Source organism: Pectinophora gossypiella, chromosome 18 (assembly GCF_024362695.1).
Source record: "Pectinophora gossypiella chromosome 18, ilPecGoss1.1, whole genome shotgun sequence".
Lineage (NCBI taxonomy): Eukaryota > Metazoa > Arthropoda > Insecta > Lepidoptera > Gelechiidae > Pectinophora > Pectinophora gossypiella.
Window position 1 is genome coordinate 82,371 of NC_065421.1, and position 121,896 is coordinate 204,266.

The 121,896-nt window shown below is 43.4% G+C and overlaps 3 protein-coding genes and 1 long non-coding RNA gene across 8 annotated transcripts; 1 reads left to right on the forward strand and 3 right to left on the reverse strand.

Moving 5' to 3' along the window:
• Window positions 1–46,489: 46,489 nt before the first annotated feature.
• On the reverse strand, window positions 46,490–95,953 carry LOC126375006 (uncharacterized). Its single transcript, XR_007567530.1, has 3 exons — window positions 95,880–95,953; window positions 95,235–95,330; window positions 46,490–46,589 (listed from the first exon to the last, which is right to left on the reverse strand). It is a non-coding gene; the product is annotated as an uncharacterized LOC126375006 (long non-coding RNA).
• Window positions 95,954–98,371: 2,418 nt separating this feature from the next.
• Window positions 98,372–117,267, reverse strand: LOC126375007 (protein kinase C). 5 transcript variants are annotated; one of them, XM_050021839.1, is made up of 20 exons: window positions 116,739–117,267; window positions 116,447–116,579; window positions 116,123–116,237; window positions 115,542–115,602; window positions 114,842–115,040; window positions 114,441–114,472; window positions 114,287–114,357; window positions 113,058–113,205; window positions 111,693–111,832; window positions 111,133–111,217; window positions 109,682–109,744; window positions 109,137–109,220; window positions 107,890–108,014; window positions 107,066–107,298; window positions 106,108–106,256; window positions 104,994–105,046; window positions 104,214–104,400; window positions 103,773–103,912; window positions 102,672–102,770; window positions 98,372–102,130 (listed from the first exon to the last, which is right to left on the reverse strand). In XM_050021839.1, the coding sequence occupies exons 1-20, from the start codon at window positions 116,833–116,835 to the stop codon at window positions 102,065–102,067; spliced, it is 2,280 nt and encodes a 759-aa protein (XP_049877796.1). In that variant the 5' UTR covers window positions 116,836–117,267; the 3' UTR covers window positions 98,372–102,064. The 5 variants fall into 5 exon arrangements, with proteins under 5 accessions (XP_049877796.1, XP_049877797.1, XP_049877795.1 ...); XM_050021840.1 differs by having other exon boundaries at window positions 107,890–108,008; window positions 113,058–113,208; XM_050021838.1 differs by having other exon boundaries at window positions 113,058–113,208.
• Window positions 117,268–117,346: 79 nt separating this feature from the next.
• Window positions 117,347–118,973, forward strand: LOC126375009 (ADP-ribosylation factor-like protein 2). Its single transcript, XM_050021845.1, has 4 exons — window positions 117,347–117,563; window positions 117,643–117,798; window positions 118,022–118,220; window positions 118,562–118,973. The coding sequence occupies exons 1-4, from the start codon at window positions 117,499–117,501 to the stop codon at window positions 118,694–118,696; spliced, it is 555 nt and encodes a 184-aa protein (XP_049877802.1). The 5' UTR covers window positions 117,347–117,498; the 3' UTR covers window positions 118,697–118,973.
• On the reverse strand, window positions 118,965–121,181 carry LOC126375008 (pinin). Its single transcript, XM_050021844.1, has 6 exons — window positions 120,961–121,181; window positions 120,761–120,889; window positions 120,381–120,603; window positions 120,007–120,301; window positions 119,453–119,770; window positions 118,965–119,283 (listed from the first exon to the last, which is right to left on the reverse strand). Exons 1-6 carry the CDS (start codon window positions 121,092–121,094, stop codon window positions 119,102–119,104), a joined length of 1,281 nt encoding a protein of 426 aa, XP_049877801.1. The 5' UTR covers window positions 121,095–121,181; the 3' UTR covers window positions 118,965–119,101.
• Window positions 121,182–121,896: the final 715 nt, after the last annotated feature.

Genomic DNA, 121,896 nt, shown 5'->3' on the forward strand with positions numbered 1-121,896 from the left:
TGTAAATGCTCGATCGATTGCCTGATGTTATGATCGTGCGCCAGCTAGCGGAGCGCGCGCGCTTGATTCGTGGTGCGCTGTGCGCGCTACCATGGGTTGTGCGCACTCGAGCGCACTCAACCAGTCAAATGCTCACTTTTATGAATATTACGTTAATCAGTAGACAAACGAGAGGCGCTGGCGCATCCTCTCATGGTAAGTAATTTAATCGTCTCGGCAATTGAACGTATTATTATGTAATGCCTTTATAATTATGCAAAACTAATTAATGTAATTATTTAATAGGGTTACGTATAAACCTCAATAAGTACTCAGAAAGCGTCAAATTAATACATTGTATTCACATTACAATTAGCTAACGCCTGCCGCCCGACGTCACCTGACGATCTATGCTTGTCTATCTGCCGCCCGCGCCCCGCAGCACCGGCCCGCGGCCCCGCGGGTCACGTGCGGTGTCCAGTTTAATTACCGGGCATTGGTCCCGCGCCCGGGCCGGGGCGGCGATAAATTCACCAATCCTTTTATTTGTCGCTCGCGCCGGTGACGGAGGTTCTCACGGGGACCCACATTCGTCCTTAATAAGCTCACGGAGGGATTCGGTTTAGGTATTTTAATGAGCTGACCTCTCTCCCCCGTGCCTGCCCCCCGCAGGCGTTGTGGTGCGGTGACGCCGCGATCTGCAAAAACGGGCAGGAAGCTGCGCGCGCGCATCCTGCGCCGGCGCGTCTCCCTCACGTATTGCGCAACTAGTCTTGTTTTTACTTTTAATATGTCGCAACAGGATCATCCACCTCGCTCGTTGTTAATTGTTTCAAGTTTTTATTGGCCGACTTGCTCAGGTGACTGCGCTGCGCCCGCGCCGCCACCGACGATTTCCTGCGAGGAAAAGACATCAACGCGACGCATACTTGTAACTTGATCGTTGTATGATATTGAGAAAGTTTTATATTATACAAAGAAGTTGCTAATATTGAAGATATCAATATGGAAGTTACAGTTTATGCAATATTATATTCCCAAGAACTGCTTTTAATGACACTAAAAAAGTAGATGGGGATTAGACTAATTTAAAAAAGTGAGTGGCACACCTAATTATAAAAGTCAGATGCAGAGTGCTGGCGTCGCCGACAATGACACTACAACGTGGCTCGACACTACACCTCTCTGGGTTTAGGTTATTTATAATAATAAAAGTTAAACTCGTGAGAGTATCCGCGCCACCGCTCCGCGCCGGCGCATATCTTACGATACCATCTCGCGGTCGTACCTCAAACTTTTAGACCGGCTATCTCGGTTTATATCCTTTAAACAACACGCATTTGCATACATTTGAATACTATTTAATTATCTGGACTGTTCTAAATTTGATAAGAACTAACATGCTCGCGCGCACTGGCCGACGATTCCAACAATTTGAATGATTCAGAATGTTCCACTGTGCGCGCCCGCGTCGTACATGGTACATGACAGAGGCAGCATCGTCCGCGCATGATTGATACAAAAAACTATTTTACCTGATTAGTTTAGTCACATAATCAAGTGACAAAATTGCTGGTGTGTTATAATTATATTACTATTACAACTATCTGACTGCGATACACAAAGTAATCTGCATGACTCTGCGGTGGCTAGCTGCAACAAGTCACAATATGTTCTTCAGTCTCAAACACTCGCAGTGGTTTAGTACCCAAGGTAAAGCCTTATAAATATTTGTAAGGTGGCTGCGCGGCGCGGGTTCGACCTGCGCGCAGCAGTTATTGATTGATAGCGTCTGCGCACCGACGAGGGCGGCTCATACGGCGATACATTATCACGAGCATCGCCGGATTGATGGCGGTTTGTCAAGCTCGCTTTGTAGATTGTTTCGTGTCGGCGCAGACAAATGGAGCACTACCGATACACGATCCCGATACGAGGTACTTAATGCGGAGCGCACGCACGTTATAAGCGGGCGTCACTCGTGATCGACACCAGCTAATAGATGTTTGATGTGACACGCGAGATGCAGAGATACCGCGCCCACAACACTGCGCTTAGACGAGGATTTGTGCGCGAACGACGTTGTAACCATTACAGACGCACAATGAGCTATTTAGACGATCGTTCATAGAGATACAGCCTCCGGTGGTGTGGGATATAATGCGCAGTCGCAGTGATATGTAGCAACAAAGGCGATATTTGGCAGCTGGTAGATTAAGCCTCGCATACCGGAAGGCCGTGTACCCGCTAGGCGGCGGCGTCGCGTCGTCGCAGAATACCAACGCCGGCGCAGACGGCAATGATCTCATGACGAATCGCGGCAGATCAGTCTGTGGACGCAAAAAACCTCGTCTGCCAAATAAAATTAATAAAATGTCCAATATCGATGTTGTGGATCATTGACCGGCGCGGCGCGGGCGCGGGCGGGGACGTGTGTTGTAGGTGTTAGGTGTACAATATACCGCGGGTCGTCGCCACACTGCCCGCTAATGAGAGGCGGCACACGCTCGCATTCACAACCAGATAAATTCAAATTAATTATTGCTAGCTATACAAATCAAATAACCACTTATCCTATTAACGGGACTGTCGTGCAAATCTTGCGTGCGTCGTCAGTAATGATCGATGGCGCCGCCCGGTGAAATTGAAAAAAATCGCTCACCGGAGATATATTTACCTTATTAAGATAAATAATAAATGTTCGAGATCTGATTGCTAATTGGATAAAATTGAGTGATTTCAAGATTTTATGTGATGATATTTGCCCTAAAATCTTCTAACTTTCGACTTCTTTCGTGTTACGTAGTAGGCAACGTTTCTTTTAAATCATTTTATTCAGCAATTCGATAGTTCTAAAATGTTATGTATTGTCATAGATTAATTTTAAAATGCACTTCCTTCAAAGTCGCAAGCGTAGTGATTTATTTCCCTTCAAATTGTGCGATGAAATTCTTCAATGTCGTAATATATTATACCATCGTATGTTAATGATGCAGCCCGTACCTACAGCTGCGCTGGTTCTCACGGGCCGCGCGCGCCCGCGACGTCACTCGAGTGACACGTCATGCCCATCAACACGCGGCAATTAACCCATCGCCGGCTACTGTCACGTGATGTTATCTACGCGCCGAATTTGTCTTACGATCAAATTGTCAAACTCAAACACACTCTTTACTTTCTGTAGTAACCACGGATCAAGTGTAGAGTTAAGTTTTGACAATATGCTTAATTGGTAATTCTGTAAGAAAAGGCAATATTCACTCGAGTTACTGTTTAAAGTTTAAAATTCAACCGGGGACTAGTCTAATATTCGGTTGCCTAATGACCAGTGACCGTTCCGGGAATGTTTCCAGTTTGGGAGTGCTTAGTTTGAGCTTAGCGTTTAGGCAGATAGGATAAGAGTACAAGAATTAATAATTTGAAAAAAACTAGCCAGTGTCCTTACTATTATAAACACTATACAACATAAAAATTCCTACTTTTGGAAATATTTTCAGGAACGATTACTGCTATGACGATGGTCTTCAATAATTACGTGACGTAATAGCTTACCTTATAAAGCAATACTACTTATAACACTGTATAAAATAGCACTCCACAATGTAAGACACACTCAGTCATCTGGTGCGTACACTCACACAAAATATTGTGAATTTACGAATGTTGTCACCTCTCCACGACAGTTTATAGTATTTCTTACAAGTTCAACGTATTCCTAATGAACCTAATGGGTATTACCATAAACCCGTGATAATGTGGTGGTATGATGACCGCACATCAACTTAAGTCCTTGTAACAGACATTAAATTAAACTTTTATACGCAGCTATTTCAGCAGGAGGTTCGAATATGAATATGATAAGTTTTGATTACTACTTATTATGTATTTTATAAGGCAATCTTTGTAGTTATGTTCAACAAAAAAATAATAACTTTCATCGCTTGTGGCCGTTTCCTCTAATAAACTGATTCATAGAGGTAGTCAAAAACGGGGCGTGAATTGATTAATTGTTACCGTTTAAATGCAGGTTCGGTTCTCGGGCGTGTTTACGTTAATGGGTTCGCAATAAATATGAGGTTGCCGGCTTAAGGCAACTCTATTAATTGGGCGCTCACTAAATAAATACATCGGCCCGTTACTCGCGGGCAGCCAGCAGCCGCGCCGGCTGGGTCACGCCCCGGATGACACGTAAGATCATATTGATACTATCGTGAACATTAATGTTTGAACTCCAATAAACAATATGTTCAACAATATTAACTTTCTAATTGCAATCAATAGAGTGTTCATCGGTCGGCAGACGCGCGTTGCACGCGACGCGGAACGATAAATCGTCATTACACCGCCTGCGCCCGCGCACCATTATTATGACACGGCTTATTAGCGACCACGTGCCCCCCCCCCCCCCCACTCATCTATCTATAATAATTTACATAATACACGCGTACTACACGGCGGCCATTTGTCCCCCATTAGCGGGTGTCAACTGACATCAATATATTTTGAAAATCTATACAAATGGCTGCGTTGTATTACAAGCAGATTATATTATAAGTGAACACGGATTCTCGTTTGTGATTCGATTGGTGGCAGCTGTCGGTGGCGGTGTGTAGGTCTCGTTAGCGATAACAAGCGACATTATGTCGCCGGCGATATGACCACCACACAGTACCACACCACACGCTTCACACGCCGACTACACACACCGCCACCAGAGGAACTCTGGATTCATTATTTTAAATTATTCATTCTGTTTCCGTCTTGAAGATCAATCATTGATCCAAGTACAGTTAGGCATCAAGTTGCGAACAAACCAAACAGAATAGATATGCCAAAACAAATTTCTAATCTTCACTTTCGAATTATAAATTATCTCCGAAGTTAACTATTCTTGTTTGAAGTAGATGATCGCTGTTATCCTGTTCATCATTATTTCTCTTCATATCACCAATATAATAATCTACCCACCCCTATAGGGATGGTAGGTGCGAGTGTAGAACCATCGTAAATAAATGTATAAAGTGATGCGGCAATCATCGACCCTTGATAAGTAACTACGAGTGTATGAGCCAATATTACAGCTAGGAGTCTGGACCAACGTCGCAATCAAAGGAGAGATTTTGTATTTGTACCGGAGCGAGTACCGTACGGCAGCTGAATAATTTGTTATCGGATGCGGCGAGACCCGGCACAGTTGCGATAAGTGCATGTATCATTAGATAGACACGACGACGGCCCGCAACGAGCCGCAACGGGCCGCGACGGGCCGCGACTGACGGCAAAAACACACGCCGAGTGATTTAGAGGAGCCGCTGCTTCTTGCCGTCTCGACCTAACTCGCCTGTATTAGTCACGCCAATGTAATTTAAAAAAAGACTTTTTCTAACAGAGGTACAGACGTACTTCAAACCTTATCGCAATATAGACCGATCCCGCCGCCGACATCCCAGCTTGCAACGTAGAGCTCACGCGCACGATTCTCATGTCAATATAGAATTCGAAAATTAACTAGGTACACTCCGATAAAACCACTAGATTTCCGGTGAAGAAAACGTTTATGAGAATATTTCATAAGTCGTAAGATATATCAACATTTGGTTTAGGTAGTTAACGTTGTAGTTATTATGTAAGTAATTGAATTTATTATTATAAATTTTGACTTATAATTACGTATGTATGTAGGTTAACACGTTGGAACGTATTGAAAATAAGAGGTTACGTTTCAATGGGTCCACTATCAGCGGGAGGAAGCCGCACAATGCCGGCATTGTCCCGGTCAATTGGTGTCGACTGCGCGTTACTGCGCGGGAGCAATTGACGCGCTGCGCCCGCGCACCGACGGCCTGGGAACCTCTCGTCCATGCAGCCGCGACATTCATCACGCGTGTCATAATAACACCTCGACTGCTCTGTTTATGACGACACCAATAACTAATGCATGCAGTGTGTGCTGTGACACTGTCACACGTTACCTCTATGGTCGTATCATGTAAATGATTACAGTCGCCGACGCGGGGAGATTGCCAGCAAGTCCAAGGTGATTATACCAAACCAGGAGTGTGAACAGGAAGGACAGGAACAGAATGCGTCCACCTGCTTGTTGTACACTGAGGTATTATCTCCTCTCTAAAGGCTCTATCCACTATATTTCAGTATGGTGGAACCGGGTCCCTGCCTCTTCTTCTAACTACACCGCGTTGTTAATACAGCCTTGACACGTATTAGTTAGAGTGCAATGAAAGCCGTGTGTTAAACAGAGGGACGAGTCAAATTGTTTGTATGTTTCAAGCAAGTAGTGGCTCACCAGGTATTTTAATTTTGGACAAGCTGCGAGGCCTGTAGGGTGCCTCGCCAGCTGTGGGGGCAGTGGCCGGCAAGTGAGGCAGCGGGTCACGTCCTCGATCGCAGCAATCTGCAGTTGTCGCGGGACGTGAGCGACGTGATCCCGATCATATATTACCTGCGTCCGCGCACCGATCAGCATTCGGTCATTATCGTAACAGTTGTACATACGCAGCCTGTAACGTGTACACCTCGCATGCGCAGTAGACGGAGGATGAACGGTAACATTGTAAGAGTTCAAACTTGGCGTGGGCTCGAGGAGGTGAACAAACACTAGTCTTAGTTTGTTTTGAATGGGATGAAGCGGGGTGTTGTGGAGCAGGTGTGGGCAGGCGCGGGGGGAGCGCGGCGGAGGGGTGGTGACGGTTATTAATGTCTCGGACACACGGCGCGGCGATGCCTCCAGCTCGCCGCAGCGGCGCGGCGCAGGGCGGTGCGCGCGCGCAGGCCAGCCTAATTCATTAGTTTAATTAAGTTAATGCTCTGCTCACGCTCGCGCCGCACGACTCCAGCTGCAGCCGAGATAAATCGACTCGATCTAGGAAAAAAGCTGCAATAAATCTTGTGGCGAATTGCGGGTGATTTCTCCCGCGGAATGATATAATTACATGATTGCGGCCGCGGCGCGGGCGCAGGCGGGCGAGGGGGCGGGGGTCGATGATTGACTGCCGGCCGCCGCCGCCGCAGACATCGTGTGACATTTCCAGACGCATCCACAATAATAATAAAAGCGACCAATTACTATAAATGCCGATACTCAGTAAATAATTTGTGTCGATACCATTAATATTAAAGTAACTTGAACAATAGGAAGTCGAGTAGACGCAGCGATGTTGGATTGTCATCGATTTAATAGGAGTTGTCTGTGGATTTGGTCATACTTAGAGCTGCGTCTTATAAGGCAGGTTACGCAGTCGTGCACCGTCGCCGTCGGAGCACAATGCGGCGGTTGTCGTCGGCGCGGGCGCAGCGTCCTTTGTCCGCGAGCCGGGCAGTGGCGAGGTGCGCTCGTCACAATATTATCTCCAAATAAATATCTGGGGTTGTCAGCCAACAAATTCGAAAGTCCTGTCGGCGGTATCAGCGGCGGGATCGCTGCGCCCGCGCACCTATCTCTAATTAACATCGCGCGGCTGATCGATAGCCCGCTCCACACGCGCCCTCCACTAACGCTTTTATAATAAAACTACTTTATAATTGACAGCCGCTGATTAGAAACCGATTTATAGACGTTTTATACTGAAACCGAGCGGCGAGTATCGAGACGTCCTCACGGACAAATTGACTCATGTATTTACAACGTTATGTGTTATCTGACAATTGAAAATTAAAATGAAGTTTGATTACAATAGCCATAAGCCCGTCACGGATAGTCAGCGCAATGAATATGAGCAAATTAAAGAGATTAAAGCAGTTGTAGGACACTTGTCGGCGGTCCCCCGCGTGTAGGACAATGGCATAAATTAGCAGACGGGCGGCGGCGCGGGCGCAGCGGGCGGGGCGGGGGTGTCCGGCGGCCGGGGGGCGGGAGAGGGAGATGATCCTAAACAAACGACTGTCGAGGGCGACGGCGGACCTCACAGCTGCCACCCCCCGGTACTCACCCTCACATCAACCTCAATATGTCACTCTTTACACATCAACTAGTATCCTATAAACTTGCACTAATTCAACTACAATGAAAAAATCTTAAGATACCGAAATGGCGTGATTCGGTTATCCGATTGCATGATTTAACAGCCTAAACATTAAGAAAGTTTCATTTGTGAATCAAACAATAAAGAGTCAAATGTATCGAAACAAATTAACTTCTCTATTATGAATCATCAATCGTCACCTACAATAGTTTTACACGAAGAATCATAACAGTCGCTGCAAGTGTCCGCTCTAGTGTATTCAGGCCACAAGAAACATAATTGCCATAATCCCGCTGTAGTCCCGTCAGGCAGTCTGCAGGGCTGGCCACGCACCTGTGGGCGGGGGCCGCAACAGGACCGCTGCGGTCCTGCATACGGGATGAGGTGACGTCACGCGGCAGCTGCGGCCAACTACCCGAGCGTTGATAGTGTTAATTAAACACGCGGCCCGCACTTGGCCCGCCCTGTCCCCTGCCATTATCTCGCGCTCATCACGCTCGCTGTGAATGTCCACGTTGGCCGCTGACGTTTATTTTTTTGACGTGACTTATTGTAGATTTGCTACAAATGGCATTAACTACTTGACCGAACAAATGGGGCGCCCTGAGAGCTCTACCCCAAAATGTACCAAACCTACTTCATATATCGTCTTTTACGATGATATATAAGATAATAAGGTAATATGGCCTGCCTCCGCACCCTCTCTCGTAGATAACATCCCGGTGTGTGAATGCTGAGATGCATTAGGTAGGTGCATGTTGTTAGATACTACTAGTGATATTTTCTTGGATCCGCGCGGGCGCAGGTGCGGAGGCCGGACGACGTTTTTGCCGCATTACCACATTGTACTTAGAACACATCGATTAGATCTCAATTGAAAGGAGCAGACGATATAATTGCGGCGCCGGCGCACATCGCCCGCATTCTTCCTGTGCAGCGTTAACATAAAAATGTCTTCCCTTGTAATCTTCCTCTTACTGTATGCTCGCCGTTTTCCGTTCATTGTTTGAAGCGACAAGTTATGTTACGGAGATAGACTATTCGTTTTTATACAGTAGGTAGGTAACTACCTGTATGTTGGCATATACCTATGCCAAAATTTACACACTACCGTGTATCTATAAGTTTCCCAGTTCTCCGAAAAAAATATTCAGAAGTGTTCGTAATAGATAAGTGAACTGTAAAAAGCAGTACATTGAGTCATTCAAGATAGCTTCATACAAAAGCTTTTCTTATTCCGTATGCGGAACCCTAATTCTTAGCAATGACAGCTTACTTCTAAACTGACACTCTTGGTATAATGCATGGAGTAGTAGTACAACTTCTAGAGCAGGTTAATTTAAATTTTCATTGATTATCATTTAGTGAGCATCGTGTAGCTGTCAGAGGGAGTATCGGGTGAGTTGTCACGGCGCGGGCGCACGTTATTATCTGTGGTGACGTTATCAGGGGAGAACTCATTAAAATAATCTCCCATCGGTTATTGAAATATGAGGCGAGGTGTCGAGAGATAGCGGCGATCGTGTCGGCGCCCGCGCCGCCGGATAGCGCGGGGGCGCAGACCACGTGTGCTGCCTCCACCGACACCACGGCCAGCGACATCACAAGAAGGCGCTCCTGCCAGTTGTCAAACTTTTAATAATAGATATTTGCATGGAAAACTAAAGCCCATCACCGTGATATTAATGAAACGCCAAAAACGCATTCTCTCGTTAGCTCTACTTTAGTTATCTAGGTCCCCAAAGAGACGGTGACGTCAGTGCCGCTTCTGACAACCACCAACTGACGAACTTTGACCAGCTCCTCAGAATACGCAGAGATGCGCTCAGAATCTCAAAGTTCTGACGTGGCCCCTCAATGCTCACGCATATATTTATTATAACTTAATTTGTCAGGACTCATTAGGTACTCAATAAAGAATTATTGCAAATACGATTTGTAGTTTCTGAGAAATGTGTGTGCTGCTGTGTGGCAAATAATACCATAAACTGCCTATATACGTCCCACTGCTGGGCACAGGCCTCCCCTCAATCAACCGGAGGGGGTATGGAGCATACTCCACCACGCTGCTCCACTGCGGGTTGGTGGCAAATAATACACTAACATAATTATGATACGAATATTGTGCATTTCCAACAATTTTACACACATACGGGCCAAATTGATAACTTTCTTCTTTTTTGAAGTCTGTTAAATATATTAAAACATGGTATTGGTATAAATACAACATGTACTAGATCTTGAGTTGGGGATTTAATAGAGAGGGTGAGTGTGACAACAGCGGGCGCGTTGTCTTGCCTGTTGTCTAATATCGCGGCGGGCGCAGCCGCGGAGAGCACGAATGATGTTGTCGCCGCCGGTGGCCGCCCCCGCCCCGCTGACGGCCGCGCGGGGTAATTGCCTATTGATTCGGCGATGTGCGCGGGCGCAGCTATCTCCCGGTAGCGCCGCATTGTTCCCGATAACTGTGCGATAGAGCCTCCTAATTGACTCCACACTGTCGCGGCTCCGAGCAGAGAGTGCTATTTATTATTTAGGGCTACAACACAATTGTTTAGAAATACAATTTTTATTTGTAGTAGGTAACACCTTTTAAAACTGCAAGGCCAATGGGTTAAGTCTGCAGCAAACATTTACGTATGTGTATTATGCATGCTGTTCGATGTGTGCTCTTAGTTCGGCATTAAGTCCCTCTTTATGAGAGGGTTTCAATGTGAGTCGTTTGTCGGGTCAGGTGCATAGGTATGTTGGGTGGTGAGAGCGACCCCCCGCGCGCAAGCGCACCAGCCTCAGGAATGGCCGCCGCTATAACAACTCGGCCTCCAGCCGCAGCGAATGTGGTATTCAAGATGGTGGGCGCGCGGGCGCAGCTCGGGTTACTGCAGCATTGTGTGCGGCGGCGCGTGCGCTGCTGCCCGCTGCCGGCCAATGGCAGCGCGGCACCGGAGGGAGGGGGCGCAAGTAGTGTAAAATTGGGGATTCTGGATCAGAAAAGATCCAGAACCCCCAATTTTACCATTTGAATTAATAGTATATCCACAATCTTCTATTCAAAAGAGTTATCTTCGTCTATTCTAATTATGAGTATACTCCACAATCACTCTACAAACGTAATGTAACAATACATCAGAAAATCCCTCGACTTGCCGCCCAACCGAACCGCTGACAGACCAAACAAAAGCAACTCAGTGTTGCCATAACTTAATTCAATATTCTAAAAGATACTAAGCAACCAGCTTTTCTTATCGATTTATTCGTAAAACTATGCTTTGAATGAGCAGTTTAATTAAAACTGCTATTGAACAGAACCTGATAACAAATAGCTTTTTCTCTGATCAGATGCGGGATAAACGAACGCTGATCGTAGGCTAGTCTGATCGTGATGAATCATTCTCTATTAGATCAACGAACTTTCTATCTATTCGGAGTACTTGACATAGTAATTTAGTACCAGGTCTTTTCCAATTTTTCTTGAATGTATTTTTATTATTATTACTATTAAGTAATAAAAATCCTTCATATTGTTCAAACCCTATGATCTCGACAGTCCATCCAAAGATACACCACTCCATAATTGATATTTCAACCAAATCTCCAATATTTAAAGTCATCTTTTAATTAATGGGATGTCGTCTTTGTAGTGTTTTCTCTATTATAATGAATGAAGTAACAGAGTAACGAAGATATATTCATTTGAATGTTATTCACAGATATCGGATGGATAGAAAAAACATAAAAATACAAAAAAACAGTTTTATATAAAAAGTTTATTTTCTTTACACCATTTCTTTAGACAAATTACATTTTTTAATGCACATATTCTAGGATGATAAATACAAGAAAGTACATCTTCACAACATTTATACTTATCATACAAATTTAATAGATTAGGACAACCTTTATCTTCTAAATTATACACATGTTTGTTTTGAAATATTTGTTGAATCCATATCTGTTTTTCATTACCTTTAGTGAAAATAGTTTTTTCTTTAAGAAACTCATAAATATAGCTCTTATAGCTTGAATATGGAATGTAACCTTCTCGCCAATATATTCCTCTATTCCTTTCTATCCAAGATACTTGCTTTCTTTCAGTGTTAGTTAAGTCATAAAATGGGTATGGCGGTCTTATTAAAAGAACATGAGTTTGATTTTTACAGACAATCGCTATCTCTTTTAGTATAAACTCGTTTGCGTCAGTTTTAAAACCTTGAACATCTACAATAGCGTTCATGATAACTTGCGCACTATATTACTCAAAGGTTTATATTCCACAAGTCGGTCGTTAATAATAAGGCAATATGCTGTTGTATTATCAGGAAAATCAGACAAACTCTCTATCTCCAAACGGACATCTACAGGTCCAGATTTCAAATTTTCATTCTGCCTAGAACAATCAATAATAAATAACGGTGCCTTGGTTTTAAAGTTGTACAGATCGAGCAACGGGTCGAGTGAAGAGTTATAATAAGACTGACGAAATTTTGTATATATTTCGTATAATATACAGTATTTACTTTCATTGAATTTTAAATTAAGCGCATCGTATGGATAATATTGTGAATTTAAGAAAAGGGTAACGTTAGTTAAATTACAATGGTCAAATATAGAACAATCTTTTGATTGATTGTTTTTTCTATCAGTTTGCAACCCAAATATAACATATCGTGGCTTTTCGAGTTGAGAAGCCGTTTTGATAGACCAGGAATGTTTTGTAGTTTTAGGTAACAAAGGATACTCATATAAATCCCAATTCCTGAAAGCTATTTGAATAGGTTTATCTTTATCTAAATGTTTAAGTAATAATATCCTTTCGCGATCTGATACTTTTATATGTGGTACACGCCATTGTACTCTCTGTATGTCTATTTTGATGTCATCAATATCTTCCGAAAACTTTACGCTGTTTAAGTTGGAATTACTTCTAGTTAGTATAAGTTCATGTTTGCAATTCATGATTATTTTACTATAATCTTCTGCGAACCCCATTATTCTGTTTAGCGGTAAAACAGCACTGAAACTACCAGTTGTACTTATAGTTCCGGTTGTCGTGTTCCACCCCCATAAAGCTGCAACTTTACTTTCACCTTCATTCATCGATACATATGATTTAATAGTTGTTGTTATTCCAGAATTTTTAATGCGATCTATTTCAACACCGTTCATCTCGTATCTGATATCTTGGAACAAAAACATAGCAAAGTTATTCGTGAAGCTCACTGCTTTGTGAATAGGCTTCCGATCTTTTCCAATGAGGGTTGCATGTCCTTCAATGTAAATAGAACTGGCTGATGGTAATATGTACAAGTCTTGCTGATGTATCGGTATCCTGATTTCATCATTTTCTTTAAAACTGTTATTATAGGGATTATAAGTATGGATTTCATAACTTTCTATTGAATTGTCGAATTGCGGTAAATCAGTTATTTGAAGTATATTCATATTTTAAATCCGAGAGCACGGAGAAAATCTTTATTGGTTTTAGTAATTTTTCTTGCTGATTTGATACGTCTTTGCACTTTCACTCTTTGCGTAGCATTAATGCATCTTAAAGTATTGTAAGGAGTTTTATTAAATAAAATCATCTTGATTTTCGTAAATGAAGACACAGTTGAATATTTTCTTCTCTGAAGTCAATATAATTATTGTGCTCATCGATAATATTTAAACATACAGACGAAATACTGTGTTTCTCAACAGGAAAATAAATTATATTTTTGGGAACTTCTATGTAACGATGACCTGGAGATACGTTTGGTATAAATTCGTATATAATATGCGATGGTAAGCCGTTAGTAAATGAGCCTCGCACGAGGTCACACTCGATCCTGATTACGGACACTGGCAAAATGTTAACCGGATTGATGGACTCATGCCATTTATTAGCTTCTAATTTAATACTCGAGAAACCCAGCAGATGTCCTAAGCTATTCTTTGCATCAAAATTGACAATTTCTGAACAAAATAAAGAACACGTTAAAGTATTATTGTTGGGTCTTATTATTAATTCACAATCCTTTAATTCACTTTGAAGGTATTCAACTATATCAAATAAACTATACACTCCATAAGGAATTTTTATTTGTTTACCTTCAATCCCGTAAGAAAAAATATTGTTATGTGCGTTTATATTTGGTATTGAGTTCACAGCAGAAAAATAAAGTAATCCACATTCATATTTATCATCTATATTCAAGGGTGGTTGAAAATATGATTCCAATTTTGATTTTTTTCCAGCAATGCTTAACGTGATAGACATGATTGCATACTAAATGTTGTATTCCTTTAAAGACTTATTTATTTGATTTTGTTTCTACGCCAGAAATCTTTAAGGAATTTTATACACAAATGTCCACAGTTAAAAGGGTGATCTCGCTGTACATTATCATAATTGTAACGAATATTACATCCAACATATTTTAAAAATTCTTTAGGCGGTTTTAAATTACCATAACTATCAAAATATTCAATGTAATTATCCAACTTAACATAGGCCACCCAATGAGACCCCGGATTATCTGAACTGTCTAAATTAAGGATCCCACATTCTTTACGAAGTGCGTAGTTCGGCAACGTATCTCGCATAAATACTCCTCGAAAATATGGGATGTCTGTTGCATGATTCAGAATATCGATATTAGTAAGAGCTCGATTGGGTAGCCTTCGATTTAGTTTTTTCTATCTGTTACATATATTCCAAATCCATCCTTATGCGGTTTAAGATGCAACCCTTTTTCTATACAAAGTGCTTCCATTTTTTCATTATGTCTTTTTAACTCGGTGAAACGCTTTTTAGCAGCTTTAAACTCATTGACTACTTTAGCGATTCCTGCAGCGCCACCGGCTAAACTCCCAGCAGCAGACAATCCAGCAAAAATTGGTATTAGTGGTAGAACGCCTCCAGTTTTGGGTACAGGAATAACACGTGGTAATTTAATAGATGAATCAGCTGCCAATTCTTTAGCAGCAGCTATTGCCAACTCTATTGCAATTTTTTTACACTTAGGTTTCATTTTATTTACATGTTTTTTGGTATGAGCAATGATTTGTTTTAAATGCTTCCTTAAACCAGTACCAGAACTTGCTTTAATAGCCAACTTATTTTTGTTTTTATTTAAACCAGCACCAGTGTTTATTTTGGTAAGCATAGTTTTATTTACTAAGTGAGCAGCTATCTTTTCTCCAAGACTACAGTCAGGAGCTGAAATACGTTTTCTTGCCATATTCATTAATTTTATATCAGCTTTATGACGATCACTTAAACAAGATGATAAATCGTAGGCAATATCGTGTTCCTTGCAATATTCGTCTAATTGATTGATTCCTTTATCTCCACGTGCAAGTCTTTTATGCAATTTAGTACCGGGCCCGCAATAATTATATCCAGGTAAATGTAGCTCAAAGGGTAAATGATTAATAAACCAATTGAGGAGACCACTTTGGTTCATGCTCTATATAAGACTGATTGAAACGCTCGAATACAATTTTATTATATTAAGACGCACAGTTTTCGTGATAATTTATGAGTCAGTTACAGCACATTAGTCTTTTCAATCCAGCTGTTTTCACTTGAAGGTAATCCTAACCATTTTACTAAAACTTTCTTCCGATTTCTTTTCAAAACTTTTTCAACTAGGTAAATATGAGGGTGTTTTGTTTTCTGAAGTTCTTGTGGATAAAATGCTCCTAAAATAGGCTGTTGTCTTGTATCTTCTATTAAATAAGTAACTGGACTTGTATTTTGAACTTTAATGATTTTAAATAATTCTGTCGACCAATTAGGAGTATATCCTTTTTCAAAAGTTCCTTTGTATTTACTTATTCTAACGAAGTCGCCAACGTTTAATTTTTTGTTATCTTTTATTGATTTTGAATATACTGCAGTGGCATATCTCTTTAAAATGTTTTTTTTATTGTTTTCATTTACCTGTATTGGCTTTAGACCAATTGTTCTATGATATGTTTGATTATATTCTCGGATAACATTATCTAAGAGACCATCAATCCATTTATAGTTTCCTTTAAAACTGAATCTTTTATACATTTTCGATTTAAGAGTTCTTATGAATCTTTCCACTATGGATGCTTTTTTCGTAGAATATGTGGAATAATGATTTATTTTAAATTTGTTTGTTAGTTTTTTGAATTCTTTGTTATAAAATTCCGTCCCCAGATCAGTTTGTAAATTTTTAGGAATACGCCCTTTATTCAGTAATTCCTCTAAAACTTTGCATACGATAGTTTTAGTTTTCTGTTTTAGCGGAAATGCCCAAGCAAATTTTGAAAATGTGTCAATAATTACTAAAATGTAGTTATACCCATGATTTTCTCTACAAAAAGCTTGCATATCAACTAAGTCCGCTTGCCATAAATCATCAATATCTTTCATTATTACATGCCTTCGTGGAAAATTGACTCTTGCATTTTTATGTATTTCATTTATTACATCTATTTTGCTCATTTCTTTTTTAAAGATTTGTTTTCTAAATTTTGAATTCTTAAGATAGCTTGTTGAACTAACTGATCTAGAGTTTTAAGAGTCTTAATGCAATTTTCAAAAGATTTATCTACGTACTCCTTGGTAGCGCAATCATCATCATCCAGAGGGATTTGAATATTTTTAATAATTTTATTTCGTGCAGTTAAATTCCCATCATTAGTCAGTTTTAAACCACATTCTAATAATGATTCACTACTACCAAACTTCTTCCTTTTACATATAATATGATGTCCGAATTTGTCAACATTCATGTTTAAATAGCGCTTCGTTACTGAAGTATAATTAAAAAATGTGCTATATTTATTCCTTTATAAAGCCAGCTTCCTTCAACTCTTCAATAATTGATAAAATTTCATTATCGTGATTACTATTACCAGCATCTCTTGATGCAATTAATAGCTTCAATCTCTCAATCAATTCGTTAGGATCATCCCAATATACGAAATCAGCATTTTCTGTATATTGCTTTAACTTGGGCAAATTTCCTCCGTGTTTATGTTCAGTTTTAGCTAGATTACTATTAATCAACTCTGTAAAAAGTGGTTTAATTATTTCACGATATTTTATACCTTTGTCTCCTTTAAGCTGGCCAGTGGGATTAAAATCTCTCTTATGTGCATTAGTACTGTTTAACAGGTCTTTGTATACTAGTTTATCTTTATCTGATATCAGTGTAGTGTCAGGTTTCCTACACAAGAGAAGTTCTCTTAAGCCTGGTGTTAATTCATAACGATGGTTATTTCCTATATTTATGTATATTGTATCTTTATTTAAGGGATCATCTATAGCAGAAAAGGTTACTTCTGTATTACCCAATTTAAATTGATTGTTAACGCTCCGTATACCAAATGGAATATTTATCGTACCGTAAATTTTAGCAATATCCTCTTTCTTCAGCGACTTTTCCAAAGTATTTTTTTTGTTCTCTTCTTCTTCCAAATCGATGTCTGTACTATTGTTACGCGCATCATCAAAAGTAGTAGAAAAACTTAAATTCATACTATCTTCGTCATTTATAGAATTAGGTTTTTTTACATTATAATTATTTTCAGGGTACTTCATTTCAATTAAACGCTTTAAAGGTTCTGCAACAGGCTTTAGCATCCTATTCATTGTAATATCGTTTTGATATTCTTCATCTCGCATCTGCTTAATTTTACTTTTAATTGATTCTACAGACTGTATTAACTGTTTCTTAGTATGTTGATCCATTTTATACAACCAAATTTACGACTGCTATTTATAAATCATTAGTCAAAACTGACGTTAGTTTTAATAGCGTCAATTTATGAATTGAAATTAATGAACACATCAAACCCTTTCCTATATCTTCCATTGTTAACAGAACAATCTTTGTTAATTGTCAAAAAATTATGAGACTCTTTCCATATCTTTGAACAAAGATCTTTAAATTGAAGCCATGTCATATCGGTATTTACATGTTCATTAAATATGTGTTTTAAATTAACATCATCTTGTTTAAATATTATTATAAAATTTGCATTATCTCGTAACAACTGTTTTGGTATTCTTGAATAAGTTTGAGATAAATAAAAGCAGTCTAATTCTTTATGCCTTCCCATAGCAAAATAGTTTCTAATGTTAGTTTGTTTTTCACATACTATGTCATCGAAAATCATAATAGAGCTATTGAGAGCATCTGTGGGGTGAATAACTTCCTCGTCATTATTATAAATGAAAAAGTTTACTTGTGGAATTTTTTTTATAACTTGTTTTAGAAACCTATACTTTGACTGAAATGCAGTCTTTGAATATAAATAAATATTTCTGAATTTAAGACCATTTTTATGTAGTAATAAACTGAGCATAACATTAGTTTTACCACAGTTCGAAGGTCCACATATTATGCAGCGAATAGAATTGGGTAAAAGTGCACTGTGTTTGACCCTTTGAGGATTTTCTGAAATGTCAACATTTTCAACTTTTAGAGATAGATCTTGTTTTACCAACTTCATTTTGCTTTATGATGTGTAGAAATGGTGATTTACTTATATATACGAACTAGAAGTTTGCAAAACTTTCAGAAGGACCTTAGCTAACTCAAAAAACAAAAAAAAACAATATTTTCTAATAAATTCTGTTTATTTAAAATACTCCTTATATTAATAGTACTATAAATATATCACCTATGACTATTGCGTTAGCAGTATATATAAATTACTTTAAAATATTGTGTCACAGTGCCCCCAAGGCAATGTTTTTACCTGATTTGAAAGTATTTGTCTCTTGTCGTCATTTCGAGATAGGATTAGTTTATTGACTTCTTGTGAAAACAATACATGCTTAATAGATCTTATGACATTCATCTTACAACGCATTTTTTTATCTAGCAATAAACATTTAGTATAATCTGAAAATTCCATTTTTTTTGTAACACATTTAGTCACACCTTTTGCTTTTTTTATTTGCGTTTCCATGCTGTTTATACAATAAAGCTTTGCTCTCAAACCAACAAATTCATTTATTACATCTCCACCTAATTCATCTTTAAATAAACCAGGAACTTTTGCATTAACTCGGGGTATACCGTAAGGATTTCTTTCATCAAAATTACTAGTATCAAACTTCAATAGATTATTTCGTATATCTTCATAAAAGTCTTCTGTCTCAATTAAATACAAAAGACTATCAGTATCAGTGTAACAAAGTAGCGCTTTATTAGCATAATTTGCTTTCATGTATTCATAATGAAACTGATACAGGTGTTGTTTCGCATATTCTAAAACTGTAAATCCAATATATATCGGTCGATCTAATTCAATCTTTTCAGGTTTTAACTGAATAGCTACAAAATTCTCTGAGAATATAGATAAACTTTTAAAATTTGGTTTTGCAATAAGTTTTTCTGCTCCAATATGTTTATTTGTTGTATTAGTTACATCGCTCCATTTTGTCACTAATTTTACATCGACTTGCTTACGCTTATTTTCAATAGTTTTACCGAAAATTGCATTATTCATTAATTTAAAAAAATCTTTTTCGAATGACGTGTTACACATTTGACGAAGATTAGTATTTAAATCAATGTAATTTTTCAAAAAATCTCTTTGCTGAAAACAGAGAATTCGATGAATGTTTTTTAATTTAAGTCCATTTTGTAAGCATTTTTTTAAGTGGCAATAATGAATTACATAATTAAATTTGTCATATAAACTAGCAATTAATTTAGGGCTCTTACCGCCTGGTGGAGTAAATTTCTCAACAGCGAATGGTAAATCAGTATGCAGATTGTGTAAATAATCAGGGTACGCCAAGTCAACTTCTAAAATATAACCTAATTCAGAGTCATCTTCAATACGTAAAACATCGAAACCATTAATTTCATTCTGATCTAAAAATCTAAAGTCTGAAGTAGGCAGCATTTTTGTCATTGCATATCCATAAAGGTTATTACAGTCTAGATATATCAAATAACTTGATGATTTGTGTGCATCGTAATCTGGTAAATATTTATTATTAGGTCTTGCATAGCGCAGCGAACATTGAGCTAAACCTCCTCGTATTCCCTTTTCAAGCATACTGTAAATCTCCAAATTATTAATTAATTCTAGTTGAACACCTGTCAAAAGAAGCATAGCATCCCAACTTAGACCAGGTGAAGAAACATAGTAAGCAGGATCAAGTTTATAGTGATGTAAACTCATGTTTCTAAATTTCTCGAACACGTCACATAGTATAAGCACATCGCACTTTAAATATAAATCAGTGTATTCGCCCAGAGAATGTAAATTGAATTCGTCCCAAATAATAAGAGCATGGTTATAATCTTCATCACTTAATGGCTCCATAGTCAAATTATTGTAAAAACATTCTTTTGTTGGTACTTGTTTATCGTTATATTTTGTCCAGGAGTCCATGTAATCGTATGGATAAACACCTTTTCGTCGCAGTAAATCAATTTGTCTTTTGTTATTTTGAAACTCTTTAGATAAATATACAAAGTCTTGATCAGATAAACCTCTACATAGTACATCTAAACTTGTGCTAAGAAATTGGAAAGAGTCAATAAATTTTATTTGAACCGAGTTTGTTCCTTTTCCACTTTCTATAATTTTCGTTATAGACATATATTTTTCCTTAGTTTTGGGTATGATCTTGATAGCGCCTTTATAATTAGCTAATTTTTCAATAAACAAATGTGAATCATATCCAGATAAGTTGTGAATGACAACTGGAATGAATGGACATAATTTACTTATCAAATTACAGTATGAATGTGCTGCTCCTCTATATTCAGATGTGATGTGATCGTGATCGCGAACTCTGTCATCAAATAACAAATGATTACATATGTGACAAGTAGACGTGTTCCAATAACTATGCTCCTGCTCTTTTGTCAACAGTTTCATTGGTTTCTTGCTACATGAGATTGATATTTCGTGTAAGCGTTTGGCATCTGCAACTAAATATTTGATGAACACTTCTATACAATCTAAACCTCTGTATGTGATAAACTTATTTAAATTTGGATCATGCGAACAGCATATGTAATACGCAAAACAAGAGGGTTGATGCTGTTTCAAGTTTCGAGTATATTCGGTATTATTCCCAGAGCAGTTAACCAGTAAGCTTTCAAAATCGGCATAAATTATAAAATTACTTTTTTGTTTCCTTTCGTAATTCTTGAAGTTAAGTACAGTATTCGCCTTCGGCAAAACTGTTAATATATTTGAACAATTATGAGAGGTGTATTTCGTTTCTTTCGCGAAAAATTGTAAACATGCTTCACACAAATACATTTTACCCTTATGTTGTGTAACTTGACGTCGTACTAGTCGTGCAAGATCTTTAATAAAACAATAATGTCCTTCACCATTTTTTTCAAAGTACAACAAATTGACATGTCTGTCTTTTCGTAAGTTTGTCAAATATAGAGGTCCAGTCACAGTAGCTTTCTTGTCTAATCCATAAACGTTTACACTTATGCTAACATTATTTCTTTCAAATGTTTTTATGTCACTGGGCGATGGTGGAAACGACATACCTTCTACATTGAAAACAGAAAAGGGTTGCGGGTAAGAGCTTGTTCTGCAAACGTTTCTCTTTGCAGGATATAAAGCCGCCACAACACTCCATATAAAACAGTAATTATCTTTGTTTTTCACATTTAAACAACTCTTTGAATTTTTAATACGTAATGGCAATTCTATATAGGTACCACCTCTCATTGGAGAATATTTATTTATATTAACTTCTAAATGACTTACTGAAAGAAACGTCCAACCAGATTCACAATGTTCAAATTCTGAAAGCTTACGTTTAAAAGTATCTATTAGATTGAAATATAGCTCATTTATATCGGTACTGTGATACACTATTTCGTATTTTGTGTTGAAAGACTTTAAATGCTGCTCGCATGACTTAGGTAATATAAAATAAGCAAAAAACTCGAAATTCAATTTCACACAATGGTTATTCATTACTGATTTACTAATTACTCTTAAAATTCGATCTCGATTATCTTCTAGGAATCGCTCTGGAGTGAGGAAATCATCTTCCACCTCCGAAGGATTAATTCTATAAGTAACAATTCTGTTTTTAAAGGCACTCGCAATTATATCAATATTCTCAAATTCAGACTTTTTCAAACTATTCGATTTATGCATATTCGATCTCAAATGATACTGATATTTTGTTCTCGGTATTTCAATATTACATTTATCACATTTCATTATTTCTTTGACGGGCCTTGGGGTACTGTGAAACATAACTGTGAAGAGAAACAAAAAACACATATTGATCAAATACAATATATTGAGTTATAATATGCAATTAACAATAAAAAATATTAATAGAATATATTGCCTATTGCATAAAAAAGTACATGATTACATAGGTAGCAGCTAATTTAATATTTAACTTTCAGTAAGTACAATGAAAAATTAGAAGAATAGAAAAACAAAACGCGCGAAAGGAAAGTATTTTAAAAATAGGAGCCTATGAATGTAGGCGGACAATTTTTAAATTCTTTGCGCGTTGCGCTAATATATTTTGACAGATGCTGCCAAGCATCAGTATCGTCATCAGTTCTATTTTTTATAGTGACGATAGCATGCCTCCATCGATTGATGGCGGACACCTTCTCGACTTCGTCACACTTATATATTTTCATCTCAATATAATGTGATCCTTTTTTATCTTCGTCTGCTTGTCGAGCTAGACCATTCGCCACGCGCCTAGTCAAGTAAGAATAGAGTGGTGTGAATTTCTTATTACCAGATGAACTGGGTTCCTCAGTCTCATCCTCGCTGTCAGTACCGAATAGTTCCCGAGCTGTTGGTTTTTTGTGGACAGGTACTGGGCTGATGCTTGGCATACTGCGACCGCTGGGCTTACTCTTCTTTGATGAGCTCGACTCACTAGCCGCAGAAGATTTCCCACGTTTCTTCGTATTCTCTGGTTTTCTAACCGCTTCAACTTCATCGTCGTCCGAAGCAAAGAGATGATCGGCTGTTGTCTTTGACCTGAGAATAAACAAATAAAAAAAATGATATGTTTGTTATGTTTTCTATTTCTCTAATTGTTCATTCTATTCACCATTCATCTACTTATAAATTCGTGTATTCATACATGAATCTATTTACCTACTGATCAACTCTTGTAATCATTCAATTAATCTAATTATTTATTCATGTAATTTATGTATTCATCTACTCATCTATTCATCTATCTATCTATTCGTCTAAACATCTGCTCATCTACTCATCGCCTCATCTATTCAACTACTCATCTATTCATACATTCGCCAATTCATATATACCCCCCACAGATTAAGCGTATAGGTATAAAACTTGATGTAGTTGTAGGTAAGTACTTACATTTTAACTGTAGTGCAGCAAGTAGGTAGCTCTGGACTCTGGAAGTCTTAAAGGTCTCACTGTTGCAACTTGTAGGCGATCGAGGAGTATGGTGATTGTGCTCCGGTGCACTCGGTTTTATTAACAGTAAATCACGTGGATTCATCCCTTTTACGATTTTAAGATGCGTGATCAATTGTTTATATTGCAAAGTTTGCAATTCAAAACTAGCAACATTTGCATCAACCTACATAAAGACCTTACTCACTATACAGATTCGATTTATCGGTACAATTTGTCAGGCAAATTCGTCGATATGATACTGAAACTCATTAAAATTCTTGCATATTTTTTTATGTTACGTAAACAGTTAGGTGGCGAATTCGAAAACTTATCTGGGAACAGATTTTATTTGCACTCGAATATCATATCGACTAATCGAATCATATGCAGTGGACAAAGGCCTTTATTTGCCTAGCGACGCGCCATAATGTCAGATAGTAATCGGATAGAGGATACTGTATTAGGGAAAGTGCTGAATATCGTAGGTATTCGAGGAAACTAGACTTCAAAATTTTAATTTTGTTTGTTTACGGTAATGCGTATATAAAGCGGGTTGCTAAAGTAAAAACCAGCACTTTGTCTACGGTTTGAACGCGTGTAACACTCCGAAGAATGTCGGTAAGTACTTACAAATAATAATCTAACATAAAACAGTCTAATGTTTTATTAAATGAACACACTACATTTTTGACGATTATTATCTTTTACAGGACTCAGGAGATCTATTCAACTTTGTCCCGAGGAATGATCCCACGCCGTCGCATAGAAATGCTGCGGTAGACAATCGACACGATTCTTCCCGCAAGAGGCCGAAAAATAACACCGCATTATATTCATTCATGAAAAAGCCTACACGACGTGGTGGACTTAAAATTATTCGAATCGAAATTTACGATGCTGATAAAATCGAAAATGCTGTTGAACACTCGATGTGTAAGTGTGATGCAGAATTATGTGTACAACACGTAGTTAAAAACATTTTATTAGATGATGTGTATAAGGGTACACGCGATGTTATTAACAAAATTGAAGAAAGCTTAGCGTCGGATAGTTATAATGGATATACTCTGTAAAACTCTAACTATTAAGTATATAATTATAGATTTGTCTGAAAAATTTAATAAATAAAACCATGCGTTGTACGGATTCGATAGTTTTATTTCACTTACACACATGCTATCCATATTGACTGAAATGACTAAGGCTCAATTTTTTAAATATAGTGTTCATCTGAAATTGTAGTACAGCATCAAGAGCCTACTATTATAAATTAAAATCTTTTAAACTATTACTATGATACGTAACTGGCTGTGGATTATACTTTGAATATGTTTGTTCACTTGAGTCGCTCTATTTGTATCGACCCTTAGAAATAGCTGCACTCGGGGGAGACTAACGCACATATTCGGTCGATATTATTGACATACGCAGATGAAATAATTCAGTTATTGTAGATAAGCTTATAAGGAAAGTTCTTGCAGCGACCAGCAACAAATAAACTTTGAACGCACAGTGGTTTCTTACAACGATAAGTTATTTATATTAAAAAATCTAAACTAACCGAATATGTGTGTACGACACATTTTCATTGTCATATCACAAGTCAGGTCTTCCGTAAAAGGACAGTGTTTGTAAATATAAACTATCTCGCTGCGTTTTACTGATGTCAGTCTTGGGGCCGATTTGCTTAGTATGTAATAGATTGATTTATTAATAGATTGACTAAGTAAGTTTTTGAATAGACGATAATTGATAACAGCTTATTTGAAATTATTAGTATGTTATAACAATTAGATACCCCCCACTTATGATCATTGACAAGAATTAGAAGAGTGCAGATTATTATATAGTATAAATAAATGATTACTTTAAGTTTTCGAAACATTGATGGTAGCAAACAGTTCTTTTGAATAGAATAGACGATTGTGAAAATGTGATATCTTATAGTTTTTAAATAGATGATAATAACTCTTTTGAATAGAAGATTGTGAATATACCTCTTAATCAGAATATATGAAAATACGTCTTTGAATAGAATATTGTGAATATACTATTCATTCAAATGGTAAAATTGGGGGTTCTGGATCTTTTCTGATCCAGAATCCCCAATTTTACACTACTGGCGCACTCGATTTCGCGCTCAATTTGTTCCACGATCACCCGATGTGCGATATCTGAGCGATTACGACGCTACTTAATTGAGCCGCCCGTGCTCGCCGAGGCCCGGCTATCTGCGCGATAACTCATAATGCCCCTCCATTGTCCGCGACGCAGGCCCGCGATTGCATCTGAACACATATTGTTTTAAATGCCGTTTTATTTTTATGGCTGGGCGATTTCTCATCGATACGGGCCAGTTGTTCTATAGGCGGAAGTGATAGCATCTTAAAAGGTAAACAAATGGTTGGTGATAGGTGCTAAATTCCAAATGAGCTGATAATTAATGGCTAGCGGGTCGAGGTGCGTGAGAACACCGACTGCGCCGGCGCAGGATGCACAGTATGTTGTGCCTAAAATATTTGAACTTACAATAGATTAATTATGTAGGTATGTAATTGAAAAAGTGTTGCTTTGAACATTATCTTACTTAAGAATATACTTGTTTAATATAAGCAGTTACTCAGAACTACATAAATACTTACATATAAAAATTCCCTCCTTTGCAACGGACAATCGGATAAGGGCAACTTCGTCCATCTGTATTTAGCCATAACAGACGAAACGTTTAACAGTTCTATTGTAATTATGAACGGCGTCGGTGTGGCATCTTCATCGGAGCCGCGGGTCGTCGGCAGCCGAAAATTATCCGGTGATTAGCTCCCAGCGCGGAGATAACGCGCGTCGTCACGCCGCCGCCGCGGTGCCGTCACGCCGCGTCACGCGTCACCGTCGCGCGTCACGCGTCGCGCGTCAGCCGCGCCGGTGGTCCGCCGCCGCAGTTTGTCACTGTCACGCGCGCGCGGCCTCCGCAAGAAACCCGATACTCTCCGTATTACCGTAAATTGTCTCTATCACCGTAATTTCTAAACAACTTTATTTAATAGCTATAAAAAAAACAATGACGGCGTTCGACACGGTTGTTAATTAAAGGTCGTTTCCCGTCTCGAGATGGTTTATGACCTCCTGGCTCCACAACCGGGATATGGAAATCAGCCGGCAGATGAGACGTGTTCTATGACACCAGATTGATGTTTACAGCCGCACTTTATGTGAGCTGGATGTATCTACTCTCGAGCTGTATGGGGAGACTACAGGAGTGCACGTGGCTAGTACCTGGGAGTACAGATGGTGAATGGCCTACTAAGCCTGTGCAATGTCAGTCAAGAAGCGTTCTGAAGTCTCTAGTTAATTGTGACATCGCGTGCAAGGTCCCGTGTGACGTCACAAGCCCGCACTGTCCACATGGCCGCGCGACATGCTCACGAGTGGCTCCGCACTTGACATGATGTCAGCTTCAGCTCTGAATGGGGAGGCAGCAGCGAGTACTGACACAAAGATGCGATCTTTTAAAAGGGTAGTCAATGTTCTAAACGGCAGACACGGCGACGGGACGGGTTTGAGAAACAAGTGAAGTAAAAAAAAATAGGGCAATTGAATACCTCACTAGTTAAAGGGACTCGAAGAAGTGGATAGAGAAAACATAATATGGAACATAAGATAGGAATGATAAATAAGCGAAACATAAATCAAATGCTTCATTTACAGTTTTTAGATTTGTTTTTTTTTTTGTGTAAATAAGCATACTTGCAACTAATTTTTAGTTCGAGAGTTCGTTGTGGTCATTTATTTGGTGTGTTGTACAAAACTATCTCGAGAAGGGGCTGGTGGCCAGCCTGGGAGAAAGTGGCGAAGAGCGTGTAATTGTGGCAGTTACGATATGAAGCGCCAGACGCGGCGGCGGCGCAAGCGCACACTAGACCTCCTACTGTCCTCGTCTCTCTCTTGCTAAAAGTAGAGTTTAACACTGTCATTGCCATTGAATTCTTTAGTAGCTGAGTATATACTTCTAACGTCACCTTATGTAACCAAGGAACTATGAAATATACTTATGTGACCACGCCATTATACTCCAGATGTGTTATTTCGTTTTCTTTTGCAGACACAATAGAAACCGTGTCAGTGTTGTATAAATAACGACAGTATGTGTATCTAGTGGCGTCGAAGGCTGTACCGTGTCTCGTGCAGCGGGCCCCCGCGGCCGCGCTCGCTCGTGTCCTGCGCCGCCGCCCACACTAAACACTATTTAATTATCTGGATGTGGAGCAGCGTTATGATACTCGATTACACCGTGCGCCCGCGCACACAAATCACTCGCATGACATATCGCTCCTTTGTGGCCTGCTATTAGATGCCCAATCACTCGTTACTTTCGAATCGGCAAACTATCATTATTATGATTAACATGACATGAATCATTTGTTTGCAACACGTCGGCCGATTGCGTTACGACGAGGTACATATCTAGATTGAGAGCATTTATCTCCATCATGTTTATCATTCCACTTCCCTGTGAGCGGTGTTGTTGGGAGCCGTGGCGCAACTGTACGATCGTCGCATGCGCCGCGCCGCGACGGGTTGTCTTGCAGTGTCACGGGTTTGAATCCTCTAAACCACTGAATTCGACTTTATTACAGTTACGTTTGAATTCATGTTTGGAACATAGGTAATTGATATCACGTGGTTTCCAGGATTTGTGCCCGGTTGATGACAATATTATGTGGTGTGTACTCGGAATACAAGAAAAAGGTAGGAACGGCCATGTGAGCGCGAAACACGCGCCAAACAAGTACTTGTTTTCCTTATCACAGGAAAGCTAAAAACCTTAGTATGATCGGCTATTTATCAAAAAAAAAAACTGTTCTATGCTGTATATTACGAAAACTAATGATAAAATGACAGCGTATCGCTCAAAATAAATATTGCCGGTTAAGTGGCTATGGAATTTGAAAAGTAGTAGACCCGTCGTAGTTATCTGTTTGTAGAAATATTAGTAAAAGAGAGCGGGGTTCAACCGGCGACAGCGGTTCTCATAGAAGATGCGTGTTAAGGCTTTTCCAACCCGTTTCTTCTATTCCGTGGTATACTATACACCTGTGCCTACCCCTTCGGAGATATAGGCGCGATTCTGTTATGCTAAGTATGTGATTATAGCTCCAGCCGAGCAATACCTAAACGTTGCAATCTGCACAGATTAACTATGATAGTTGCCTCAGCCGCGGCTATATCGCTGTGATGGGATCTCGATCTGTGCTCTAACCACCCGTGTGCATTCAATATTTATTGTTTGCGTCATCGGCGGCCACTCGCACCGCACAGGTAGCAACATGGACGGCGAACGTGGCTTCTAAAATGAATCGTATATCTTTTTTGTCTAATGTGTTTTGATGGAAATATTATCTGCGGTCAGATCAGCCGGGCGGCGTGGGGGAGGGAGGGAGGGTCGGCCCTCTCCGCGTCAAGCAGAACACACATACTTGTGCATCGGAACCATTTGTTTAGTATCGGAGGTAGATTAATGGTGCGTTGTTGCTGACCCGCGGCCGGCCCGTGCGCGCGCGCATCCATCACGCCGCTACACACGCGTTCTTATTGCAACCGACATATATTCTAACACTTTATTTATGTCATTCGCCGTTCATTGTCTATCTGATGAATAGTCTTAAACAATTTAAAAAAAAAGGTTTTTATATGTAACGATTAGTCCAACATTGTCAATGCATGTAACACACAATTTGAACCCCAGCTTATAACAGGTACGGATCTCTTGCACTCTAGAGTCGGTCCATCTCTTAGTCGGCAGTATCCCACCGGCGCGCGCGCCCACATCACTCCGCTGCACGCAACGCTTTTAAGATACACATCTCCAAACAAAGAGCTTTCGAATGTTCGTTTTATCGTTCGATTAGCGGATGTATCGATGTGGCACGGACGGGGCCAGCGGCCGGCCGCCGCCAGTCGCGGGTTGTTGTGTCACTGCTGTCAGTGCGCCGGTGATCATACAAAGAATATCATTAGCCGGCTGTCCGTCCGAATGCTTTAACACACAAGTTCCATTTGGTCTATCTGGAGTCATCGAGGAAAGTTTATTGTACGATTTCTCCGCCTGGTGTCGGCTCGTCGTCCAGCGACGTGGCTTGTCTGTGTGTATGTCACGGGCACGGCGCTCCTGGCGGGCACTCCGGTGGAAAGTTCCAGATGATCACGATTCCATTTAATTAAACATGGGAAATTAATGAAGCCGTTTCATTCGCGCATTCTCCATCATTGGAATTAATTAGTGAGTACAATTTGTTACCACCGCGGGGGACGCGGGGGACCGCGGGGCGACGTGCGCGCGCGCGCATCATTAATCACCGGCTCGTAGCTCGCTGTTTGATCGCTGAATCGACTCCAATCTATTCGATTGTATCAATAATTGTGTTTTCACACGCCATTACTATCCACTTTAATTTACTTTGTGCTTGTGTGTGTTCAATGAACAAGAAACTTTGTTTAAATTAAGCTGGCCGCCGATGGGTGCCCGATACAATATATCACTCGGCGCGCCCATCAATCAGACATACAATTAATCTGGTTCGTGGTTTCTTATAATTCATTTAATTTGATATTTAATTAATCTAGTTTATTGTGTGGCGCGGTGGTGGCGCTCGCGGCTGGCTGGCGTGCCGTTCGTCGCTGGCTGCGGGCTGGCAGCACGCGAGGACTCCAACGGCCGCATTTAAATTAAACCGCTTTCGACTAAACGCTGCGCAATTACCTAAACAATATCCACGAAGCCACATGAAGACGAATACGCGGGCCCGCCTGTGAATGACAGCCGCCACTCAACCAGTTTATCTTTCCTCTCCACATCAAACAAAGGAGGGTGATCATTTTAAATAGAATGCTTTAGTAGATTCAAAACACTGTCTGTCATTTCAAATCAATTTCTTCTCTTTATTTCAATAAGTCTGTTTATTATTCATGCGCTAAGTAACTCACTTATGAATACAATTTGTTGGATGACTGCAATCCCGTTTTATTGTTTAGCACAATCCAATGATGCTGTTAAGAGCGGAGGTGCGCGGGCGCCGCGTTGCGGTGCGCGCAGACAGTTGACAAGTGGCGCGCATCACTCACGCGGCTCTTCTCGAATTAATAACGCCGGATTACCGCCGACACATCCGTCTCCGAGAGAAACAATGAGCCATGGATTACGAGACGGATCTGCCACAGAGACAGTTTGTCATGAGGCGATTAGCGCTTAGAAACACGCTGAGAGCGACGCGAGACAAAGCACACTAATAAGCTGTGTAGGCTCTGTTTTGTTGTGTAAGTATTATATTCTTTGGTTAGCGTTACTTGCTCATATCCTCGAGTAGTGATGGTGGCTGGTAAATGATGGCGGCAGTCGGTATCAGTGCCATCTCTCGTTGTTATTCCTCCGCGATAGCGGCTGGCCGGCCCGGGGCGAGTGTGTGCGCGGGCGCAGGCGCGGTATGCAAGTGCGGGGACATTTGCTATTACAATGATCGCGCGTCGGGGCCGGCCGCGATAACGCCTGCTTTAAATATATAAATATTTTGTGCGTCGCTTTGTTTGCGAACCTCAAGAGATGCACAATCCTGTGAAGGCTGAACATGCTATTAACAGTTACAGTTACCCCCGCCGGCGGGGCGCGTTAGTACCTGCGGGGTGATGAACACAGTGATAACCGCATCCAGGCCGCGGCGTCACCGGTATCGGGCGCATTGAATGATATCCGCGTATCTCGCGGGATGCACCTGCGGATGCTGCTCCGATGTTCTAGCATGAATTATGCATGTGGGGGATGCCAATAAACATTGTATTCAAATCCCGGCTCCGGCGGCCATTACGTTGCGTTATGAGGTGCGTTATCACGCCATCAGCCAACGGTAGCGGGTACGAGGGAGCTATGCGACAATTTTACCAGTTCTAAACTATGTCTGCTGCGCGGTGTTAACATTTGTTTTCCGACTCGTTGCTTACAATAAACTGTTAGGGAATTTCAATTCTGTCTAGCTGTAAGGTGCGGTGCTGAGGCTATAGACGCCAGGTTGGAAAACTGTCAGTTACCGTCAAGAACGGTTGGCAAAGTATTTCCGTTTGAAAGGTATTCCTGTCCGATAAATACGATGAAAGGAGAGGGACGGTGGAGGGATGCAAGGAGATGAGTGCGGTGACCGCAGCTATTAATTACCTAGTAGTTTGACAGCATTGCCACAGCGAGGCGAGCGCGTTGAGGACTCCAGCAATTAACAGCTGAGGCCCCGCTCGACACCGCGCCTGACATTAACACGACGTCACATCTGCCGGAGTGGCTGAAGGCGGTGCGGTGCCGGCGGTTTACTGCCGAATATGCGCATCACTCAGCATTTCGTATGACCGTGCGGCCGGCGCATGAGCGCGCATGCGCGGGCCCGCGTTAATTGAATAACGGCACTTTTGCTATTCCATTACGCGGGATGAGTTACAGCCTCCCCCCCTCCCCCCGCTCCGCCCCGCGGGTTTCACTCAGCGCCGCATTCGCATACATTACGGCGCGCGGGAACATCTCTTGGATTACATAACGAGCACATTGAATGCACTTGGGGCGATAACGACGACGCGGCGCAGCGTCACAACGTTATGAACGCTTTTGTGCTTTAATATCTGCTCCAACTGTCGTGTTCCTACCATACTCTATGCTATAAGTACCAGCCCTTTGTGTGTGGGACAGGCCACTCCATCTGTGTACTGTTTTATAACGACGTGCTTTTACTGATTTTCTGAGCAATGTTTGTAACTGTAAAGCTGTAGCCATTTGTAGATTGAAGGCTTAAACGCTCCTCGAGACGTTAACAAAGAAACCGTTTTCTAATATAACTATATGCTATAATGTAATGTAAACAGACAGACAATGCAATCGAGTCTTTTAACTAATGATAATATCTATACGAACTCATCAAATTACCCGAAGATAGTAATGAAGTACGTTCGGGTGTCATCGCGGGATTAAAATAGAATGTTACATGACGTGTGTTGTCTGTCTGTGTGTCGGTGGGTGGTCAGCTGATTTGTTTCCATTACAGCGGCCGGCGGCGATCCATCACGCGTCGCCGCCGCGCTGCGCCCGCGCGTCTCTGCGCACTGCCATTCCGCGTTGTATGGGTGAACCGTCCCGACACTTCCAACCCCGTGTATGTTTAAGCACTTTACGGCGTTTGTAATTTATTTAGCAATAAGTACGTGTGTGTGGGGGCGCGGGGGCAGGTGCGCCGCAGGTGGCTGCGGTCGCGCCGCTTTATCACGAGTGATAAAATAACTAACTTTTTGGTTACTTTGTTGCGCGCGACGCTCGAGTGGGCCGCATTGAGACGTCGCGAGTGTTTGTGATAAACACGGCGGCGTGTTGTTGGTAACGGGTCGCAGCCGCTTGAGAGCGCGCACTGGGATTCAATAAACTAAATACTTGTGAGCGCACTTGAGCACTTGGAGGGCGCTGCGCGGCGCGGCGCGGTGCGGGGTGGGCAGGCGGGTCACATGCCCCAGTGAGGACCCGCTAAACTAATTGCAATGACCCGCCGCAGCTGATGTGCTCCGCCGCATGAAGTGTAGCGAGACGGGACTACAGCCAGGTCGGCCTGTAGCGACTGTAATTCATGTGGTGTGCTGTGCATGCGGCTGATAGGTGCGTATTAATTGCAGCATTCCGCAACTCCATTAGCAATAAACAAGGATCGTGAGCCGCGGCTTCCTGCCCGTCTCCCCCCTCCCTAACCCGCCGTCCCCGGCCGGGCTGCGCGGGCGCATGCATTATGTATCGCGCAGTGATCCCGCGCCGGATCGCGCCGCGGAAACTAAATGCTACTCATTCTTATCTCGCTGCTTCAGTAACAACGCTTCGGCATTATTTCCATGAAATGCACTTTGCTGCGAGACAGGTGGATATTTATTCAATGGACATTGTTTATTCGCACCCTCGCCGCTTTCTAAATGCAGAATCATAGATCATTAAGTTACAATTCCTTGCGTTATAGTTTTTATTGAAGAAGGAATAAAACGACGTGCATCTCTAAAGGTATTGAAGCACTGCCTACCCCAGAATGTATTATTGAACGTATTAAATTATAGGGTTCGAGGTGGAGAGACGCGGAAGTGGCGCGGGCGCAATCACCCGGTGGTGATGTATTAAGTGCAGCATCTTAATCTGTGGCTCTCGTGACCGCGGCTATTAACGCTCAATTAAGTTTCCTCTCCCCTGCCCCCGCTGCGCCCGCGCCGCTCGCCGGAGATTTACGACGAACTCATATTTACGACGCATGCAAACGCTTCGTTCCCGACATGCCAACCAACACCGCTCTATTAACTACTTACACATATACTTATAGATACACAATACATCCCCCTATTGACAACATGGGACGCGTCATTGAAACATTTGTGATCCATATCCATACTCGGACTTTCCCTGTCAATACGCGGGAGTGTGTGAACCTGCCTGCGATGGCAGCATATAAACTCGTGCGCTTTGAGTTGAGCTTGATATACGCGGGGCTAATGATAGCGCGCTGCGCGGGCGCAGGTCGGCGGCGGGGCGGCGGGGGCGCAGGCGGTGTATAATTGTCAGGTAGACGATATCGTTATTACGTAATTTCGGCGTCACGCTACCGCTGCGCCCGCGCTCGCCTCACTCCTGACCGCCCACTGCTCCATACCTAATATATTTTTAAAATTGTGATTAAACGCGACCTGATCATCGGTAAAATACCTACAAGTAGGTTCTACCGGAGCGCAGGCGCCCCCCCCAGTCGCCACGCAGCTGTTGCCCGCGGCCGACGTGAGCTCACATAATGGAAATCAATTGCCGTGACCATTATGCACCCGGCTGTATCCTCTCCTGTCATAACCATTGCACTCCTGATGGAAATCAATTCCTAGTCAATAGCCGCGGCCGCTGCTACAGGGAATTAATTAACAGGAAACAAAACGCATCTCGTCACAACAACAATAACAATAAAACTGGCATATCTAGCTGCGAGCGCCGTAAGTGAGAGGTACCTGCCTCATAAGTATTTCTGTATCAATGTAATGCCCGCGACTTCGTCCATCTGGGATGTCACAGTACAGTGAAACAAATGTAACATTTCGTTCTATTACGTTATATTTTATTCAATCTTATCATAGTTATGATTACATCGAAACATTTATGAAATAAAAAGAATGACCCTCTAAGTATAAAGGTTAAATAAAATTTTCGCGTTTGAGAAGAGAAATGTTGTATTTAGAATAGTAGAAGCGGGAGTGGCCCGTGGACGCCGACACACGCGAGGTGCGCGCGCTCAGCTCACCGATTTTACCAAATTATCCCGCGCCCGCGGCGACGCCTTCAACCGACCTTTAGGTACAAAGAGTTTTGTCCATTCGAAACTGAAAACTCCACTTGATATTAACTCAAAACCAATGTTCGGTACGGTGTCACTAACACCCTGGTACGTCCCACTGCTGGGCATAGGCCTCCCTCAACCACCGGGCGGAAGGATGAGCGAGATTTTAAGTAGAACATACTCCACCACGCGGCTCTAGCGCGGGTTGATTGTTTGCGCTAGTAGAGCGGTAATTTAATTCGTTAAAACTCAATCATTTAAACTTGGCATCTACGTATTTTTTGTCTGTTTCTTGTAAATTATTAATATTCTCCTTCCCAGGTGCTCAGTTAATTATAAACTCGAGTGAATAAGATGACAATAAGGTTGCGTGTTACAACTGAATTAATGTCCGGATTACTAAACGAGGGCTGATTTACTCCACGTGACCTCTCACCCGATGTGCGCAGGAGTGGCGATGATTAATCAATTTTAATCTTCTGACAAAATATATTTACTTGAAGAAATATTAGTTTATATTGATGAAAGCTAACGAATCGTGTCGTGTGAGTCACAGGCGCGGGCGCAACCACGCGAGCGATGTTCCGGAAGATATAGTGAGCGTTCACGCGGCGATGTTCACACCGGCCGCGCTGCGCATGCGTGTGCACCGAGCATGTACTGCCCTGCCCTGCTATGTGCTACACTGTGTTGCCGCATTCCCCGCATCGATCGCACGCAACATAACATCATCGGATCGCTAGATGTCGAGCCTATGATTACCACTTCATGATTATGGTCTAATTGGTTAGCGTTCTACAAGTAATGGCATTTTACTTAGAAGCAGCATTCCTGCACTGACTGAATTGATGAAGCGGCGTCACCGCGAGACGCGTCTCGTTTGAATAAGATAAATCACTGCACGAGCTGCGCCTGCGCTGGGAGACTCGCGGCCATTATCCCAATTTGGGCATACTCGTGCGCCCTAGACGTTGTTTTACTATTTTTTGTGAAAGAAACTGAACAGGTGAGGGCTAACAAGTGGCAGCCGGTAGTGAGTGGGAGGGTGTGCGCCATTAGCGCGCATGACTTGCGCGTGCGCGGCCCGGGGCGCGCGTGGGAACGCGGCGGCGCAGGCGCAAGTCGCCCGGGGGTGGGTAATCGCCCGGGTAATCCGATTACCGCTCGCGATGACAGCGTGTTCACTCCGATGTCGCCTCGTCACTCGCCGCGCGGTCAGCTCCGGAATAAGTAATTAATTCGACGGTGTGTGATACACGCCCGTCGACATGTATCGGCGAGTGTACGTCGCGCGTCACGCACTAATCTGTACGCAGGCAACAAAGGGGGTCGTGTTTATAAAAATTTACGTCGTCGAGTGAACATTAACAAAACGGTCCGCGTCGGTCCCGAGCCGCGCTAATGTGTCGCATTAGCATACAACACGAGCTATTATCTACAATATTTTCCAAAGTATCTCCTACCGTCACCGTCCCCGTCCCCGCGCTATGTTCGACATGTGATTTAACGTCGTCGTGTTAAAGAGCAATGAACCGACCGTTTTGTCAAGTGCGCGTGAGTGCCAGCCCCACTCTCTGTCTCTAATATTTCGCCGACAGTGACGTATTGTGCCTCTAGATAACACGCCAAGATAAACTCTAACAGTAAACGCTAGGTACTCCATCATTGATTGCCTTTTGACCTTAATTAATTAAATACTTATAGAACCACTCAGGTGCAACATATGAACTTGTATAATGATTGTTTTCCAAATCCAAGTTGTATAACGCAAACCAATTATTATATGAAATAGCAATGTTATGATTTAATTTGAAGCACAGTTGGTTGTGCAACCGATATCTACACGATTAATTATGTTATTATTCGTATACGAATTGTGAAGCAATTGCTGGCATGAGTAGCTTACAAAGAATATACCACTCACTCACTGGCGCGTCAAGGATGCTGTCTCCGCGAATACATCGCTGCTTGTCTTCCTTACTTGGATCGACACCAGCTAACTGGAGCAGCAGTGGACGTGGTAATGTGGTTAGCCAGTAACAATGGCAGGCGTGAACTGCGACCGATGTCCGCGTGACCCTGGACACTCGGACTATAACACATACAGACATATTGTTCAAACAAATTCATTTCAAATGTAGATAACACAAATAGGCCTCAGTCTTGAATGAAACAACACATTTTTTTTGACGTGACTTATTGTAGATTTGCCGCAGATGGCATTAACTATTTGGCCGGAGAAATGGGGAACGCTGAAGGCTCTCACCCGGTACAACATTTAAGACAACAGGCCTGAGGGTGCCCAGTTGGACGCGAACCTCGGCTCAGGGCGTCGATTGAGAGGAAAAATATTTGGAACAATTAATCAATCCTAGTGGTTCGATAACGATAAGCGCTGATTGAGGGATATCGTCAACGACGCCAGCGGTCCGTATTGGGGTCCTGAAGTGTTTGGTGTCACGAGCTGATTGGTTTACGGTAACCTATATTATTTTCAATTGGAATAGTCAGATTACAACATTGCGCGATGAACTAAACGTGAAACGCGAGGTGATTGACCAAGCTTTTTAATGCCTAAATATTTCCAAAGAAAACTTTCTCTGAATTTCCTTTTATCCGATTCTTAGTAGATAAACACACGTTTAACGTTACAGCACAATAGACAAATGGAGACAAATATGTCATCTACTCATTTTTATGTCCACAACAAGTTGTGTATGGCCGTTGCAATATTCATGCAGCTGTGTGAATGTTGTGAACATACTGATAGTTAGAATGAAAGTGTGTAGTGTGTATATTGTATACTTATGTATGTGTAGCACTGGCTGGCATAGAAGCCGTGCAATAAACGTTCTTAATGATCGACCTTAATGACGCGCAAACGGAAAGAATCAGATACTTATAAAGGAAATTGAATAAAAACCGGCCCACTGTGTCACACGAGTGGAGTATTTCATTGTACTAAATTATGTTTCAAACCACGTTCCTAAAAGCCGAACTATGTCGCCGAGTGGAACACTTCGACCAATTATAATGGCACTTGGAATTACAATTAATTACAGGCTGGATGATTAATTGTGTCCTGGGACGGCGTTCTTTTATTTTAGTTTCATTCGCGCATGTCGTTGGAGTTGACCAAGATACGCAGCCGGGTTTGACACGACGGGCCATTAATCCTGCCTGCTGTTGCCTGTAGGAAATTGCTGTTTAACAATAAGGTCGCCGATTGCACTTCATCTGTCTCTTACGTATATCCTATTTGTTCTTTTATTCTTATCTTTGTGAAATAAATTGTTTTGTAATGTGTTATTGTAATCTACAGTCACACCTATTCCCAAATGGGTTGATCAGGGAAGTACCGATACGGTTCATAATTTTGCATCAGGGTGTAGGTTTTGGGGGACTTGTAGCTCTGTTTTGTCTACATGACATTTGTTACGTCAGTCTATCTCCAACACTGACGTCGAAACATACAACGAGTCACACGTGTGACGCGTCTCCTGCGCCGACGAGCAATTACACAGACAGTAACCACCAGTAATGGAGCAGCCACGATTATTGTACTTTACTCCTAGCATTGGTCGACACGTAATTGGAATTAGAATGATCCCGGAGTGTGATGTTACCGGCGCGTGCACACGTGGCGGCGGTGACACGTTTGTCACGTCACGTCACGTCCGGCGCGTCACGCCCCGTCGTTCACGAGATACTTATTTAATACTCTGTTAACGGCCTCCGCGGTCCAGTGGATGAGCGTTGGGCTCACGATACGGAGGTCCCGGGTTCGAATCTCGGTGCGAATATATCACAAAATCCACTTTGTTTTAATTTGGTTAGGATATTACAGGCTGATGACTTTATTGTCCGAAAGTAAGATGATCCGCGCTTCGGAAGGCACGTTAGGCCGGTTACTATTTACTGATGTAAGTGAGTAATCTTACATGAGTCACGTCAGAGGCTTATGACGGCTCAATGGTAGAAGATATCCACACGATAGAAGAAGTAAATGAATACTCTGTAATTTTCAAAACCAAACGTTATAACAAAACGATTTTAATTTAGTCTGCAACATATCGGACGGCAACAGTAATGAGTTGGCGAGTGCGTGATGGTGCGAGGTGTTAGGAGGAGTTTACGAGGCTCGTGAACGTCGATAGTAAAATGCAGTGTAGATGGACCGCGCGCTCATTACCCGCCGCGATGGTTACTGCAGTGTTACTGCCGAGTAACTGCCGCGTCTCCGCTCTCTCATCATCGAAGTAATAAAAAGCATATACACGTCCCACTACTGAGCACAAGACTCCCCTCAATCAACAGGAGACGGGCATACTCCACTACACTTCTCCAGTGCGGGCTGGTGGAGGTATTTGGGCTAGTAGCCCAGAACCAACGGTTTTACGCGCCTTCCGAAGCACAAATTATTCTAAGATTTTCAGAAAATCTGATGATTCAGCCTGCACTGTCCTAGCTAAAAGTGATTTCGGCAATGCCCCCTCGGAAATCGAACCTAGACCTGAACCACAATACTCTAACCACAAGACCATGGAGGATGGTCACAAACATACAAAAACAACGACAGTAACCGTACTGCAAATCAACAATAATGTGCGAATGTTGTCGCTTTTTCGAAACGAGTTTGGGAACCTAAATAATGTTTACTCATTGGTCGTAAATATGATTTTAAATAAAACTTAACAGTTTAATAAAAATGTGCGGGTCAATGAGAGCAGTGCTGTGGTGAGCACGAGACATTCCTACAGGTTCCTGCGGCAGGCAAGTACTCGCGCGGGGTAACGGCCGAGCCGCGGACCCTACACACTGCCCGCTCTGCGCACCCCACACGTACCACGCCTCGTACGCTTACACATACTACATGGTACCTAATAACTTTCTTCGTGATTCGCTTTTCGATCGCAGGTGTGTTTACTTATCCTGAATAATTTGAACCTATAGAACAAGTACATAATTCTGAAGATTATTGACATATTTTAATTGGAAGTCAATTTCTTATTCCAATAAAATCCAGTCAATCCAGAGTATAGGTAAATACGGCAGTAACAGTTAAGGTAACGTCGAGGTCCGTGGATAAACTAATTTAGTAGTGAGTAACAGGTTGTTGGAGGAACCGCGGCGGGAACCAGTTCCGGAGCGTGTGGAGGGTCTCTAAAGGAGATAATTTACACTTATTAGTTGGAGGCGAGCTACCCCCTCCCCGCGCGCCCCTCCCCGCGCTACTTTCCGTACAATATGAATATCAACACAGACGTGTTCCGTTACCCGTGACACACTCCCCGCCAACAGCCCATTACAAAACTCACTTAAACCTCACAGCCTCGTTCAGGTAATTGGAACGGTAATATCCAAAACTTTACAAAGTTCAATTGCATTCGATATCTAAACGAGAATCGGCCCAATTGAGAATATTGGCAACAACCGTTTGTGGACCTTCGACACGAACATTTCGTGTACCGTTACCGCGGCGGCACCGCGCATGTGCGGCTGAGGTATGAGCGAGCAAGCAGTGGCCGATTGTTGACGGTGAGCCATGCGAGCCACGCTGCGCACGCGCACCTACGGCGACCCTTTGTTCCGACAGCACAATGAGTGACGAGCCCTCGCAGCCGTCCACTGTACGCAACAGCCGCGCGGCCGACGGCGACGGCTCGCAGCTCGGCGGGAGCGACGGAATTAATAAAACACCTCGCAGGGTGTCAAAACTTAATTAGATTCGACACGGGGAGCCGGTAATAACCTCACAAACCTGCCGCGATGACGTCGCGTGTACCTCGCCGCGACACGCCACGCTGCGCCCGCGCTCCGCCGCGGCCTGCCGGAGTCAGCGCTCGCATAAATTCGTAATCGCAAATTAAATTAAATTCGCAATAGAGTCGCGACTCGGGTTTACTCTCGGCGTATAAATTGATTGCGAGCTGTGTAATGACGCGCTCCGGCCGCGGCTGTAAATCACAACGCACACCACGCAGCCCGACGCGGCGACACGCATGCCGCGCGACACAACGCGCACAACGCGCCGTGGCGACCTGCGCCCGCGCCGCCGCTGCACCGCCGACATCACACGCCTGTCATTACATTATCATTAGGTTCGCTTACAAGTTTACTACGGCTAAGCTGGTTTAGAAGACGTGTTTGCGTTCTAATGTTTCGCCCAGACGTACGAATACAGAGATCGTGCAAGGAGCGCGGCACATAACTTAGCGGGCGAGATGGATCCTGTTATCGGAGCCTTCGGTATAGCTCTCGCGAACAATGTAACAAGTAAACATGCGCCGTATCTTTAACATCATAGCAGGGTCGGTGCTCGTAAATATACGGATTCAAAGGTAGTATCGCTCGACATGAGCCGCGCGGTGTCGGCGCGGGCGGCGCGGGCGCAGCTAATGAAATAGCGCGGTTTCAGTTTATAGCTCTCCGCCGCGCTACACACTGACCACAACAGTACTCGACAACCTCCACGTTCTTGCTTTCCTGATATTATGGGAAATATGATTTGCAATTTGCAACCGCAGGAGGAAGTTTCGGTTATGAAGGGTGAGCTGGTACACGGCTCGACTGTGGTTAAAATGTTACGATCTTAGTACAACGACTTGCATGTATTGGTTCATGTAACACATAAGAACATGAACAGATTGTTGGACCCCATGACTCTTGCTTGACTCTTGACAGCGTCGTCACCATCATAGGCCTATTGAAAACTATTTAAACATTCTCTGGGAAAGCTTCGGCCGTGTCATAGACCGACATGTAGTAGTAACATAAGTTAGCAGTATGTAGGCAGGTTGAGAGTAGCAGCAAGTGGTGTGCAAGAGCATGAAATGTGCGGTGTGTACCCGCGCAGGCGCAGTGCGAGTTGCGATCCGCCACAGTTTAATCACCGCGCGTGACTCCCCGCGCCCCGCCCCGCCGCCACCCCCGCCCCGCGCCCGCCCCACCTACCCTCATCTCGCTAAACTCACTGCTCCTACAGACATAAACTCGCGCAGGAATGAAAATAAAACAAAGCTCAGCTCTCTTGAAGAAGCTACATCTCCACCCGATACTAACTACCCGCGCCTCCTCCAACATTTGATTCACTCGCAACCTAAGTATAACAGAGCTGCGCTGTCGTCTCATGAAAGGCAAACAAAAGGAGAGGATGTCGATGTTAAAATAACAGTAAACTGTAAGAACATTGAAGCGTACTTTCACACGGTGTTCGTCCGATACACAAAACGATAGCGAATTAAAATGCCCGGCGACCGCGGCGCGGCGTTGTTGTGTATACTGCACGCTGCAGTTATCGGTTTGACATAAAAACCCCGCGTCTGCGCCCGCGCCGACCGCAGGCTCCGACACAGCCGAGCCGCCGCTGCGCCCGCGCCACCGCCACAAATGGCCGCCGCTCGCAGATTCACCACCACAAATAGTAGCAATCAGACTCTCTCCGTATTATAATAATACGCCTATTACTAACTGACTTCATATCACCGATCAAGTCATGACCGATCAGCACTCCCCGGTGCGGTCAGCCGTGTCATCACTGTTTAATGCCGCTGACACGTTTGTACGTAAGTTGTTCATTTTCGGTTGACTGGACTGAATCAAATCAACAAGGGGAGCACGATGCAAATGTCACAATATGTCAAGAACATCCGTGTTACTACCGGGACTACCACCATGGTGGACGATGTTCAGAACGACATCGACCTGTCTCGACTACAACTATTGTCAACAAATGTCTAAACATGTCCAATGTTTAAACACGTATGTAAGTATATGCAGAACGTTTTTTGCCAACGCTATACAAACTGAATACGGCAAAGAGTACATGTTGAATATAAAGATAACACGCATGAGCTAGCATCGAATAGAAATAGGCAAATATTATGTCGGGCCCAATCACCGCATTACAAAATCGTGTCTAAACAAATTCATCGAGCATAAAAATTCACTTGGCAATAATATTGGTTGTTGAAAGTAAACCGGCGCGCGGCGGCCGGCCCGGCCCGGACCGGACCGGACGAACTACATGCGGAGATAATCGCCTCCGTTGCGAAACACGCTTCAATTAATAAATCTAATTTTTATTCGGTCGTAAAAGCCATCTAGATAAGCGCAAGGCTGGCGGTACGTTTGCACGGCGGCGGTGCCTCTTGCTGTACTGTCTGTCATAACACGTCACGTCACGTTACATTAGCGCACAGCTCCACCGCTGGCGGCGTGACGGTATTGGTATTAGCTGTCAAGTAAGTGGCGGTCGGGGTGCAGCAGTCACAGGAATGTATGCGTGGCCCGCAGGTGACCCCGGATGTGGCCTTGGACTATTCAGATTTTGCTCATTTGCTATTTTTATCGACTCTGTATCATACTATACGCTATTTCGGCAGTATTATATTAACAGATCCTCCCACAAAACTTGTTACAATTATTAGCGTGTCGTAGAAGAAAATTGGGGTGGCTAGTACAGACAGATGATGATGTTTTATTTGTATGGCAGCGATGGGAACCTGCTTTATTGTAGCAGTGCTTCATGTAAGGTGTGTTTTTTTTTCACTTGGAGGCGTGACGAACGCGGCTCATCACCGTGCGCCCGCGCGGTGACGAATCGTGAATGTCGCATTAGTGGATTGTTTCTCACCCTCTCGCCCTCCCCCGCCCCCACACCGCCCCCCGCGACCCGACGCACGGGAGGAGGCAGCGTTCACCGTAAACCACTTTTGGTCCCGAGGAATTCACTTGATGAGTCTATCGAATGCTTTATAGCAGAACCGTAACAACCAACATTCGCTTCGAATTTATTACTTCGCTTCCCATACTGAGTGTCGTTATTTCTTTTCAAACTGTGTTCTGCCATTCTGTTTGCACTTCACCTGATACTTATGCGGTCATCTACCTACTTAATTTCGACGTGAAAACGTGTTTCCACATAAAATGGTAATGTCGAGGCTCGAACTAATAACGGTAAACGCCGTGAGTGGACAATTCAAATGAGGTGAGCGCGTGAAGTGCGCCGCTTGACGCGCGCGGTGTTCAGCAAACACGCGGCGCAGGCGGCGGTGGCTCGTGCGGCGGCGCACGCGCCTGCGCCGTACAGCCTGCGTTCTGCAACCGGCGAGCGAGCTCGTTCCCACGCCGTCACGGCCCAGATTAGATACCAATCACAGCCATAATTTAATTTCAAATGCTAAATCTACTTTTCGTATTTAAATGGCTGTACCTAATTCTCATACCTACGACTGCGAGTAACAGGATCTCAGCTTAGACTTTTTGTAAGTGAGCGGCTGAGCGGAAATTAATACAATTTATAGAATCTAAATTGAGCGCATTAGAGGTTATGAGCCGGCGAGATAAGATTATGGCCGCCGCCGCCTGCGCCGCCCGGCGACTGGTGGATGACGGGTTTTTTTCCTAGAGAGAGGCGCGACGACTTGTTATCTGCGGTATTTTTGTTGAATAATAGTATTCTAATCATGGCCATTGCCGGATAGTCGGAGGCAGTCGCAGACAACAATACCTCCCGCGCCGCGTCGCCGCAGCGCCCGCGCCGCGCACCGCCATTGTGCGCGGACGCAGCTCTGTAATTCAAACTAATGACGCAGATAAGCGCTCTTTGTTACATTTGTTATTACCTCTCAATAGTAAAACGGCTGAGATTATAATTCCAATTGTTTCGTTTGATCCTGGTTGTGGCATCGGTCACGATTTGAACCGCGATGTTGTTGGTGTTCTTTGTGCCTGCGCACACAAATAAATCACCTTTCTAGCCAAACATGCGGCCTGCATCGCGCCCGCCCCTAGCGGCGTTGGCAGGTGCGGGACTGTTCACGTGGTCATGCGATGAGATACCGCTACAATGACACTGCATGCTATTGGCAAGAATATATGGACATACTTATATCTGCTGCCTCAAACTGTTTCACAAGCCAAATAAAACAACGTAATTAACGGTAGTTTTCAGATTATTAATTATATGTATTATATTTGGAAAGTAAGTTCGCCGTAGTGCCGCAAATCTGAGAAGCTATTATAAGTAATGTTCCCGCGAACTGAGCGACAATTAATCCGCAGTTCTCGGAACCGCCGCCGCCGGCGTGGCCGCTCATCGCGGTAATGACAAACATTTGGAACATTCCCGGAAACCTTATAGTACCTAAGCTACACACGGACGACATGTTTGAGGAGACAATTTATTGTATAATGGAGTACTATACGAGTAGTGGACGTTACATCAAGAGATAAAATGATTAGAACTCGAGCAGCCGCGCAGGCGGTGGTAACGGTCACCGCTCTCAGACAGTCGGCGGATGTGGAAAAAATCCTCTTAGATCGGCATCCGCGCAGATTGATACAACCAGTCCACAGCACAATGCGCGGGCGCAGGCTGCGGGGACGCGCATGCGCGGCGGTTCACACGCCTGTCTCCCGACGCTAATATCTCTATTATACAATAATCCGCGTCCGCACCGCTGTCGCGACAGATCTATCAGGAGCACTCGCTGTCACCCGTGTGAACTAGCTCGCCACCCGGCGACTGCTGTCGGCGCCGCCGGAGTGCTGAACCTGTGGACACTGATGGTCGGCGCGGACGGTGTAGCGGCGAGCTTTGTCTGCGGCGCTATTGTTGCGGCCGCCATATTGGGAAGTTAATTTAGCGAGTGATGTTGCGCGCGCGCCCTCGTCGCGTCCCACAAAGCGGCTGCGATCCAATTATAGATAGCGCTAGGTCGGCCGCGCCGCTCGCCGCGCCGCTCGACGGAATATTGTGCTTATTATGAAGATCAATAAATGTTTAGTGCCGCTATGAGGGCGCATCTACATAACCAGCCCGGCCTCACCGCCGGTAATGACGCTAATATAATTACGGCAGCGGGTCATAAATTGTGTAATTGGTGCGGTGTCACTGCACAATATAGCTCCGAGTGAAGATTTCGTCATCATCAGCCGCAGTGCCATCACATAGTGGGGTAACATTTTCATTATAAAAATGAGTGATGATAAGTCAACGTTAAACGTGTGTGTGTGTGAAAGGAGGTACAATATATTATATAAATTAATTTTCACCGGTATTTACTCAATTATTTAAAGTGCCAATATTTAATTTGCTTATTTAGTATGGCGATGGCGATACGGTTCACCGCCTATCACGTTGGTCTAACAGGAAGCTCGGTGAGGTGTGGGTACTTAGTTCATCTTGCAATGGATGTACCTCTGACTACCCCAATTGGGATATAGTCGTGAGCTTATGTTATATTATGCTTATTTAGTTTCATAAAATACATAGTTTCTATTTTAAAACTCATACTTTTTGTTACATAAACCCCTAGCGCCGCCCCCCGCGCCGTGCGTCGTACAAAAGACATCAACGCGCTCGACGCGATGAAATTATTTACAAGTAAATGATCATTTTAAAAAAGCAACTGATTTACAATCTTAGACTAACCTGATGGTTGTTTTACACGGTATAATATCTCCGATGCTGTATTACGGAATATATTATTATTAGTGTTGTATATTATATATTTAATTAAAACACTCGAACACAGCAAGTGACTCATTAGCGAAGCCTATTTCGGAATATAATTTAAGTTCCGCAGCGTCTCGCTGTAGATTCAAGTTTACAAATTAAATACTGGCCCATAAAATAACATCATGACTACATATTAGTTACAGTTTATTTTATGGTAGTTTTAAGTTGCGAAAAAAAACTAGTTTTCACATTAGTTGAATTTATTGCCGCTGCTGGGGTCGTAAAATGATATTAAAAAACTTGTTGGTATGACTCACGTCCGGTCTGTGGAAATATGGCGCAACGGCTGCGAGGCCAGGAGTCGCGGGTGCTGCTCCCAGGACTGCTGAACTGGATCTTCCTCTTTCGTGTGAGTGGGTTCTGAGAACAATAACCGATATTCATTAACCCTTGTGTCAAGGTCAATATTGAGCCGCCGGAGGCCCCTGACATGCCTCATGTAACGACTACATACTCACTTAAAGTATCCGGGACCGAATGTTTAACGTGCCATTCGAAGTACGCATCGTCTTACTTTCGGACAATCGAGTGATCAGCCTGTAATGTCCTAACCAAACTAAGTATCACAAAGTTATTTTTATGATATGTCCCCACCGGGATTCGAACCCGGGACCTCCGGATAGTGAGCCCAACGCTGAACCACTGGATCACGGAGGCCGTTTGAAAATGCTACTTAGGCTCTATGACGATTTTGTGACATAGCGACCAGGGGCCAAAATCTCGGGACCGGCATTTGAATCTGGGACCTCCGGATCATGAGCAAAACGTTCAACCACCGAATCATGGAGGCCTTCAATGAACTGAAAGTAAAGAAACAGAACGCATTGAGCCGTATTGCCTACTCTGTTGTCAGAGCCTTCAACCACCCTGAAAACCTTCAACATCGCTTCTGATTTTCTCTGTTCGATGGTTTCCTATCCAGAAGCATCACACACAAGGCGGCGATCTAAGACCCTCCCTGCCTGCGCGGTGGCCAGGGCGCAGTCACGCTCGGTCACGCTCCATGCCTCCCCCCGGCGCCCGCCAGACCCCGCTCGCCCTCGCGCGACAAACTGCCTCGTAAACCCGGCAAATTGGACGGATTCACAGGCCCAAATTAGATTATAAGTCGGCAGCAAAAAAATCTATACAAACCGAGCCCCGCTCGACAGATCTTTAATTTACACACTTTTTATTTTGTTTGTGCCGCTGCGTGGCCGTGACTGGCGACTCCTCGTGGTCTGTTTGTGCTGCGCCTGCGCACAGGACGCGTCATGTTTCATAGGTTGGGGGGGCTGCAATCATTCTCCTCTATTATTAGGATGCTCGTTAAATAAAACCGCAACGCAAGCGCTACGTCGCGTGGCGTCACGTCATGTGAAGTCGCGTCGCGTGGCGGCACGGATCTCGCAATTAGTGAAATTATTCCCTCCCGCGGACAGTCACAGTGAGCAGTAAAATAAGCTAATTACTAGTGTACGTTACGCCAGTAATGCCACGTTCGCGGAATGTCCCGCGCACGACATGCCTATTGTCCCGCACTACACGTCTACCCGCTTATTACTAGCTGCGCTCAGGTTGTAACTACTTCAGTTTATACATAATTACCACATTCTGTTCTCAAACAATCAAGACACAGCCGCCGCATTCTTACCTTCGAGAGAGGTTCCCTCGTATTATTTTATTTCGTCCGTGAACACAACCGAAGCCGTAAAATGTCAAAACAACGCGTAAATAACATCGAACTTAATGAAATTTCTCTGAATATTGTTTATTGAAGCTGGTAAGCAGTTCCATTTGATGTAATTAATTGTGCGCGCGCAGTTTATGTGTGATTCGAACTTCCTGAGAAAGTCTCAGTTTAATATGTGGCGATCAATTAAAGCTCATCTGTTCCGGAGGATTCCCGAGAAGGCAGTAATTGTGAGGAAAGTGGGTGCAAGTTGCGGCGTCGTGGTTTGGCCGCATCCGGGGGCGGCGGGAGGTGATCTCCGAGGAGCTGCCGTGTTATCGCCGTTTTTGCTGGCTCGGCGCAATCCGTTTTAATTGCGCGTGCAATTAACTTCATTGACAAGCGCACTTATCGGACCCTCCCCGAGCGGCGCGCCCACCGCGCACCCCGCGCCGCCGCACCCGCCGGCAGCGCCGCCGCCGCGCCGTACATCGCTCGCCTGACACACTGCCGCACACCGGCCGCTCGCACAGCCCCGCCGATGCACGCGGCGCGGGCCCCGCCGGCGACACTCCCGCGCCGCGGTCGCAATTACACGGCAATTATCAATTAAATGCATCTCGACGCACGCGCCTGCGCAAAGCGCACTGCACTCGCTGCTTTTAATTGCATACGAACATGCAGACACTCGCAGTAAATCTCACAGACTCCAGCAAATGTTGGAGCTTGAACAAGCTTGCTGACCCCATTCCAGAAGTGTGGAAACTGGTGAGACAATATCCATAAATAATACTCTTACAAGTCAATAAAGAAAATAATCAAGTATTTTATCGACATAATAGAAATGATAAGGCTTACAAATAGACAAACATTGTATTTTTCACTCGTTCATTAAATATTAGATAAAACATGGCCGTTTATCATTATGTACAGTTAGGAAGGATGTTTAACTCAACACCCTGCGCCAGCGTCGTCGGTGAACACGACAAGTGGTATCTGTGCGTCTGTAAATAATTTTAGTTTATCGTCGTCGGTGAAATTTGGACAAATTCCTTGAGGCCCGCGCCTGCGCTGCGTCCCGCCATATTTTATACAATTTATCGTATTCAATAAGAGTATGATAATGAGCCGGCGCCCGCGCAGCGCGCTACACAACAACGACGTGTATTTTTGGAAAGGCAGTCACAAGTGTACTTAAATGAATATACAACGTTATAAACAACTTGAGCTCGTGGACGTGGATGGGTTCATCAAGCCCGCGCTGCTGCACCAAACACTCGCTGTGCCACCAGACTACACTCGACGTCGCATACACGAAGCTATTTAAACTTAATTTAAACGTTACCTCCCACGTTACGACTTTAGGTTTTTCGTTTCACAGGAATTTTACAACATTTTGTGAAGTAGTCCGTAATAGGATTAGTTATTGTAACCGGAGCTGTGGTTCGTTCGCGTGAAATTAGCGAATGTTATGTGTGGCACGGGAGCCGAACGTGGACCCGTGTCCCGTCACGCGGCTGCCACCGCCGGCCGCGCCTGCGCAGTGCCGACACACGTTTACAAACCGAAAACAAGGAGAAAACGTTGCGCATCGACACCTGATACTTTCTGGAAACTACATGTTATCAACATAACGTCCATTGGTTCCGCCACGCCGGAGCTGCTGCTTTGAAGTTGACATGTTTACGTTCACGGTTAGTTGACTCCATCACAACGCTAGATATTAACCGCAAGTCAGTATAAAAGTCGCTGTGGTCCTGTATGGTCGGTTCGATCCCCGGTACCGGACTTGGACCAATGAAGTGAAATTTTCGCTATCACAAATTGACTCGACTGACTGACTACATCCTGTCGTTAGTAAGTATCAGAGAGATGATGATTTTATTATCGTCTTGACTGCATTAGCGAGGAGGTCGTCACAGATCATGGCTCATACAGTGTCGCGTGTGTTGCGCGCGCGCCGCGCCGGCTGCGGCTGCGCAGCGCGTGGGCGCGAGCGGCCACTTGCGACACTGCTAACTGCCTCTTTATCATATTACACCTCATAATGTGACAAATTGACAGCACTATATTTTTCCTTCTTTACATAAATAACGCGCTATATTATGTGCTTTATGGTTTGTTATGTCGACGCCGTTAAGCCGAGGTATTCGGAGAGCTCGGTCGTAGGCTGTTAACCTGATAACTGGACGTCGGTAATAAAAGTCCGTCCCGGTGAGACGTCGTGACCTCTGCCGGGCTCCCTTCCAATCGCGATAGAATTGCTCCAAGGGCTGGTGGGCGATCGGCGATACAAATTGTGGTTGCGTTGTTTGAGGAGTGATGGCGGCGTCATGTATCACTGTGGACGCGCAAATTGAAACCGCTCGTAAGTCACACGTTGAGCAACCAGCGCCGCCGGCCACCAGGGGTATTCTGTACAATTTCTGGGAACATTCCAGCACTGTATGTTGTAACTAATATGAAGTGGAACAAGAGCAGGGCATCAAACAGATAAAATGTTGTTCTTTGGAATCCAGTGCAATCAAGTTATTACTAAAAAACTTTACGCACGGTAATGTTGTAGGTTAAGGGTGTTGGGATCCTCGCTCAGCAACAATAGATGGCGTAAGTGTAGCGGTGATCGAAATTATTATTTTCGTCATAGATAAACTAAACTAAATGAGCTCTACACCTTTTTCCCACTACTTGAAGGGCTCAAGAACCTACAAACAATAAAAAATATTGTAAATCCTTCCTATTTTTTTCAGGTTTACTCTGTGTCTCTGTGTTTAGTTTATCTATAACAAAAAATATAATTTCGATCACCGAATGGCATAGCTACTACACATATGCCATCTATTGTCGCCGAGCTGGGGTCCCAACACCCTTAATTTAAAACAATACACATAGTTGCTCTCCACAACATGTTCTTTGACAGGTATAAAAAAATCCAGATTAATCATTTTATTTATAACTATGACTGGAATGTTCTTAGTTCAGAATAGTATTGCAGTTCGAATGTCCATCGATCATATCGACACGCCTGAGTCTGCGGCGCGACACTCGGCCGCAAATCGTGCGCGTCCGCAAATTGTGCGCGTCTCGGCGCTTGCGCAACCAGCGGCAACTAGCGCGGGAACCAGCCGCAACCCGCTGCAACCTGGCCCACGGTTCCCGGAACATATTACTTAACCGGTTGACAAACATCTGAACTTCTGACGCACAGGCCTTTTAATTTGGATGTGAATACATTAATCTGAAACTCGAATTTTATGACATGTTGATGCGCGCGGGCCACCCCGGCTCGCGGTGTGTGGCCCTCCCCCTCCCCCCCCCCACCCCGGCGGGATGTGTGCACGCGCAAAAACCGTAACGATGTCGTCAACCAGTTGAACAACTACAAACAAAACGACTCGCACCGAACGAACATCCCACGCGAAATGGAAACCATTATTAACCAGTACGTCCTCGTAGCAAATTGATTGCTAATAAACATGTAAATTCCCGTTTCAATAACTGGAAGCGAAATCCAGTAATAACACGTGGAGAGGGCCCGAGGACAAGTAACACATTAACACAACAATACTGTTTAGCGATAATATCGGCGCGGGCGGTAGCGCAGCCCCGGGCGCGGCGGCGGCGCAGGCGCAGGCGGCGGCAGCTGCGCGCCCGCCGGCGCTCCTGTAATGGCCCGCCACTCGCAACCATCCCGGCAAATAGCCGCACCATTACATTTGCTATCCATTGAAGATAGTACAGCGAACGAGCCAATCACACGCGCATACACATTGGGTTGGTTATAGAACTGCACACGACAGTCGCAACATGCAATATGTACTGGTGAGGGGAAAATATAGGATTTTATTAAAGTCATTAAGGTGTGATGAAGAGCGTCCCTGGGCGGCGGCGCGGCGTGAGCGACACTTATGAAGACATTCTTCACGCTAATGAGATATTAAACCGCTCGTGGGAGCTGCGCCCGCGCACCCGCCGCCGCCCGCTGGCTGCGCGCGTCGCAACTGCGTTTTTATGGAACTTCATAAACGGCTGCAATCATAACCACATATTATGGTGGATTAACGAGGTGCTTACGTCCACGTTGCGATAACATCGAGCGAGTAATATTCATTAGTTGGTGGAAGTCGAGCGAGTGGTAACGGGTCTAGTTTCGGTCGTTAGTTTCCTCACGGCCGGCGCGGGCGCAGTATCGGCCGCGGAACAATCCTCATAATGGTCGTAACGAGCGTGTAATGATAGCCGCTGCAGACGCCGGATCACGACTGCGCTCGCCCACGCGCCCCTACCACCGACCACCGACCGTCGACCATCGACCACCGCCGACCTCCTCGCATACAACTCACCACATCACAACGAAAAATAAAATCTCTACCAACATTACATTAATGGTCTGAAATCTTCAATCATATTATTCCAATAACACTTACGGATAAGTTATCAGTTACAGCCACAATAGGTGTCACAGACAGCCCCCTGTGCAGAGCCTGCATGGAGGCGGAAGAGACAGCGGCTCATGTCCTACTGGAGTGTGGAGTCGCCATCTACCGGCCCAGGCACCTTGGCCTGACGGGGTGCCCCCTTGAGGTGGGCAGCAACGTCAAAGGACTGCTAGATTTCCTTGGAGAATTAGGCTGACTGGAGTGATCCAACCGTTTCAGGTATCACGCAAAATAGGCGCTCAGACGTCGAGTTGCGGCAAACAGCCCGCGAATATCAATATCAATACCAAAGCTTCCAGTTCATAAAATCAGTAGAAAGAACAAGCGGTATATAGACCTACACCTACTCCGTTTCCAGTTGATGAGACGATCCCCTGAGCCCTAATCGGGGTTTATTTGTAGACTATTTACATTTCTAGCGAGATGATGTCGGACATCAGGGTCGATGGTACGTGCGTGTTGCAAGCGCGCATAAAGCATGGACGTCGATCGCGCATACTCTGCGCAGTGTCCGCGTTGCAACATGCGCAGGAGTGACGGAATATAGAACACTCCTCGAAACTGCTCTAATTGGAGCTGCCAATGCTGATTGTTTATGACGACCTGTCCAACAACGCAATGTTGTGACGAAATTTGTTTGACACGTTAGCACGTAGTAGACTTTATGGTGTGGTACTACGATGGATTGTTGCGATATCGCTACCATACAACGAGACCGAATGAAATATATTGTGTTTACTTGTAAAAAGCAGGAAATACTTGAGAACTTCACGTCGGCGTGATGACAATGTATATCGCAAAAAACCCATGGATAGTATGAGTATTAATGGTTAACACGCTCGTCCCGGCTTGACAATTATTAATAAATTATCTCTTTTTGAAAGAAGCGTGAGCGACGTTTAACTTACTATATAAGTAATCACTCTCTTGATGTTAAGTCCACTATCCATTAAAACTATTAAGATACAGTATCCAACCAATGGGCGTGACCACAGCTATCCTCAATCCTATCAATTACTCTCCCCATCTCGGTCGCTGCGGTCGCTGGCGCGGGCGCAGCCTCCGACACATAAAAACTAAACATTTTGCCCACAACCTGTAAATGCAATCGATTAGAACACACAGCGCTGTATGTACCGTGGGAACATTAACGTCGAGCTTCTAAGCTGGAATGTTATTTATTCTATTTGCTCTTCTTCATGTCCCGCGATCAATCTGTGTACTTATTTTATTTTTATTTCATTTAATCTCTATTACTATTAACCTCTCTCGCAAATTGACAGCAAGTCAGTTACTTAACTACAACCCAATAAAAATACAAAAATACAAAGGATCAATATTACAAAAAACCCCAGATCCCAGGTGAAGCAAGCAACCCGTTCCCGCGCATGCGCCTTTTTTTTTTTTTTTTTTTTTGACGTGACTTATTGTAGATTTGCCGCAGATGGCATTAACTACTTGGCCGGACAAATGGGGAGCGCTGAAGGCTCTCACCCGGTACAACGTTTAAGACAACAGGCCTGAGGGTGCCCAGTTGGGCGCGAACCTCGGCTCAGGGCGTCGTCTGAGAGGAAAATTCAGCGATAAGCGCTGAATGAGGGAAATCGTCGACCACGCCGGCGGGGTCGGTATCGGGGTCCTGAAGTGTTTGGTGTCGCGAGCTGATTGGCTGCCTCTATGGCTAGAGTAATCGGGTCGTCGGGATCGTATATTACGTCCTTCGGGCGCCGATACTTTTCAGTACCGTCCCTAAGCGGAATGTACTCGGAAGCCGCAACTACCAGGGGATTTGGGTGGTGCGGAGCAGAATCGAAAAAACGTTTGGAAGCTAATTTGAGCCATTGGGCAATGGTTGGCAGACCTAGGTCAATGTGCAGATTTTCATTGCGAAGGAACCACGGAGCTCCCGTGGCTTTCCGCATGAAACGATTTTGTATTACCTGTAGACGGTGAATTTGAGAGGGACTCGCGTGAGCGAAAACTACCCCTGCATAGGTCATGATCGGACGGATGCAAGTCGTGTAGATTTTCACCTTATTCCTAAGGGACAATTTACTTCGCTTGTTAAGGAGACAATGAAGACGGCCCATTACAAACGCGGCGCGATCGCGCACACGTTTGATATGGGCCTTGAAAGTAAGACGTCTATCTAAGACTACGCCGAGATATTTGACTTGCTCCTCCCAAGGGATCGGCTTGCCAAACATCGTGATGACTTTAAGTTGACGGCGTGACCGTGGCGTGTTATAATAGCCCTTTGAAAAGTACACCGCTGCACTTTTCTCCGGGTTTACCTCGATCCTCCATTTGCGAAACCACTTGCCCAAGGCATTGGCCGCGCGTTGGAGGATTCCGGTCATCATAACTCGACCACGGCACGAAGAATAGATGGCTGTATCATCCGCAAATAAAGCTAATTCGGTATTAGGAGATTTGGGAATGTCACTAGTATATAATGAAAATAGTAAAGGGGAGAGGATTAATTGATTAAGTTTAATCTACTAGAGATATGTTCAACAATACGGTGCACTTGTTGAACGCAGGAGTGTTTGGTTCTAAAACCAAACTGCTCTGGTGGAATAAGACTATTGGATTCGGCGTAGTCCCGTAATCTAGCAAATATGAGCCGCTCATAAACCTTCCCCATGGAATTGAGGAGACTTATGGGGCGGTAACTCGAAGGTTCGTTTTTAGGTTTCCCAGGCTTTGGTATACCAATTACAATTGCTTCTTTCCACTGCTGTGGAAAGACGCAGTTGCTCAAGGCGACGTTGAATATTGCCGTTAGTAAGCAGATGAGGGGAGCACCGAAGTTTTTAAGGACACGATTCGTGATACCGTCTGAGCCAGGGGCTTTTCGGGTATGAAATCTTTTGATAATACCTAGTACCTCTTCCTCAGTTACCTGTGGAAGAGGAGGATCGGCGGGAGGTACTGAAGCCCTACGCTGAACTTCAGAGTTCACCGTCGAGAGGTGCCTACGATCGATAGGGAGAGTGCTGGGCGAGCATTGGGCTTCGAGACTGTCGGCAAGGCATTCAGCTTTTTCGTCATCGTCGAAAGCGGGGGGTTGGCTAGGCCTATTGAGAGGGGGAGTAGGAACAACCGTATCCTTTTGAAGAGACCTAGACAGCTGCCAGATGGCCTGGTGGTGGGGCTCAATGCCGCTCAAAAGATTATCCCACCGATTCTGTCGCATGTCATTAATACGTTTTCTTACAGTATGCTGCAAGAGACGCAAATGACGGCGACATTCCTCGGTGCGATTGGAATCATATGCGCGGGTGGCTGCGTTTTTCTCCGTTAGCAGATCACGGATGTCGGTAGGCAGTTTCCAGCGATGGTCTTCCATCTCCGGAACCTGTTTTGAACTTTCGTTCAAAACCGACCTCACGTGATCCGTGAGGGAGTTAATAGCTGTCGAGGCCTCCTCTAAGGAGGTTATTTCTACTGGGATACTATCTAAGTACACTGAACTGGAAGACTGGAGGCCTTCGGCCACCTTTTCCCAGTCCAGCACTGTCTTAGGGGGTGCTGGATTATCAGGGGCGTCTAAACGGGAGCCTAGTTTTAATATAACAGGTCGGTGGTCGGATTGTAACTCGTGTAGTACTTCTATAGAACATAAACGTAAGTTTATGTTCTTTAGAAGCGCCAAGTCGAGTATTTCTGGTCTGTGATTCAAGTCAGGGGGATATCTAGTGGGCTGCAATGGTGTTATTATATCATAATAGAGGGGCTCGGCTAGAGTTTCTAATACCCTGCCTCTTGTGTTTGTTGTTAAGCAACTCCAAGAAAGATGTTTAGCGTTAAGATCACCTGCAATTATGACTGAATTACTGAGATTAAAGAGGGCTTCGAGGTCACTTCTAAGTAACCTCTTGGAGTTATTAGGAGATAGATAAGCCGACACTAATGTGATCGGCTGATGTCCTGTCATTCCTACTCGACAGATCGAAGCCTCAATGTCAGTGAGGTCAGGTGGGTCTATAGGGATACAGTGAAGTGACTTTCTATAATAAATGAGAGTGCCCCCTTTGGGCGCACAGATCCTGTCGTTTCGCACTAGATTATAATTTGCCATCTTGGGGTCGCGGTTAGAGGGTTTGAGGAAAGATTCCTGCACTAATAAAATATCTACCTGATGATGTTTTACAAACTCGTGAATCTCTGCACGTTGACCTAAGATGCCATCAGCATTGAAAAAACCTATTGTAAGGGAACGCGGTTTGACTCTACTTTTATTCGTACAATCCATTATTAGGTTTAAATTGGGACAGGGAGTCTAATAAACTGTCAAGTTGACTAAGGGCCGACTTAAAGAGAATACTAAATTCCCTAAACTGGTTGACAGGAAATGCAGAGGCCTGAGGGGCCATCGCAGGAACCGGACGAGGCGCGAGAGGGGCTGCAGGAATACCTAAATTGCTACTAGATTGGGCGCGGGGCGGATTTGTGGCTCGGACGATAGCCGGGGGACGAGTCCATGCGGATGGACGCTGCGGCGCGAGTTTGGTCTGCGTGAGTGGCAGAGCCGGGAAATCGCGAGTAGAGTGCGAGGAAGGGGCCATATGGGCTTTAGTGGGACCGGGTTGGGAAGCTGCAGCGCGGGCTGCCCTTCGTTGGGCTACCTTGTGGTGGGTGCGTGGAGCCTTGGTGCATCCGCGATAGTTCGCAGGATGACCTTGCTGACCACACAGCACACAGCTAGGGGCCGCGCATGCGCCGTACCCGGGGAAGTTCTGCGCTCGCGCGGCGGTATAATTCGGCGGCCATTACCGCGCATGACTCGCTCGCTCTCGGATTAAGGACTACCACTTAAATTGTTCTTAGAATAACATCGTTGTTTACACTAATGACCGTGACTGGGGCGTTGGTATGGAGGCACACAGGGAGCTGATTGAGGAACAGAGCGTGCGCGTCCGCATATGGAATTGCATCGTAGTCTTAAAAATATGCTGTTTTCCCTAATAAATAAATATTCTAAAGCATAATGAGTAAAGTAATAGAGTTCTGTAATATGATTAAGTTGTGTCTGTACATATTTATAAGTAGGTAAGTATTAATCAAAGCCCTGCTCTGATAATGTAGGAAGGTACCTTCATGTAGGTGTAATTACCAATTTGTTACAACACGTATTACCCGAGACATTAAATTATAAAAATGAATGTGGCAAAATGGTCAACGTGATGTAATGGCGAGTCGATGTTGAATCGTGCGCACACTCCGAGGCATGTCTAATCTGCAGCCGAAATCCGTCGCGGACTCGTTTACCGCGGGTCCGTTTAATTCGGTGCGCACGGGCATCACACACCGGTTACTGGACCACGTCCCGCACCCCCTCCACCCGCCGCGAGAATCTCTGCGCGGGCGCAGGTGATGACGACACGTATCGGTCACTCACCCGCGCTCCCGCACTCCCTCTGCACCAATTAATACGAGCATCGTAAAAAGCCGAATAGAAAGCGGTAGCCGAGCCGTTATTACGGCTACAAGTTGAAATAATTGATGAGTAAACTGTAGCAGTGGGCATTCATGGTCATCATGATTCGGTCAATTAATAACTGCAACATTCCGGTGCGTAACGATGATTTACAACGAGAACGGCCGCAGCGAATGTGTTATAGTTAAACTGAACACTTATAATATGCGCTTACGTCGCGCTTGTTTGGCGTGGCTTTGTTTCAAACACTCGACGTCATCATCATCTTATTACTATTACACAACAGCACCTAGGTCCAATTTCAGGAGCAATCAAAATCTTTACAATGATTTCCTAAAACGAACACACTACTTAAGGACGACGCTTCTAATTATTAATCAGATTAGACATCATGTGAATGGACCATTAGCTATCTTCGACGAAATGGCAGAAAGTACACGGACCTGCTGTAACATTGTAATGACAAAAAATTCGCCCGCCGCAGCCGTAATAACGGGGCACTTGATTACAAGTGTACCTACCACAGTGTGACGCACCACCACCACCTGGACCATGCCCGCACATGACAGTCCGCACAGTACAGTCATGAGCAATATCATGTACCCAAGTGGTTACATGATATTCTAAAGTTAGAACCCTGTCGCACTATCATATTTGACATTTAATGAGACTTACATATTAATACTCGTGACCGTACTGGTGCGACGTCGTGTGACGCGGCACCTGAACCAACGTTAGATGGAGATAGAGATGAGTGATGTAACAACCACGACAGGCGCGGCGGCAGCTGGCTGAGGACCCGCGGGTGTGGGGCAACCGATGTTTGGGCACTTACTTAATAGTTCGACGTTTAAAACCGCAGCCCTGGATGAGAGCGTCACACACCGAAGACTCATCCCAAGCCTTCTTACACTGCTCGATGTGATCGGGTGTTTAAAAATGTATCGAATTATGCAACTATTAGTCATCAGTAAATTTTCACTAAACATCTTTTTTTGACGTATCTCTTTATAGATTCCCGCAAATTACTTGGCCGGACCAATGGGGAACGATGGCTCTCCCCGGTAATACTTCAAAATAAAGCCATGAATTTTCTATAAAACGCAAAATCACAAATAATAAGCACAAAAAAGAAAATAATTTCATTACTTTTCGAACTGTGCCTGTTTGTTCAGTTCTCTCTCTATTTAAGAGCTGCGCTCTTGTCGGTGGAGTAATCGCCATTCCTCTCTTCTTCCCGCCAAAACCTTCACCTCCCGACCTTCATTTGTTCAGTTACATAACAGTATTTCAGAAAATACCCTATTGGACATATGCCTCAGTCAAGAAGACCCAAGGTTTCCCCAAACGAAAACTGGACTATCTTCCTCGAACGTCACTCATTCTTTGATATCCTCCTAATCCTCAATTCATAATATTATGTCGATTTGATTTGAAATTGGCCCATTGGCATTGTATTGCTATATTCATGGAAAAAGGGCTAGGGCCCCCGGGCTCCCCCTCACTCCGTCCTCCATCGTATAGGTACCCCAGCAGTGGAGCTGTGGTCAGTGGCCGCGTCATGTCCGCTTGATTGGTGTTAATGGGTTAATTTTTACGAGTGCTGTCTCTGGGAACGGTCTCGCGAGGATTAGTATAAATATCGCTTCGTCATGTGTTTGTCACTTCATAATCCGCTGTTGACAACTCAATTGGTCCCTTTATATGGAGCACGCACAAAATGATGTACTTGACAAATTCGTTTATTTAAATTCTTTAAAGTCGACAAACGATAAAGTATGGCGGACATGTATAAAGGTGAGCTCAACTCAGCATTTGAGTTTTCTACTAATTTAAGACACTATTTAACTAAAGAAACATTCTGGATAAAAACCTTTCTAATTAGTAAAATGAACGACCACACATTAGTAAAATGAAGCAACAAAATGTACCCCACACCTGGTGGCTGCCATCAAGTAGCAGCGTGAAATTAACATTCTTTATATTTTAAAGTTTGGTCAAAAGATAAAGAAGGCTCGTACATTTACCGTCCAAGCAGTTTACTAAGAAATAACACCTTATCTGAGTATGTGCTGCGAGTTAAACCATTTAAGTCAAACGACAATATTTCAGCAACAGATCGCATTCAGCAGATACGGCACATACAACTCGGCGTCGGGGTGTAAAAAGAAACTAGCGTAATAAAATTCAAAGAAGTATTGAAGTAGACGGTGGTTTGCGCAAGCGCACACATAGTGCCCACTCAGTTGGCAACACGCGCCGCCATCGATTCTCATTAGTGGAACAAAATGTCCAATGGATTTTTCCTCGGAATCGGCACGACGGGTGTAGGGGGCTAACGGGACCGCGTGCCGGATGGTGGGTTCGCGCATGCGCAGCGGCGGGGCGGGGCGGCGCGAGAGATGTCGCGGTTTTTCCTCCGTGTCGCGCTAATTAGCGACGTGCGTGTCCACAGTTCACGGCAAGGGTCAGGTCTTATAGCTGCTTTACAGTTAAAACTGTCTTGCCTAGTGGAAAATGAGGCCAAAGTACCTACATTATATTGCTAATCGATTTGGTGTGTGTAGAACGATGCAACATAATTTAAACACAAAAGCAAATGGTACCTAATTTAAGACTCGAACTCAAGACGACGAATGCTGTGCAAAATCGAAGAATATCATCACACCTGTAATATTAATTTAAAATACTGTTTTACTATGCAAGTATCGTAAACATTACTCATGGCTATTCACGGTAATACCTATACTGCGTGAAAGCTGCGCGTCGGCCGCGGCCACGCCACATTATCGGCAACTTGCCATCCACCCGGCGTGTGATAGAGATACATGTGAGGTAAGTATAGAAAGTTCAAGTCATTTAGTATTTAGGCTAGGTCTCCGATCTAATGGGGAGTGCAGGCCGGGGTGCTGCGCGGTGATGGATGCGCGTGCGCGTAATTGACAGCGACACGCGCGCGCGCCGTCGATCAATCTGCGCGGAACGTCCACGAATCCTGCGCCCGCGTGCGCCGCTTTAATTGCCCCCGATCAACTCCTGCGCATAGAATACCGATCTTAATTGCCTGCTTAATGCGTGATCTGTAAGGAACCTTTGCAGAATAGTTCAGCTCGGGAAAGGTTATTTACGTCGGTGCGCGTTTCCCAGTAAATCTGCCGTTGTAGCGACGCACGCGCAGCGGGGCCTCCGCAACCTGCGCACACGCATATATTCTCATAAGGGCCGCGTTTTGAATAAATAGAAGCCGAGAAGGTATTAGGCAAATTCATTTCATAGACGTTTCACAGGTGGTGTGGACGCGGGCGTGTCATAACAGGAGATAATGGTGTGCAAAGTGCGAGGCAATCTTTGGAGGTGCGGCAGTAATCCTGACGAACGGCGCGTGACCGCTGCGCTATTTCAATATGAAAGAGGTGGCAAGTGGGAATAAATCTGACGTCCCCCCCCACCACGTACCGTTCCCCCCGCGGCCGCTGACGGCGGCTTCCTGCTCGCCCGTCTGCTACAACCAACACGCATAGTATTTGCATGACAACGCACTGCGCGGCACCACACTGTGAGAACTGAGCCCTAGATTTATATCAGCGGCCGGAGATCTGTCTCCTCTGCGGTGCGTCCGGAGGCTGCGGCGCGGACAACTGGACAAGTCAATACCGCCACGATATCGGGTGCATCTCACCAACTCACTGTTGCCGAATTGAATTTCAACCATAAGTACATTACAATATGTACGCTACGTATGTATGTATCAAATACATAAAATACAAAGCAAGGTGAGTTTGACGTATAATATAGACACATGGAAGACGTTCCAAAAAGTCGAATTAATTCATTCATATTTATTATTTTATATTATAAAGGCCTTTTAAGCCGAGAGCATCTTGTAATGTTAGTGTTTGTATGCGCCTGGTACCCGGCCATACACTCGTGGTGCCGCTTTTGTGTGAGTGTTTAGGTAAACAATGAAAATCAGCACGATCCTCTTAGATTTATCACTATGGAATAGTCTGACTAACGAGGAGAGATCGAAGTCTAACAACCATCTAATCTCACTGGAACAACCGTAGGTATAGATAGTTACTTATCTCACCAGCACATGTGCAGCTGCAGAGTGCCTAGTAGGTAAGTACAAGATGTGCAGACAATAAAAAGCTTTTACCCATGTAGATTGCAAGCAGACAGACATTAGAATGAAACATGCGCGCACGCCAGCAGTACACCGCGGCGCGGCGTTGGTGTGCCGCGCCGCCCGCCCGCGCCGCTCGCCCCGCGCATGCGCGATGCTATCGCCGCTGCGGTATCGCCGATATCGTCGCCGCACAGTTCTGCGCCCGCGCTGGGAACACTCGCAGTTTACACTGGATCGATGTAAACAATGTTTATCAGAGCCAACATCGCAGTTTCCTGAAATTATCTGGCATTGATAAGCATTTATTTGCGAAACACATTAAATAACTCTTTTAGTAGTAATAGCATCATTTTATTATAAGAGCCTTAACTCTCGTATAGTCTTTGTCACTTGTCATACAGTCTATTCATGTTTTGCTTTTAACTGATGCACTCAAGACTAGCCAGGAAGCTATAAAGATCCCAACAGGTCATGGTCTCACAAGATAAAGCTCGACATAGATCGGATAGCAGTAGAGGGGCCTACTACCTATTTCACTATAATCCTCACTAAGTAACATGAATTCCCTTTGCCGGCGGCTCTCCAAATAAACAAGCTCCCGGCAATAGATCGACGTCGAGGTGTCGCGACAACAGATGGCCACTGTTTGCTCCGCGGACACAGGCGCAGGCGCAGGCGGCACTAAATCCGCGCGTGACATTCCATCCGTCTTGTGCGCCACCACAACTCGCGCCAACGAGCCCCGCGCGTCCAATCGCGGAGCACCGCGCACCACCTCACCGTCGCGACACTCGCCCGCCGCTCCCGACTAACGGTTATTGTTCTCGATGACCGCCATCGAGGATATTCGTGAAGTTAAACTAACAGCACCTTTCTCTATCCCACGGGCGCCGTATTTGGTTGTTGGTTAGTTACGGGTGTATCGATCGCAGTAAATCGTGGCGGCGGCGCGCGCACAATCACCTGTCGAGTAAGCGAGAATTGCCGCGTTATTGTATCGCTGAGCACAGGTACCGGCGCTCATGAGGCGGGCGGTGGCCGGCGCGGGCGCCGACGATGTCGATGCGTGCGCTCACACCGCTGGGCAGCGCGGCTGCCGGAACCCTGCGCGCGCACGACGCCATCACTCCGCGTCGCGAGCAGTCACGAACTTAATGCACCGTTTTGATAATTTGCAATCGAGCCAGGCGTTGAAATGAGAGATCGATTTACGTGCACCACCGTGGCAAACGAATTTACTTCTGTTGATAGTAATAAATATTCACGCCATATCCCTTCCGCGATCGGCATAAAAGGTCGAACATCAATTTCTTGTATCTATAAGAAATTATTTCTCCCAGATATCACCATAAATGATATATTGGTGTGTGACAGTTTCATTGATATTTTATTCCAGTTATTATCTAATCCACCTTCTTCCTTATCATCGTCCACATAAGCAATTAGCAGGTAGGCACACTCACGGTACACTCTTGTCGGTGTAGCGTATTCCAATATGTTCTAACAAGGTCCTAACTTATGCCGTAGTCGACTTTCCTTGAACAGGTAAGATATAATTATGTAGAGTAAATAATTCCAGCTGTACCCACCGCAACTGTTCTCTGGTCAGCATGCAGTGTACCTCCACCTCTATAATAACAATGGAGAAGATTTCAATCCAAGAAGACAATAAAAGGTTCTTTCGTCTCTGAATCTTCTAACAGGAGGGTAATTTCCAGACTATAGAACAGGTCCTAAAGTGCGGATAATTACAGCTCGCAGACGAAGATTTTATAGTTGGTGGTACTTGAGAGTTTTACAGGCGGATCGTTGTTGCGGCACGACGCGACGCGGCGGCGCGGCGCGGGCGCAGACGGCGCGCGGCATTTGTTTACGTCCGCGGATATTTATGTCTCCCAAGTTTATACCCCGGACATGGCTGCACTGCCACTTCACTCGCCGTAATTGTGCAGTAAGTGACAATGAGTGTAAACATGGCGACACGCGACCGCGACGCTGACATTTCACGCCTAATAACTACCCGCGCCGGACGAAATTATTGTCTGTCGCGCGACTTTCTGCGGGTTGCTCAACAACAACTGCACCAATTAGCCATCGCAATACCTACTGTTTAAATTACTTAAGTGCAAGCGATTCAAACAATACGATTCGCCTAACGAGACAATAAAAACCCATTTACCTAATTGCTCCGAAACAATATAATTTTATTATTATTTACCAAGATTGGCAATAAACATTACGTTTCATAAGTAACAAAACAATTCGACGCGATCGTAGAGACGGCAAATCACCGAAGTAACGGCGGCCGCGCAATCGCGATGTCTGTAATTACAGCTCGTTTTTTCTTAATTTGTGCATAAGTGTTGCTCGAGATATGCAATTAATGGTTTATTGCAATTTCATAGTATTTCATTAAGGACGAGGAAAAAAGGGGTTGGCCTATCGGTGCCAAATATAGCGAAACAAAGAGGCTCAAATTGACGTCGGCGGGCCGGGCTCTGAGCAGCCAGTTATGCGCAAATTGTCGCGTAAACACAGCGCGCGCCGCGCCCGCGCCACCGCCGCCTGCGCCCGCGCACGCACCCGCACGGTATCGATGCATGGCAATTAGCTCGGACACACATTATCTTAATCACACACACGTACAGTTCCGGCAACGAGGTTCGTTTAATTACCGGTTGACATGCGCGCTGTGAACGCTGCTTGCTGTACGTACGACGTCGCTGCAACCCCTAATTATGAACCCCGTAAAAGAAACAAAACGAATGAAGTGAAGGCGTATGTCTACGACAACCAATACTTCCTCACTGTCATCTCCAAGGTTGACAACAGTAAATGTAGAATAGGTATCATGGTAGACATTCCAAACTGCGCTAGTTACTTATCAACAGTTAGCTACCTATGGTTTTGCAGCCTCTAAAATGTAACGATTCTCCATCTGGCCTACAGTTGCGGCTTAACATTTAATTAACTACATTAAATACATAAAAAACGATATTTAACGATCCGTCAGCAGTTAGTGATCGTTTATTTATATCAAATAGGTACCTACTACAATAAAATTGCTTGTGTAAAGCTGCCGCGCTTATCTTCATACTGTGGGCTTTAATCTGTGGTAATTATTCAGAGCTATGATAAACAATGCGCGGACGTGCGAGTGTCGGCGCCGCGTCACAAGTCACCGCCACCCCCTCCCCCCACCCTGGGCTAGTAATTAGTAAATAATACGATTGTATACGGTGCGCGGGCGCACGTCCAACAAGCCATCGATTTGAGTACAAAGCCAGCCGCGCGCGCGCGTGACGATATTCTTTGCATGAGGAATTTGAAGTGAATTACTTTAAATTACACAAAAACTAATATTAAGTATAAAGTAGTTAATTCGTTGGAATTTTTCCCAACGATCCGCCTTTTATTTTTATATAATTGATAATTGACGTGTTCTTTAACCATTTATTGTTATTGTAAGTCACTGTTGCCATGTCTTTTTAAAGTTAATAAATAAATAATCTCTAGTGGCCGCAACACCACGGGATGAGATGCCGCTTTAGGTAAAGCACCTCTCGTCTAAATTGTAAATCGTTGTTGCACTAGCCAAGACCATCAGACTGAGTGCTATGTCCATAGGCATCTGTCTACCCCGTCTCACTTGGTTGGTAGTCGTAAAAAAAGACGAAAACGCAGAAGCACCTACAGGCAGAAACGTCCCAGGACAGCAGGCCTGGCGTCGCATAATGAGGGTGGCCTGCCCCCAAGACCAGGAAGAGAGCAAACCGACAAGTCATTTCTATCTCACCTATTGGAGAGCGGCAAGATCTACCACACACCACCATTTACGTCCAAATAAAACCTTTCTTCGAGAAGAAGAATATCCATTAGCAGCCAGTTGGTAAGGGGAACTGACAACAACACCAGGTTCAATGTGAGAATGTCGTCCTTCGGGCGCCAGTCGAGCAGCAGTGTGTGTTTCTAATCCCCGGTAATGGGGCGAGACTCGTAGCTTAACAGTTTACCAGCGAGTGCAGACAAACGCGACGCTAATAAGATTACGGCGGCGGCGGCGCGGACGCGCACGACACTCGCGGTAATCCGCCCGGCTGCGCGCGCGCAACACACGCTCGTCCCCTCCATCAATCATGTTTAATTATAAGATCCACCGACAAAAACTGATCAAATTAAATCTGTACAAGCTGCGAGTTAATCGCCTCACAGCCATTCTTTACACAAGAGATCGTGTGTAGCGTTGCGCCGCGTTTCATTAAAATAATCCCCGATTTGACAGATGTCATTGCATTAGACTTGAAATCTTTAATGTAGGTATAATTTCACTGGCTATTGTAACACTCTCGCCTGTTCCTCGAAACGAGAGTCCCGGTTCTATGGACGTAAGACATGCAAGTAGCCCGGTGCGTCTCATGTGAGCACGGTGCGCCCGCGCAGGACACATAAACCGCTCGGTGTGCGCGCACCGACACGTGTTTTACGAGCGCCGATAGCATCGCCGCGCACCGATCATGTCACTTCATGTAAATCGCACATGTATTCCGTATAGAAAGTACCTCGTTATCGTTACTATAAAACAAATGTCTAGTCCCGTGAAATTCCCAACGCTTTACTGCCATGCGGATGGTTCTTAATCCAGGAAGTTATGTTAAAATAAGTGTTTATCAAAGAATACGCAGCATACCGTCATATAGCAGCATCAGTAGGTATTCATTATAGAATTGGATAGTTTCCTAGGTGAAAAATAAATTATAAAATCTAATTACTTACTAAATAAAAAGGTGACAAAAAGTTTTCTTTTAGGTTGCTTTTTCTGACAATAGTAATTTCGTGTTTTGACGTTTAGTAAAATGTAACTGATTTGACTAGTTGGAAACTGACTAGCCTATTATACAAAAATGCGTAGATGCAGCAACTTTTTTTTGACGTGACTTATTGTAGATTTGCCGCAGATGGCATTAACTACTTGGCCGGACAAATGGGGAGCGCTGAGGGCTCTCACCCGGTACAAAATTTAAGACAACAGCGAACCTCGGCTGAGGGCGTCGTCTGAGAGGAAGAATATTGGAAAGAATTAATTGACCCTAGTGGGTCAGTAGCGATAAGCGCTGAATGAGGGAAATCGTCGACCACGTCAACGGGGTCGGTATCGGGGTTCTGAAAGATGCAACGGCGTATCACACTATTATAAAGTGTATATCGGACTGTATGTCTGGACCGGAAGTGTACACCCGCCATTTTGACTCTCATACATTACCTTAGGCCCGGGTTGTTGTAATATCAATTACGAACGATTGTGTTTGTGGTCCGTCTGCGATTAGTGCTAAAAATATTACCGAACATACAGTACCTACGAAATACTTAAAAGTACACAAAACAAATTCCGCTTCATTCTCGTGCAACCACAAATTGTGTTTCAGTTAGTTTTTGTCTCGTCACCACAACATGCTGGTACTGTAATCTACTCTGGGATAACAATTGCAGTTACAGGGGAGAACCCTGCTCTCCCCTCAGGTTTGAGGTTGTATGGAGCTGATGAGGGGGCGGTGCGGGGGCGGGGGCGGTAACCGCAGACCGCGACACGACCCGCCCCCCCAACAAGCCAGCATTATTGTTTATTGTCTCCTGAAGCTTTCTCCTTCAGATCCATGAAGTGCACGGGACCAGGGGACACTATAACAACAAGATAACACAGCATCGCGCCTATATCCCCAAAGGATAGGCAGAGTTGTATAGTATTACATACCTACACCCTATGTTGTAGTCCCACGGAGACTGTGGTCGCTAGCTAGATCGTACTATTCTTCGTTAAGGTTATAACAGGGTTAGCAGATCAATCATATTATGGTATTTATTTAAAAAAAAATGCTTGAACTTATGTAATTTCAGCGTGGCGGTTTCATGCGTACGTTATCGTACTATTGGCTACACATAAAAATCGATTTGATCGAGAATATTCGTAGAAATAGTTAATATTGTGTTGAGTAAGGCGGCCGAGACGGCTTTTCAATATTCTTTGCCTTTTGCGTTGAACGTATACTCCTTCTTTAACATTACATAAACAGCCTATATACGTCCCACTGCTGGGCACAGGCCTCCCCTCAATCAACCGGAGGGGGAATGGAGCATACTCTACCACGCTGCTCCACTGTGGGTTGGTGAAGGTGTTTTTACGGTAAATAGCCGGGACCAACGGCTTAAGGTGCCCTCCGAAACACGGAATCATATTACTTTTTCGGACAATCAGGTGATTCAAGTCTGAAAAGTCCTTATCAAACAAAGGACAGTCTCACAGTGATTTCGACAATGTCCCCATCGGGAATCGTATCCGGACCTCCAGATCGTAAACCTAACGCTCTGACCACTAGATCACGGAAGCTGTACTACGCCTTCTTTATGACTATAAATTAAATTTGATTAAAACCGAGTGTTACATAACATCATAAGCTCACGACTATATCCCAATTGGAGTAGTCAGAGGTACATCTATCACAAGATGAACTAAGTACCCACGCGTCACCGAGCTTTTTGTTAGACCAACAGTGTCTATAATGGTTAGTGAAAACTGCACTTAAGATAAATTAATAACTCATTGGAGCAAGTCCGTTATCGGGGGTCGAACCGGCGCTCTCCGTTTGCAAAACGACCCGGCGTACCACAGGACCACAGTTACAATGTGAATGTTACAATCATAGTGATCAGAAACAGTAAGCTGTTATAAAACTTTCTAGTTTGGACTGCTGTCTGATGCTAGACATCGACCAACAATAATCCGGTGAATGTGAAAGTCTACACTTACAATTGGACATGTTTTTTTTTAAATATCTTTTTATTTGTTCTCCACAATGTACAGGTGGGCTACATGAAATAATGCACAATTGAAGGGTATGTACGAGTGGCGCCCGAGATAAGCCAGAGCCTGTGTTTCGGGATCACCAGTGCTCCAGATGTACTTCCCGGATGTTTAACATTAATAATTGTATGTATGTTAATTTTGTGAGGAACTCGGTGGCGCAGCGGTAAACGCGCTCGGTCTGCAATTGTTGAAGTTAAGCAACTTTCGCAAAGGCCGGTCATAGGATGGGTGACCACAAAAAAAAGTTTTCATCTCGAGCTCCTCCGTGCTTCGGAAGACACGTTAAGCCGTTAGTCCCGGCTGCATTAGCAGTCGTTAATAACCATCAATCTGCACTGGGCCCGCGTGATGGTTTAAGACCCGATCTCCCTATCCATCCATAGGGAAGGCCCGTGCCCCAGCAGTGGGGACGTTAATGGGCTGATGATGACGATGTTTAATTTCTATGTTACGCCCTATTGGTTGAATTAATAATAAGCATCATGGATGTGCCATATTATAGTAAACAATTAAGTTTTTGCAGCAAAAACAACTTATAAGAACCATATTCAAAATGAAAGTTGAGCTTTTCCACAAATAATTTGTAGAAGTGATAAATTCTAGAAAGCAATCATAATTCTGTCTGATGGACGGCGCTGTCAGGAGCCACAATTATACCTTTATAATGGTGTCAAATAACTTTAAAGTGAAACGTGATGATCATTATTAGGTTCTATTACAATAACCGTTTAAAATATGGCTTTGGAATGGGTTTCTAATATGCAAATTAGCGCAATAGCCGCGGGGAGGAGAGATATGAGCAGTCATGGAATAAACCATCGAGTGTAATGGTAGAAACCTGACGGCGAGTGGAGCGACGTCGCTCATCGTCGCCGACCGGCGCGTGCGCAGTATGTATGTAACTCACACGCACCATATATTAGATAGGTATATTACCCTATTACGATGACGGACGAGTGATGCGCTTGCGTGTAATCGGTGGTATCTGACTAGGTAATAATGCGATCTCTCTCTGTCGTGTGGGTTGTGTGGGGAATACCAACGTTATCAACCCTGGTGGTGGGTTATTATTGAGCCGCCAAAGGCCCCTGACATGGCTCAATGTAACGATCAACAAGTAGTAACCGGGACCAACGGCTTAACGTGCCTTACGGATCAGGTGACCAGCTTGTAATGACCTAACTATGATGTCCCCATTGGGATACGAACCCGGGAGCTCCGGATCGTTAAAATTGGGTTGTAAAGTTGACAGGGGTCGTTAAAATAAAGCGATTGCACTAATATTTTTGTATATTTTTTTCAAATCAAATTATGTCCGGCCAAGTAATTAATGCCATCTGCGGCAAATCTACAATAAGTCATGTCATAAAAAAGTTTCAAATCATTTTTGTTTTTCTATATATTTTGGTACCTAATCACCTTTCGTCCGACACGAAAGGTAGAGTGTCATCAACCACTACACCGTGCGTGTCTCTCTTTATAAGGCTACATATTTTATTCATCTGTTTACATTCACAGGACGTTCCGTAACAATCTGCATGTTTAAGATCGCTTGAGCTCGAGTGCGCCAGGTTGCGGCGCGGGCGCAGCGCAGATATCGGCCGAGATAGCACAGACACGCGGCGGTGGACGGGCGCTCGTCGGACCTAATTAAAGTGCCGTTACTGCATGCAGGACCACAAGGTCAAACTGGGGTTTGCCACTCACTTAAAAACCCAATTTAGATAGTAAGCCAACCTAATCTGAATTATTTTAGCGAATGTTTTTTGCATAAGCGATAGGGAGACACAGAAAAATGAGATATATACTTAGATCAATTATTTGCATGAACACAGTACAATGGTCTTAGTAAGTAATAATATGTCCTTAGTGTATTCAGCCTGCAAATATTCATTTACAATAAAAATAAAGTATATCTCAAAACAGTACAACAGTACGAACAAGTATATCTAAAGTATGTACTTTAATGTGTTAATCCATGTGGATTCAAAACATAAAAAAATCTAAAATTAACAACATTTCCAAAAATATCGCGTCATGTTAAATAAATGTTGAAAAAAAAAAAACGTAGAAGTAAATGTCATATACTTATTGGGTGGTGCATCATTTCTAATGGTCAGTTTCTAAAGGCTAGATAATGGGGGAAGTCAACTCGACTAGTTATGATTTAATAAAAAATACTTGTAATAAACTACACCTACTTTATAATTTAAGTCTCCGTATTGTCCTTTACGTCTGTTGCGCGCGCACACTGGGCACACTGCGCAAGAACACCTTACGCGGGTTATAAGGTTACCGTCTTACGTAGGATAGCTAGCTTTTAACAACTTTTAGACGTTTTCCTGTAGATGTCCTTAGAAAAGGTTCAGTACGATCTACTCTGAACGGGCGTGCGTGTATGAAACGATTGATGAATGTGGAGGAAGCAAGAGAAGTATGTCAGGATCGAAGTAAATGTAATTCCATAGTATCTGCTTACACCAGTGGGAAATAGGCATGGGTTTATGTATGTTAGACGTTTTAGGTACTTAGCAAATGTCTTTCGAGACAAATCTACAATTAAGTCACGGCCGGAAAACGACAATAAATTATAACTGCCCGCCTAGAAACTGTGGAGCTTTCTACAACACTCACAAGTACCTGTGATTGGGTGATATTTTAGTGATGCATCTCAATTACAAGGGAACAACGAACGAACGTCACTGAACATTTATATTATTATAGTCCCTCGGAGAGAGTTGACAACATAATGACGCACGCGCAAGTATCGGTCGCATGTGTCGGCCGTTGTTTTTACTATCGCGAGCGACGCCGGTGATTATACCACCTCTGATTGGAAAGTCATGTCGTCATCGGCGCTCGTCGTCGTTAAACTAACAGCCCTCATTGTTTACCCGCCGCTGCGCGGGCGCTCGTCGCCGGCTCTTGGTCCACGCTTGGCATTGCTTCGAGTACTTCGAATGTCATCCTAGAGGTGGTATGCTTAAAAATGGTTTACGATTTGGGATTTATTTTCGTTATCCCGGCTGGGGATCTAAACCGCTGAATTCGACTTTATGAGTTTGAATTCAAGTTTGATTCGTAGATAATTGATATCACTACTATTACCCGGCTGGCGAGGAGTGGGTGTATACACTATACACCTCTGCCATACCTTCGGGGATACAGGCGTAATGCTATTAATTTTATATAACAAATCATATTTCCTTGGAAGTAAATACCCATTTTTTTTCTTCTAATTATTCCTGCATTCGCACAACACAAAAGCCATTTGAAGGAGAATACATTGCTAGCTAGGCAGTAATAAGGCTCTTAAGCAGATACAGTGTACAGTAGCACAAATACAAGATTAACATTTGTATAATTGATAATATATAAGGTAGGTGATATTAATTTCAATGAGATAAGCCATCTGTATAATCAGGCCGCATTTATCACCGCCGGTACAAATGCCCACCGTCTTGTGCAAGCTCCCGCAGACTGTACCAGGCCTATTCATTATGGTGGTACCTGCAGTGGGAGAGCCGTATACCAACATGGCTTCCGACGGATTAGAACAGACAAGTTATTTTCAAAACAGCTAAGATTTTGCGGAATAGGTAAACACAAATGCGGGTCTGGGGTTCTAAAAACGCCACATGATAGCAATTCGTCTAAAAAGGAATATTGCAATTTGACAATTGCGCATATAAAAGTAAGTGCGCAATGTTAACGAATGTCAAATAGCAATATTGTTCTTTTTTAAGGTGAATTGCTTCAATTTGGCCTCTTTAAGCCGCTGCTATTTATCATCTAAGTAGAGCATGTCCTCAAAAATATATTGACGGATACTCTTTCCAAAATAATATGCAGTCGCTTCAATAAACCGCTTCTGTGGTGTAGTAATCGTGCACATGAACCGGAGGACCAGAGTTCGGTTCACGACGGGGACACGTTTAACAAATCACTTAGTGAGATTGGTGCTGATTTGGTCAGGACGACTTGTGTCGACTTCATTCCAATAGAGAGCTTTGCATGTACCTCCATGTACTTACATAAAGCTTGTGATAATATTGTACTATCGTGACCTGGTAACCAACATCTATGACCTTGTTTGTGCATGTCGAACATTTGGCATTCTGACCGTAAGTAGAATACCTAACATGCCCCGTGCTGTTTGCCATCTAGTTTGTACATATTTCACCTTGGAACGGTTCGTGCGTGTACATACTACTAATTCATAATGTACTTATCTTAAAGCTTGTTATCTTCATACATACTTCTTAACTGCTATATACAGGGTGTTAGTGACAACGTAACGGAAACTTTGAGGATGATTCAGCCCACGATTTTGAGTTGATAACATGTGGAATTTTCCATCGCAAAAGTATAGAATTTAAAATAATTAAAAAAAACACAAATACGGAAAATTACAATTGATGTTAATTCAGAATCATGGTCTGAATCAACCCCTCAGTATTCGTTACGATGTCACTAACACCCTGTATACACATACACACATATACAGATATGACCTCTATTGCTGTAAGTATAGCTAGATAACTAACCTGACATGGCTCACGTAACGACTACTTACTTACATCAGTAAGCAGTAACCGGTACCAACGGCTTAACGCATGTAATTGGCATGCAAAGAATTATTGATTGATTGAAACGTGTCCACATTAACATATGGAAGCATCTTCCTCATCTGGAAGAATCATTCGTTCATTGAGCGACCACTTCACTATGTATAACTTTATGGATCGTTTCCGATAGTCAAGCGCACCCGAATTGGAAACTATAAAACTTTCAAATGTGTTGTTAAATGGAACGAGCTATCAAACTGTTAACAGACCACACCTTATATGTATTATTTGTAATTTGGAATAGTGCGGCCGCCTGCGCCCGCGCCGGTCTCACCCTTGAGAGAGAATTTAGAAACGCGACCGGCGTTGCCTCACGGCTGAACTTTTAGCGTATTGAACATCAAACAATAGCCGTAACAAAGAATCGGAGTGTAGCGATGTTATCAGTGATGGCGAGTTACAACACAGCGCGGGCGCAGCTAACGGGGCGCATGCGCGTCCGGCGCCAGGGTCGCAGTCAGCAAGGGTAGTTACGGGGATTCAAATTTCCTCTGAAAAAATATTGAAAAACGCATAGTTTTAAAGAAAGTAAAACCAAGTTTTGGGTAGGTAAAGGTTTTAAATCAATTTCTCGGAAAATAGAAAAATACGTGAAACCTAGCCAATGGGATCTATATAGGAATAACATTCCAAAATATTGAACCCATGAATAAACGTTACACCGACCCTGGGTGGGTCCCTGCGCCCGCGCAGCGTACAATGGTCAATCAGCGTTGACCCCTGACCCGCCGGACACGTGACACCCGCTTCCTGTCCACCGCCACATCACACATATGGTCACTGTCCGCTTACAATGACATACGTATCACACCTGATTGGGGCCGTCACTTGATCCATACTAATATTATAAATGTGAAAGGAATTCTGTCTGACGACGATAGCAATCTCTTCGAGCCAACATCGATGAACAGTTTAAACCTCGTGAGCACATTTTTGAAAAATTACATTCCAGATCAACAATAAAACTATCAAGCGCTTTTTTTTAAATGAAATGTAATTGAATAAAATCGATGGAATATTGAAGAAAATCACATCAGAATTGTTGTAGGCAACACACGTATAAAAATATTTTATTACAATTACTTAAGAATATTTTTATATGGCAATATATACCGACTTGAATGGCCGACGCCTCCCCAACAATTGTATAAGTAAAATACCTTTGTAATGTAAATAAATAGCGACAAGAAACAAACTGGTGTTGGTGGTAGAACCCTCGACCTGTCACTACTCGTATCTTCAACACCCTACAGTCCACACAACAACATCCGCACAAATGTAAGTTCTCAAACAGGCGCTTGCGTGGGTCTCACTGTAAGGCGGCGATATAATATTTAGATTGAAAGCTATGGACGGCGCGGGATAGCGGACGATGTCGCGGGGGACACTAGTTATTGTATGCCACTGTCGTGGGCCAACATCCATAACACAACATATGTTGAGGTCGAAGTGACACACGACAGTCGTGAAGAGAAACACACCTGAACCTTACTGAATGCGCAAACAACTGTGTTAATAGGTACAAATAGCATCAACAATCAAAGAATTAAACGATCACCTTTGTTTATTTTTAATTCAAAATATCGATTTTGCGGTTATTACTTTGTTCCCACATAACACCCCGGATATACACAGGAAATACGAAATATAAAACATGTTAGTCAGCGATGATTTGCAGTATTAGAAGACAAGGCACAATAGTGCGCCGGCGCAGGTGCTGAGTCATCGTGTTTCTGCTCAGAGTGACCCCAGATGGACGATAGCGGTGATTGCGCAGCAGGCGCCACAAATATTGAGCCTGCGCCGTCATAACCTGCGCGGGCACGATGCGCACACGCAACCGGAGCGGAGAAAGCGCACTCACGATAGCAAAGGTTACAATTGGTACTCATAAAATTTTTGAAGATTGTAATAGGTAAGTACTTACCTACATTGATTGTAAACACAATACATCGGCATATACAAACCGGGCCATTATTTAATAACTTATAACAAGATAAGCATAAATAAGTATCCAATTTCAAAACGATGTACTTGAAGATAAAACCAGCAAATAAATCAGGTATTTGTTTCGTCAGACGCGCGCTGCCCGCTCTAACAGATAAAGGCTCAATCCATCTTCGTCGGGCGAGTCGGACCCGACGTGCCGACGGGGAGACAAACGGTCACCGCGACCGCATCCGACATGCCGGGCGTCGCAGGCGCAGGGTGCGGGGCGGCGGGGGGCGGGGTCTTAAATCCGCCGTCGGGGGTGCTCACGACTGCCAATTAAACCCAAACTCATATTAACAGCGCCGATAATTCAACCCCGCCCTCCTTCTAAATAAGGCCCTCATTACACTAGAGTGGTTGGCGTCGCCCCGCATCGCCCGTAATTGGGACATTACCCGCGATTGCATCGTCCCGGCCGCGGACATTAATAAACTCATTACACGGGGACTGAGGAACATCGTCTATTGCTAACATTATTTGTGCCTTATTTGAACATTTATTATATGCCTAATGGCCGGCCTGATAAACAACGTGGATACAAGCCGACCTGGGATTAATAACGGTTTATTGATATTGGTATCGTGACATGAGACGGAGGACTTTATCCGGGCGCATGCGCACTCACATCGTGGCACAACCTTCCATAAGATAGCCGCTATTGGCTTTACTTTACAAAGTAGAATGGATGTTGGTTGGATGTCAGTCCCTGTTTGATATTTCAACTCATTTTGAAATACAACATAACACCGCCTTATAGTGAAAACCTCTATTTCATTCCAAGTACTTAAACATAATATCCCGGGTGAGTGAATATGCATTTTCTAGGCAAGCGTGGTCCACCCTATACATTGTCACTTACTTTCAGGTGAGATATTATTGTGGTGAAATGCGAGCCTATCTAGACACGCGACATTTTTATCATTGACTGACTGACCTCAGATCAAAACTCTAACCCAGTTCCAGATGACCTAGAGAGTTAAAATTTAGTATGCAGATAGGTAATTAGATAAATACAAAAGAAAAAATAAAAAACTGGCAATTTTTAAATAATTAAATTCTATTATGAACGCTTAACATAAATACCTAATAAAGAATATTATTAGGTATGACAAATCGCTTGAAATATTGTCTCAGTAAAGCCTGTATGTATAGAAATACACTCGTTTTTGTTGTACTCAAAAATACTTAGTAGTTTTGATTTTATTATTTATTACTATTAGCTAAAAACATCATCATTACAGGTTTCACTTAACCTAATGCGATAATGATAGCGATATTATAAAGAAAGAACAATTATCATAAAAAACAATCACAACAACAACAATCAATCACAACAATCTTACTTGCGACATAGTAGTTCAAACGCTACTCTCTGGAACTCAGTCAATGAGCATGTGAACAAATCTAGATTATGTGATATTTCATTTAGTATTTCAATGGCCCTTGTTAATGAACTAAACTTAAGCATGTTAGACCTAGCTACCGGTACCTTAAACAAATCTGCTCTAGGGCCCCGTCGAAGTCTGCTGCTCGGTACCACTATCTTTAATGATTCTAACATGGTGATACTACCTAGGGGTAAAAATTATGCAAATGTGTTGACTTGGAAAGGCAACGCTTAGAAAACTGTAGAATTGATCGATTCATGAAGGTTGGTGGAAGGAGTCGACAGCATTCTTAGGCCAAACTCACTACCTAGGTGTAAAAATTATGCAAATGTGTTGACTTTGAGTGGCAACTCTTAGAAAACTGTATATTTCATCGATTCATGAAGGTTGGTGGAAGGAGTCGACAGCATTCTTAGGCAAAACTTACTACCTAGGGGTAAAATTTATGCAAATGTATTGGCTTCGAGGGGCAACGCTTAGAAAACTGTATATTTCATCGATTCATGAAGGTTGGTGGAAGGAGTCGACAGCATTCTTAGGCCAAACTCACTACCTAGGTGTAAAAATTATGCAAATGTGTTGACTTGGAGGGGCAACGCTTAGAAAACTGTATATTTCATTGATTCATGAAGGTTGGTGGAAGGAGTCGACAGCATTCTTAGGCCAAACTCACTACCTAGGTGTAAAAATTATGCAAATGTGTTGACTTGGAGGGGCAACGCTTAGAAAACTGTATATTTCATCGATTCATGAAGGTTGGTGGAAGGAGTCGACAGCATTCTTAGGCCAAACTCACTACCTAGGGGTAAAAATTATGCAAATGTGTTGACTTGGAGGGGCAACGCTTAGAAAACTGTATATTTCATTGATTCATGAAGGTTGGTGGAAGGAGTCGACAGCATTCTTAGGCCAAACTCACTACCTAGGTGTAAAAATTATGCAAATGTGTTGACTTGGAGGGGCAACGCTTAGAAAACTGTATATTTCATCGATTCATGAAGGTTGGTGGAAGGAGTCGACAGCATTCTTAGGCCAAACTCACTACCTAGGTGTAAAAATTATGCAAATGTGTTGACTTGGAGGGGCAACGCTTAGAAAACTGTATATTTCATCGATTCATGAAGGTTGGTGGAAGGAGTCGACAGCATTCTTAGGCCAAACTCACTACCTAGGGGTAAAAATTATGCAAATGTATTGACTTGGAGGGGCAACTCTTAGAAAACTGTATATTTGATCGATTCATGAAGGTTGTTGGAAGGAGTCGACAGCATTCTTAGGCCAAACTCACTACCTGGGGGTAAAATTTATGCAAATGTATTGGCTTCGAGGGGGCAACGCTTAGAAAACTGTATATTTCATCGATTCATGAAGGTTGGTGGAAGGAGTCGACAGCATTCTTAGGCCAAACTCACTACCTAGGGGTAAAAATTATGCAAATGTGTTGACTTGGAGGGGCAACGCTTAGAAAACTGTATATTTGATCGATTCATGAAGGTTGGTGGAAGGAGTCGACAGCATTCTTAGGCCAAACTCACTACCTAGGGGTAAAAGTTATGCAAATGTTTTGACTTGGAGGGGCAACGCTTAGAAAACTGTAGAATTGATCGATTCATGAAGGTTGGTGGAAGGAGTCGACAGCATTCTTAGGCCAAACGTACTACCTAGGGGTACAATTTATGCAAATGTATTGGCTTTGAGGGGCAACGCTTAGAAAACTGTATATTTCATCGATTCATGAAGGTTGGTGGAAGGAGTCGACAGCATTCTTAGGCCAAACTTACTACCTAGGGGTAAAAATAATGCAAATGTATTGACTTTGAGGGGCAACGCTTAGAAAACTGTACATTTCATTGATTCATGAAGGTTGGTGGAAGGAGTCGACAGCATTCTTAGGCAAAACTCACTACCTAGGGGTAAAAATTATGCAAATATATTGACTTTGGGTGGCAACTCTTAGAAAACTGTATATTTCATCGATTCATGAAGGTTGGTGGAAGGAGTCGACAGCATTCTTAGGCCAAACTTACTACCTAGGGGTAAAAATTATGCAAATGTGTTGACTTGGAGGGGCAACGCTTAGAAAACTGTATATTTCATTGATTCATGAAGGTTGGTGGAAGGAGTCGACAGCATTCTTAGGCCAAACTCACTACCTAGGTGTAAAAATTATGCAAATGTGTTGACTTGGAGGGGCAACGCTTAGAAAACTGTATATTTCATCGATTCATGAAGGTTGGTGGAAGGAGTCGACAGCATTCTTAGGCCAAACTCACTACCTAGGGGTAAAAATTATGCAAATGTATTGACTTGGAGGGGCAACTCTTAGAAAACTGTATATTTGATCGATTCATGAAGGTTGTTGGAAGGAGTCGACAGCATTCTTAGGCCAAACTCACTACCTGGGGGAAAAATTTATGCAAATGTATTGGCTTCGAGGGGGCAACGCTTAGAAAACTGTATATTTCATCGATTCATGAAGGTTGGTGGAAGGAGTCGACAGCATTCTTAGGCCAAACTCACTACCTAGGGGTAAAAATTATGCAAATGTGTTGACTTGGAGGGGCAACGCTTAGAAAACTGTATATTTCATCGATTCATGAAGGTTGGTGGAAGGAGTCGACAGCATTCTTAGGCCAAACTCACTACCTAGGGGTAAAAATTATGCAAATGTGTTGACTTGGAGGGGCAACGCTTAGAAAACTGTATATTTCATCGATTCATGAAGGTTGGTGGAAGGAGTCGACAGCATTCTTAGGCCAAACTCACTACCTAGGGGTAAAAATTATGCAAATGTATTGACTTTGGGTGGCAACTCTTAGAAAACTGTATATTTCATCGATTCATGAAGGTTGGTGGAAGGAGTCGACAGCATTCTTAGGCCAAACTCACTACCTAGGGGTAAAAATTATGCAAATGTGTTGACTTGGAGGGGCAACGCTTAGAAAACTGTATATTTCATCGATTCATGAAGGTTGGTGGAAGGAGTCGACAGCATTCTTAGGCCAAACTCACTACCTAGGGGTAAAAATTATGCAAATGTGTTGACTTGGAGGGGCAACGCTTAGAAAACTGTATATTTCATCGATTCATGAAGGTTGGTGGAAGGAGTCGACAGCATTCTTAGGCCAAACTCACTACCTAGGGGTAAAAATTATGCAAATGTATTGACTTGGAGGGGCAACTCTTAGAAAACTGTATATTTGATCGATTCATGAAGGTTGGTGGAAGGAGTCGACAGCATTCTTAGGCCAAACTCACTACCTAGGGGTAAAAATTATGCAAATGTATTGGCTTCGAGGGGCAACGCTTAGAAAACTGTATATTTCATCGATTCATGAAGGTTGGTGGAAGGAGTCGACAGCATTCTTAGGCCAAACTCACTACCTAGGGGTAAAAATTATGCAAATGTGTTGACTTGGAGGGGCAACGCTTAGAAAACTGTATATTTCATCGATTCATGAAGGTTGGTGGAAGGAGTCGACAGCATTCTTAGGCCAAATTCACTACCTAGGTGTAAAAATTATGCAAATGTGTTGACTTGGAGGGGCAACGCTTAGAAAACTGTATATTTCATCGATTCATGAAGGTTGGTGGAAGGAGTCGACAGCATTCTTAGGCCAAACTCACTACCTAGGGGTAAAAATTATGCAAATGTGTTGACTTGGAGGGGCAACTCTTAGAAAACTGTATATTTCATCGATTCATGAAGGTTGGTGGAAGGAGTCGACAGCATTCTTAGGCCAAACTCACTACCTAGGGGTAAAAATTATGCAAATGTATTGACTTGGAGGGGCAACGCTTAGAAAACTGTATATTTCATCGATTCATGAAGGTTGGTGGAAGGAGTCGACAGCATTCTTAGGCCAAACTCACTACCTAGGGGTAAAAATTATGCAAATGTGTTGACTTGGAGGGGCAACGCTTAGAAAACTGTATATTTCATCGATTCATGAAGGTTGGTGGAAGGAGTCGACAGCATTCTTAGGCCAAACTCACTACCTAGGTGTAAAAATTATGCAAATGTGTTGACTTGGAGGGGCAACGCTTAGAAAACTGTATATTTCATCGATTCATGAAGGTTGGTGGAAGGAGTCGACAGCATTCTTAGGCCAAACTCACTACCTAGGTGTAAAAATTATGCAAATGTGTTGACTTGGAGGGGCAACGCTTAGAAAACTGTAAATTTCATCGATTCATGAAGGTTGGTGGAAGGAGTCGACAGCATTCTTAGGCCAAACTTACTACTTAAGGGTAAAATTTATGCAAATGTATTGACTTTGAGGGGTAACGCTTAGAAAACTGTAGAATTGATCGATTCATGAAGGTTGGTGGAAGGAGTCGACAGCATTCTTAGGCCAAACTCACTACCTAGGGGTAAAAATTATGCAAATGTTTTGACTTGGAGGGGCAACGCTTAGAAAACTGTATATTTCATCGATTCATGATGGTTGGTGGAAGGAGTCGACAGCATTCTTAGGCCAAACTCACTACCTAGGGGTAAAATTTATGCAAATGTATTGACTTGGAGGGGCAACGCTTAGAAAACTGTATATTTCATCGATTCATGAAGGTTGGTGGAAGGAGTCGACAGCATTCTTAGGCCAAACTCACTACCTAGGGGTAAAAATTATGCAAATGTATTGACTTGGAGGGGCAACGCTTAGAAAACTGTATATTTCATCGATTCATGAAGGTTGGTGGAAGGAGTCGACAGCATTCTTAGGCCAAACTTACTACTTAGGGGTAAAATTTATGCAAATGTATTGACTTTGAGTGGCAACGCTTAGAAAACTGTATATTTCATCGATTCATGAAGGTTGGTGGAAGGAGTCGACAGCATTCTTAGGCCAAACTCACTACCTAGGGGTAAAAATTATGCAAATGTATTGACTTGGAGGGGCAACGCTTAGAAAACTGTATATTTCATCGATTCATGAAGGTTGGTGGAAGGAGTCGACAGCATTCTTAGGCCAAACTTACTACCTAGGGGTAAAATTTATGCAAATGTATTGACTTGGAGGGGCAACGCTTAGAAAACTGTATATTTCATCGATTCATGAAGGTTGGTGGAAGGAGTCGACAGCATTCTTAGGTCAAACTTACTACTTAAGGGTAAAATTTATGCTAATGTATTAAAATTGAGGGGCAGCGCTTAGAAAACTGTATATTTCATCGATTCATGAAGGTTGGTGGAAGGAGTCGACAGCATTCTTAGGCCAAACTCACTACCTAGGGGTAAAAATTATGCAAATGTGTTGACTTGGAGGGGCAACGCTTAGAAAACTGTATATTTCATCGATTCATGAAGGTTGGTGGAAGGAGTCGACAGCATTCTTAGGCCAAACTTACTACCTAGGGGTAAAATTTATGCAAATGTATTGACTTTGAGGGGCAACGCTTAGAAAACTGTATATTTCATCGATTCATGAAGGTTGGTGGAAGGAGTCGACAGCATTCTTAGGCCAAACTTACTACTTAAGGGTAAAATTTATGCAAATGTATTGAAATTGAGGGGCAACGCTTAGAAAACTGTATATTTCATCGATTCATGAAGGTTGGTGGAAGGAGTCGACAGCATTCTTAGGCAAAACTTACTACCTAGGGGTAAAATTTATGCAAATGTATTGGCTTCGAGGGGCAACGCTTAGAAAACTGTATATTTCATCGATTCATGAAGGTTGGTGGAAGGAGTCGACAGCATTCTTAGGCCAAACTCACTACCTAGGGGTAAAAATTATGCAAATGTATTGACTTGGAGGGGCAACGCTTAGAAAACTGTATATTTCATCGATTCATGAAGGTTGGTGGAAGGAGTCGACAGCATTCTTAGGCCAAACTCACTACCTAGGTGTAAAAATTATGCAAATGTGTTGACTTTGAGTGGCAACGCTTAGAAAACTGTATATTTCATCGATTCATGAAGGTTGGTGGAAGGAGTCGACAGCATTCTTAGGCCAAACTCACTACCTAGGTGTAAAAATTATGCAAATGTGTTGACTTGGAGGGGCAACGCTTAGAAAACTGTATATTTCATCGATTCATGAAGGTTGGTGGAAGGAGTCGACAGCATTCTTAGGCCAAACTCACTACCTAGGGGTAAAAATTATGCAAATGTATTGACTTCGAGGGGCAACGCTTAGAAAACTGTATATTTCATCGATTCATGAAGGTTGGTGGAAGGAGTCGACAGCATTCTTAGGCCAAACTCACTACCTAGGGGTAAAATTTATGCAAATGTATTGACTGTGGGTGGCAACGCTTAGAAAACTGTATATTTCATCGATTCATGAAGGTTGGTGGAAGGAGTCGACAGCATTCTTAGGCCAAACTCACTACCTAGGGGTAAAAATTATGCAAATGTATTGACTTGGAGGGGCAACGCTTAGAAAACTGTATATTTCATCGATTCATGAAGGTTGGTGGAAGGAGTCGACAGCATTCTTAGGCCAAACTTACTACTTAAGGGTAAAATTTATGCAAATGTATTGGCTTCGAGGGGCAACGCTTAGAAAACTGTATATTTCATCGATTCATGAAGGTTGGTGGAAGGAGTCGACAGCATTCTTAGGCCAAACTCACTACCTAGGGGTAAAAATTATACAAATGTATTGACTTGGAGGGGCAACGCTTAGAAAACTGTATATTTCATCGATTCATGAAGGTTGGTGGAAGGAGTCGACAGCATTCTTAGGCCAAACTCACTACCTAGGGGTAAAAATTATGCAAATGTATTGACTTGGTGGGGCAACTCTTGGAAAACTGTATATTTCATCGATTCATGAAGGTTGGTGGAAGGAGTCGACAGCATTCTTAGGCCAAACTCACTACCTAGGGGTAAAAATTATGCAAATGTATTGACTTGGAGGGGCAACGCTTAGAAAACTGTATATTTCATCGATTCATGAAGGTTGGTGGAAGGAGTCGACAGCATTCTTAGGCCAAACTTACTACTCGGGGACAAAATTGATGCAAATGTATTGACTTTGAGGGGCAACGCTTAGAAAACTGTATATTTCATCGATTCATGAAGGTTGGTGGAAGGAGTCGACAGCATTCTTAGGCCAAACTCACTACCTAGGGGTAAAAATTATGCAAATGTATTGACTTGGTGGGGCAATTCTTGGAAAACTGTATATTTCATCGATTCATGAAGGTTGGTGGAAGGAGTCGACAGCATTCTTAGGCCAAACTCACTACCTAGGGGTAAAAATTATGCAAATGTATTGGCTTTGAGGGGCAACGCTTAGAAAACTGTATATTTCATCGATTCATGAAGGTTGGTGGAAGGAGTCGACAGCATTCTTAGGCCAAACTCACTACCTAGTGGTAAAAATTATGCAAATGTGTTGACTTGGAGGGGCAACGCTTAGAAAACTGTAAATTTCATCGATTCCTGAAGGTTGGTGGAAGGAGTCGACAGCATTCTTAGGCCAAACTCACTACCTAGGTGTAAAAATAATGCAAATGTATTGACTTGGAGGGGCAACTCTTAGAAAACTGTATATTTCATCGATTCATGAAGGTTGGTGGAACGAGTCGACAGCATTCTTAGGCCAAAGTCACTACCTAGGGGTAAAAATTATGCAAATATATTGACTTTGAGTAGCAACGCTTAGAAAACTGTAGAATTTATCGATTCATGAAGGTTGATGGAAGGAGTCGACAGCATGCTTAGGCCAAACTTACTACTTGGGGACAAAATTGATGCAAATGTATTGACTTTGAGGGGCAACTCATAGAAAACTGTGTATTTGATGGATTCATGGAGGTTGGTGGAAGGAGTCGACAGCATTCTTAGGCAAAACTTACTACCTAGGGGTAAATTTTATGCAAATGTGTTGACTTGGAGGGGCAACTCTTATAAAACTGTATATTTGATCGATTTACATGCAGCACTTACATACAGCACTGTTTTAATAACTTTTTGAGTATTTTAACTATTTCACTCGTGTCACGGATGACGCAATAATGAGCGGCTGGCCGGCTTGGTGACGTGCGGGTGGTTAGCGGGCGGCAGGGACAACAACAAACTGCAAGCGATCGCGTAAACAATTCGTAACGTGAATCATTGAAGAAAAGGTTGGAATATCAACCGAACTTCGGCCGAAGTTCGAATTCGGCGTTGTCTTAAACCGAATGTTCGGCCGAAGTTCGAATTCGGTTCAATCCACATTCGGCCCATCACTAATAAATATCAACCTATTATTATCACGATAATTTTCATGATAAATATTCTTGATAATTATCATTTCGAACCCTGCATACACATAACATATAATCACGCCTATATGCTTTATCGGGGTAGGCAGAGCACTAAGTGATCATAGAACCACTTGATGCCACATTCGACAAGTACTGTGAGGGTAGGTAAGCAAGTTGGAACATGTGTTTAGCGATGATAGGTTGTCAGCTTTTCGCCCACCATACAACACAACTCTCATCAATTTTAGTGGCTTTTTATTATTTTTAACTTAACGTGAATCTAAAACGAGTTTAATACCTATCTACCACCCAATTTTTTTTTCACTCATTTAGGTACCTACTTAGGTATTTCCGTTTTAGTAGGTAAGTACCTACAAAAAGTAATGATATCCAATCAAAAACATAAATGTGAAGTGAGAGCCAAGTTCAATATTATGATTAATGCCTTGGGTTGACTTCAACGACAAAAGAAAGTGAGATCTAAATGGGTGCCAAGTTCGATGGTCAGTTCTGAAATTTATTTATAAGTAAGTACTTCAAAGTGAGAGGAAAGCGTTCTACCAACTAGGCTATGATGGCTCTCATTCAGACTTTTTATGCGTGTATAGATAAAAAAATGCCTCAAGTATCTTTACTAAACGCATAAACGTCTTGCGCAGTATGGTGATATAGACTCTATCTAAAGCATTTCAATTTATTAGACTGTTTAGTTTAAATGTTATGTAGACTATCAACAAAATCAGCGACGAGGTAACTACAGCACTTTACAGTATTAGCATAATGGCTGGCGTCTGTAAAAGTTTGGAAACATGTACAGGATCCGTTCATTTGCAAGTGAGAAATATGTTTATGAGGGGAGATACAAAGCGTTAGTGTTGCGTGGTGTCGATGGAATACGAACGCCGCGGTATCGCTGTAATTACATGCGATTGAATAACTCAGCGTTGACTGACGGCAGGCTCCATATCGGGCCAATTAGCTGTATCTAATGTATCGATGATGGTGCTCCGTAGCCCCCCTCCGATCACGAACTGACTAAATGACCGGGAATTAACAAGTCTTTATAATGTTACTTCTTCTCAAGAAAAAGAGCAGATATTACATACAAACCAAATTATTCTATTTCCTTCACTTTCACACTTCATTATACTCGTTTTTATTAAACCTTACTGGAATGATCATTGATTTTCTTTTTTAGCTTTTGTTACCCAAGTTGAAAAATGTATAAAATATAGATTTTTAAAACAAATTCTGAAAGTTTCCTTTATATTTAAAATGTATAATTTCCAGGTTATTTTATGTGCCGGCCTAGTGCAGTCCACCCTGCAGGTCTCACACGGCGAGCAGCGAGGCGGCGGCGAGCGGCGGTCGTTATCGCGTCGTGCGCCGCTCATTAAGATAAACTAAATGAGCCGCGATATCTTCGCCATCTGCCGATCATTGCCACAGGAACCACTCCACTTACATATACGTACGAGGTGGAAAATAAGATAAATGTAATATACATCTGTACTCATTACTTAGCTAATGAGGAATGAGGGAAAAAAATGTATTTAGAGCTGTTCGTATACTGGACAAGTAGTATGTAAAGGTTAGTAGAGGTTATGTGAAAGCGCGGGTCTGTACCAATGTGATGTGACGTAGGGACTACTGGAGACTGAAGTGGGTAGTTGCACAATACGTCATCACAAGAAGACCAGCAAATACGTTGACTTTTTGATGAGTGTGGGTGGTGGAAGGATGTTACCAGCATAGCTACGACTATCACTAAACTACTCCATAACGTAAGTAGGGTAATGTATATTTTGTAAAGGTACCCACATGTCAAACAAAAAAATCGTCCTTATCTCTGTTTTGTGGTTATAGCATAGCATGTGCAAGTATAAAAAAAATACATTTCATTAGTTCCAAAAACGACATAAAGTGATAGCCAAATATGAAAACAGAATCGAAATTCGTTAAAAAAACATATTTTTTTACCGTTAGCGGGGAGCGCTAACGGCTCTTTGAAGAACGAAATTGTGACGGCCATCCGAAATCAAGGAATTAGAAAAAGTGACATTAGGAAGGCGTGACGTCACATGTTCCTAGTGCCATACAAGCTTGCTACCCTATTTAGGAAATAATAAGGATAACCCTTTAACCACAACTATTCCCAATTTGAAAGCGTATTGTGCTACAATTCGAGTTTGAAATAGAAATCGTGGAGAATGCTCCTAACTGGAACTTATGAGAATGTATGGCGTCGCCTACGCTCTCCGTCACTCAGATGCGCAGACGCCGGTGAATACTAAACCGCTAACGTTTGTGAAATCTACTATACATTATACCTACACCAGACTATAGAGAGTGCGGGTGTAGCACCTGACTCATCGTCAATTTACCTTTGAAAACATAACAAATACTTTATAGAACACACATGAGATCAAAAACAAGAGAGGTGGCCTAATTGATAAGTAGTAATCTCTTTCAGCAAACATATTTAGTTTAACAGGAAGCCCTGCGTGCTCTCATCCCGTTGAAAGAGTTTACGTCTACGTTCTCACCGAACCTTTCATTCTACATGTTGCTGTTTAGTCCGGGGGAGGCCTATATTACAGGTTCTTTAACTTAGTCCAGGCATCAGCCATCACAAAATATACCAACAATCGATGCAACTTGAAATAATTAGTCATAGATTTTTGTGTGGGAAAATAAATATTTTTCATTATTTATTTCTTTTTTCTTTTTCAGAAATTCTGACCGAGATACCTTCAGTCTTAGGATAGAAACTTTTTTTAATAATATTAAAAATCCCCTGCCTGTGAAGTACCCTGAATCAATCTACAATACATTGACGAATTCTTTTTCCACGGTGGCAAGCATAGTGAACAAAGTGAACAAGTTAAAACATGCCATGGACAATTTATAGAAAACTATTACACAAAGCATATGCTTGAAAAGCTTTCTTTAGCTTGACTTGCGTGTTGTGTTGAGTCCCGCCGACCACGTAACCACCTAATTCTATTATGTTCGTTATATAAACGACTTGTAGAAAGCCCCACACAAGCAACATGCGCGGGATTACGGGACATCCTCCACCGCGCCATAACAAGCGCCACAAAGGAAGTCAACTTAATCTTGCTTACGGCACTTACTACACAATTTACGACATGTCAATTGCTATTCATCGCGCGCGCCTCATCTCCATAAAAATAAAATCTTCAGTAGATTTCGTGGACGTAAATCGCGGTGAAAGACATGATTACGGCTAAAGATGTAAAAGAGTAACAAATTCGTGCGCGGGCGCGCGCATTAGCGGCGGTTAGTATGCAGCCGCCGTGCCCGCCCGCCCCCGCCCGCCGCGGCCCCGCCGGCGCAGTCGCCTCACGTCCTTAATTGCTCGTAGCACGCATGCGCACTCTGCTTGAAAAATGCGGGAAACTCCGGTGCGGAAGTAGTCCCTTCTCTTCTCCCGCCCACACTCCATCAAGAGCGTCCATATTGAATAGCAAACGGTTTGCTACCATACCAGGAAAATAAACAAATCGTTATGTCGTACGAGTCTTCACGTTACACGTCACCCCACCTGCGCACGCGGCGCGCACTCGTCATATAGAAGACATCAACGCGCGCCCACGCCACTTGACGAGTTTGTCCTCTCGAGTTGTCGCCAGAACAGCGGCTGTAATCGTGTGAAACATTGCCACCTGGTTTATGCCGACATTTACAATCTAAACGTCTTCAATTTTCACGCCATAGGTATAATAACTATGTAGTAAGTTGGACAGAGATGATGATTTAAATCTAAATTTAACACATTTATCTTGGATACTCTTGATTCCATGTTTCACTTAAAAATATTTCTGCTTATACACAATTGCTCGTATTTCCTTTATGATCTTGTTAATAAAGAAATTATCAAATACCATGACTTCAGGGTTGACGGACTTACCAACCGGCACTTACTGCCAACCGCAGCCGAGACAAATTTATGATAAGCATGAAACTTAAAAATTATTCACAAAAGGGCCCTCCTGCTAATGCACACCAACAGTGGACCCAAGATAGGTGGACTTACTCCTCGAAAACCAAAGCTTACGTACCTACCGTAGTTTAACCGTACATATCAATAAATCCGTCTATTCCCGTAGTACACAAAATGTCAACCAATATAAGAAGTATCGTTAAGTCTCATAACATCGTTTAAAGGATAAATTAGTTGGTATATTTCTCAGGATATTTTCACAAAGAGCCGGGTCCCGGCGGCGGCGCCCGCTGCGTGAGCGATGGAGCGCGCACGCAGACCTGGCGCATGCGCGGTACACCGCGCCGCACCGCGCTCTATACAAGTTCACGAGAACTTAGAAATGTTCTCATTCCATTTCCAAAATATAAATTATGTTGTTTTATGTACCTACATAAATTCACACACCTAGGTAAATAGGTATTAATTATCCCTCGAGTCTAGGTTACGTGAAACACAAATACCAAAGATGGTTGTATGTTGGTCTTCTATTTGAACTTCTGCCTACGACAGCAAATATTATGGGTGTGGGTTGCTGTGAGCATGTATGCAGTTACTGTATGTCTGGTATGTATGGTTTCAATAGATGTTAATGTCACGAGCCCTTTTCAAACGCAAAGCTCGCATTACGAAACTTTCTAAACTAAAATTCTTTCTCGAATTAAAAGTATTTTAATTGGAAAACTGTAACCGGAGCCGCAAGATGGCCGACGGTATTGTTCCTGCGTGGAGGCGGATTGGAACGCCGACGGAGGGGACCTACGATCTTTGTTTTGTTTGATGTTTATATTTCTTGGTGGAAATTGGATCGGCCGAGGCGGGCCGCGGCGGCGGCTGCTGCATTGTGCAAGTGGAGCGCGACCGGCCGCGCCCGCGCACGCTGCGGTCACGCTCGGCCCATTGTCCCGGCGGCCGTGGCGGCGCCGGCCAATGGCGCGCCGCTGCGCACGCGGCGCCGCCCGCCGCCACTCCCGCCACTCACACCGCTCACCTTACGACACTTGGTGACAATCCTTGCGAATTGTTTTTGCTGGCATGCCTTAGATAAAACTAGCGCGTAACTGCCAGTATCGCCACCTTCTCACCAAGACAACGCACAGCACTTCACTAACAGCTTAAGCAACACAAATACCTATAGTTTGAATTAATAAACTACCCGTGTTTCATTTTCTTTCAGTATACCTACCATTACCTAATGTTAAGGTACCTAATGACGATAGCTTTGCAAACCTTACACCAACATTCTCGGTCTTCGGACATGGTGGAGAACTTATTGGAATTTTGGATAATGCCTCCACGCCTTACGAGGAGACTTAAGAAGCAACTCTATTTTCAAAAGATGAACGAACATAATTTTTAAAAACTTGCAATTTAGAAACTATTTGCAAGTCAAAGCTTGATACAGATCTCGTCTCGGACCAGTGGTCTCCTCTGTCTTCCTTCAAAAATTTGCATTGTACTAATAAATTAACAGACCAAACAGATACCAATATTTGTTACAACAAAGTTGCACCCCCATTTCTTAGTAGGTAGGTTGTTGATGCGAAGCTGGGGCCAAGTGCGAGCAGCGGCAACCATCTCCGCGAAACGTCAATTATATCCGCACTTGACGCTTCAAATTATCATGGCAGTGTCGGCCGCTATTATTTGCGCGCTCTGTGGAGGTTCGTGCGCGTTCGCGCAAAGTTCAAGGCGATTACGGTAAGTGCGCAATTATCTCCGCGCGCTCATTACCCACCGCTAACTGGTACTACAACGCGAAAACACAACCGAACACAAAGCTAATCAACGCGCACAGCGCGGCGCAGCGGTTTGCTTCAAATATCGTTCCAGACGTAACTCATTTACTAACCTGTTGTTCTGTTTGATATCAGCACCAGCATTATGTGCCCGTCTCACTACATGCGATACGCGTCACTGAACAACAAATTTACAGACAAAGCCAGCTAGCTACGCATCTTGCTAAGTTTTTAAACGCTGGACGCGAAAGCGATTCTCATCAGCCTCAAAACCTTCGGGGTCAAAATAATAATGTTCGCCAACACGCAGATACAAGGCCCTGGTCTTTTACTTGCATTTCATTTTATTTATCACATTTCATTTATCTAGAAGTTCTAGAAGTTTCTGAAGATAGCAAAAGCAATCATAACTATTCACCCAGCATCCATTCGGTCAAACTGTACCTTATATCTCGGGTGTATTAAGTACAACACAACGCGGCTGGATTTATTGCGATATAACTCGTGTTACATTCAATTTTTTTTTTTATATGAGAAATGAATATGGTTATGTTGGCACTCTTGTAGTTTATCATCATTGATTTTGCGCACGATTTGGTGTAGCATGGCGTCTATCTGGTAAAGACAGGCGGGCCTCACAAACGCTCTTAGCTTAGGTAAGTATATTAAATCATCTCAATACTCGTACAAGTTGAAACTGCTCGCATGCGAGCATATAAGCCAACACCACAGTACCTCATCGGCCAAATGGGCTACAGCATCTACTAGATACTACCTAACTACCTATCCAAACAAATGAACCATGCCACCTGATGCAGCGATGTGGTCCGGTCCAGTTCTCACCTACAGATTAGCTCGGCTCTCGTGAGCTATAAATTGCAGCTGACAGCATGTTTCTGTGGTGCAGCATGTCGGCAGCTATCAGCTCATCTCGCGGCCGCCGGGCGGGGCGCGGGCGGGTTGGGGGGGAAGGGGGAGGGGGCGTCCGACAAACGACGCCCGAGCACGCCACCACCACTCCCGCCCCCCACCATCGTGGCAGGCACAATGCAATGTTGGAAACGATTGCCATAGATCAAGATTGACCTCGGATTAAAAGACAAAGCTTTGGAGATTTTTTGAAGGTACCACCTGCCTTGTAAACGAGATCGAGACGACGAAGTTGATTGATAAACATAATAAACGCGCAGCTCATGTGGGGTTCCAAGTATGTGAGTTACTTGGAACTCACAAGAATTTCTAACATTAATAAATCGCAAGGAAACTCGGCGCTCGATCTCAAGATAAGCAGTACATGCGGTCATTCCGTAATAACCTGTAGCAAACATCCTCAATTTCCTTGATAAAGAACCTCTGTGCATTGGAAAGGCTGCGCACGACCCGGCTGCGCTAGTTTCGTGACTCCGGCGCAATTACACGTCACGCGGCCGCCCCGCGCGCCCGTTCCGCCTCCCAGCGCCTGCGCAGTACGATTTATGAGAGCGCGTCCACCGCGACCTGCAGCCTCCGCTAGGATGACGCACTGCCACTCACCCCGCTGCAGGATAATACAGCCGCTTATTAAAATAATAAGTGAGGCCGCACCATTCGATCCACGGTATTGCAAGTGACTGATGCTTTATTCGCCAGGTATATATTTGTTTTGTGACAACCCACCATTTCGCTGCAATTTTATAAGGTAGTAGTTCGGTTAAATACAGATACTTTAAATGAGTTTGTAAAAGCTAATTTATTTAAGTTAATACCTGTAGAAGCGAACCCTGCATGCGAACATTGACCCTCGCATTGCAGATGCATGCTCGCTCGCTTCCGCGCCGCTGCGGTCGCATCTAATCCTGAGCTAATCTCTCTAATGTCGGTCGTAATCGCTTCATTATTACGGTACAGCCACACATTCGTACGGTGAATGGCTCAAACGAACTCCACAGTAGAGTCGACCCCAAGCGAATGCAAATCGCTTTGTACATTCCACAATGGTGAAATATTGTAGTAAGTAGATGTTCCGGCCACACCCGGGTTAATCCCGAGTAGATGCGATCGCGCGGTCACCGCAGCGCGCGGCGGCGCGGGCGCAGAGGTCGCGCAATCTATCTGTCACGGCCCCGCGCGCCGCTCGGTGCTCAGCTCGCGTGCATTTTCCCCGAGACTCGTGCGCCGCGCAGCGCCCGCTCAAGAAATTGGTTTTAATTTTGCTCTCTTTAATATTCTCCTAAGCAGTGAGCGAGCCAACAAAACAAAGAGTGCACGACCTCACCGCGGCTCGCCTGACTTAACTACCGATCAAAATGAACTATAGAACGCTCGATCCGAGCACAATGCAGGTTTACGAGGCACTCATCTATTTAATAGGAATTCTAGATATGAATCGAAGAAAGCTTCTGTTGTTTCAAGAGGCTCGTCGCCGCTGCGCTGGCGCAACGATACCTTTACTGCCGGGGACGTGATCCCGCGCTATGACTCGATAAAAATACCAATCACATCTAAATAGCTTATTTTCGTCGCGTGGGTGCCCACTGCGCTTCGAAATTATACCAGATTTGTCCAATAAATAGGCTTCCACAGTGGTTCCCAAAGTGTACCGAGGAGAGAACATTTAGTAACCAAACGCTGAGTAATGTTCGGCAATAATCTGCATATGCAGCCAGCGTACTCTAACGGCGCGTTGGCGTTACTGATGCCGGCGTCGTGCGCCCCACTGGTGTCCGATAACTCAGGTGCCCTCGCACGTCGCGGCGCGCACTTCCCCCAGTCGGCACTAATCAATAAAGTTTGAGCGGCGCTGGGGTCAAGTGACATAAATTAACATAGTAATGTGCGCACGCGGCGTGGCTCGCCGCGGTAACGGCGTGCGGAGCTTTTATGTAAATGTGACGCGCCGTATCTCTCCGTAAGAGTTTCAATTACAAGACAGTCGCGTTAATTAGGCGAGGTGTGTACCCCCCGGATCCGCGCGGGGGCGGGGACGGACGCTGATTGCCCCACGCTTAAACCCTTTAATTGAAAACCGATGAACTTGAGCGGCTCTATCTGAAATACGACGAGCATTGACGATGCAAATGAGCTGATATTATTAGGTCGTTGAATTTTTACGATCCAAGTCTATTTCGTTATTTGTTCCGATTGAATGTTACGCGAGCTTTTACCGTTACATGTGGCTTAACAGAATGGTATTGATTTCATTACATCATATTTAATTTCTGGTAGGCAGGTACCTGGCACTAACCAGATTTCTGATACTTTAAACAATTCGGAAAAAACTTAGGTATATATTTATTTTAGTTTCTATAATGTAACCCGTAGTGAACAAGCGTGGTGAGGTATGCGCCATACCCCTTCCAGTTGACTGAGGGCAGGCCCAGCAGTGGGACGTACCTTATACAGGTTATTTATTTGTCATGTTACGGAATCGTTTGTGTACAGACATAAAACAGTTACAATGTATTCATTTGCATCCTACTATGTATATATCAAACGAACACTGGCGTTTCTTACATCTAAGTGTCACAAGAGAGCAGTGGAGCATACACCATTAAGTAAGCAGGTATCCAACTACTAGGTACTTATCTACAAGTAGAGCCAACTTGATCTAAAATCGAATCCAAGATATTGACAACCATTCAATGTGTACAAATACTACACCACACGAATTTAATAGGCAACAATCTACAGTCAGATTTCTATAAGCGATACAACAGGCGGCCGCTGCGTACCGGGCAGGCACAAGGCCGCGCCACTCGCATCTGGCCCTAATCTTGATACAAATTCTAATAACAACGAGCAAGTACCTACGAAATATACCGCAATATAATTATCTTTACAGACATTGGGCAGTGCGTGTCCGTGTTTGCAATTAGTGTACCGACCACGACCGCAGCCACAGCCGCAGCCGCGCCAGTATTCCGCGCTACCCCGCTGCGCCCGCGCCGCCATTTAACCATAGCTCTGATTAACCCGCGCCTCCTCTAATGTTTCCGGAAACCACTCGCCAATAGCTCGGTATATTTTATTTTGCTTCGTTCTAAAATCATAATCCTAAAAGTCTTAAATTCTAAAAGTTCCGTGCATTTGCAATAAATGAATATGAATAGTCAAACAAGACAAAGAGGTACTTGCATAGTAACATTTGCATATTAGAATTATCATCATTTACACACTCACTTACTTTGAGATCCCTAGTTTGGTTAGGACATTACAGGCTGATCTGACCTGATTGTCCGAAAGTAAGATGATCCGTGCTTCGGAAGGTACTTTAAGCCGTTGGTCCCGGTTACTACTTACTGATGTAAGTATGTAGTCGTTACATGAGCCATTGGCGGCTCAATAGTAACCCTGACACCAGGGTTGATGAGGCTGGTATTCCACCTCCCAACCCACACAATAAGAAGATCACTTACAAAATATGCAAGCAAGCTGATCTACTCGTAGGTACATAGTCAAGGGCCTTTGGCGGCTCAATAATAACCTTAACACCAGGGTTGATGAGGTCCGTAAATCCATCTCAAAAAGACGAAATATGCAGAGTGACTTACCTGTTAATTGTAGGTACCGCGGCCTTGTTGGAAAAGTTCCTGCGCCAGTCTTGTCCCCAGGGCCAGGCAGTCGGGTGTCGTCATAACAGGTACTGCCTTCAAATAGACATGTGATTTAAAATTGCAAGAAAGCAATTGAGTTCGAGGCATGTTTTAAAATAATTTCAAGATTTATGTCAGGGTGTGACTTGACGGGAGATCATACAATAGTATAACAATAGATATTACATGTACTTTAAGTACATGTAACTAGAGACTCATACCTGCAGACAGACTGCTTATACAGTTTTGCAGGGCATTTCTAAATTGTATATTTGGTATTAAAATTTGATAAATAAATAATAAACCCACAATCTCCGGAAATACTTATTTTCATTATGTAGTCGTTTTCTACTTGGTACTTTTAGTTAGCGGATACGTAGTTTTTCTATCAAGTACCTTACCTACCTCTTCTGTAGGTACCCTATTTAACGCGCGTAGCATGATTAGAATGACAGGACGGAGATAAAATATTACAATTTACACACTTGGTCCTTGATATCGCCTAGTGCGAAAGAGACGAGTGATATTCCACTCTAATCATAGTAATCTACTTTTAATGGGTCGATAAGTGATTAAATTTTAAATAAGGTAAAAAACAATTACCTTATTAATTTTGTTTCGCCGTTTCGGCCACGTAGCAGCCGTGGTCGCGCGATGACTGGCGCGGCGAGTGGTTGTCATTACGGAGGTGTAACTACCCTCACTTCAATTTTTTTTCGGATACCGACACATAGACTTAAGTGTCCACATCGACGATAAGTCGCGATATTCCTATCTTGTTTATCACTGGATTCCACGTTGATGACAATTGAAACCCATATTCTCTATTGAAATTCTTGCGCATTTTGATTTCAATACCGTTACTAGGTACCTATTCTTTTTCTATCGTGTGGGTTTTTGAGGAGGAGTACTGTTATAGTGTTGACTATATTTCATCTAGATTGACAGAATTTTACGTCGGTGGAGCTCGATACAGGTTATTAGTTCGCGTGTCTCGACACTGCTGAACATCTCGATGTTCAGCGATAGCAAAATGCGTCTGACGATTCTTCACAGCTGCTATGTGCACTTTTATGCGTTCTTTACTTAGATACTCAGATGTTGTTATGTTACTTTGTGCGAGCAAGCGAAAAACGGCCTCCGTGGTCCAGCGGTTGAGCGTTGGACTCACGATCCGGAGGTCTCGGGGTCGAATCCCGGTGGGGACATAATGTTATGTTAAATATGGTATAGGTTTGACGTAGGAACTAGATACATCGATGTATATTTCTGGTATCGACTATGTAAGTACTATATAACAGTTGTGTGCGGTGACGTTACACTATCTATCCCATTAGCAGATTTGTTGCACGTGAATAATTGTCAGGAGCGGCTCACGAGCGTGAATGGATGCGATACGAAGAACCGACCCGGAAGGGAAACAATGCAGTTCCTCCATTAAAAAAATAGCTTTTCAGGATAGACGAGGAGCGATGCGTGCGCGGCGCCACCGAGGGCTCGTGAGGTGCGCGCGCGCAGCGGTCACGACGCTCGTTAGAGGCCGCATTACACTTGGTGATGGCGCGGGGCGAAATAATGAGCGCGACAATAACACGCCGCGCGACACGCGAGCTGATCCCGCGCGGACAACGCGGCGCTACACGCCACCGTCATCGTGACATCTTGCCCGCCCAATATCACGTCGCACGACCATTGTTACGGTCTTCTATCTAAATTAGATTACTTACCTACGTGGAGAGTCATCCCGGTCTCGAAGGAATGCCAAGAACCAGTTCATCCTCGGCCGTCGCCGCCTCAATAGAATTTAATTAAAATAGCTCCGCTTCCGTTCGACTCGCAGTTACAAAACACAAACAAAAAATGCTACAGAAGCCGTCGTCGGGCCGCATTCGACACGCCCAGATCCGTCGCCATCGATACCCCGGCAGGAGGATCGATTACGACGATATTACTGATAATCCGACTATTAGATTCGAATACAACGTTAATCGATTAGATTTCACGGAGCGATGCACGGCTAAACATAATAATCGTTCTAATGAATAAAAAAGATAAATTTACATTTGGCGAGGGGGCCGCGATCGTTCGACCGCGCTGTTGAAACCGATCCCCGCTCGAAATTGAACCTTACCCCGCGGATACAAACCACAATGTGGCCCGCAATAAATTAAATGTGATACAATATATCAGGGTAATGGTTAATCCCATTTTGTCGCGGGCAGACAATGCGCTCCACTTGCGCAGCTGACACCAAAAAAACCTGTCCCGAGGGGCGCGCATTGTCCGCCGCCCTCGGCCTCGCCAAACTGCCGCGATCAACACACAATGATAACCCTATTTTTTGCGAATTAGATTAATGAATATGTTTGCAACAAGTGGGCAGTCCGTGTACTCGACAAATGTTCAAAACATAACAATGTCAAAAAATGATTCGTTGGTTTAATGTCTGTTGCATTTACACCGTATGGTGTGCCGCAAGGCAATAATTCCGGGCCCATCTGCTTCTGTATTGCGCGTGAGAAAATCCACGGACCAATCTGTGCAAACAAAGGATTTAATTCTAAAACCAACAATGTCGTCCGTACGGCGAGCGAGTGAGTGGCGAAACAAATTGTTGGGCGAATTAGTTCGCACCAAAACCGGCAGTGTTCTGCATAAGTATTTGCCGCCGCCTTATACGGCGTCCTGGCGGGCTGCAGCGGCGGCCGCGCGACCTGGGACCGCCATTGTTGCAGTATGGCTTCATTAGGGCTCCGCGAGGAATGTAGCGCTAGCTATTTGCCCGCGCCTACCGCGGCGGCGCTGCGGAGATAGCGCCAGCTACGAGCGCCCGCGCCGCAGACGCCGCTATCCCTTTACGGCGGGTACACACGGCATGCTGTCACATGCGCCGCATTTCATTTAAAAACATGACCAGCTTTATATTCCGGCGACGTCGCCTCATAACGCGAGATGATACGTGAACTTGCGCAACTCTGTATAAATACAAATATCATAATATTATCACAACGCATCACACTTCACCTTTGATCTGCAGATTACGCATCTGAAAGTGTTACGAGGAGCGGCGGGATGGCGAAATAAAACCGCTCAGATTATAATCTATTTTCATTGATTTAATAGACATGTAGGATTACATATACATATTTTATCTCGTCATAAAACTATATTATATGCATTAATTATTCAGCTAGTGTGATCTAGTAGTGATCCGTGAACAAACAACAAATAGGTAATGTCGCGAGCGGCCGCGGCGACGGTCGGACCCCGGCGGCACCGCGCCACGAGGCCCTGCAGGGGAGGCAGGGGAGGGACCGAGCGGTGACACTGGCGGCTATCTCTCATGCTGCAAATAATATGGTAAACTATGTGTGGCAATCCGATGCCTCCCCTTCCCTAAATATATTATTAGCTTACTTACATTATTGTACTTTGGAAAATGTGCAAGAGGAATAAAAAGCGAAGGAAGAACGAGAAAGAGTGTCGATAGCTGAATGAGGCAGCATGAGAGAGGCCGGGACTCGCCGCCGGGGGCCGAGCGAGGTGGCGCCGGGACATGAGGCCACTGGGCCGCGCCAGCGGGGCCCGCGCCGGCCGCTCGCCGCAGTGTTAGCTACAGTTATAACACATTACACATACACCCGCGGGCGCCACACTCTACATTATGAACTAGAAAACAATATGGCAACTTGCAATACTCTCGCCGCCGCACCGACACAGTCGCACCGACTATCCGAGAGTTTACAGGGAAGAGTGGTTGTAGATCATTAACGTGTTACGGGGCGATACACACACATTAGTACCTTAGTTCACGCGGGCTGTTATATTCGTGGTTCAGCTGTTGGTGTACGGCGAGGGTATCCATAACGCAAAACATTCAAGTGGTACACCCCGCGCGGGCCGCGTGGCCCCGCCGGCGTGGCCCGGCCCCGCGGGCGCCCGCGGCTCACACACACGTACGCAACACTGGCAAGATTCAACTAAACACAACGTAAATAAGGCTTTAAGCCGCTTTGTACAATATTCATCATCTTTGGCTTACAGCGCCTCTGGGAAGCGTAAAATATACTTTGATAAGCTTTCAAATATGAGTAAAAACTAACGTTATGTAACGACCGCGATAAAACAATGCGCTATGTTTGACACAGGACATGTTCGATAAAACATCGTGACGATATATAAAATATATGTGAATAAATCAACAGAATATAGTGTGATATGTCGTGTTTCGCTGGCGGCCCCGCGGGCGGGGTGGCGGGGCTGGTTGGGTTGCCCGCGCTCGCTCCATATACATCGTCGGCGCTCTTCGCTTCCACATCCACTACAGATCCTTATTTGACAAGTTTGCGCATACAAGCCCTGAGATCCACCGACACAAAGTTGTCAAATCACTAAATTAAATACATTTGAATTAACTAATCAAACGACGGAAACAATCATAATTATTACTATAAAAATAAGTAACAACAAGTAATAACAAATTGTAATATGGAAGCGAAACAGGCCCGGTGCCTTTAGTGGAGGATTTGTAAAGGTCGCTGGAGCGCCCCGCCGGCGGGGCCCGCCCGGTGTACTGTCTGCATGCAGCAGCGGCGGCGGCGGGCGCTACGACACGACGCCACGACGGCACTACACCTACTGCACTGCGCCGCCGCCGCCGGCCGCTCCAGGGTACTTTGGCACAATCGGTGACAGGCGCGCACATAAATTAATACCGAACGCTATAGTTAATCCTATTATTATAAATATTATTCCATTACTCAAAACTGACTACAAAATTATAATCACAATTCGAAAAAAATAAATTATTACGATATAAATGTAACTCGACTGGACTCGCACAAGCTTCGCCGTCACCGAGATCGCTACATACTGTCCGGCCGCAACTGTCACTTCGTCCAGTATGGCGGCGGCGCCTGCGACGGCGGCTCGTACTACACGATTACAATTAACCTACACGTACTCCGCATCGGAAACAATCCAGAATTTCAAAAATAAAAGTGTAAAATCTCAAAAATTAAAAATACTCTCCAAAACGTACATTAACTGTAAAATACAACAAGAGGTCGGCTCCACACGCGGCGGGCCCGCAGGCTCGCCGCTCCGCTACTCTACGTGTATTAGTATCAATGATCCACATCAAAATTAATCCGCACAGACATCGAGCTTACCCTACGACAGAGAAACGTCCAGATACGATACATACAAACGATGCGACGCTGGGTCGCGTGAGTATAACATAAACGGCCTATACAAAAATAACGTCTCATACGAAACCAACGACGATCTGATAAAAATACATAACACATACATGTCAATGTGAGATATTTATATATAACATGTCAATATATCGGGAACACGTACAGAGATTTATAATTTATATTTATTTATAATATTATCGTACACTAAACACTACATAAAGCATTACATTTGTGCTTTGTTCTCTGCGCTGTCCGCCGCCCCGACGCTCGGCGATCCCGAGACATCTAAACAACTAAATATTTAACTAGAAATTAAACTTAACACCTTTGGTTTATGTGATTACATCTAAACAAATAATACTAAGTAGAATACTGACCCGGCGGGCCGACGGGGGCCGGCCCGGCGGGCGACGCCGTTTGTACTCATAGTACTCGACAAAACGTGTATACAATATACGTAAAAAAAATACAACAAAAATAAAATAAACGGTAAAATCTCAAATGAATAGGACAAATTCGATATGAGAGATGACGCGGGCCCGCAGCGGGCGGCCGCGGCTGAGTATTGTAACATTATGCTATGCAATAACACGTACACAACGAACGACTAGACTGGATACACCTGCGGCTGCGGGTGGGGTTACTGCGGCGGCTGCGTACGACCTGCTCAATATGTACAACGATCGATAATTGCTCTAACCTCTCAATATATCGTTATAATAGGTAATCTCAATGGAAAATATACTCATCATCGCATCAACAAACTAAGAGTTCGACGATTTTGTAACATTTTTATCATTTTTGCGCGTGATTAGTCCGTGGCCCGCGGTCCGCGACCTCCTGCGCCCGCGCCGCAGGCGGAAGGCAATTAACTAACGTCACCCATGTCGACCTCGGAACTACGGGTACGGGTTTGTGCGTTAATATTTAAGCTACTTGTATACTTTTGCACGAACCTATGTCAACATTATTGTGAGTGTAAAGTTAATTGATTCCGTTTGACCTGTAGTTTAGAGTCAAGTATTTTGATGTGAGAGATTGTTGTATGACTTTTGTACTGTAATGAATTTGTACGTCGTAATAGTATATCGTCGGGGCAACGCCCCGCACGGCCGGGGCTGCGGAGGTCGCGGACCGGAGGCCACTCAGTTTACACCATAATTTATATAACACGCACTACGGTGGCATAGTAACTATGATACCTACGGAGCCGGGGCCCGGCTAGGGGCTAGGCGTGTGGACAGAATCTCATAAGAAAACAATCTGACAGACGCCGAGATAACGGCTACGTGACACTACGGTAACATACTGCCGGCTCTACCGCTAATTTCGGCCGAAGGAGATCGGCGCCGGCGCGTGACGTCACCGCCGACGACCGCCCGCGCGGCGCGGAGGTGCGTGCATGCGATTGCAACTAGCGGAACGCGACTCGTCGCGCCGCGCGGCCGGTTCGAGCGACGGAGGTGGCACCGGTGACGTCACGGGCGGCCGCGGGCCGTGTCGCAGCTAATTTGTCTCTAAGTTTACCCAAACAAGTATGGCGGTCGGTAGCACTCGTATGCAATTTCCGTGGCGTGTGTGGCGGCCTCAGTGGTCGGCTGGCGGCGCGGGGTTGTAGTCGGCGTTCACGAACGAGAACCCGCGGAACTCCTCCTGCAACCACCACACGCGTTACTGTCTGCTGCTATATTGTTTCTCAAATGCATATCTTCAATGTGGCCTTTTTATACTCCCGAGGTGCGAGACAATGACGTACTATTGGGACCTGCGAGCGTTTCAGCGATTCAGTAATAAACGTGTACAACTTATATAACCCACTGCTTGGCACATACCTCCCCTCGATCAACCGGAGGGGATATGGAGCATACTCCACCACGCTGCTCCACTGCGGGTTGGTCGAGGTATTTGGGCTAGTAGCCCGGGATCAGCGGATTAACGTACCTCCCGAAGCATGAAATTATTACTTAATTACTTTTTAGACAATCAGGTGACTTAGTCTACAATTTCCTTACTAAACAAAGGACAATCTCACAAAGTGATTTCGACAATGTCCAATCGGGAATCGCACCCCGACCTCTAGGTCGTGAGCCCAACGCTCTAACCACGGAAGCTGCTTGTAATATAATAAATTAATAAACCTGACAGAAGAGTTAATAAGGTTCATCAACCTCCGAATGTACACGAGTTGTCGTACCTGGTTGATGGTCCTGATGACGTCGATGGGCACGGGCGTGAGCACGGGCTCCTCCTTGGTGAACTCCGCGTCGAAGTTCACCGCCTCGCGCCGCGACCGCTGCAATACGACGATAGCTCACTCAATACAGACGTTTATAATTAATTCAACATAAGCTTAAGCTTAGAGTTACTAATGAGGAAGTGCTGGTGTAAGGGAAAAGAGGCAAATATTGAGAGTTATTGAGGACAGAAGAGGCAAGATGATTGGACACTTAATAAGACACGACGAATTTATTAATAAACATCATTGAAGGAAAGCTACAAGGAAAAAGAGGAAGGGGAAGACCAAGAAGAGCTTACATGGAACAGATTAAAGAGAAGGCGAACATCGTGTCTTATAAGGAGGTAAAGGAATTGGTCTTTGGTAGACAGGAATGAAGAATGTTACACCGACAAGAGCGTAGTTCTTAAATTAGCGATGCGAATAAGCTCACGACCCCCAATTGGGGTAGTTAGAGGTACATCCATCGCAAGATCGAGGTTTCTGTTAGACCAATGTGATAGGTGGTATGATCAATACAGTAAAAATAAAGGTGAAATATACAAAATACATGTTTAATTTTAATTTTCAGAAAGATGAGACATCCAATGTCTAAAGTAAGGTCAGCGGAATTCAATTTCGTAACTTATTATTCTGAGTAAGTTTTAAAGCGTGACCCAGCGTGTGCTCGTGGTCGTCTACGATAAGCCAATGTCACTCCATCTTCACAAGAATATTAGTAAAATGTGTTCCCTTTTTATTTGTATAAATATTAGACGCATGTTATTTCTATCTATTGAAACTAACAGATGACCCATTGACACCTTGCGAAATGACGTACATTTATAAATTTTAAATTGACCTTCAACAAGTTTATCCAGGATAATCACTTTGAAAAACTGTAATCGGGATCAAATATATGTGAAATAATTCTTGGTTATACTAGAAGCTTAGAAGCCTTCGCGGAGGGATTAGTTTGATTGAGAATCTGTGTTGATTGTGCTGCAACTCCCGCACAATCCAGGATGACGTGTGAGGCAGCGTGTGTGGTGTGTGGTGTGTGGTGTGGGGCATACGCACGACTTTGGGCCGGAAGGGCGGGCGCAGGCGGCGCGCGTGCAGCGCGTCCCAGTCCACGTCCTTGAAGAAGGCGTGCTGCCGGATGCCGGCCGCGCCGCCCGCCACGCCCAGCCGCCGCGACGGGTTCTTGCTCATGAAGCCTGCGGGGCACACGCGTTACTACACCGACAACACTATGCAAAGATTACTTACGACATTAACACACTAACATTTCACTGCCGACCACCGACACCGATAAAATGGCACGGTGTGTCGTTAGGATTTTTGGCCCTTGCAACGTTTCGGTCTAGACCACCAAATCTGGTATAGAGGGTAACATGATTCAAATCCTGGTTACATTTACCTACAATCAGGTAAGGCATCGTTCAATAGTAACCGTTACAAGGGTTGTCGTGGTCGGTTAGGGCCCTTATAACCACGAGTGTGTCTGTATGTATGTACCCTTGAGTATGGAGACGGCGTCTTTGGAGAGCCAGACGGGGTAGAGCACGTCGTCGTGCAGGATGGACTCGAACAGGTCGTCCTCGTTGTCGGCCTCGAAGGGCGGCTGCCCCGCCAGCATCTCGTACAGCAGCACGCCCAGCGCCCACCAGTCTACCGACACGCCGTACTCCAGCTCCTGCAGGATCTGCGCACCACACATCTTGTTTAACCCATGACTCATAGAGGCACGCAGCGCTCTGTATCTACGCAAGCAATAAATACCGCACGCCTTGGCTCATACACGTACAACGTTTTACACAACACCGTATATATCATAACATACCATAAACAGCCTATATACGTCCCGCTGCTGGACACAGGCCTCCCCTCAATCAATGCGGGTTGATGGTGGTGTTTTTACGGGTAATAGCCGGATAGCCAAATTATCTCACTCGCAACTACCACAGCATCACGCCTGTATCCCCAAAAGTGCAGGCATTTCCCGCCAGCTATGTTTAAGAACCATGTAATAGGGGCGAGCCTATTCCCATTGCCAACCGTGCACAAATCTTGGAAACCACGTTATACCAATTATATAATAATGATCCAAACATGAATTCTAACTCATAAATTCGAATTCGAGATTCGTAACGTACAATAGATCTGATACCAGCAGGGTCTCTGAAATTTCTTTTATAAATTGAATACAATTTCAAGTCATGTAAGTTCGACGAGTCTCCAATTTAAAATATACATCGATTAACTGAGTTTGAAGGTTTATTTAATGTTACAACTCACCTCAGGCGCGATATAGTCCGGGGTGCCGCAGAACGTGGTGGTGGTCGCGCCGTCTGCAACACACGTACCACGTGTATGATCACAGTCACCATATCAGTACAATGTAGCCAGGTACGGTACAAGTACGTCCTCAGCTCTCATAATCTCATAGTCACAGGGCAACACTGCGTCGGCCCGCCCGGGGACCGGCCTCCGCAAACCCCTCCAAGCGCTTTTGTCATCATCGGACGAAATATATAAACATTTAGAACTGCAAAATGTCCTTATCTACAATGTGACTGTGTGCTTCATGGAAAATGCTTAGCGTAATCGGGTATAATCTACCATAAAACATAATACCGCGTATACGACGGTAATCTCTGCCCCACACCCCCTCTGGGTCTTACTTTGGTCTTAGATGGCCGTAAACCACTAAGGAGTAAGGGGGAGCGTGCGCGAGCGTGTATCTCGCTCACACTTACGCGTTAGTCGGCACACCGTAAGAAGTGTCCGGAGTGTCAACTCTTCTATCTTATTGCTTAGTGGTAAAATTAAATTACATACACGTGGCATGTAAGTGCACATAATAATAATAATAAATTTATTTTCAGACTTTACAATCCCTATGTGTTAGTACTTACAATTTTATTTTATTGTTAGTAAAACAAAAAACTTAACGATACAGGGTGTTAGTGACAACGTAACGTATACTCAAGGAGATGATTCAAGCCATGATTCTGAGTTAATACTTAGTGGAATTTTCCGTCGCAAAATTATTGATTTTATTTTTAGTTATTTTAAATTATTTTCAATTATATACTTTTGCGACGGAAAATTCCACTTGATATCAACTCAGAATCATGGTCTGAATCATCCGTCAAAATTTTCGTTACGATGTCACTAACACCCTGTATAATGGGTGTACGATAAGGTGCAAAAGTCCAATCAGATTCATGCAAAGTAATAAATTAATTGGTTGCACTTAAGACGTCCTGATTACATGTCATTTTTGTAATAGACCAAAAACACCTACAAAAACATACATTTTACAATTATGACAACTAATGTTTCATAATTCACCACTGTTTAAAAATAATTCGCTGGGCTCAGTGTCTGCAATTTTGGTCGTACATACCGATGATGCCCTCCTTGCACATGCCGAAGTCAGCCAGCTTGCAGTGGCCCTCGCTGTCCAGCAGGATGTTGTCGAGCTTGAGGTCGCGGTAGATGACGCCGTGCGAGTGCAGGAACTGCAGCGCCAGGGTCACCTCGGCCGCGTAGAACCTGCGGCACACCACGGGCATGGGACACTGGTACTGCGTGCATCTCGCGACGGTATACTCCTGAGCTATACGTAATCAATTGGCTGGTATCCTAGGCCAGAAATTAATTATGAAATTCTGAATATGAAATAAAGACAGATCTAAAACTGTCAAAATCATTTTTTTCTATATCTAACTAAATTATGATTTTTAATAAAGACAAACGTAATAACAAGGCCGTAATTTTTTTATTTTCTATGACGTCACAATGTGCTTTTTTGCATACAAATTCCATAGTAATTTCGTGCTGTGACGTTTAGTAAAAAGTAACTGATTTGAAGAATCGGAAACTCGCCTATTATTTATGATATCCCAGAAACGCAACAATGTAATTTTGGCTATATTGAAAAAGTGTACTCGTACGTATAATCGGTACAAAACTGTCAGCTTCCAATACGCTTCAGATAATATAATACCAGCACACTGCAAACTTTCATTTTGAGCGTTCTCTCAGAGCTTCTCATTCCAGTTTAAACTGGTAACTGCGACATTCGTATCGTAGCACCTTTTTTTATTAAAATGGGTTAACTTTCTTTTGTTACATTATAATAGACCGCGTTTGACTACAAAATCTCACCTAGTGGAAAGTGACGTTGAGGTCTACAAAATACCTATCCACTCTAGCCCTAATAACGCCAAAATTATAATGTTCAGGAAACACAGAATGGATCTTATGGCGGGCTGTCCCAAAAGCCGAAGCTCATGCGTGCAATTTGTACGCAAGCACACGTGCCAAAGCAAACCTCGCCACTATAATCATGCGCGTGGTACCTGGCGCGCGGCTCGTCGAACTTCCTGGCGCGCTGTATCTGGAACATGAGGTCGCCGCCGTCCACGTACTCCATGACGAAGAACAGCCGGTCCCTGGTCTGGAAGGCGCAGTGCAGCGCCGTGAGGAACGGGTGCCGCGCCGCCAGCGCCAGCACGCGCCGCTCCGTCAGCGTGCACTCCACGTCGTCGTCCTGGATGATGGCGTCCTTCTTCAGCACCTTCACCGCGTACACCTGCCCCACCCCGACGACACACCATTCATTACTATTGTACTCATTGAAAAGTGCCAGAGATAATTTATGTTTGAATTTTCGAATTAGTTATGAAACAAATCAAATCAATTCATTTGCGAGAACACATACCTAAAACATACATACATTGGACACATTAAAAATAAATTGGGTATGTTACAACATACCCAATTTATTTTCACCAATATCACAATATCATATTGTGTTGGTCAGGACGTAATGTCACGATTCCTGTGATATTGAGCTACTCAAATTTTTTTGTACCTCTGCCCACTCCATTAGGTATTATAAGTGTGGTTTTATGGACATATGTAGCATAAAACATTTTGCAAAAACAATATCTAACAAACTTATCTGTTATCATCTGAATTGAGCTCCAAAAAAAAAGTCCATTAAAAAATAAAAAGTACAATACCTATTACTAGTGACGAACACAAAGTGTACTTCTGGATGACAAGCTAAATATAATAATCATTTCTTCATCTTACTAGTTACTGGGGAAACTAACATAGTTTGTAAGTGCTCTTTACTAACCATCTTGTTGTCTGAATAAATGAAGTGAATTGGACTAACCTCGTCCGTGCCCTTCTTCTCAGCCAGCATGACCTTCCCAAACGAGCCTTTGCCCAGCACCTTGATGAAGGTGAAGTCCTCCAGCGCCACCTTGCCCGCGCCGCCGCCCCCGCCGCACACTGCACCTGACACACATCACTCGTTCAACAACACTCTTCTGAGGATCAACTATTAGTTATCTTACAAAGGAGACCACCTTGAACCCTTCCCATTCTTCTCCGAACATAAGCATATTTATTTTACCCCAGGTAACTAGACCCATACCAGACCATACCCTACAAAAGCATATAAAAATAAAACTTATATAAATATCATATCCAGCATCAACTGCATCGGCGATCCGGCTGATAGAGCAATATTAGTAACGTCGCGTGGTAACAATTATTGCAAATTATATCCGTTCCATAATAACCCTGACACCAGATTTGCTGAGGTTGGTAATCCACCTCACAACCGTTACGATAAAAGAAGATATCCGTTCTTAAAGACCACAAGAGCTACTTATATGAAGCTGAAATCCCCGGCAGAATAGGGTAGTTTCCAAGTAGTCAAATCAGAACAGTTACTTATTACTTATGGAATTTGTGTGAAAAAGCAACCTATAAAGACATAGAAAAACGTGAGATAATGTCGCATTTATTATTAAATTTTTCTTTACTAAAATTCATAAATAAGTTAAATGGGAAATAGAAAACGTTTTTTGACACCTTTAGAGCTATCTTTATTTAGTAATCAGAATTTCATAATTTATCTTTGTCCTAGGAAACTACCCAATTCTTAAACCCCACGCACACCAAGTCAACCGCCACCCTAATCACCATATTAGTGTTTTCTTCTTCGTAGTTTCGTACCCGAGATGACCTTTAACTGTGTTATTGTTTTCTTTTGGCGCAATTAAGTACCTAATTGTATTTATAAATCAACCATCTTCTTGTGGTGCTTCTCTACTACTGGAGATGGCGATCAGCTCATGGAATGTGTGTCTGTCCCTGGCCATAGGAAACATCTCTACCGCCGCCACCTTCGTCCACTACTTGATGTTGTCTAACCAAGATTTTGCCCGACAATATAACGTCATCTCGGAGCTTGTGCCCTGGATATTCATTTTTTCTATTGTGAGCTGCCTTTTCCAACTGACGCATTGCATAACAACCATACAAGTGCAATATCTATCATGATTTAGTACAAAACCCAGCACACCCTTACAAGTACCCGCCACCAAACTCCCTTGATAGTACAAATGTAACCTTCGTCGTAGCAGGAGAATATGTCGCGCAGGTCGTCCCAGTGCGAGCCCCACTGCTGCGGCGCCGGCGCCGGCGAGTGCAGCGCTGACATACAATGTGCACACACGTAAAGCAAACTATTAAGGGAAACTGAGTTCCGTAGCTCAAACACAAAATTTTGAGGACCGTTTTTTGGTCTATTTGTTAAATATAAATGCTCAATTACTAATCTTTCATAAGTCTGATCTGTGATTTGATCTTATCAGAAACTCGTTTGTATGTTGTTTTTTAATTTTATTTTGATGATTATAACTTTAAATTTTACTTATTTAGAAATGTAAAAGTCACAAAGTAGAAAAAACTCACAAAACTCATTCTTGCTATTGTACTGTCGATATATTGTTAAACGTCTCAAATTCATCATCAAAGCTTTACTTCACGATCAAAATAACCTGTATCATTTTAATCAAGACGCTAACTACATTTTCATTATAGCTACGGAACTCCAAAAAAAAAAACAAAAGTTTCCAGCAAGTCCCGCCACCGAAGCTCGTCAAAGTATAAACCTTCGTAACAGGTGAATATCTCCTGCAGCTCGGCCCACTGGGCGCCCCACGGGTCGCGCACGCCTACACAGTGCACACAGTCACAACACACACATAAAATAAAATAAAACAAAAAATAAATAAATTAACAAATAAGTGCTTCGTAAAAACAAACAAGATGTTATTGCGTAATATTTTCATTACATCACACTCCTGTTGTACGCATGGCTGCGAGTTTGCTTGAATCAATGCAACACGAAATTTCAGCTCAGTTTACTAAATTTTAGCTGTATACGGAACGCCAATTCGACTCCTTACTTTGCATGGAATACACATGAAACTAATTGCGAACCGACGACCTTGAGTAATAGACGCGCAACTAGAATGCATTGACGGAGGAGGGAAGCTTTTGCCATCAGCTACCACGAAGTTTACCAATGCGAGCTAGACGGTCCCTTACTCCTTCGTACCTCACAATATCATCCGACCATCAGCCTGGTGGTCTGCCTCGATATCCCATACCCTCCCTTGGCCACCATTCAGTAACAGCCTTAGTCCATCTGTTGTCTTCCCGTCTCGTCAAGTGTCCTGCCCATCTCTACTTAAACCTAGCGATTCGTATGGGATTCTCTTAAAATGCATAAATGTTTTTGTCATAATTTTAATTATCATAATCCTTTTTGCATAACATTTTTTAGCATAATAGTACTTTCCCATAATAACATCTAGGAATACTGTTTTGTTAGGTATAACTTATTTTTGGACTAATATTTGTTGGTATAAATTTAATTCGCATATAAATAGGTATCCATAATTCTTTTTTAGAATAACAAATAGTGTTTTGTCATAATTTTTACAAGGCATAACATTAGGTTAGGGTGCGGCGGGGGTGGCCTTTGGGCCACCCCTAAGCCGCCAGCATGTTTATCTTACACACGAAAAGTATACCGAATGATGACCAACAGCATGAAATAGTGGCAAAAAATATAAAAAGTCACAATCATGAATCAAATGCAGCCAAGGAAAAAGTAAGTTTCGAAAATGTTCAAAGTTGCGTCAATACTTTTCTTATTCGGAGTATAGTTTTTATGCTTATAATAATTATGCTTATATATCATTATTGCCATTAGTTATTATGCTTATAGTAGTTATGACTTTCAAAATTATGCTTAAAAAGTTATGACAAATTAATACTATGCGAAACTAATAATAGGACAAGTAACAGTATGCCATGGTAAATTATTACATAAAATTTTATGAGTAAAAATAGAGAACCGATTCGTATACCTACATCTTCGACTTTAGTACGTCGCCGAATTTAGACTGGTTTTGAAGTAATTAGCTACATCAAAATTGCTCCAAACTCGTTTTAATGCGAGGAGGTGTCCCTCCTATGCGTAGTATTATTGTTCTTGTACGAATGGAGACAGCAACAGTTATAACAGAGTTTATTCACACAGTATAGTACATACCTTTCTCGTCGTGCTTGTCCGTGGGCTCCTTGGGCTCGCCGTCCCCGGGCGACGCCTCGGCCGGCTCCACCACCGGGTTGTATTGCTGATACAACACAACAGTTAATGCGCGGTCTCAAACTTCAAAATTACGTTTTGATATTGAGTACGAAAGCTACTTTTCAAAATAACTGTATTCTCTGTCATTCAATTAAGTAAATAAACAAATATTCGAAACAGACGAGAGAACGTCGGATTCCAATTTCAAAATTGGAACGTATTTGAAATATACTGGGGAGTTAAAAAACAACATCGAAGCAATTCATCTAAAAAAAAGCAATATTGCTATTTGACATTTGTTTATATGCACAAATGTCAAATTGCAATATTGCTTTTAAATGAATTGCTTTTTTAACCCCCCTGTTTTAAAAACGGTCCGCGCAATTAAGAACTGAAGTAAGTTCCAGCGAGGGTGAGATCAAATCTATCTCGGCCACTGGTGGCGGGCGGAGAATTACTATTCTATACGTAGCAAACATTATTCCCTATTCAATAGTTAAATAAAACAAGAGTGTGGTTACCCTGGCGCCGCGCGGACGGCCCGGCGTCTTGTCCGGGGAGATGCCCATCTCGCTGAGGATCTCGGCCATCATCTTGGTGTTGATGCCGCAGTTGTTGGCCACGTTCTTCTGGCACCGCTTGTGCACGTTCATCGAACACACTGCATCGGCAACATCACAATGTTGACACACAATAATTATGTCTCTATTACAAGCCTTTTCTCTATGAGATAGTGTAGTAAGTAATCTGTTTAAGACGACATGCCGCCTACTTTGTCAATAGCAGGCATAAATACATAGTACATAAGCATAAGTAGGTACATATTGTCTTTTGAAAATATGAACGCCCACTAACTTCTATTTTTAGAATAGCTTCTATCTTTAAAATAATATTCATTGAACTCAAACAAAGAAACTTAGTCATTGTAGACTTATGTTGATTATCATACTTAAACAATCTGATGTATATGTAATGAATGAACCATCTTTACGCAAAGAGTTGAAATTTCTCGACAGTTCCAGAACCGTCGCCAAGCGTGATAAAAAACACACACGATTGCCGTACGCTTTAGATAAAAAGTCCGTAATAAAATGTGTGTGCAACTCCCTTGAAGCAAAGGTCTAGTCCACGGAATAGAAGAAAGAGGTTGGGGGCAAAGGCCCAACGCGCATTTTGTATGAGAACCGCTGTCGCCTGTTCAACCCCACTCTCTTCTATCTACTCCTACAAACAGATAACTACGATAGCTCTACTGCTTCTCAATGCCATACCCATTTTACCGGCAATATATATTTTTCGTAAGATGCAGCATACAAAAGTATTTGTTTGATAAATAGCCGATCATACTAAGCTTTTAGGCTTGCCTGTGATAAGGAGGGATCTTCTTGTATGATAGTCGATATTCGAATAGGTTATAATACATAGAACGACCTTTTAATATACTATTGCGAAGCGAAGTGGGTCGTAAAGTTTGCGGACGAGTGCAGTGTAAAGTTGAAGTATGAACTATTCGCTCATGTATGGCGCGTGTTTTGCGCTCACTTGGCGCTAGCAACCTCTTTCTTCCATCCCGTGGTCTAGTCTATTCGCACGAGATTTAACAGTGTAGTGTGAAATCCGTGATAGCGCTGTTCGAAGAGTGCGTGACGGGCTCTAAACCACTGAATTCGACTTTACAAATCTGAACTCATGTTCGGACTATATTTAATTGATATCACGTGGTTTTCAGGATTTGTGCCCAGTTAATGACAATAGGGTCGCTCCCTATGACATGGGACTTAACATAGCTTGCGAGGAATGGGTCTATTACTGTGCCTTGCCCTTTCAGGGATACAGGGATGATGTTATGAATGTATGTGTGTGTATAACGGTGTGTAACTGTGTACCTTCGCACTGCAGCCCCTGCTTGATGAGGCCGTAGAGCAGCGAGCCGCAGTGGTCGCAGAACGTGAACCGCTTGTACGAGTGCACCACGAAGCGGTGCGGCACGTTCACGCTGAACCGCTGGCCGCCGGACACGCCCACGCCGCCCTGCTGCTGCACCCACAACGCACACGCTCACAAGACATCGCCACACGAGGCGCAACACTTACAGACACCGCCAGACACTAGTCATGGGCCAATAAATCTCGGAATGGACAGCAGAAACAAATGACGAGAGGAGCAAGTGTGAGATGATTTAAAATCTATGTAAGTTTTTCTTTTTGACTGATCCGCGAATTTGAATTAAGAATTAGTTAACAAAGAGTACGACGTTTGACCACGTTTATTGATGACATCATGCATATGTATTGCTATAGAAATGTATTCTATCATTTTGACGCGGTACTCTAGACACGCAGAAGAAGTACTGAGAGCGTTCGGAAGGTAATTTTTATCCTGGCGCATTAAAAAATCCTCAGATGGACATGATGAACCGAAGAGTGCCAGACTACCTAACCATTACCACTAGAGGTTGTCGAAATTGAGCAAACTATTATCATGTCTGGTCCATTGAGTGTAATGTTGTTACTCTATTTCGCCATGAAATAAATAGACGTTACCAACCGTATGTATATGCTTACATATGGTAATAAGTACCATCTAGTGTCAGTGTCGTATCATTATGAACACTTTGGCAGTTAGTATAGTACAGATCCTTGCCATCGGCACTCCATTTGCGCTCGTTTTAGCTGTAACTTAAAATGGCGAGGGCCCTCTCTTTTACGTAGTATATTAGTTACTGCACGCTATTATTATCTATCTTTGTTGCTGTCTAGCATTCTAATCGCGTGAACATAATTATCGAGCGTGTCACTCATAACACAAATAGCTTAGAGAGTACCATGTTGTCATCCTTACATAGACGTAATCAGAATGCTCAATTACTGCCACTGCCCGTAATTTATGTCACCTTTACGATACTTGCCGAGAACAATGGGCGATAACAAGGAGCCGATGCGATCGCCTTTTAATGACGTGCAATACAAAATAGATATTTATATACATAACAGTGGCCATCAACATGTGTAAGTATTTAACAGGAAGTATTTTGGTGGTGCCTAGCCATAACGCCCATAAGCCCATCGTTTTAAAGCGAACACTAAAATACTCTACTATATAAATGTATACTTACTTCTTCCTTCATGCCGGGGCACTTGGTAACGACCGAGGAGTGGCAGCGTTTGTGCACGACACAGGTGCACACTGCAATAGACAATGCATTGTTAGACAATATCGAGTTTGAGAAGCACAAGTATTGTAATATAAATATGTGATGTGATGCATACCTTGGCACTGGTATCCTTGCTTTCCTAGGCCCCTGTAATACGAAATACAAGTTAGTCAATATGCAAGTTTATCTTTCAAGTTTCAGAGGATTATAGGTTTTAGATTTCAAATACTGAATTTCACCATCAGCAGTCTCTGTCTGTTAACACACACCACCACACATATCAATGACACACATACCACATATTGTACTGTATTCATGTGTTATGTCTGATTGTTGAAATTCTAGTTCTGTGCAATAAAGTATATTTGATTTGATTTGATTTGATCAATCCTCATTCAGGAGTAAGAGCCTACAAGTCACCTAAGAGCCACCCACCCACTCACTCACTCTACCCTTCAGATACAAAATTGCATATAGGAAATCATACAATCTAAGGCGTTAAGATGCTTTACGTACCAGATGAACTCCCGGCAGTGCGAGCAGAAGGTGGGCTGTCGCAGGAAGGTGGCCATGAACTTGTGTCCGTTGACCTGGTGCACGCGGCGCCGCATGGCCCCACGCCGCCGCGCGAACCCCGCGCCCTCCTTGAACTCCCGGCCTCCGCCGCCCCCGGCGGGCCGCGCGGCTCGTGCCGCTGCGCCCGGGTCTGCACCCGCTGCACGCAAGTACCACATACCGTTATAGAATGAGGAAAGATCCTTATTATTTATTTATTTTCGGAAAACCAACAGCTACTTTAAACAATGTAAAAATATATATGATACAGGGGAGCCAATTATAGGTTTCCACAAATAGAAAATCCAATTATCCAATTTTAATCAAAATAAAGCAAAATAACTGTATATTCCATAATTGGTACTCAATTTGATCTAGAGTCACAGCTTGTACCAGCTTAGGCTGTGTAGGCATACATATACATATATAGGTATATGGACATAAATGTAGCCAAAACCTATCATATAAAATAATTAAAGTCATTCATTAATGAAAAATATATTCAATAATGTCTCTAAGAATATGATACATCAAAACAATTATATCTTACATCAGCCACAAAACTGGGTCACACTTGCTATTCCCAGACTCATCTCTGAATTAAAAATATTTTCATGAAATAATAGCATGCAGCAGATGAATATAAATAGACATCACTGACCTTGAGAATTCCATTTCAGATCAACTTTGAGATGCAGTTTTCCTTGAGGTTCCAGATCCACCTATAAAAGGCAATCAATACATTACTGCAACACAAAACAAACAAACCTGTAAATAGCATTGGAATGGCTCAGGTGAGTCAGTGACACTCGTGCCAATGCAATGTTTGAGAAATGAGGAAAATCCAAAACATATCCATACTCCTTGGTGAGTCAGTCTTGTTAGATCTGTGAAGTGGACAGGAAGTATCAGTTAATGTCCACTTCAACACAAATAGCTACCTCATTCATCAGTAGCTCATATTTAGGCTCATCACTGAATGCTCCCACACGCCAACAACTCATCACGCTCAGACACTAACAATGCCACATGGCCTCCAGCCACTGCTGCCAGATACCACATATCACACTAAATAAACAAGCAATTTCTTCAATACAAGATAGTGTATCTTACAATACAAACACAAATCTGAATAATCTTATCATAAGATTAAGGTGGATAGATAACTGTCATATTGACACCAGTTTGTCACCAGTTGTACGCCAAATTGGTGGTTTATGATAGTGGCAGTGGTGAACTTACCCAAAAGTCTGTGGCATCCTTATCACGGTGCATCAGATCTTCAAAAGGAATAGTGCAGTTTGCAACAAAGTCATCCGGAGGAATTGCTGCATCGTGGAACACAGTGATACCCAAGCTGAAAAACCATGTTAGATTGAATTATTTGAGTTTTTCGAATCTTGAATGTACAATGCAGACCCAAGGAGATTCAATTAGAACAAAGGTTTATTTTGTATACTTTAGTTTGTTAGAAATCTTATCAACAAGAAAACATGCAGGTTTTTGATTAAGTTTATTTAGTTTGCTTGAATATCACGAGTGATAAGGTGAGGAGTGGCGACGCACCTGGTGACATTGTGCACCTCATGGATGAAGGTCTCGTTCCAGACAGGGTCGAAGGTCTTGGGCTTGGTGCTGGAGCGGTCGAGGTGGTGTTCGTCCGCGTCGATGGACACGTACGGGTCTATCGGCTGGTCGTCTGCACACATACAAGTATTTACATGTAACACCAACACCCATTTTCGTAAACATGCTCCGCCTAGTTGTCGCGCGAGCCAGTGCCTAGCGCAACAGTGTTTACATTGTGCGAGGTGCGGTTGAGCGGGGGCCGAGTATTTCGGGTCGCAGTGAGGCTCACCTGGCTTCCCGAAGGTCATGTTGTGCCGTTTCTGGAAGTCGGTCGGCCGGAGCCCCGTGGCCTCGCACACCTTGACGCGCACCGTGCCGCTGAACATGGTGACCGGTCGCCGAGCCCGCGCCACCACACGATCACTTCCACACTATAAACCCACACAAAATCATTGACGGAGCTTCATATTTGAAAGAAATTAAATAAAAGGCTTGACAGCGACGAATTCGGCCATGGAGGGATATTTTAGTCTATGGTCAATAATGGATTCCCATTCGATTTCTAAAAAAAAGGTTATGGGATTGTTTTTGGTCCGTGCAGGGAGGGCCGCTAGGGAGAGGGAGAGGGAATTAGGGATGGGAATAAAATAAAAATGAGTCAACTCACCTATGGTATTGTATAACAGATTCTGGGATTCTTCGAGTATTACCCATAAACCTTTATTATGATTATTTTATTATTACAAAATTTCATAATTTTCATTTAAGTTCACATATCGAAACGGATAGTATATTTTTGTACAATTTTATACAGAAATGTTTAGATAGAAAGAGTCAACAAATACGAAAGAAACGTAAGAGAGAAGAGGCAACAAAATGACTTTTCATTTAGTGTTTATCAAACGAGATTGAAAAACACATCTCTTTGTTTTTTTTTTGGAAAAAGTTTACAAACAGCTGAGATTGACAGACAGAATTCTTCAAAAATTATGAATAATTTCTAATATTATATCGCCGCAGTAACAAACCACTTAGTTATAAATTAAGAAATGGGTTTCTTAACTATATTGAAAAAGCTGCGACAGAAGGAGAAGGAAATGAGAATACTTATGCTGTATCCTTTTTAAAAGACAACCTATATGAATCTTTTGTTTAGCTATTTTGTGAGAATATTTCCTTAATGAATAGTACAGTGGGCTTGACAATGCGGGCAAGACGACAATCTTGAAACGATTTAACGGCGAGCCCATCGACACCATCTCGCCCACGCTGGGCTTTAACATCAAGACACTGGAGCATCGTGGGTTCAAGTTGAACATCTGGGACGTTGGTGGCCAGAAATCATTGAGGTACTTACTTTTTTCTAATTGATCCTTCACAAATTCACTGAAGATTATAAAAAAAGGTGATTTTATATTCAAGAATTATCATTATGACATAGATAGTATAGTACCAAAATAACATCTTGTATAGTTTCTTATTTATTTGGAATCAAGATCACAGCAAAAGTAGTGGTTAGGCATGTAAAACAAAATAGTATCTATCATAATAATGAATACATTAATATTACAGATCATACTGGAAGAACTACTTCGAGAGCACGGATGGCGTGGCGTGGGTGGTGGACAGTGCGGACGCACGGCGCCTGGCGGACTGCGCGCGGGAGCTGCACGCGCTGCTGCGCGAGGAGCGGCTGGCCGGCGCCACGCTGCTTGTGCTAGCTAACAAGGCTGACCTGCCCGGGGCACTCACCATGCACGATATTAAGGAGGTACTGTTTTTTTACTATCAAGGCTCCATCAACAAAACCTCCAGCTCACCACCTTGCTAATTCTGTTCCCCTGTTTCTCATGAGAGTTCTTCTCCAAAATATTAACTTAAGAACAGCATGTAACCATACAACTCAGTAGTAAAGATTTTGTATGCCAATAAAATATCCACATTTGAAAGCCTATCAAATCTAAAATTCAGCACAGCAGTTGGTTTAACTCACCATGCTACATAAAGCTACTGATAAGAACTTGCTAGGAAATTGTTTTTAATGTTCTAAAAATAGTTACCTACATCTGAATCTAATGAATGATATCATCCATTTATATTTATGTACCACAGGCATTGGACCTGGACAACATCAAGACGCATCACTGGCGCATAGTGCGGTGCTCCGCAGTGACCGGCGAGAACCTTCTGGAAGGCATGGACTGGATGCTGGACGACATCGCGTCCAGGATATTCACCCTCGACTGAAGACTAACATCTCTACTAAATATGCCAGGAATTCCACGCGCGTCGTACTGAGGTGCTATTATCAAGATGGTAGATGTAAATTATGCTTCTACTTTTTACTAATTACTACAGCAAATAGTGATGTAGCTTTTGATGGATGGATCTTATCATTTCCAGTTTATAGAACAAGGTTTTATTCTTCCATTGAAATGTTTATTCCATTCCATGACAGTTTCTAATGTAAATTGTAAGCTGTGATGTCATGATCTTAATTTATGAATTATATAACTTTTTAAAAGTTCATTTGTTTAATTTTATTAACCTTTTACTCACACCATGATGTAAAACTCACAAGTACAATATATTTATACACTTGAATAATAGACTACACTTAGACTGGCTATATACTTAGACAGGGAGGGTGTACTAGGAATGTTGGGAGTCGTCTTCAGCTTCACCATTGGTGTTGTTGAGATGGTTCTCTGTTGTAGACTCATTTGTGGTTGCAGGGCAAGTAGGTAATAACTCCTGTGTGACTCCTGGGCTGGGCTCTGTCGGCATAGATGTGTCTTGTTCTACACTTGTATCTAATTTGCTGTCATCTGATTCTGAAAAATGGAACAATTTGTTTACTACATCATTTCTACTACAAAATTGAACCTAAAATCAAAAAATATTAATAAAAATGAAAAAGTTTATTTAGGTAAAATCTACGACACACATATACATTTACAACATTAAAATATACACACATTACATTAAATAACACAAAGTTACCTTTTTCTTCCTTGGGGTCTATATCTGGTTTGGGAGGTACCTCATGTCTGTCTTCCCCATCACTGTCCTCTTTATATTTATCATCCACATCCATGGCAAACTTGTCTCTCTTTCTACCCTTATCATCATTCATATCTTTGTCACTTTTGCCAGTTTCTGAAGTTTCGGAATCCTTACGTCTCGGTCTCTTATCTTCAATTTTCTCATCATGAGGAGTCTCCGGATCATTTTCCTTGGCTCCTGGTCCACGTCGCAGGCAGCGCTGCTCTATTCGCTGAAGTTCCTCCTGAAGCTCTGCTCGTTTGTTTGACATACATTCTGGAAAACATGATAAAAGTTAAATGTTTATTTTACAACACAAATAATAAACCATTACACAAATTTATAAATATTAGGTTAATGTTAGTCGTTATTTCATTACTCACTGCGATATAAAGGACCATATTTGGCTGTAAATCACATTTAACAGTTAAAATTGCATGTTTGATAAGAGCAGGTACTTGGTAAACAAAATTAACTTGAATACTTGATTAGCAAGTTGGATGTGTACTCACTTTCATGAAACTTTCTGCTGGAGTTAAGTTTCTCATTAGCTTTGTCAGTCATCTTCTTTGGCAGCCAGTAGATATGTGGCCTTGCTTTGGTGAGGATGAAGTTACTGAGGCTTTTCTGTGACGCCTCCCACTTCTCAAATTCCTGGACACGAGCCATCTTGGCTTCAAGTGCCTTAATCGTGGCTTTCCTCTGATCCCGCTCTTGGAACAGGTTCTTCCGTTCTTTTTGTTCTCTCTCTTTTTCTAATCTGGCTTGTTCTTCTATTTTTCGTTCCACTTGTGCCTTCTTTTCTTCCTGAAAATGTATTAGGTACAGATTTTTTAGCGAAACAATGTCAACTGGATTAAGCAGAATTTGTAGAATATTTCTCTACCTTAGTTTGTAATACAATTTCCTCCTGTTTAAATTTCTGCAGTGTCCCCAAGAGTGATCCGAAGATGCGTCGGTTGCGCGTGCGTGCCTGCTCATCGTCCCCTTGCGCGCGCAGCACAGCAGCGCGAGTGGGCAGCTCGCGAGACACCGCTGAGGGCATGCGCGCGCGTTTCCCGCCGGGGCTGTCCTCTTCACCATCACTGTCTTGCACTCTAGCTGACAATCTGTGTAGGAAAAACACAACAACACATCGATCAATTCAGGGAATCTGGAATTCGTTATTTACACTTACGTTACGTGAATGACAATGACAAAGGTATAAAATATAATTAAGAACATTATTATATAGGATATAATTACGGATGAACCCGTTATGGTTACCTGCTAAACACTGTTTTAGTTTCGTGTTTTCTTTTCCCAAACAATTCGTCATTCTTGTTCGCGTCAGAAAAGGAATTCCGGCTGCCGGGTCGCGCCCCACCTCGTGGATATTCTCCGGATGAATTGAATCTAGAAAATACACCATGGTAAGCTACAATCACAAACTTAATAACAGAAAATTTGTAAGATAAATCACTAACCTATCATTGTTAGAAAATCTCCCGGACGTTTGCACTATCTTCTTGATGTTTTCATCTATTTTGTACAAGCTGCTCTTCTCATTTTCTAACTGAGCTCGTAAAGCACTAAAAGATAAGGCTACTTCTGTCCCCATAATATTTGAAATGCTGCAATTAAAACAAGAATTTTCATTAGCACTGCGTCCGACTCCCGTCAGTCAATCAGTATTTTATTTTTTTCCAGTTTTTGGCCTGGTTACAAAGCCCTGACCCTTAAGTCGTGTATTCAAGTTTTTGTTAGTGATTCTATTTTGCTGTACACACGCATAAAATACGCGAACCGTGTATATTTAATATTCTACTATTCAATATATTTTTTTTCGATAATTAGAACAGTATTTTTCATAAAATCCTTGGTTTTTGGAATAGCACAATAATCCATTTGCTGTAGATACCCGCCCGTAAATACCTCAAAAAAAAAAAACATGACAAAGCTATTCGCCAACAGATGGCGCTATAATATTCGGTTAGTTCATCTACTCGTTTACAGATGGCACTAAATACAATTCGTATCAATTTTTGAATAAACAAAAGCGTTTCAGTAGTCCAATCAGCCTCTCTGATCAATACCAGTGCCGTGTTTGGGTGAATATCAAAATGTGCCAAGTTACCTCGTAGCTAGAACTATCCTTTTTCATGTCGGAACCCAATTTTTCACGAAAAAATAATATGAAAGTTCGCCACCAAACTTGACATTTTGATATTCACCCGTTTATCAAAACTTACAAGTCTACACTTTCACAAGCTAAAAGTTACTCATGATTCCGTCTTCTTCTTATCGTATGGGTTATGAGGTGTATTACCATTACGATTCCGTGTAAATTACGTTTATCAAAAAAATTAGAGGTATTGTAAAATATACTTGTGAAATATATAATTATATTGATACTTGTAACC

What these genes read in the sequence shown, in the direction of transcription:
- LOC126375007 (XM_050021838.1), bottom strand. Translation starts at nt 116,835, where the DNA reads ATGTTCAGCGGCACGGTGCGCGTCAAGGTGTGCGAGGCCACGGGGCTC. An exon ending in CACTGCCGGGAGTTCATCTG is followed by an intron (nt 114,473 to 114,841) that starts GTACGTAAAGCA and finishes TTCGTATTACAG; the next exon opens with GGGCCTAGGAAAGCAAGGAT. An exon ending in GCCCCGGCATGAAGGAAGAA is followed by an intron (nt 113,209 to 114,286) that starts GTAAGTATACAT and finishes TTGTGGGTGCAG; the next exon opens with CAGCAGGGCGGCGTGGGCGT.
- LOC126375009 (XM_050021845.1), top strand. Translation starts at nt 117,499, where the DNA reads ATGGGTTTCTTAACTATATTGAAAAAGCTGCGACAGAAGGAGAAGGAA. An exon ending in GGTGGCCAGAAATCATTGAG is followed by an intron (nt 117,799 to 118,021) that starts GTACTTACTTTT and finishes TTAATATTACAG; the next exon opens with ATCATACTGGAAGAACTACT. An exon ending in CCATGCACGATATTAAGGAG is followed by an intron (nt 118,221 to 118,561) that starts GTACTGTTTTTT and finishes TATGTACCACAG; the next exon opens with GCATTGGACCTGGACAACAT.
- LOC126375008 (XM_050021844.1), bottom strand. Translation starts at nt 121,094, where the DNA reads ATGGGGACAGAAGTAGCCTTATCTTTTAGTGCTTTACGAGCTCAGTTA. An exon ending in AGATTTTCTAACAATGATAG is followed by an intron (nt 120,890 to 120,960) that starts GTTAGTGATTTA and finishes TGTATTTTCTAG; the next exon opens with ATTCAATTCATCCGGAGAAT. An exon ending in ACTAAAACAGTGTTTAGCAG is followed by an intron (nt 120,604 to 120,760) that starts GTAACCATAACG and finishes TTTCCTACACAG; the next exon opens with ATTGTCAGCTAGAGTGCAAG.